Source organism: Jaculus jaculus, chromosome 2 (assembly GCF_020740685.1).
Source record: "Jaculus jaculus isolate mJacJac1 chromosome 2, mJacJac1.mat.Y.cur, whole genome shotgun sequence".
Taxonomy (NCBI): Eukaryota; Metazoa; Chordata; class Mammalia; order Rodentia; family Dipodidae; genus Jaculus; species Jaculus jaculus.
Window position 1 is genome coordinate 187,035,080 of NC_059103.1, and position 144,179 is coordinate 187,179,258.

The following is a 144,179-nucleotide window of genomic DNA, read 5'->3' on the forward strand; positions in this document are numbered from 1 at the left end:
CATGGCTATAGGTGTTTATCAGCTTTAATAGTTTTCTGGTAGAGTCTTTAGGGTCCTTTATGTATAGAATCATGTAATCTGCAAATAATGATAACTTGATCTCTTTCTTTCCAATTTGTATCCTTTTTATGTGTTTCTCTTGCCTTATTGCTATGGCTAAAACTTCCAGAACTATATTAAATAAAAGTGGGGACAGTGGACACCCTTGTCTTGTTCCTGATTTTAGTGGAAAAGCTTCTAGTTTTTCCCCATTTAGTAATATGTTGGCTGTAGGCTTGTCATAAATAGCCTTTATTATGTTGCAAAATGTTCCTTCTATTCCCAGTCCCTCTAAGACTTTTATTATGAAGGGATGTTGGATTTTGTCAAATATTTTCTCTGCATCTAATAAGATGATCATGTGATTTTTGTCCTTCAGTCCATTTATATAATGTATTACATTTATCGATTTGCATATGTTGAACCATCCCTGCATCTCTGGGATAAAGCCTCCTTGGTCATGGTGAATGATATTTCTGATATATTCTCATATTCTGTTTGTCAATATTTTGTTGAGAATTTTTGCATCTATGTTCATGAAGGAGATTGGTCTGTAAGTTTCTTTTTTTTTGTTCTATCATTGCCTGGTTTTGGTATCAGGGTGATGCTGGGTTTGTAAAAGGAGTTTGGTAGAATTCCTTCTTTTTCTATTTTATAGAAAAGTTTAAGAAGCAATGTTGTTAGTTCTTCCCTGAAGGTCTGGTAAAATTCACCAGTAAATCCATCTGGGCCTGGGCTTTTTATAGTTGGGAGATTTTTTTTTTTTGATAACTGCTTGGATCTCCATACTTGTTATAGGCCTATTTAAGTGATTAATCTCATCTTTATTTAATTTAGGTAGGTTATATAAATCAAGGAAATCATCCATTTCTTTCAGATTTTCATACTTAGTGGAATATATGTTTTTAGAGTATGTCCCTATAATTTTTTGAATTTCTATGGTATCTATTGTGATGCTACATTTTTCATCTCTAATTTTATTAATTTATGTTTCTTATCTCTTGCTTTTGGTCATATTTGCTAAGGGTTTATTGATCTTGCTTATCTTTTCAATGAACCAACTTTTTGTTTCATTGATTCTTTGGATTGTTTTTTGGTTTCTATATCATTTATTTATGCCCTAATCTTTATTATTTCTTCCCATCTACTGATTTTCGGTTTCCCTTGTTCTTTTTCCAAGGCTTTAAGGTGAAGCATTAGGTCATTTACTTTCTAATTTATTAATGTAGGCACATAAAGCTATAAATTTCCCTCTTAGGACTGCTTTCATTGTGTCCCAAAGGCTTTGGTATGTTATGTTCTCATTATCATTTGACTCTATGAATTTTTTGATTTCCTTCTTGATTTCTTCATTGACCCATTCATCATTTAGTAGTGTATTGTATAGTTTCCATGATTTTCTTGCTATTGATTTGTAGTTTGATTCTATTGTGGTCAGATAGAATGCAAGGAATTATTTCAATTTTCCTGAATCTGTTAACATTTGCTTTGTGTCCTAATATATGGTCTATTTTAGAGAATGTTCCATGTGTTGCTTAAAAAAAATGTGTATTCTGTAGCATTTGGATGAAATATCCTGCATATATCTGTTAGGTCCATTTGTTCTATGGCCTTATTTAATCCAGATGCCTCTCTGTTTATTTTTTGCTGGGATGACCTGTCTATTGATGAGATTGGGGTGTTGAAGTCACCCACTACCACTGTGTTTGGTGTTATCTGTGACCTTAGTTCTAGTAGCGTTTGTTTGATGCAGTTGGGAGCCCCCATGTTAGCTGCACATATGTTTAGGATTGTAATGTCCTCCAGTTGGAGTGTGCTTTTAATCAATATAAAGTTATCTTCCTTATCTTTCCTAACTAATGTTGGATTGAAGTCTACCTTGTCAGGTCTTAGGATAGCAATCCCTGCTTGTTTTCTAAGCCCATTTGCTTGAAACACTATTTTCCAACCTTTCCCCCTAAGATAGTGTCCATCCTTTCTAAAAAGGTAGGTTTCTTGGAGGCATCAAATTGAAGGATCCCGCTTTTTAACCCAGTCTGCAAACCTCTGTCTTTTGGTTGGGGCATTGAGGCCATTTATATTAAGAGATATTATTGAAAGGTATGTATTTGTTTTGCCATTTTTTATAGTTATTCCAGTTTTACATTTGCTCTCTTGTATTAACTAGTATTTGAGTATGGTTTGTTTCTTCCAGGTCCCTTATATGTATGCTTTTCTTTTTCTTCAGTATGAAGGAGTCTTTCCAGTATTTTCTGTAGAGCTGGTTTTGTCTTCAAATATTTCTTTAGCCTGCTTTTGTTGTGGAATGTCCTTATTTCTCCGTCTATTTGAATGGATAGCTTTGCAGGATAATGTAACCTTGGTTGACAGTTGTTCTCTTTCTGAACTTGGAACACATCACTCCAAGCCCTTCTGGCTTTTAAAGTTTGTGTTGAGTAATCTGCTGTGATTCTTATGGGCTTGCCTTTGTAGGTAACTTGATTTTTCTCTCTAATTGCTCTCAATATATTTTCTTTGGTTTGTATGTTTGGTAGTTTAATTATAATATGGAGAGGAATGGTTCTTTCGAGATATTGTCTGGTTGGTGTTCTAAAGGATTCTTGTATCTATATTTGTATCTCTTTCTCAATTTTGGGGAAGTTTTGTTCTATGAATTTGTTGAAAACACCTACTATGCCTTTGGAGTTCTACCATACCCTGAGTGCTTATGTTTGATCTTTTCAGTGTTCCGAGTATCTTGAAATTCCCATTCATACTTTCCTATTAGTTTGTCTTTCTCTTTGTTGTCTGCCACCTGGTCTTCTAGCTTAGATATTCTGTCCTCTCCTTCATTCATTATACTGGTGAGATTTTCTGCAGAGTTTTTTATTTCATTGTGTTCTTCACTGCTAGTAATTCTGACTGGTTTTTCTTTATTATTTCAATTTCCTTATTTATGTCTAGTATTGACCTCTTTATTTCATTAAGTTGGTTTCCTGTGTCTTCTTTGATTCCTTTGATATCCTATTTCATTCCTTTGCTTTCCTCTTTGATTTCTTTGAGCATATTTATAATCATTCTTTTGTGATATTTTTCAGGCATTTCCTCCAACTCATTCTCACTGGAGGTCATTTCTGATGCATTATATTGCCTGGATTTTTGGTGTTTCTTGTGCTACAAGGTACATATTTTTGCATTTTGGATTAATTTGATGCTTGGATTTCTAGTTAGCTGCTGTATTATTAGATTTATCAATCAGTCTGATGTTATATATCTTCAGGGTAGGAGCTTAAGGTGCTAGGTGTGGCTCTTAAGGCTCTCAGAGTATGTACAAATGCAACTCTTGATGTTGAGTTTGCCTGCTATGAGAGTATTCAAATAGGCTGAGTGGAACAAAATATAGGCAGATTCTAAAATTTAACTAATCAATGTACACATTCAATAAAAAACAGCACAGAGTATTTATGCAAGAGTAGGTATTATGACAACCAGATCCTCTTACAAAGTCACAGTCCCTTAGGGTGTGTGTTGCCCCACCCCTTTAATTCTGTCAATGAGGAGGCTAAGATTTCTGGTTAGTTGAGGGTTCCAAGTCAGCTTGTGACCAAGTGAGACCTTTCCCTAATGAACAACAGAAGAGAAAACAAAGCTACTATAAATCAGGAAGCAACAAATGACAAGCCCAAAATATAGCTTATTTAAGAATGGCAAATCCGACTATCCATCAGATTTAACATATAAATCCTGATATGGAAGGTGCAATTAGCACTTCTGGTTCAGGCCTATATACTAGGCTTATTTGGCAGGTACTGACCTGGTGTAATCCCAGTTACCTTTTGGAATGATTTTGGTCTCAGTTATTCTGTGCTCCTGCTTCAGTCTCCCTTTGCTGTGGGTTCAAGTATGCTGGCTGGGTCGCTGGATCACTGCTCTGGTCGCAGGTGCTGGGTGCTGTGAGCTCCCTTCCCCAGGTCTCTGGTGCTTGCTTACACTTGCACTGGTGGTGGGAGGGGAGGCTGTGGATGGTGGCTCTAGGTCTCCCGCTGGTTCATGTGATCCTCTACTTCATAATCTGCTCCTCCATTGGTCACTGAGGTCCTCTCTTCACGTTTCTTGAGTTTGCAAGGAGGTCTAGTGTGAGTGGAAAATCCACTCATCTGGCTTTTCCTGCAGCTCAAGCCAAGCTTTGCAGCTGGGGCCCCATGGACCTGGTGCAGCTACTGCTGGAGCCACAGACCTGGTGCTGCTTCTGCCTGCCTACGTGGGTTATAAATGCCCTGGATTTCTCCTGCTTCTCTGCTGCCACTGGTAATTTCTTATAGACCTCACTTTTTAGTAGAAGAGAGTATTTTGCTTTTTTTTTTTTTTTTTCTTTTTCTCCCCTAGCCTGTTTTGGCATGGTTCCTACAGTGCCATCTTAACTGGAAGTCTCCTTCCTTCTTTTCTTTTGAAACAAAAATCTTACCATATAACTGTGGCTGGACTTGGACTTGCCAGCAACCCTTTCTCTTGACCTGCAGAGTTCTGGGATTCATTCTCCTTAAAGTACACATGGAATCCTATGGGGACATACGTCCAAACCACCACATCATCTGACCTCCAAACATTTGTCATGGATACTCATTCATGCATGCATCATAAACGCACACACTTCAAGGACATTGCAGAAACACTCCACTGTGGGGGGAGCCCTCCGACCATCTGCTTAGATAAGAAACTGAGGAATCTCCACTTCAAGGACAATGGAGATTACTTCATCTGTCTGGAGTGCCCCTAGCTCCTGCCCCCAACTTTGGCCGCTGAAACCCCAAGCCAATCAGAACTGTTTAAATCAACCAATCATGTATCTATCCCCTACTTCTTTGTTTGAATTCCTATATGAACCCCTTCCCCCAAAAGAAAGGGGCTCTCTCCCTCACTACCGCTGTGCCAGACTGTGGGGATGGAGCCCAGGCCTAGGCTTGCAATAAAGAAACCTGTTGCTTTTGCAAAAAAATAAAAAATAAAAAAAAATACACACACACACACAAGAAAAGAAATTATATTCTTACTTCTTCCTTAAATGGTATCTAGTTATCTTGGGAAATAGGCAAAAAAAAAAAAAAAAAAAAAAAGGTGGTAGTTCCTTGCCTATGGCTGCCCTTCATGTTAGCTCTCTCATCATATAAGAAGACAATTGCATGATTGTTACTAATCTTGTGTGTGTGTGTGTGTGTGTGTGTGTGTGTGTGTGTGGTTTTATTGAGGTAGGATTTCACTCTAGCCCAGGCTGACCTAGAATTCTCTATGTATCCTCAAGGTGGCCTCAAACTCACAGTGATCCTTCTACCTCTGCCTTCCAAGTGCTGGGATTAAAGGTGTCTGTGACCACTCCTGATAATTGTCAGTCATCTTATCTTATTATTTTATTTATTTTATTTTTTCATTCCTGGAGATTGAACACTGGGCCTTGGGATTCTAGATAAGCACTTTGCCACTGAACTAAACTCCTAGCCCAGACTTCTAGCTCTTTAGAGACAATATTTTTTACTTGTTTTAAAGTCTCTTTTGCTTTATGCTTTTATTGCATAAGAGCCATTGAACATGCATAGATGGAATAAAAACATAAAAATGAGTTAGACTGGGTGTGGTGGCATAAACCTTTAATCCTAGCACCTGGGAGGCAGAGGTAGGAAGATCAGTGAGAGTTTGAGGCCAGCCTGGGACTACAAAGGGAGTTCCAGGTCAGCCTGGCCTAGAGTGAGACCCTACCTCGAAAAAACAAACAGAAAACAAACAAACAAGAGAAATGTGACTTAGGTAAAAGTTAATATCTTATATACCTAATAATAGAAGAATACTGAAATATAGCATAACATATTTCTCTTCTGTGGAATACTATGTATACTTTAAGGAGATTGAATTCCAGAACTCTGCAGGTAGAGGTAGGGGGATTACTGGAAAGTTATAAGCCAGCCAAAGCTATACAGTGAGATCCTGTCTCAAAAGGAAAAAAGGAGGAGGAGGAGGAAAAGGAGAAGAAATAAGCAGGAGGCTTAGGAGGGAAAGAAGGAGGAGAAAAACTTTAAGGTGTGTGAAGTAAAGATGCACACATCAGTACATTACCACAATATGATCCTACATATGTTTAAAACAACACGAAGACTGGAGAGATGGCTAAGCAGTTAAAAGCACTTACTTGCAAAGCCTGATGACCTGAATTAGATTCTCCAGTACTCACATAAAGCCAGATGCATGAAGTGCCACATGTGTCTGGAGTTTGTTTGCAATGGCAAGAGGTGTTGGTGTGCTTGAATTCTCTGTGTCTGGCTCTTTCATAAAAAGATAAATAAATAAAACAACACGAAAGATGAATCGATATGCATGCATACATACATAAGGACTATAAATACACAGAGAAAATAAAGGACAGTTGTTCATGAAAATAAAGACAGTTCAGTAGCACTTCTCTTAATATTTATACCCTTATATTAACGCTACTCTCACTTTTGGTAGAGAATCTTCTCTTTTCAGATGGCAGTGACCTTGGGATGACTCAGAAGGTATCATAGTGCTGGAAAGAAGTGACTGGAGTACTGAGTAAAATCTCGATCACACCTTCCAAGGCTCAGGGTCTAATGTGGAAGAGGTGGCGGAAAGAATGTAGGAGCCAAAGGAAGGGTAGGACTCCTTACAACATGCTCCTCCAGACACAAATGGGCCTGGATATCCATGGCCTCACCGTGCCTGACACTACCTACACAAGACCATCATAAGAGGAGGAAAAGATCATGACATCAAAATAAAAGAGAGACTGATTGAGATGGGGAGGGGATATGATGGAGAATGGAATTTCAAAGGGGAAATGGCAGGGAGGGTATTACCATGGGATATTTTTTTATAATCATGGAAAATGTTAATAAAACTTGAGAAAAAAATTTTTTTAAAAGGAAATAAGGGACAGTTGTCTGTGGAATAGATATTAGAAGAATACTTTTTGTGTCTTCTTCTGTTTACTTCTTTTATGAAAAAATATTTTTCTGTGGGAATATATTTTTAAAATATGTATGTATGTAATTTAGAGAAAAACGCTATCTTTTTAAAGGTGAAGGTCCAAGTAGGGGGATATTTTGGATTTCTGCATTTGAAGGAAAACAAAGAGCTTGGAATACATGTCTTCATTCAGCCACCCGCAAGCATTTATTTGGCAGATGCTGGATTAGGCAGAGGAAGTGAGTGGCATCCAAGACATTACAGGATCTTGGGAGACATAGCTGAATAAAAACCCCTGAGAGTCTTGAGTACAGCTCAGTGGTGGAGTGCTTATCTCCTATGAGAAAAGCCGTGAATTCAGTACCCAGCAAACAAATCAAACATGCAAACAAAGCAACTGAATCACAGTTTGGGAAATCAGGCAATGTTTCTGAAAGAAATGACAAGTGCTAAGCCCTTAAGGATATGCAAGAGTTACAAAGAGAACGGGAAGCAGAGTTCTGGTTAAGCAGATAGCACTAGTGATGGCTTAGAGCAAAGTGAACTGCTGTCCTCCATCCTGATGGAGAACACTGGGCTGGGCTTCCCTGGGGTAAAGTCCAGTGACCTGGCACTACCGTGGTAGGAGCTAGGAGGGGAAAGGAGAATGGCAAGGAATTCTACTTGTTCTCTGGTTGCCTGTTTCAAACACAAAATACTAGGGCTGGAGGCTTGGATGTGGCTGTATTCTCCTTCTGATTCTGAACAGCATGTAAAACATGTTGACTTGGTTACCAACATTCAAACACTGTAAGATTTTCACCTACAATTATTTTTTAGAATTTTTGTGGTAAATGCTTCATTTAAAAGCCACTATGGCCTTTTAAAATTAAAAACAATTATTTATTTTTTTATGAGGTAGGGTCTCCCTCTAGCCCAGGCTGACCTGGAATTTACTATGTAGTCCCAGGGTGATCTTGAACTCACAGTGATCCTCCTACCTCTCTGTCTCTGCCTGGGATTAAAGGCTTGCACCACCACATCCAGCTTCACCTCACTTTCTAATGATGGAATTAAAGTTTAGGTGAATGGGGTTGGAAAGATGGCTTAGCAGTTAAGGCACTTGCCTGCAAAGCTGAAGGACCTCCATTCAATTCCCCAGGATCTATGTAAGCCAGATGCACCAGATGGCACATGTGTCTGGAGTTTATTTGCAATGGCTGGAGGGCCTGGCACACCCATTCATTCTCTGTCTCTCTCTCCCCTTCTTTCTCTCTCTTAAAGGAATAAATAAATAAATAATTTAAAGTTGAGGCAAATGAACCAGCACACAATGTCTCTCATTCATTAAAACTTACAGATCAGAATTAAAACCAGATCAATAAGAATCCAAAGGCAAAATGCTTGTATACTATGTCATGCTAAAGGCACAGTAAGCAGCCACTTCAGGAGCTTTTTGAGAAATCTTAAAGAGATTCAGAATCCAAGAAGTGGCTGCAGTTGCTGACATACCTGATAGGCATCTTGAGGCCTGGACAATAGGGGGGTAGGGCTTGAAGGGAGGGGAGGGAGGGGTGGGAGGGACACAAAACTGAACCCAAATTGAACTGGTACCATAGAAGCCTATGTCCTGGAAGATAGACTAAAAGGTTAAACCATCAACAGGACCTTAGGGGGAGCACCTGAATTGAAGTTCCCTGGAGAGGGTGTGATGAAGCCTAAACTCAAATTTCTCCTGTTTCTTTTCTTTCTTTCTTTTAATCTCTCTTTCTTTTTCTTTTCCCTTGGCACTGGCCTATAACTCCCAGTACCAGGATGCAGTTAACACTCACAATGAGCCATTGATCAGAGAGACCTGTAAGTTTTCTCAAAACAAGACAGACTTCTGTCAGAGCACTTGATAACCCACCAGGGGTTATGGGAAGATCCTGCTGCTGAAGACACCACATGCTGTCAGCCTGGAACATGGAGGGACCTGGCTGGAATCTGGAAGGGTGCCAGTCCCCAGACAGCTGCCTATCTAGTGCTAGAAGACGCTATGTGAGCTACCTGGGAAAAGAGGCCAACAGCTGACAGAGCAACTCGAGGTCTAAGCTACTCAGGAGCTAAGTACCTAATGTGATGCTCACACAAATGCAATAGTCGCACACAGCTATGGTGGGTAACCAACTGCTCTTGGATTGGCTAACAGATCTGCCCAGTGGAAAGGAAACCATATCTGGAACTAGGGAACAAGTCAGAATCATATCCAGATAGATTTTTCTTTCCATTATCAAGCTCCCACAAATTTTGGGCGATAAGAGGGTCTAGAACCCTTTAATTTCTCTTTAAACTAATAATGCTTATCCCATTTAACCTGTGCTGACTTCACTGTCCTTTGGAGGATCTGCTTCTCTTTTACAGATGGGAGCAGGACCTGAGGAGATAAACAACCCATCACACTTCACTTCATCAGGGCCCCAGCTAAAACCATTGAGGAATTGGGGAGACGAGCAAGAGTGCTGCTTTCTCGGTGAACCTGATATCAGCACAAGGGTAAAGGAGATAGACACAGAGGACATTCAACACCTATCAAACAAGAGATCCAGAGGCTTCTAAGAGCTCATCACTGAAGTAGACTTAAAATGCAACCAACATGGCTCAGGGAATTTTGGGGGAGAAGGGATGGAAAGAATGTTAGAGCCACAAGTTGGGACACTATGCACAGAGACGTTGCGTCTTCCCCATAACTGACTGTTGCTTCCACAATGCAGGACCCACAATCCCCATGGGGATGACTTGCATCCCCAAGGAGGAGGGCCTCTTTGGAAAAGGGGCAGGGATGAGGGAAAAGATGGTACTAATGTGTTGTTTACATACCAAGTATATCCAGAATTAATAAAAACAAATAAAAAAAAAAAAGAAGTGGCTGCAGATGTAGAGAATTCGCCTAGCACATGCAAAATCTCAGGTTTGATCTCCAAGACTCTGAGTTTAATTCTTAAGATTTCAAGAAGTGTTGTTGTATCTCCACTGACATTCAGCAGAACATCTTGAGGAGGGAGGGATTCAAGCTGTCGTCAACCACGCTAGCTTGGCTTGAATCAATCCCAGGGAATAAAAGCTAGGGAACTTGAATAAAGCACTCATAATGAACTCATTCGGAGGTCTGGGACACTGCCTGAATTTTGCCCTTTGAAATCTAAACTCAAGTTAAACAGAGATTGACAGGTTTCCACAAGTAGAAATTTCATGTTTGCTCAAAGCCTGGGGGAATGTTGGTCAAGATGTCATGTTGTTCCACTTTAGCGAGTTCTTTGAAAATAGAATGAAGAAAGTTGAATTTTTATGATCTTGGGTAAGAGTTCTAAGGTTCTTTTGCTAAGGCCAGGATTCAATTTAATCTAATTCAACAAACGTTTATTAAATGGTTTGTCTCTGCCAGGTGCTTTAGACTAGGAAATCAAAGAATGGGATATAATTCCAGTGGTGGAGGAAATCAGCTAGCTTGGGAGGGAGGTAGCAAACAATAATTACAATAGGATGGGATAAATATGACAGAACAAATACAGAGGACAATGGAGGCTGAGGGGCAGGCGGTATTCCCCCGGTAAGGCTGGGTATGTGCAGCCAGAGCTCTTCAGTTCTAAGATGTTTTATTTGCTGCCTGAGAGAGGGTCTTACTGTAGCCCTGGCTAACCTGGAACATACTCTGTAGCACAAGGCTGGTCTCAAACTCAGAGTGATCCTCCTGCCTCTGCCTACCACGTGTTAGTATTAAAGGCATGTGCCACCATGCCTAGCCAGTTCTAAGATTTTAATATTGCACTACACTGCCACAGGTATGTAACAATCACATAGCTGCTTTTATTGTTGTTCCTAGTGATTCCAAATCTAATGCCAGGGTCTCAGATCTGGGAATACACTAAGAGGAAATGGAGATTTTCCAAGTAGAATCATAAGTTTGCTGTGACTCTGTGACCTGAGTGTGTCCACCAGCCTTTTGTTTTTCATCAGGAATTGACCATGTAAACACACTCTGTTCACTCACCTGTTAGATATTAATTGCAAAAATGAACTGGCTTTTTCCAGAAAAATGATGTGGTCAGAATTCTATTAGTGTAACATGACATTTTCCTGACATATGTGTTGAAATTAGACCACACTGGGATTGTATTCTACAGCTGTAGGAAACAACAATAATAAAGCTATGTATTAATAATATATCATATAGTAATCATACTAATCATGTAATTTTTTCTTATAAGAGTAATATGTTGATTAATGGGAAGTCCAGAGACACAATATAATAATTAACTATTGCTGTTATTATAAGTTGGCATAAATTTAGTGATTCTTAAATAAACACAAGTTTATTCTCTTGCAGTTCTGCAGGAAGTCTAAAATCAATTTCACTGGGCCAAGGTCAAGGTATTAACAGGCCTGGTTACTTTGTAAGGTACTAGGGGAAAAAACATTGCCTTTTTTCATATTCTAGGGTTCACACACATTCTTTACATTGTAACTTAGTTCTCCAATCTCCAAAGAATATCACTCCAATTTTGTGTCTGTCATTATATTCCCACCTTCTCTGACTTTTTCTGTATCCTCCTCATAAGGAGCATTATGACATTGTTGGGCTAAGGCAGGTAATCAGAATAATGTATTTCAAGATTCTTAATTACATTAGCAAAGTCCATATTATTAAATAAAGAAATACAGGTTCTGGGATGAGAACATGGGACTGTTCTGAGGCTAATTATTCCTTTTTTTTTTTTCATTGACCCACAAGACACATAGCTGCTCCAGCTTCCCCTTAATCAAAGCCCAATGTCTCCCAAGAGAGAGCAAGATTGTCAGTGTGTCATTGCCCCTCTCCGACATGGGGATTGTCCCAAGAGCTAGGGATGTGATTCTCCTCGGTTAGTTCTGCTCTCACAGCTGTCCTCCCACAACTCTTTCTCTCTGTGATGGATGCTCCCCAGATCCCGCCGAAATAGCACTGACCGCAGTTTGGAAGCCTCAATGTAGAGGGTCCCCTTCCAATTTTGTGGGCTTGAGTACTTTTGCCTGACCATTTTTCGTTAGGTAGAAGGACTTTGTGGACATGATCAGGGCTCTCTTGTTCAGCCACAGTAAAAACAACAAATCTCCGGCGGTCTTGAAGAAACAGAGGCGGCTCTAGAAGAAAAACTCAGGAAATCACTAAACTATCACTTTCGTGGTATTTCCCAATTGCTCAAACCACGGCGAAGGCTGTTTTGCTCATGAGAGGCATTCTTGGGGTTTTCTCGGTCGGGTGGCTGAGCATGCAGACAGCGAAACGACCCTGCAGAGCAATGTTGCTTTTGGAGCCCCAAAGCGTGAGTCCTGTTGGGCCAGGTGCAGCGCGCATGCGCGAACGCGTCCGCTCAGCTGATGCGCTGCAAGGTTTCTGCCAAGACTGCAGGTGTGCCCGGGCCAGCGGGCGAGAGCCAGGGAGCGAGGGCCTGCCCTGTCACGGTGAAGTGGTGTGCCTGGAGTGACAAAGGAAAGACATCAAAGCCAAAGGAACCCACAGCTCAGGAGCTCCAACCAGGCTGAGAAGTGATGAAAATGAAAAGAAAACCGAACTGGGGTTCAAACTGTGGCCAGGGCTATGACAGTCACTAAATCAGCGAGTGTGGAAAACGTTGTCTCAACAATAAAATTAAGAAGTTGATTATTTAAGGAACAGAAATTATTAACACATGGGACTCGTCTCTGCAGGATAAAGTGTGACAGACTGATAGCTAAAGTGCGTCCCACCAACCTGACTATGTGAACTTGGGCGGTCTATGAGAAGCCTCATCTTACTCCTCTGTAAATCAGATTTGATAAGTGCCCAGACAGAAACGTTCTTCAACTGCTTTTCAGCGATCTTCAGTAGCAAACACAATTTACTATCTTTTTTATTTTGTTTTATTTATTTGAAAGAGAGAGAGAGAGAGAGAGAGAGAGAGAGAGAGAGAGAGGGAGGGAGAGAATGGGCATGCTAAAGCCTCTAGCCACTGCAAGTGAACTCCAGATGTGTGTGCCACCTTGTGCATTTGGCTTTACATGGGTATTAGGGAATTGAACCTGGGACCTTTGTCTTTGCAGGCAAGTACCTTAACTGCTAAGCCATCTCTCCAGCTCCAATTTAGTATCACCACATACAAGGGTAGAGAAACAGATCAACACAACTCTGAAACAAAGATTTCATGCATGGGGCTGGAGAGATGGCTTAGTGGTTAAGTGCTCGCCTGTGAAGCCTAAGGACCCCAATTTGAGGCTCAATTCCCCAGGACCCACGTTAGCCAGATGCACAAGGGGGCGCACGTGTCTGGAGTTCGAATTTGCACTGGCTGGAGGCCCTGGCGTGCCCATTCTGTCTCTCTGCCTCTTCCTCTGTTGCTCTCAAATAAATAAATAAAAATAAACAAAAATAAAAGTAAAAAAAGATTTCATGCAAATATTTCCAAATGCTTTCTTCAATACTCTTTTAGATATTTGTTTCTTTTTTCCAGTGCATTCTGTTTAAGAAATATTGGTTGTGATCCACTGAAGTGATTTCATAGCTTAATGTTTCAAATGCACAGTGATGGAGCTGGAGCTGAGGAGATGGCTCCAAGAGTAAAAGCACTTGCCACGCGATAGTGGCCTAAAAAGGTCTGAGTCCTATCCCCAGTGCACATGTAAAAGTCTGGGCACGACCACGCACATCTGTAACCCCAGTCCTGTGGGAAGTAGAGAAAAGATGTGAATGTCACTGGGCTCTTTGGTTAGCCAGTTGGATTGAAAACAGAGCTCCGGGTTCAGTGAGAGACTGCGTGAGGAGACAACACAGAAGAGCAGCAGAGGGCACCTGTCTTCCCTCTGGTCGCTACACGTGTGTGCACAGGGCATGTCTCCTCTATTACTCCAACCCTCTTGCTGAAAAGATGCTTTTATTTCATTTTCTGTTTTTGTTGGTTTATTCCTTGATTTTGGTTTTTCGAGGTAAGGTCTCACTCTAGCTCAGGTTGTCTCAGGGTAGTCTCAAACTCACAGTGATCCTCCTACCTCTGCCTCTGGAGTGCTGGGATTAAAGGTGTACACCACCTGTCTGGTTTATTTATTTATTTGAGAGAGAGAGTGAGAGAATGAATGAACACACCTGGGCTTCCTGTCCCTGCAAACTAACTCCAAATGCACCTGCCACTATCTGACTTTATGTGAATACTGGGGAATTGAACCTGGGTCTTCAGGTTTTGCCAGCAAGCACCTTTAACTGTTGAGCCACCTCTCCAGTACTGCAAATATATATATATATATACTTATTTTGGTTTTTCAAGGTAGGGTTTCACATTTAGCCTAGGCTGACCTGGAATTCACTATGTAGTCTCAGGGTGGCCTGAAACTCATGACGATTCTCCTACTTCTGCCTCCCAAGTGCTGGGATTAAAGGTGTGCGCCACCACATCTGGCTATTTTTTTTTTTTTTTTCCTTTTCGAGGTAGGGTCTTACTCTGGTCCAGGCTGACCTGGAATTAACTCTGTAGTCTCAGGGTGGCCTTGAACTCACGGCAATCCTCCTACCTCTGCCTCCCGAGTGCTGGGATTAAAGGCGTGCGCCACCACGCCCGGCTCTGGCTATTTTTTTTTTTATTACAACATTAAAGGGAAGTAAATTAAAACCTTCTGTCTTTTGCTCACAATTGAATCATAGTAGGGCATGATCATAGAAGGATGTGGGGGTGTCCTAACACTTTGGCTGCAGAAGTATTATTTCAACCTAGTTTACATAGTGAGTCTTTTGTCTCAAGGAGAAACAATGAGAGAAAGAGAGAGAGAGAGAGAGAGAGAGAGAGAGAGAGAGAGAGAGAGAAGGAAAAAGATAAAACGGAGAAAGAAACCATAAATATGGGAAGACGGGGGCTGGAGAGATGGCTTAGCGGTTAAGCGCTTGCCCGTGAAGCCTAAGGACCCCGGTTCGAGGCTTGGTTCCCCAGGTCCCATGTTAGCCAGATGCACAAGGGGGCGCACGCATCTGGAGTTCATCTGCAGTAGCTGGAGGTGTGCCCATTTCCCCCCCCCCCGCCTCTTTCTCTCTCTGTCTGTCACTCTCAAATAAATAAAAATAAACAAAAAGTAAAAGTAAAAAAAATATGGAAAGATGGCCCAGTGGCTGAAGACATTTACTTGTAAAACCTGCCTTCCTGGGTTCAATTCCCAAGCCACCCACATAACCAGGCACAAAAAGTGCTGCAAATGTCTGCTGTTCATTTGGCGCCACAAGAGACCCTGGAGTCACAAGAGACCCTGGCGCGTGTACACACACACACACACAAACACACACACAGCTAAACACATAAAAATGTTATATTAAAAAAAAGAAACTATGAAGTCTCAACCCTTCCGACACATGGTCTGGACTCCATGGTGGATTTTGGGTCTCAGTGCACCAGCAGCACTGCCCAGCTAACTGATCTGAAACCAACATGATATGACAGAGAAATAACTTCCCATTTTGTGCGAGGTTAGCATGCAATCTAATGGGTTTCATGATGGCATTTTCATACACAAGCACCAGTACACTTTGTTCTTATCTACCCTCCTCCCCTGGGCTCTCCCTCTGTCCTCTTGCTGGTCGGTCCCCTTCCTTCCTCTAAAATGACTTTCTGCTTTTATATCACATGTAATGAGAAGGCAGACTTCTTGAGAAGTAAAGTTTTAATGTGCATGCTATGCTCTCAGGCTAAGCTGGAGTCACGACTCCTTTGGCCATGGGCAGTTACTTTAATCTAATATGGGCGGGTGAAGGAGCTGTGAAGGAAATGCAGTTTTCTTAGCGAATGAAGAAACATGACAATTGTTCCTGGGTGGATGGATGAATCCGGGGAGTCCTAATGGAGTAGCAGGGAAGGAAAGGAGAACAACATTCCCGAGCGTGAGGTGTCCCCTATCTGACTTCTTTTCCATCTCAACACGTTTGTCCACTTCATAACTTTTTTCTTTTTGAAAAATTTTTACTTATTTTATTTGAGAGAGAGAGAGAGAGAGAGAGAGAGAGAGAGATAGAGAGAGAGAGAGAGAGAGAGAGGGAGGACAGATAGAGAAAGAGAATGGCACACCAGAGCCTTCAGCCACTGCAGACGAACTCCAGATGCATGTGCCATCTTGTGGTGCTGGCTTACGGCTTACGTGAGTACTGGGAAATTGAACCTGGGTCCTTTGGCTTTGCAGGCAAGTGTCTTAACTGCTAAGCCATCTCTCCAGACCAACTGTTTTTTTTTTTTTAATATATTGTATATATTTATGAGAGAGAGTGAGAAAGAGAGAAAGATAAAGAGACAGAGAGAATGGGCATACCAGGGCCTGTGGCCACTACAAATGAACTCCAGACATGTGTCACCTTGTGCATCTGGCTTATGTGGGAACTGGGGAATCAAACCTAGGTCCTTAAGCTTTGCAGGCAAGCACCTAAACTGCTAAGCCATCTCTCCAGCCCAACATTTTTTCTTGTAAAACAAAACTTTTAAGTGGGGTGTGGTGGCACCTGTAATCCAGTCACCTGAGAGGTAGAGGTAAGAGGATCAGGAGTTCAAAACCATCCGCTGATATACAGTGAGTTCAAGACTAGCTTGGGTACATGAGACCTTATCACAAATATATAACAAAAATCTATTAATAGTAGGGGTTTGGAGATTGTTTACTAAACACACTTGTTTGCAAGGCTGCCAGCCTGAGTTAGCTAATTCCAAGGCACCTATGGCAATGGGAGGGGAGCGAGAGTATGTAGTGGCCAAAATCAGGAGATCCTGACTCAGGCAAGGTGGAGAGGACAAACATCCCAAGGTTGTCCTCAGACCTCCATGTGTGTGCCATGACACAGATGCCCTTATGCACATGCATGTCACACACATAAGCATATTCACACACGTGATTAAAAATAATACACAGATAAAATGTTTACAAGTTATAATCTGATCATAAAGACATTGCATGTACACGTGTCAAATATCAAAAATACTAAAAGTTGGGCTGGAGAGATGGCTTAGCAGTTAAAGGTGCTTGCCTGTGAAGCCTAAGGACCCAGGTTTGATTCCCCAGTACCTATGTAAGCCAGATGCACAAGGGGGCACATGCATCTGGAGATTGTTTGCAGTGGCTGGAGTCCCTGGTGTGCCCATTCTCACATTCTCTCTCTATATCTTTTTCACTCAAATAAATTAATAAAAATAAAATATTTTTTAAAAATACTAAAATTTGGGGCTGGAGAGGTGGTTCAGTGGTGAAGGTGCTTGCATGTAAAACCTAATGACCCAAGCTAAATTTCCCAGTACCCACATAAAGCCAAATACACAAAGTGGCGCATGCATCTGGAATTCGTTTACAGTGGCTGGAGGCCCTGGTGCACTGATTCTGTTTCTCTCTTCCTCTCTGTCTCACTTTGTTAACAAATACATAAAAATATTTTTAAAAATATCAGAAGTCTATAGGGGACACTAAAACCAATCACAGTCTCACTCTTTGTAGGTACTGGGGGATCAAACCTGGGTCCTTAGGCTTCGCAGACAAGAACGTTAACTGCTAAGCCATGTCTCCAGAGATTCTTTTTTTTTTTTTTTTTCAAAGAACGGCTTTTTTTTTTTTTTTTTCGAGATAGGGTCTCACTCTAGTCTAGGCTAACCTGGAACTCACTTTGTAGTCCCAGGCTGGCCTTGAACTCACAGTGATCTTCCTACCTCTGCCTCCTGAGTGCAGGGACTAAACGTGTGTGCCACCATGCCCAATAGCTTTCTTTATAAAAAAGAATTTTATTTATTTTTTATCTATTTGAGAGAGAGAAAGAGACATATAGAGAAAGATTTGACATGCCAGGGCCTTCAGCCACTGCAGATCAACTCCAGATGCATGCACTACCTTATGCAACTGGCTTGCATGGATTCTGGTGAATTGAACCTGGGTCCTTTAGCTTTGCAGGCAAGTACCTTAACTGCTAAGCCATCTCTCTAAGCCCCCTGAGATTCTTTTTATTTATTTATGTATTTATTTAAGAGAACGAGGGAGAGAGAGAGAGAATGGGTGTTCCAGGACCTCCAGCCACTGCAACAAACTCCAGATTTATATGCCCCCTTGTGCATCTGGCTTACATGCGTCCTGGGGAATCAAACTGAGATCCATTGGCTTTGCAAGCAAAGACCTTACCTGCTAAGCCATCTCTCCATCCCTGAGATTCTTTGTATTGAGAGCATCCTTTATCTCACTGACATAATTTGAAAGGTCTTCTTTACATAAAACTTGACAACAGCTCATATTTTACATTAAAGTACTATTAGTTGTATTAAAATTCCTGGCTGGCCTGGATTGAGTGCAGATTTCAAGATGTGAGAAAGATTCCATATCCATATTTAAAAAAAATATATAGTCTACATTCCCTTACCTATATTGATTACAAGCAAATAGGAAGTTCATTAGATTGTAGGCTTGGGTAAAAGTACATTACTCTTATGGGCTCAGCTTCCCATATGTCACTGCAGCACACACTGGCCAAAGCATGCTGTCCTGTGAGAGTGTCGGAGACTTGGCCGCTTCGTGAATGAAGTTTTGTCCTCTGTTGCTTTTTTTCGTTGCATGTAATGCACACATGTAGCAAAGATGTGCAAGACCTGTATGGTGAAGCTGTAAAACAGCTCTGAGAGAAGCGACCTGGCTCGAGCTAGGAAGACCCTTCCTCGTTTACAGATGAAGCAAGGCAGGCAGCAGGAGACGAACGGCTTGCTTTAGGGCAAGCAGTCAAGACGTGGATGACATAGAATAAGGACCCAGGTCTTTCGGCTCCCAAAGCTTCTCTCATAATCACTGTGCTCCAGAAATTCTTCATGAAGTCCCCCTCCCCGCTTCTCCCACTTCTACCACACCGTGGAACTCCTGCTAACTTTATTTGTACCGTGGCGCGTCTTCACTGACTGTCGTGTCCCTGGTGTAGCTATACTTCCTGGCTTCCCTATGAACGGACACACCAAGAACCATGTGTGGATGGCACTGGGTTTCCATCAGTGAGCTGGCAGCTCTGTCTGGCCACCGTGTTGGCATTCACCTCAGAGTCAGAAGTTTTACCAGCTTTCGTGTTCTGAAAGTGGGCACTCCTATGTGACGCATGGTGGAGATGACTTCATCATCAAAGCCTGACTATACTATGTCCATCAATTATTGAGGCTACTGAAAATCTACATTTTCTAGATCTACGTTTGACTAGAATTCCAATAGTAATTAGATGAATGGTGGTGCGCATGTTTATTGATGAAGCTGAATTAGCAGAAATCCCCGAAGCTAGATTCCAGAACACTTGGGAACACTACAAGCATACAGTACTGAAATGATTCACCAGCACTCTCTATAATGCCCTTTGTTGCAGTCACCTTCTCATTGCTGGGACAAAGTGCCTGACCAAAAGCAGCTGGTAGACAGAAAGATTCTATTCTGGCTTACACTCTAGAGAGGAAGTTCCATGATGGCAGTGCCAAGCTTGGCATTAGCAGATACTGGACATCACTTCTGCCACAGCAGGTGGAAAGCAGCAGCAGGAGACTGAGCCAAACTCTAGCAACTGGGAGCTGGTTATAACACCCCTAATCCCACCCAACAGCATACCTCCAGCAAAGCTGCACCTCCCAAATTTCCATCAGCTTGGGACCATGAGTTTATGGGGGACATCTGCTTCAAACCACCACAGTCCTGAAAAGAACTAGAAGAGAATAGCCAGGGGTGGTGGTACACACCTTTAATCACAGTACTTGGGAGGCAGAGGTAAGAGAATCACCATGAGTTCAAGGCCAGCCTGAGATTACATAGTAAATTTCATGTCAGCCTTGGCTAGTGTGAGACCCTACCTCAAAAAAATAAAAACTCAAGAATTACATTTAAAAAGCTATCTTTCTAAATGAACCTGAAATGGCTGAATTATAGTTAAAGGAGCAGGAAGTTGAAAGACTAATATTTGTAAGGGGTAAAGTCTTGACATCAGCATCCAACTCCTGATAAGCTCATTGGTCACTGTCCTGACAACTGATAACTTCCTTCTCTAAATAAAAGCCTCTTGTGGACCACACATTAATAAAGAGATCTACATTTTTTTCTGTAATAAACAAAAGATCTTTAAAAAAATTCTTTTGTTTTTTAGAGGTAGGGTCTTGCTTTAGTCCAGGCTAACCTGGAATTCACTCTGTAGTCTCAGGGTGGCCCCACACTCACTGTGATCTTCATACCTCAGCCTCCCAAGTAATGGAATTAAAGGCATTGTGCCACCACACTCAGCCTTAAAATTTTTTTAAAATAATTGTATTTATTTGAGGGGGAGGGAAGGAGGGAAGGGGAGAGAATGAGAATGGAGCCTTTTGCCACTTCAGATGAACTCCAGACACATGCACCACTCTGTGCATTTGGCTTTACATGAATACAGAGGAATTGGGCCTGAGCCAATAGGCTTTGCATGCAAGTGCCTTAAACAACTGAGCCATCTCCCTCGCCTTCAAAAGATCTTGCATTAAGAAAAGCAAAGAACAGGCCAGGCGTGGTGGCTCACACCTTTAATCCCAGAACTCGAGAGGCAGAAGTAGGGGGATTGGCACGAGTTCAAGGCCACCCTGTGACTACATAGTGAATTCCAGGTCAGCCTGAGCTAGAGTGAGACCCTACCTCAAAAAAAAAAAAAAAAAAAGGAAAAGAAAAAGAAAAGAGCAATGCCTGGCACATAGTGGGCTGTGAACAAATCAGTCAGACTAGAGTCATGGTTGTATTTGCAAGCTCATTATCCTTCTTGGTGCTATCATTCTGCTCAAAGTGGTCACTTTGAATCTGAGTAAAATGATGGCTACATAGAACAAAATGTACTGGGCCCGAGAGAATGAGAAGTCAAGAGTATTCAGGCAAGAGAGAAAGATGCAAGACAGTGTCTGAAAAGAATATCCATGGTGGGAGAACAGAAAACCTGTAGTGCTAAGAAGATCAGAATGGAGGTGACTACTGCCTATTCAGTAAGAAAGGAACTGGGTTCAAAGCTGTAGTAGAAGGGTCAAGTTTGCAAAGCGAGTTTCTGCTTCTACAGCAAGTGAGAAAACAGAGTTCCTGTGGAATGTCCTTAATAATTGTGGCATTAAGCAGGGTCACTCTTTCTATAGATAATGTTGAAAAAAATCTGATTTTAAAAAAATGTCAGCTGGGCGTAGTGGTGCATGCCTTTAATCCCAGAACTCGGGAAGCAGAGGTAGGAGGATCAGATTGCCATGAGTTCAAGGCTACCCTAAAAATACAGAGTGAATTCCAGGTCAGTCTGGGCTAGAGTGAGACCCCACCTTGTAAAACAAAACAAAACAAACAAAGATAATGGCAGATAAAATGATGGTTTGGCACTATGGAAACAGGAAACTATGCTTCACCTCAATTAAGACATAAATTTCTTGTAAGCAATCAGTAACAATGACAGGAAATCAAGAGTGGGCAGTAATTAGTGTGAAATTGCTCTCTGGGGAGCTGTTAATAAAGGGAAATTGTGGATGATGAAGGAGCACTGGCTGGAGCTGTTTTCAGGACTTCTCTTAGACGACCAAAGCAATCACGTCACATCACAATGTTCTCACGGGGGTCAAATAAAATTGATGTCAGTAGGAAAAGGAGCCAGCCTCCCACGCTAAGTGACATGGTCACTGGCCTTCTCAGACTAGAAGGCACTCGCGTCTCCTAGTTACTTGTGGCAGTCATTTGCTTCCTGAGGCCTCTGGCTCTGTCGGCTTCGTCAATGTGAGACCTGTGTCTAGTTTAGTCCCTGAAACATTTCAATATAATTAGTTTTCTCAATCACATACGTTCCACTTTGTGCATATATAAATGTTATTCTGACAAGCAGTGGCTAAGGGGATAAAATAAGTGAGGAGCCCCTGCTTTTCTTCATAACATCCCTGGTTGGAGTCACCCCAAGAAGAGCAGACATGGCCATTAAGCAGCTCCTAGCTTTTCATTTGCAGCTCAACCGCAGCAGGGAGATCTGAGGATGTAACCTCACTCTGAGAGAATCTGACCTTCTGCTTTCAATGAACCGCAGGAGCGCAGCAGTTACTCGGTCTGATGTGATGGTTCCCATCAGGAGCAGGACTCACTGGGTTTGGGGGAAGATGTCTCTCTGCAAGGCTTAGCCAATAACAGAGCTGCCTCTCTTCTTCCTGATGAGCTCATGCCAAGGTGATTTTCCACATCCAGGAAATTGCTTCAAACATGACATTCTGGCTTGGGGCCTGCTTTCATTTAATCAGCACCGATTGCTTCTTCTGTCTTGGTACCCACAACATTTGGGGCACAGGGCTTGCACCATCTTCCTTGTCTCTGCCCTCCCAATCTTCCACCTCTTTGGTGCCTACTCTCTCCAGCTGTGGCAGGTGATGATGGAGCCAGGAGACTGGAGGGTTCCAGCAGTCGGACCTTTCTGGTCCCTGCTGAGAGAAGTCTTCAGCCTTCACTATTTGAGAGAGGAGAATGAAAACAAAATCAAGCCCAAAGCAAAGGTCACGTGGAGTTGAAGTCTCTGATCTTGTCATTTTTTTGACCACAACACTCTCTTGTTCTATGATTGACTCAAAGACAAAACTTTTCAGGCTGTGTTAGCTGAGAAGATGTTACGACCCACATCTTCATATTCTGACTTCACCGTAGCAATAAGTGCCAACAGTTTGCAGTTTCGGAAGCACTTTCTTAGCAGTGACCTCACTTAATTTTTAAACCATTTGTGGACTTTAAGTTTTCTTATTCCCACTTGACATGTGAGATATCTGCACTCAAAAAGCTTCAAGGATAGCTTTATAAATGAGTTAGAGCTGAGAGCTACCCTGGGATTCCTGCTTCCGGAGGCAATGCTGTGAGTTCTACTCTCCCGTGCTTCCTGCTATAGGAAGAAGTAGATGTGTTAATCCGTTGAAGACACTTCATCTAGAACTTACCTATTTTTTCCTGTTCTACCTATCTACGTACCTGGATATCAGAATCCAGATTTGCTAGACTTGAGACTCCAGATTTTATATCACAGCCCTCTATGGGTCCTCTAGATTTTATGTGTGTGGGGTAGGGAAAAACAAGATCCAGATGTCCAGGCACATCTCCACACTGTCAAGGTTTACTTCTTTTTTGTTTTGTTTTAAATTTATTTATTTATTTGACAGAAATAGAGAGAGAGAGAGAGAGAGAGAGAGAGAGAGAGAATGGGTGCACCAGGGCCTCCAGCCACTGCAAATGAACTCCAGATGCATGCTCCCCTTTGTGCATCTGGTTAACTTGGGTCCTGGGGAATTGAACCTGGGTCCTTTGGCTTTGCAGGCAAATGCCTTAACCACTAAGCAATTCCTCCAGCCCTACTTCTTTTTTTTTCATTCAAGTACATTTTTATTAACTCATAAGCCATCTAACAGGCTGCAAAGTCAAACTGAATAAGCCACAATATTGAGCAGAATCTGTTGTCCTTAGTTCTACTTTCTTCAGCCTCAAATCAGCTTCTAACATGAAGTCCAAAGCATTGACAGTGATTTTGTCCCTACACCATTAAAGGCCATCCATGACAATGCACCCTATACTGATAGCTTAGATTGTTTAAAATAAATATTAAAAATAACAATTATTCAATTTAAAAAACAGTATGTCTCTTTCACTGTGGTTGGCACCTGAACATCAAGCCAAAGGAGTAATTTCAGCATCCAATGAACAAATATGTACATAATTCTTAAAGGAGTTGAGAATTAATTCAGTTGTAATTTCCACTTAATAGTTTTTTTCCCTTAGTAAATATAAGCAACTTAAAACAATGTTTTTTTACTACAGTATGATCATGTTTTTTAAAAAGAAATTGTTGAGGCACAAAAGAGTTAAGACTTCCTCAAAGTCATGAAGAGAATAAAGGACAAATAAAAGTTATTTCTTATCTATCTTAAGCAACTGTGCTATAACCCAGCATAAGCCCCCTCAAATTAGCTCAGTACAACATACAGAAACTAGATGCATTATTTAGGAATGTCTGCTTAATCTAAATGGCTATTACTTAAAAAATTAACTGTAAGAGTCTTTCTTTTTTTTTTAAATTTATTTATTTATTTATTTTTTAATTTGAGAGCGACAGACACAGAGAGAAAGACAGATAGAGGGAGAGAGAGAATGGGCACGCCAGGGCTTCCAGCCTCTGCAAACGAACTCCAGACGCATGCACCCCCTTGTGCATCTGGCTAACGTGGGACCTGGGGAACCGAGCCTCGAACCAGGATCCTTAGGCTTCACAGGCAAGCGCTTAACCACTAAGCCATCTCTCCAGCCCAAGAGTCTTTCTTTTTACTGTATGTTATGAATGTTTATCATAAATGATTAACAAATGAAATATGAGCATTTTCTGAATGTCTAGGCATGTGACAAGTTGCTGATTAAATTTGACACCATTGATTACAAAAAGAATATCAATATAAATCTAAATAAGTAAGTTCTAAGAAAGATGCTTATTATCATGATTTAAACAAAAAAGGTGCTACTTTTAAGACCTATAAAATTGGAAGACAGTACCACAAATGCAAACATGTTAGTAAAGATGCACCAAATCATCTTCTAGGTGATCTTTTGCTTTGTATGAAAACGTTCCAACAAAGCACTCATAATGTTTCCTGGTATTCTTTGGTGCTTATCAGTCAGAGCTTGAATGGCATCCTTGGTCTTTTCAGCTAGTTCTTCTGCTGTCATCTTTGGGTCATATGGAATGGGATCACCTAAATAGGTCCGTAACTTCACTGGAAAACCCCCATACATTGGAGCAAACGGAGAGTGGAACTTTTCGTATAGCCATTTAAATAGCATTGTTCCTCCAAGAGATCTAAATCCTTCTCGAATATTTTGTGTAAACATAGGAATAATGGGTGTGAATGCAGTCAGTGATGGCAACAGCACCATTGCCTCAAGTCCTGAACTGTGCTCTGCTCTGCTGCTGCCTTGCTGTGTGTGATCAGATCCCTTCCATCCCTCCATCTCTCTGTGCCTCAGTCTCTTCATCTGTAACACACTTTTGCATCAATTGCAACCTGGGCAAAGCCTTTACGATTACCCCATATGATGTTGTAAGTTTCATCACTAAGTAAGGCTCCTCGAACCCCACCTGGTGAAATAGCTAGCAAGTGACCACTCCTCAGAATCTCAACACATTTCTCTCTTGGTCCATGAAGAACACACAGCACATCAAGTAGCAAACTAAACCTGGGAATTTTTTAAAGACAAAGTGATCAGCTACTACTCGGCAAGTTCTGCCTGTGTGGGTAAAGATTTTAGCCATGAACTAGTAAAAATCTATGGGAATGGCTCCATGATAAAATTATAAGTGCTGGTCCATCTTCTGGTATTTTTTCCATCCCATGAACTTCATAAACATGCCACACGGCTGCATGTCCATCCCACAGAGATGCCACTGTTTTCCTTGCACCATCCCATAAGTTATGAGAGTAGGCTTCTTTCAATGCATTCTTCCTCTTATAAACATGTAGGAATATAGAACAAACCACTGTTCAAATACGTGAATCAGACAAGTCATGTAGGGCACAGAAGCTTGTCCCGCAGGGCAGGTCTCATTTTTGTTTATCATTTTTTCCTTAAGACAAAACAACAAATTCAGGCTCTTTCTTCATTGCAAAAGGAGGTCTTTAACTTCAACACAGAAGTTAGACAAACGTCTCAAGTTTCCATGTATATATATATATCCTGGGTGTGGACACGAGCCCTCGGGACCGGCTCCCGCGCGACCTCCCCCGTGGCTCTTGCACCGGGAGGTTCCCCCCGGGCGCGGGGCTGGGAGTCACCCCGCGAGCCGGCGGGCCTCCGGGAGGGCTCGAGCTCGCCGGCTGCTCCGGAGGACTGGGAGAGATAGCACGCGCTTCGCCCGCTCCAGCCCCGCGACGCCAGGCCACCGCTGGGAGCAGCGCGGGGCGGCCGAGGCGGGGGACCACGCACCTGACAGCGACCAGGAAGCTCCGGCGCTGCCCCAGCCCTACTTCGTTAAAAAATTATTTTCTTAAGCCGGGCGTGGTGGCGCACGCCTTTAATCTCAGCACTTGGGAGGTAGAGGTAGGAGGATCGCTGTGAGTTCAAGGCCACCCTGAGACTACAGAGTTAATTCCAGGTCAGCCTGGACCAGAGTGAGACCCTACCTCGAAAAACCAAAAAAAAAAAAACCAAAAAAAAACAAAAAAAACAAAAACAAAAATTATTTTCTTGATAACTTTTATGCATGTATATAATGTAATTTGATCATAAAGCCCCCCCATTACCTTCTCTTGTCCCAGTCCCCTTCCTCTGAACCCCTTCTTCTTACCAACTAGACCCTCCTCTATTTTGATGTCTTCTTTTATCCTCTGTGTGGGTGTGATCCGCCAGGTTTAACTAGGGTTGCCTGCGTGACTATTGGTGGGGATTTTACTGGAGCACAGGCAACTTACCAGGACTACGCCACCAACAACTAGGTCTGCCATTCTACACCACAGACGACTATGTCTCCCATTCTACACCACTGACTACTATGTCTCCCATTCTCCCAGCCACCACTAGCTGCCAGTGACTGCCCAGGGAGCTATGAGAGCCTTACTTCCTTCTCTCCATCTGGCCAAACTGTTAGAGCCTTTTCTCCCCAGCAGCCTGCATAGCACCTTCAGAAACATGACAGTTTGCTGGCAGGGAACTTTCCAACTTGGTTCTAGCTTGATTTCTCTGTGTCCTGAAAATGAAGCAAGTAATGTCATTAGCAACAGGGTGTCTCCATCTAATTCTGGTGGGCAACCGAGAACAGTAGTAAGAGCTTGTATTGTTTTGGGAGCATCAAGGACCTTCCTGACCAGTAACTCGCTGGGAAGTATCCCTGGCATTGGGACTTTTCTACAGTAATGGATGTCTTCTGGGAGCAGCACTATCCACTCATGGAGAGAACATCGGTTCAAGTTCTTTTTTTTTTTTTTTTTTTCTTTCTTGAGGTGGGGGTCTCGCTCTAGCCCAGGCTGATCTGGAATTCACTCTGTAGTCTCAGGCTGGCCTCAAACTCAGAGTGATCCTCCTACCTCTGCCACCTGAGTGCTGGAATTAAAGGTGTGTACCACCATGCCTGTGTTCAAATCTTGTAAAAATTATTATTTTTAGCCAGGTTCAAGGCCACTCTGAGACTACAGAGTGAATTCCAGGACAGCCTGGGCTCGAGTGGTGAGACCCTACCTCAAAAAACCCAAAAAACTTTTTCTTAATTATAATTTTAGTTGACAAAAAAAAAATAGTTTTTCTTCCTAAATGCAACAGATGACCAGGCTCATTTAATCAAAGTGTTCAGTGAAAGCTGTACACAAGACGGCTCCACTCCTGCATCTTCTCAAGTGCTTCCTCCTTATATTTGCCCTTTTCTTTTCCTTGGCGAGATTTGCCTTTCCGTTCCAGAATCTTCTTGCGATCTCTATCCAGTTTTAGCCTGGTGATGACCACCTTGCTGGGGTGAACGCCCACATGGACAGTTGTGCCATCAGTCTTTTCCCTTTGTACCCATGCAGTGTAGATGACATATTTCTTCCTGTACATCTGGACCACTTTGCCAATCTACTGACCTTTATAGTGTTCTTGTACAAACCTGAACTTCGTCATCCTTTTGGATAGGTATAGAATGGACACTGCACTTCTGTCTCAGCTCTTTAGAAAGAGGGGAAGACACAATCTTCCTCTGGATGTGGGAAGGTGTATTGAAATGCCTTTTACAGTTCTTGCTTCAGTCAGAAGTCACAACGGGATTGAACTTCATTTCCGCAGCTACCACTCTGGCGATGGCTGCTAACGGGGACAGCAAAAAAGTAGGTTTTTCTTATGGCTTTTCATTCATCTGTACTTGTGGTTAAACGTCTCACATACTTTCTCTTACTCTCCTACTTACTTCATGAGGACAGGCTGGACAGGGCAGTCCTGCTGTGAATCTAGTGGGTCCCTAGACAAATGCTTCTTTATAACAGCCACCAGCCACCCTGGGTGCAGACGAAGAAGGAAATAGTGATCTGTAGGTGATATTAGCATCACATTAAAAAAAAACTTTTTAAAATTCATTTCTTATTTATTTGAGGGGGGGAGAGAGAGAGAGAGGGAGAGAGAGAGAGAGAGAATGGGTGCGCCAGGGCCTCCAGCCACTGCAAACGAACTCCAGACACGTGTGCCCCCTTGTGCATCTGGCTAACGTGGGTCCTGGGGAATCGAGCATCGAACCTGGGGTCCTCAGGCTTCACAGGCAAGCGCTTAACCGCTAAGCCATCTCTCCAGCCCTAGCATCACATTTTTAAGAGTAGTTTTATTTTTATTTTTTTCTTTTTGATACACAGTCTTGGTATATAGACCAGGACAGCCTTGAACTTCCAGGTCTGCTTCAGCCTCCTGAATGCTTAAGTTTTAGGCATGTGCCACCACACCTACCTTGGAGTTACTTTTAAAACATTGTCACATACATGAAATGCTTTATGTAACACATGCATGATTCATTGCATGCTTGAATAAGCTCAGTAGCATCAGCAGAGGCCCTGTACCTGTAACCTGGTCCAGGATTGCTGACAGCTACCACAGTCATGATTCCCTCTGGCCCCCAAGAGTCTTCCATCTCTGATTAAAGTGTTGCACACCAACAGCATAGATATCAACATGGTTCCTGAAAACAGTTGAGTGGAGTACTCATACTATCTGTGAATCATGGTTGGAATGCCTTCACGGTAGGAACAAGATGTTATGTTTGTAATTAAAAACCTGTGGTGGCTCAGGTTAGTGAGTGGATGGGACGTGCCTGAAATCATGGGAGACATGGACAAATAAATGTGAAAAAAAATGGAGAGAAGGGCTGGAGAGATGGCTTAGCAGTTAAGGTGCTTGTCTGCAAAGCTAAAGGACCCAGGTTCAATTCCTCATGACCCATGTAAGCCAGATGTACAAGGGGGCACATGCATCTGGAGTTCATTTGCAGTGGCTGAAGGCATGCCATTCTCTCTCTCTCCATGCCTATTTCTCTCTCAAATAAGTAAATAAATAAAAATAAAATATTTTTTTTCAAAAAGAAAAATAATGGAGAGAAAAAATTGAAGTTGTTATTAAAAAGTAAAATAGGAAACTGTAAGGAACTCAGTGTCAAAAAGAACAAATATGGGGCTGGAAGAATGGCTTAATGGTTAGGGCATTTGCCTGCAAAGTGAAAGGACCCAGTTTCTATTCCCCAGGACCCACATAAACCAGATACACAAGGGGGCGCATGTGTCTGGAGTTCATTTGCAGTGGCTGGAGGCCCTGGCACGCCCATTCTCTGTCTGCCCTCCTCTCTCTCTGTCATAAAAAAATATATATATATTAAAAAAAGAACAAATATGACATTGAAACATAAATGCTTAGGTTACACTGTACAATATGATACTACATGGATGGAAACATTACACAATATGGCTTCTGTATGTAAGGATAAGCCTGTATCATCTTAATGAATTTTAAACAAAGATTTGAGTTTATTTATTTATTAGAGACAGAGAAAGGGGGAGAGAGAGAGAGAGAGAGAGAGAAAGAGAGAGAAATGGCATGCCAAGGCCTCTAGCCACTGCAAACGAAATTTCAGATGCGTGCGCCACCATGTGCATCTTGCTTATGTGGGACCTGGAGAATCGAACCTACGTCCTTAGGCTTTGCCATCATGTGCCTTAACTTCTAAGCCATATCTCCAGCCCTTAATGAATTTTTGATAGAATACTAAATTTGGAGGCAACAGGGCTGTCCTTCAATTAAGAAGTAAATCCTTTTACAAGTTATTTTTCATTTTAATGTGCAGTACAGTGGCTTGATCATTACTCTTTCTTCTTTTTCATGACCATCTTAACTATATTTCTCCAAAACACAATGGCCGACACCCCCAAAGCCGTTGTGTTGAGCTCTTATTCCTGAATGTGTTTCAGGTAATGCCATTCTTAGTATTCTATGCCCTCTTTCCTAGGCTTTCATTTACTTTCTCAGCTGCCAAAAGTCTCCCATTTATCTGTCTCCTTCCTCTTCTGTCAGGCTATTCTGAGGGGTAATTTTTCATCCTGTCAGTTTTGTTATCCCAATGGTCCATTCATTTCCTCTAGCCTCCTTGCCTTCTTCCTTCACGGCCTCTCACGACAGCACTTTGTTCAGAGAAGTCCTAAAGCATTCAGGAGTCGACAGCTGTAGATTGAGATTGGACTGGAATGCAAAGAGGACTTGATTTAGTAGTGATTACAGGGCTTCAAATCTGTCAGGGCTCTTGGCTGCAAATGGTTGAAACTCCCGTAGGCTTAAGGAAGGGGGATATATTACACCCTTGCCAGAAAATGATTTTAGAGCAAAGCAGATTGGACAAACTTGCCATAGGAACTAGCATCTCATTCAGTGCCTCTGGGTCATGCCTCCCTTTTCTTCATGTTACTATTTTATTTTATTATTTCTCCTAATTTGTTTTATTCTGTAAGCAGGTTTTCTCATGTGCTGGGAAATGTGTCTACTGAGTATTGATTTTGAGCGCTAGAGTCACATTTCCCAGAAGAAAAGGGGACTCTCTCCTCTGCTCCATAGATCCATGCCAAGGAAGATTATCTGACTAGTTTTATGGGTCAAATGCTCTTTTCTTGACAGGACTCTAAGCCTTGGCCAGACCTGAGTTCTGAGGTGGGATGGAAAGGGCTGAGCACCAATGTATGGGGCTTAAGTGCTGCCTTATCCATATCTAACACAGTGTTAAACTCACAGAGGCCAGAGGAGTGTGTACAAATGGAGATTTGGGGCATTCATTTAGGTTAGGCATTCAAAAGTTCTAAAGCGTGTCTCCCACCCCTACTGGATCCATGGCCTGGAGAACAGTGGCTCTCCAACAGAAAGGGTGCTTGGGAGACAAAAATAATGACACAAAAGTACTGCAGACTGCAAGAAATCTTCTTCTTCTTTTTAAAAATATGTTCTTGCAAAAATCATGCAGGAAGTCATCTTTTCCTTTGGTATTACCCCGAAGTCTGATGAAAAACTACTTTGAAGAGAATTATAGTACAGAGAGTTCCCAAATAGTCTTATTTCTTTTGTAAACAAGACTGTTAGATTCTTTCTTAAGCTGTCCACACTAATCCCTATCCTAAAACCACAGTGCTTAGTGGTCTGTCGTGTTGACTTGTGGGCTTGGGAGCCGGATTTTCTTTGGCCACTGAAACAATAATAAACATAACAAAAAGCAGGGTTTTGAAACACACTTGTGCATTCTGTCTTCCCCTCCTTTGCAGCTCCTGACAGTTCTGTCAAGCTTGGGCTAAAATGCTTGATTCTAAGTGATCCATGGTCTGGTACTATCCAACATCCTTGTCAACAGTCATCCCAAAATCAGGCATATGGGTGACACCATCAACCAGCAGCTGACCACAAGCACATGAGTGGGGGCATAAATGCTACTGTATTCATATCTAGCAAATTGTTAAATTTGAGGAGGCTGAGGGAGTGGAGAATCTGGGCTTTCTTTTAGGTTAGGCATTGAAAGCTCAGATATCAGTCAAGGGATTGACGGTAGCTAGACTAAGTCTGCACTATGTTGTGTGGGAAGTAATTGTTGTTCATGGAGTTTTAGCACTCATCCTAGGAGATCATAGAGAGTAGGGAGAGGAGAAAGTGGCTATAGGATGCCTACTGCTGAAAATTTGTTCAAACATTTATTTGAAGGGCTGGGGATATGTCTCAGTAGTAGGGAATTCACCTAGCAAGCTTGAGGCTATGAGTCCAACCTTAGCACTGCAAAACCAAACAAAAAACCAGACATCACTTTTCACGGGAGTGCTTGCTCACCTTCCTATGCAATCATCTCCATCTTTGGTAGAGTGAGGAATAGCTTAGCTGAACTGCACAGAATCTCGGTGGAGGATTTGAGCATGAAGTCCTCACCAAGGACAAGTGCTTTCAAGAATTTGAAAAGGGGATATGGAGGGAAGTTGTTCTTTGAAGATAAAAATAGACAAGGGGGCGCTGAGGAAATGGCTCTGTGGTGAAAGGTGCTTGTCTACAATGTTTCCTGGCTTAGGTTCAGTTCCTTACTACCCACACAAAGCCAGAAGGACAAAGTGGTTCATGCATCTGGAGTTCACCTGGTATGCCCATATTCTCTCTCTCTCTCTCTCTCTCTCTCTCTCTCTCTCTCTGTGTGTGTGTGTGTGTGTGTGTGTATGTGTGTCTCTCCCCACAAATGAATACACTTATTTTAAAAAATAGACAAGGGGGCTGGAGAGATGACTCAATGGTTAAGGTGTGTATGTGTCAAGGTTCTCTAGAAGAACAAAAATGCTAGGATGAATTATATTTAAAAAGGGATTTATTGGATTAGTTTATGGTAGTCCAATAACAGTTGCAGTCCTGAGAATCAAGGAACCCGGTAGCTGCTCAGTCCCCATGGCCAAATGCCTCAGCAGTATGGATCTGGCACTGAGGGCCTGGAGGCTTCCTGAGGAGCCACTGGGTTTCGGTCCACGTGGACCTGCAGTTGATGCTGGTCTTCAGTCCATGCTAGAAGGCAGCAAACAGCTCCGTCAGCCAAGTGGAAGGAAGGAAGGAAGGAAAGAAGGGGCTTTTTTCACTCCCTTTGAGAGGGGCCGCCTGCTCTCGGGGAAGGCCTCACTCTGGGGGAAGGACTTCCTCCTTCAGTTAATCCTTCATGAAAGCAACCTTGGAGACTCACCCAGAAGGTTATTACAAAACAGATCAAGTTGACAACACCTTAACCATCACAAGGTGCTTGCCTGCGATGCCTAATGGCCCAGGTTTGATTCCCCAGGACCCATGTGTTGCAGTCCGGTTCACATTGCTGGCAGAAATCAGCCGACCAAGAGCAGCTTGTGGGAAAAAAGGGGGATTATTTTGGTTTACAGACTCAAGAGGAAACTCCATGATGGCAGGGGAAATTGACAGCATGAGCAGAGGGTGGACATCACCCCCTGGCCAACATAAGGTGGACAATAGCAACAGGAGAGTGTGCCAAACACTGGCAAGGGGAAGCTGGCTATAATACACATAAGCCCACCCCCAACAAAACACTGCCTCCGGAAGGCATTAGTTCCCAAACCTCCATCAGCTGGGAACCTAGCATTCAGAACACCTAAGTTTATTCATTTGAGAAAGAGAGAGGCTGATAGAAAAAAAGAGAGAGAGGGAGAATGATAGGCATGCCAGGGCCTTCAGCTGCTATAAACCAACTCCAGACACATGCGTCACCTTGTGCACCTGGCTTACGTGGGTCCTGGGAAATCAAACCTGGGTCTGTTGGCTTTGCAGGCAAATGCCTTAATTGCTAATCCATCTCTCCAGCCTAAGATTTCTTATTTAAGTTTTTTTGTGGGTTGGAGACTTTAGCTTGGTCCTAAAGCAATATACCTGCTTTGGCTTGGCCAACAAAATTGTGTAAGCTTGAGGAAAGAGGCCATAGTTAATTCACACACCTTATGAGGCAGCTTGACCCCCACTGTGCTTGTCTTCTGCTTTGGGTAGCAGACAGGCTTGGTGATGGCTGGGGGGGGGGGGGTCTCATATCTGCACCGCAGCCCACCTGTCAGAGAAAATCTTTAACTTCCTGGCAGAAGCATCTCAAATGGGTTTGATCTTTTATGGCTACACCAAAGTGGATTGAACATGAGACAGTATGGATTTTATCACAGATTTGAACTTGTATAGGAAACAGAAACAGACAGAAGGTCTGCCTGGGACCCAGGAAATCTTAGATCTTGGTCATGTTTGAGCTTGAGGGCCTCCTTTACTATCAAGACCGCTAGGTTTGTCGAGTAGTAGCAAATTACTCCAGAAATCTAAGTGGCTTAACCCAATACAAGCTTATGTCACTCACGGTCCTGGTATACATGTATGCAAGTACTTAGAAGTCTCGATCCCTGTGGTCACTCAGGGAGCCAGCAAGGTGGAGGCTCCACTATGTGGAAGTTTTTGTGGCACCCCTACTATTCCTAATCATTGGAGGTCAGGGAGAGACAGAGAGCAAGATGGGATGATACAAGAACATGGGCTTCTTGGTGCCTCCATGCAGATTACCCTGCATTTCTTCTCGAGGTCCACTGGCCAGATCCAGTCAAAAAACTTTATCAGAAGCCTAAAAGGACAAATGCATTCTTCGATGACAATGGTCCATGCCAAACTCAGGATCCACATCTGTTGATACATCAGGCTGATAACATGATATGGAAGTGCAAGAAAAAGTAAATGAGAACAGGGAACATGACCTGCTTAACATACACCCTGGTCCACAAAAGGTGTGTCATGAATTCTAGCCATTATAAACATCCTGTGGGCAACAAAGTACAGTGTTGTTATTATCATCATGTGATTCTCCTGGAAGCAGAAGCAACTGTGCCTCAGCTCTTAATTTTGTACATACCGTTTGCGCTTAGTGTGGTGACTCGATGCCAACTCATGCAGTGAAGAAATGTGTCATTAGCATATCCATCACACATATGTTTATTATTTCTTTGTGTGGAAAGCATTTCTAAACCTTTCTCCTAGGCCAGAGGTAGAATGCCTAGCATTCCCCAGAACCACAAAACCAAACAAAAAGCCCTGTATTTTAGCTATTGGTAATATAGAATCCATTATTGCTAAGTACAGTTTTACTCTACCATACTCAACACCTAGCCTTTACTGCTCCAATGTGCTTATAACTGTACCCACTGATCGGTTTCTCCTATCCTTCTCCCCTTCTTAGTCTCTGATACCATTTTATTCTGTACTATTTTAGATTCCGATGTGAGATCACAAAGTACTTGTCTTTTGTGTCTGAATTATTTATTGGGCATCCATGCTGTCACACATGATAGGGTCCTGCCTTTGTTATATCTGCATAGTATTCATTGTGTACATGCACATTTTCTTTATTCACTCATTGGTTCTTGGATGCCTAGGTTAATCCAGTATTTTGGCTATTGTGAATATGTGGCTCTTAGCCATTGCAGAAGCTCCAAGATCAAGAGAAAGGCCACTGACTGAAGTTTCAAGGGAAACTAATTGTTGACACAGCTGTTTTTCACTCCCTAACCCTGGCCTTGTGTCCTCACACAAGAGTGCTTCTCTCAGCAGCCTGGTGAAGTCGTGTGAAGTCTCCAGATCTTCCTTCTTGACTGTCCGGGGTCCGTGTTCTTCCATTACTGCGAGGCTGTCAGAGTGAGTGAGGCCTCTGCAGCCACGGAGGTCATAACAGCGTGCCTGGGTTTCCTAGCTATAAGCTTCATGCTTAAGGGCTGCAGAGATGGCTTTGTTCTTGAGGTGTTTACTTGCAAAACCTAAGAACCCACATATGCCAGATGCACATCGTGGAGCATGCATCTGGAGTTCGTTTACATTGACTGGAGGCCCTGGTGCACCCATTCTCTCTCATTGTCTAATAAATAAATAAATATTAAAAAAAGGACTCACACTCAAACAGAGCTGGAATCAGGACTTAAATGATGGTCCTAGGCAACCGGGAAACTTTTCTGGAAACGCATTTCAGTTTTCTATTCTGTTTGCTTTGTAAGCTATAACGCTGCATAGCCTGATTAAAAGCAGAAAATGTAGGAGGCCATCTTTGTTGGAAATCATGTGACCAACCAGTTTGCTGAAGGAAGAAATGCGAAGCTTACAACCAGTAGTTGGCTTCACCTGAGTTAATTCTAGCTCCAGTCTCTCAGCCACCTTGGCTTTGTGTCTTAAGACTCGGGCTCTCAAGTCATCCCAGGACTTCCTCAGCCCCAAGCCCTTGCTTCCACCACCCTTCTCTCTCATACGCTGTTCTCCACCCATGGAATGAAACCCACTCTTTCTTCAAGGTCTAGTTTAAATATCATTGCCTTGTGTAATTGAAAGCATGTCTTTGTATGCTACTAGCATCTAGCATACTGTCTGGTAAATCTTGAGTTAAAAACCTCCTTTTATTCATTCTTTCATTCATTTCAACCTTTAGGGTATGTGTGTCAACTGTGATAAAATCCCAGCAAGTTTGTAGAAGATTGCTTCTGCTTCAGGATCCTTTCAAGAAAATTCTCAAGTTGTAACTTTTGCCTCTGTGTGTGCGTAAGTCAGAGGACAATTTTCAGGTCACCCTCCCCGCCCTTCCACCTCCTTTTGAAGCAGTCTTTCTCAATGTTCACTGCCCCTTCACCAGGCTAGCTGCTCTGTAGTTCTTGTCAATTCTGTCTGCTTCCCCTCAACTATAGCTGTGCTGGCCTTCTCTAAGTCCAGCACAGCTTTCTGCTTCTGCTACACAGGTGCTGGGGATCTGAACTCAGGTACTTCAGAGTCACTCAGGCCAACATTTTATCCTCTGAGCCATCTCCCCAGCCCAAGTGATAAAGCTTTTAGGCTTAGAACATTTATGATAATCTCTCTCCTCCCCCGAGAAATCAGTCTTCAATCTGTTGTATAACATTTTACCTTGCTGAAAGCAATTTTAAATTAAGGTCTAAAATTATCATCGTCTGGTATGGCAACTCTTCTGAGGAAGCCATGTTGTTATCTAATGATGTTTGAGGAGCTTTCTAGATCACAAGGCTTGTGCATGTATATTACATCTGAGATCATGATGATCATAGGTTTGGTGGAGCAGGGAGAACATCTTATACACTGCTTCTGTAATCGAGACTCTGCAAGCTCTGATTTCAGCAGTTGCTATGGCTTGCAAGGAGTGGAACTTTGAATTTACCAGCTGTAAATACCCTCCAAACAGTGTGAAGAAAACGACTCTTCCTGGAAAGCAAGTCTTCACTCCAATGATTGTGGGAATATGGAATCCCAAATCGAGGATTATCTTATATCTTACCATCTATTCAAATTATGTGGGGCTCCCTTCCAAACTGGATAATATACCACCTGACTGAGGTCAAATGGCTCTGAGATTACAGACGTGCATTCCAAAAACACCTTGTCAAGTAGTTAAGTAAATGGCAGTATATTGTGTTGTTTCATCAGAGGTTGTATTAGAACAGAACAGATAGATCAAGTATGCTATAAAAGAGAACTTGAGTGCTGGAGGGCTGGCTTAGAGGTTAAGGCTTTTGCCTGCAAAGCCAAAGGACCCAGGTTCAATTCCCCAGGACCCACATTAGCCAGATGCACAAGGGGGCTCATGCATCTGGAGTTTGTTTGCAGTGGCTGGAGGTCCTGGCATGCCTATTCTCTTTCTCTGTCAAATAAACTCGTTGAAAAAAAAAAAAAAAAGAGGACTTGTTAGGTTGTCTTATGGCACAGGGGTTGAGTAGACCAACAAGGACTGCAAGCTGGAGAGGCTGAGAAGCTGGCAGAGGCTCAGTCTATAAAGCTGAATGCCTCGGCAGCCCCAGGCTCGTGCTGAAGGCTGAAGAAGCTGGGTACCAGTGTTCAGGGAGGAAGGACGCAACAGCAACAATGAATAGATGCGCTGGCCAGCAAGAAGCAAAGGCAGGCAGAGCAGCAGCAAAGGCAGGCAAGCAAGCAGCACACGAATTCCCTCACACTTTTCTGTAGCTGGGTTGGTGCTGGGAAGGGACCATCCATTCTGGGGGATTAATCCTTCCTGGAAGTACTCTCCTAGACCCTAGGGCTCAGAGGCTTGTCTCTTAGTGGATTCCAGATCCAATCAAGTTGAAAACCAAGATTAAACATCACAGAGGTATAAATCGTGTGGAAATAAGAGATGATGGGAGCGAGGCGGGGTGGAATTTGAGGAGGGCTTACTTTATTGGAGAGCAGATTCTCTTGTACTTAGTGAGAACATAAACTCTCTAAAGGAATGCTTGTGCCTGTTCCCATCACTACTTCTGGTTGTGGTCACTCCTCTCTCAGGGTAAAGCATTTGTAGCCTGAAAAACTGCCAATATAAGCCTATCATGGCTGGTAATGGGGTCACACACCACTCTGGATGCTTTCTTTGCATTGTTATTCCCCACAGGACCCTTAAAAGTTTCTCTAGTACAGACCAAGACTTGGGAAGTTAGGATGTTCATCACGGTTTCTAGTTTGAGACAGAGCCAATCTCTTACTCCAACTCCATGTCCTTGATCAAGTAAGAAGCCAAACGCACTTAAACAGCTGCGGTGCGGTGCTGCTGTGATGGTCACTGAAGATATGGCCATTGTAGCCTGGGCATGGTGACACACACCTTTAATCCCAGCACTTGGGAGGCAGAAGTAGGAGGATTGAGTGAGTTCAAGACCACCCTGAGACTACATAGTGAATTCCAGGTTGAGACCCTGTCTGAAAAAAGACAAACAAAAATAAAGATATGGTCATTGTCTGTCCACTGGTGCCCTAACTCTCTTTCTTAGCACTCAGGACTGTCGACAGTTGAGGTAGCCAGAACAGGGTATTATCTCTCTGGGCCATATGCTTTCTGGAAATAACATTGTACCAGCTTCCTTAACTTGGCAAGTCTCATTGCATCTTTCAATTGTATGAGAATTTCCCAACAGCTGTCGGGCCAATTGACAGCTCATTAGTCCTTGAGTGTCATGAGTAAGTTGCTCACAGAGGGTGCTTTCTCCCTACCAGTTGCCCAAGCACTTAAAATGGCAGCTATGAGGATAGGCTATCTGTAGTGTCTGAAAATGTCACCTAGTAATTGCCTGCCTCAGCCATAGGAGTGCTTCCTTGGCCAACCTGGGGGCCTACAAGACTGTCTTCCACATGCTTTGAGGCCTCATGAACATCTGGAATCCAGCTGCTGTCTAGGTTTAGATTCTTCATGCTCTGTCTCCCATGAAGCTGGGAATGCTTACACCATAGTTCACAAGATCATGGTAGGACAAAGTATATGACAACACATGAGTGACGATGTCCTAATGAAACCCATTACTTGGTAGGCTCATTAAGAACAGTTATCAGGGCTGGAGAGATGGCTCAGAAGATAAGGCACTTGCCTGCAGAGCCAAAGGATGTAGGTTCAATTCCCCTGGACCCATGTTAAGCCAGCTACACAAGGTGGCTCGTGTCTAGAATCCATTTGTACTACTAGCTAGATGCCTTGGCATGCCCATTCTCTCTCCCTCTATCTGCCTCTTTTTTATTCTCTCTCAAATTATAAATTAGGGCTGGAGAGATGGCTTAGCAGGTAAGTGTCTTGCCTGTATAGCCTAAAGACCCAGGTTCAATTCTCCAGTTCCCATGTTAAGCCAGATGCGCAGAGCTGCACATGAGTCTGGAGTTTGTTTGCACTGGCTAGAGGCCCATTCTCTCTTTTCCTCTCTCTCAAATAAATATTTAAAAAAAGAAAGAAAACCTGATGAAGTATGGATGATCAGAATTTCCTTTCAGGAATCTGACCGTTAGCTAAGACCTTCAAGGTAACAAGAGGACAGGGCACGGCAGACAAAGGGAGAGTATCCAGCTCACTGCTAGGTTCCTCCTGGCATCACTGAGATGCCATAGTAATTTCTCTCTAGTCTCCCTTTAGAGCTCTACATTGCTAAACTCCTATCCTGAAAATGGCACAAATCCCTTGTTCTAGATATTTTTACTACAGCCATTTCGAGCAAATATCTTAGGTACTTCCCAAGCATGACTTCATGTCATCTTCATAAGACTGGGGCCCAAGAACACACTACTGCTAACAGGTGAAGTTTCAAACCCTGATCCATTTAATGGCTAGTAACAGGCCTCTTTCCAGTTGCTCTGTTCACAAATTCACGTGATGGCATGGTGTTGGGATTATTCTCCAGTACATTGTAAATACATCTTCTGGAAGTATTATTGTCTAAACTGTGGCAGGAGATCCCCTATTTTTATAAGTTTCTTCCATTCATTCAACTATTATGTGCTGGACAAGAAGCAGCTAAAGCCACACTGGGCAGGGAACATGGTGCACTGTACTTTTCAGCTCCCTAGGTGACTAAAATGGGCAGCAATGTGAAGACGCTGCTGCATGTGACCTGCCTTGTGATGTCTCCTGCCGGGTCTGTTTCCTTCACTATTCCAGCATATGATCCTGCTTTCTTCTGGTCAGCAGACCTTTCCTTGAGTCTCCTCTCTAAAACATTCTGCCCCTTTACATCCTCATCTGCACCTCTCCTGACTACCCTGCATCACTGCAACATATGCTAATAGTCTAGATTTGTGACTTTCTGTTATGTCTCCATACCAAAATGCAAGTTTTACTAAGGCAGGGAATTTCTAGTAAGTGGGATGTATGGTCTACATGAGGCAAACCAAAGAAGTGCGTGGCCATGTTACCTTTTACATGACAAACACCAACTACCTCGATTCCACAATGTACAGCTTATAACACAACTTTTATTAGAAAAGTTATACATAACATAGCATCAACTATTTTCAGAACAATATTAAACCCAATAAGCAACAAAACCAGACTAACAAAATGTGTAACAAGAAACTAATGACCTTTCTATAATCAAACATTCAATTATCTACAATGTCTTTTTACAAAGGGGGAAATCCATGGTTTACAGGCACATCATATTGAAAATAAAACTGCAATAGCAATTTTATACAATTACCATTCTCAAGAGACTCAATCATTAAAATAGTAATTACGAGTTCACAAATTTAAAATATTTCACATAATTTTAAATTACTGGGTATACATGAAGTCTGAGTTTTAAGTGATTTTTTTCCCACAAAAGTGCCGACACTTAAGCTAGAACTTTTAGCATAATTTTACTCTAAAAAAGTTAAGACATGTTTTGATAACCATAAGTCACATCATTTATGGTGCTGCCTGGTCTGTTAATAATAAAGCCTTTATCTGGGTGTTTCTCTTCATTTAAATTACAGGAAACTGTATAAGATTATAGTTGCAAAGCTATTAAAAATAAAGTTCCAAACACAGACGTGTACAGCATTGGAAGAGACCAGTACTAACACTTACAATAAATATCAGAGAAGCCATTTGTTTGTACAGCATTGTTTGCTCAAAGGGAAGTCAACCTGTTGCACAGTATCTTATCAGGGGATTTCTACTCTCATGATCGTATTACTCAGACAAACATATGCAAACATCTTTTAAAAACTGATTTACAACTCCTGGAAACTTATGGAAACACTTTAGCAAGTCTATCTCTGACCATATTGGAGCTGTGCTAAAATGAGTTCCGACAAGTGCATAAGGACTCAAATGGAATGATTTTTCAGAACAGAACACATTCCGCCAAGGTAGTTCGTTTTGGAGTTGACAGGGATCAGTCATGACACAAATTCACATTTCTTGCTCATTATGGAACTAGACTTTAAAACATGATCTCAGCATGACAGTCTCTGGTGCTTCACGGGCTAGCTAAGTACAATGGTCACCAGACAGCTGGCTTCTCTTGGGAAGATACTCTCTCTTCCTGACAAAGGACACAACCCACAGTTTTTACTCAAACTGTTGGGCATTTTCCCTAGAAGTTTTCCTTTTCAACATGGGAATGGAAAACCAAAATGAAAATGAAGACTTTTGACTGTTTATCAACATTATTACATGTACCAATATTGCACATCTGTTCTGAACTGTTGAGTCTTCTGGGTTCTTGGGATCCTGTCTTCCCTACTGGAATACAAACCCAACCCATAAAAGCAATTTCCCTTACAGATGAAATGGAAAAAAAAAAATATTAAAAAACATTGGAGAAAATGAAGAAAGAAAAGGCAGAGATTTTGTACAGACAAGAATCTAAAAATTTTCTCAAAGGGTTTTGGGTGCCCTACACATGGGGGCAATGTGTATGCACTAGTGAGTGAACACTAGCTGTAATGCACCTAGCTCCTTAAATAATATGGAACCTTGGTCCAGGTGTCGCAATGATGTCGCTGTACGGCTCTTCCTGTGTCAGCTCAATGGCCTGCTGCTTTTTAAGAACCAAAAAACTGTAGAACTTCGCTGCAGCCTGCTTCCTGTTTGTATTTCGACACAACTCAAGCAAACTGATAGACTCAGCTCCAGTTTTAGCAAGAGCACGCTGAAATAAAACAACAGCTGAATTAAAGCAAGTCACAGAATAAAGCAGTAACTGAAGGATGTCAATTCTGGTAATGGCAGAAGTAGTCAATGTTCTGTTGGGGCTGAGAATGGACCTGTATACAAACTGACTGACCCTACTCCTCTTAATCTTCTCTCATCCCTTTGCCTAAAGCCCTTCCCGTTGGAGACTGGATGTTTTTGAACAGTATAAGAATGATTCTCATGCTCATCTAGAAGATAAGGGCCAAAGCATATTATAGTATGTCTAAGACCAAAACAGAGTCCAAGGAACCAGCAAAGCTGCTGTAATATGTATCACCGAAACAACACATTTCTATGACACTTAATGTGACCATAGCAAAAACTAGTCCCTAATTGAGTGGGGGAAAATTCCCTATGAACTGTTTCTTGAATATATTTTAGGAAACCTTGAGCAATTTGCCTGGTATTTCAGATGTTTAATTATTTTGAATCTACTATCCTAAAGACCAGGGGACAACTGACATCTGATGCCATACCATGACTCAACACATTACATTTACTCAAAAATAAGATGTGGATTGGAGAGATGGCTCAATGGTTAAGGTGCTTTCCCACAAAGCGTAAGGACTCCAGTTCAATTCCCCAACACCCATATAAAGCCACATGCACAAGATAGCGCATACATCTGGAGTTTGTTTGTGGTGGCTAGAGGCCATGGTGTGTCCATTGTCTCTTTCTGTCTCTTTGTCTCTCATAAAATAAATTTTAAAAAAGAAAAATTATCATCACAGGCGTGCTTCCCAGGACCACCATAGAAAAGTACTCTCCTAGATATGTTCTAGATTCATTCCTGGACTAGTAAGTTATAAAAATATTTAAAATAATATGATTCTGGAAAAAACTCTACAAAGGTATGTTTCTTGGTCATTTTATACATATCTTATTCTTTTTGTTTGTTTGTTTGTTTTGTTTTTTGAGGTAGGGTCTCACTCTGGCTCAGGCTGACCTGGAATTCACTATGTAGTCTCAGGGTGGCCTTGAACTCCTGATGATCCTCCTACCTCTGCCTCCCAAGTTCTGGGATTAAAGGCGTGCACTACCATGCCTGACCATATTTTATTTTTTGAGGAACAGTGACACAAGTTTCTGAGAGAGCTTCTCTCAGGTGACACGGCATACCTGCAGACCATGAAGCATCTGCTGAGTCCTCTTGTTCCACCTTCTCTCTTCTTGGTCCTGATCACCCCCCGAAGCATCTTCATCCTGAAGAGAAAACCCAGAAGCTGAGAAAATGGCTCTGTTGAAAATAACTCTTTCTAAATCTCCTCAAAGCTATTAGGTAACACTGATTATATATTTTTTTTCAAGGTACTACAGTCCAGGCTAAGCTGGGACTCTATAACCCTAGGCTGGCCTCAAACAACAGATCCTACTATCTCAGCCTCCCAAATGCTGGGATTAAGGGCATGTACCACCATGCCTGGCTGAAAATTGCAATCCTGATGCTTAAAAATATCAATGATATTTAGTATGAATTTTGACACTGTTTTTCTTAAGTAACTAAGGAACTTATACCAGTATATAACCACTATGCTATTAAGCACAATGTTGATTTCAAGTACATACAGCTGTATTATTTTACAGTACATTTCTAGGTCATCTATTATCCTGAAGACTCATACCATCATGCATCAGTACCAAAGACACTGGCTGAGAGATTAGTACTATCATGAAGACGAAACAGAAATATGAATGGTTGTTGTGAAAATGTATTCAATATATAGCCATTAGTCTGGTCAAAAAGCTCTTCCTTTTAGCTACCCAAGAAACACCTCATTTTATATGTAAAGATATAAACAAAGTATATGAGAGAATTGAGCAAATTCTAAATCACACGCCATCATCTCAATGGTCCAGAACTAAACAAGAACAAACTTTAAAAAGGACCTGGAACAGTTAAAAAGTATACTCCAGTGACAAGGAATAATTTCTAAAGCACCACTATCTTCTAAAAAGAAAAAGCCCCCCAAGCTTCAGCCAGAATGAGTTATGGCTTATCCTGTGTCCAAACCCAAATGGAAAGTATTTGGTTATTTGATTTCCAGGCCCAGAGCAGAAGTTATACAAGAGGCAGATATTAGCAATAAGAATTGACCACTGACCACAAGGTAATAAAATTTAGATGTCAAACAACAAATCTGTAAGGGCAGTTCCGTGTCTTTCAGAAGCTCTCACCAGGAACTCATGAATGTATCTGCTGTACTTCATAATGATTTATGACACTAAGAAACTAATGCTATTTGAACATCTTATATCACCGATGCTCAACATTAATGAAAATATGAGCTTGATGAAAATTTTTGTTAAACCTCAAATGGGAATTTATTATTAGGTATCATTTTAGTTTCTTTACCTCCTCTTCTTCCTCCTCTTCTTTCTCCTTCTCTTTCTCCTTCTCCTTTTCTGGCAGAAGTTCTAACTCTGGTATTAGCTGACAGATATTTGGGGGTTCTTCTGGGGGAAGTTCTACTGGTGGTATCTCCATCTGTTCCACTTGCTGAGGCTTCAAATAATAAAACACGACAATTCAAAACACACATTTTAAGGTTTATTCTTTTAAAATTCAAGTTTTAGTGTCACAAATGAAGATTCTAGATGAAAAGAAGTACTGAACTAGCATTTCCATCCTTTTCTAGGCAAAACTGATTATCATGTATGCTTTTCTTTTAACTGTAAAGTAACAACATAAAAGAAACTTTAAAAAAATTAAACCACTGTGCCCTAAAACATGTTTCATTTTATGCTTAAGAGTCACATACTAAAACCAAATCTTTAAGGGAAATTTACAAGTAGTGAGAAAAACTATAAGCATTAAAGCTTTGAAGGCAAAACCTATCTCCAGCTGTATTTTTGAAAAAAACAAAAAACAATTCACTGACTCCATGGAAAACAAAAATCTGAAGTAGCTTAGTGTTACTGCATGAAATTGCCTTGAAAGCAACATAACTGAAAATCTTAGGCTATGACTCTGAATACAAACTGTGGAACTCTTATAGAAGCAAGTAACAGTAATAAGACTGTATTTCTGGGCTCATTGTTGGTATTTCTGTACTTTTATGCATAGTATTTTTAATATTAAAAAACAAGTCTTTTCTCTGGCCTGCGTGTGTGCTATGCCCAGACTAAGGACTCCCAAACTGATCATGCTCCCTAGCCCAGGGTCCAGGATTAGATTGGTGGTCAGGCTCATTTGGGGCTGACCTCATTCCAACCCTGCATGCCTGAATCACTGGAGTATAGACCACCTGAGCTCCTCATACTCCCCAACAGACCTGCAGAGAGCATGAGGGAAGGAGAAGCCTGCTTAGTTTCCAGGGTGCCATGCTCAGACCTGCAGGTAGACAGCCACCTTACCCCCATCTGGATCAAGGCTGACTAGGCCACTCAACACAGGCTCCATATGAGCTGCTATTGTTGCATTCTCAACAAGACAAAAGGGTTATCTCAATATGAGCAGCCCCCAACACGAAACAAGTAACACAAGAAGGCAAGAAATGCCTAGTCCCACAGTGAAAGCCTCCAGTGACAGCTACTGATAGAAAACTCTGGACAAAGAATCCCAAAATGTAATTATAACAAGTATATTCAACAAACTTAAGGAGGCTATGAACAGGATGAAAGAGAAACAGCCAAAACAACTCAATAGACAGTAAATAAAGTGGAAAAGAATCAATACTTAATGGTCAGTGGACATGATCAAATGCAGGAATGAATTCCAAGAAACAATAAGAAAGTTAAATCAAGAAATGAAAATGGGGCTAGAGAGATGGCTTAGCAGTTAAGTTGTTTGCTTGCAAAGCCTAAGGACCCATGTTTGACTCTCCAGATCCCATGTTAGCCAGATGCACAAAGGTGAGGCATGTGCAAGGTCACACATGCCCACTAGGTGGCACAAGCATCTGGAGTTCAATTTCAGTGGCTGAGGCCCTGGTGTGCCGATTCTCTCCCCCCTCTCTAAAATGAAACTATAAAAATAAAGTAAAAAAAAATGAAAATAAGAGACAGAAATGCTGAAGAAAAATCTAATGAAAAACAACACAAATAACACATTTAAAAGGCTCCTAAGAAAGCTTTGCCAACAGAATAGATCATGTAGAGGACTATCAGGGCTTGAAGACAAGACAAGAGGAAATAGATAGGGTGGCCAGAATCAATGACAAGTTCAAAATAGTATGAACAAAACATAAGAGAAATGTGGGCACCTTTAAAAAAAGACCGAAGACTTGGCTCATGGGCATACAAAACGGGAAGCTACAGGCTCAGAGCAAAGAGACTATCTTCAATAAAATTAAAGAAAAATTTCCAAATGTTACAAAAGAGAGGCCCATCAGACATACGACACAACACACCTTACAGACAGGACCCTCTACAGCAAAGATTCTCCATGTCAAATTATAGTTAAAACACTAAACACAGAAAATAGAGAAAGAGTGCTAAAAGCTCCAGGACAAAAATTGCTCACTACATACAAGGGGTAAGCCCACTGGAATTACTTCTGATTTTTTAACAGAAACTTGAAAAGCTAGAAGCTTGCAATGGAGCATTTCAAATCCTGAAAGACCACGGCTGACAACCCAAACTACTATAACCAACAAAATTCTCCCCTAAGAGGCCACTGCCAAGGCTCTTGGTTTCCTACCAGGAATACATGGCAAGACCCTAATGCTGAAAACTCCACATATTGGGCTGCAAGATCACAGATAAATCCTGCTGCAGCTGAGCTGAAAACCTCTTCCATGTAGACCAGTTGACAGGAAGCTGGAAAAAGCTACACTGCATGGAGTTCAATGGGAGAAAGAGAAATCACCAGTAAAGATACTCAACAGTAGACTCTGCAAGCCAAATGAACCAATGGGTGCAATAGTGGCATGCCTGTGATGGGGGAAACCAACTGCTCTCTACCTAGAATGGAGGCCTGCTCCATAGGAGGGAATACAACATCCCTGATACTGAAAACCTACAACAGGGGCAGTCATGAGCCCTCAGGGTATATGTAATGTCTGCTGCTGTCTGGCTAAATGTATATACTATGCTCACCAAACTGCCCAGTAAGCACTTCTCTTAATGTTCCTCCCCATATCTTAATGCTACTCTCACTTTTGGTTAGAGAACCTTCTCTTATGAGATGGTAGTGACCCTGGGATGACCCAGAAGGCACCATGGTGCTGAGACGAAGTGACAGAGGAGTGCTTAGCACTAAAGTATCTCTATCTATCACACCTTCCAAGAGTCAGGGTTCACTGCAGAAGAGGCAATAGAAAGAATGTAAGAGCCAAAGGAAGGGTAGGACTCCTTTCAATGTACTCCTCCAGACACAAAATGGCCTGGATATCCATGACCTTGTAGTGCCTGATACTACTACACAAGACCATAATAGGAGGAAAAGATGATGACATCAAAATAAAAGACTGATTAAGAGGGGGAGGGGATATGATGGACAGTGGAGTTTCAAAGGCAAAAGTGGGAGGAGGGAGTGAATTACCATGGGTTATTGTCTACAATTATGGAAGCTGCCAATAAAAAAATTAATTAATATCCTCCCTAAAGAGAATGTGAAAAAAAGAAAACAAAACCCTTCTAGCCAGGCATGGTAGTGGGTGCATGCCTTTAATTCCAGCACTTAGGAGGCACAGGTAGGAGGCCACCCTAAGACTACAGTGAATTCCAGGTCAGCCTGTGCTGGAGCAGGACCCTACTTCAACAACCAACCAACCATTCCATAATAAAAGCTAGTTTTATGAACACTAAGCCAGTCCTACAGAGAATACAGGATGGAATACTTCACACTGAAGGGAATAAACATATTCAAGAGACTACAGGAAGAAAAAAATCAAAACTAGAACAGATGTGACAGGAAATGAAGATCAAGAACACATGAAACTCTACAAAGTCTTCAACTTGACAAGAGTTAAACTCACATATCTCAATTGTAACTGACCACGAATGGACTCAACTCCCAGTCAAAATACATAGGTTAATAGGCTACATGAACAAGCTGGATCCACCTATTTGCTGTCTTCATGAACTCTACCTTATCATTAAAGATTTTCACTTTAGGATGAAAAGGATGGGAAAAAAAATCTAAGCAAATGAAAACAGGAAACAGGTATGGCTATACTAATACCTGACAAAATAGATTTTAAAACAATAGAAATCAAAAAAGATTTTTAAAAAGGCCATTTAAAATTCATCAGAACAGATCAACAAGGGAATATTACAATCCTAAACATGTATATACCACAGATGCACCAAATTTTATAAAGCAAAATCTGTTAGACAGTAAATGAAAAATAAACCCAACACAGTACATGACCTTAATAGATAAATCACTTAAACAGAAAACAGACAAACAATGGAGCTAAACACCACAGATCAAATGGACTTAAAAGATGTCTATAGAAAATTCCACCCAAACTCTACAAAATATGTAATTTCTCAGAAGCTTGTGGAACCTTCCCTAAAATTGATCACATATTAGGACATAAAGAAAGTCTTCACAAATTCAGGAAAGCTGACGTGCTCTCTGTATTTTATCTGACCACAATTGAATTAAGCTAGAAATCAACAAGAGAAACAACAGAAAATATATAAACTCCTAGAGTTAGAATAACATACTACTGGAAAATGAATGGGTCACCGAAGAAATAAAAAAGGAAATTAAAAAAATTAACATTTCAATGGAGTTTCAAAGGAGAAAGTGGGGGGAGGGAGGGTAATACCATGGGATACTTTTTATAATCATGGAAGTTGTTAATAAAAAAGTAAAAATTAAAAAAAGAAAGAACATTAACATTTCAATAGATGCAGAAAAGGCCTTTGACAAATACAATATTTGCTCATGATTCAAACACTGGAAACTAAGGACAAGAGAAAGAAATAAAGGGATACAAAAACTGGAAAGGAACAAATCAAAGCAGGCTTATTTACAGATGGCATGATTCTATACTTAACTCCAAAGACTTCTCCAAAAAACTCTAGAGGTGAAAAATTGTCAGGAAAGTGGTAGGACATAAAATCAACACACAAAAATCATTAGTCCTTTGAAGAGATGGCTTAGTGGTTAAAGACATTTGCTGTTGCAGTCAGGTTTGCATTGCTGGAAGAAATCACCTGACCATGAGCAGCTTGTGGGAAAAGAGGTTTATTTTGGCTTACAGGTTCAAGGGGGAAACTTCACAATGGCAGGCAAAACGATGGCATGAGCAGAGGGTGGACATCATCCCCTGGCCACATAAGGTGGACCAAAGGAACAGCAGAACGTACCAAACACTGGCATAGGAAAATTGACTATAACACCCATGTAACACCTAAATCAAACCACCACATTCTGGCCCTGGGCCCCATAAACTGATAACCATACATGATATAAAAGGCAATGCATTCAGTCCAACTTTTAAAGTCCCCATGGTTTTTATCAATTCCAATGATGTTCAGACATCCCCATAGTGCAAGGTCTTTTAACTGATCCATAATACCAAAAAATCCCCCCCCCAACACCCATAATGGCACAGAATAAACATTCACACTGCAAAAGATGGCACTGGGCATAGCAAAGAAATACTCAACCAATACGAGATTTAAAATAACCAGGGCAAACATCAAACCCTGTAGCTCTAAGTCCAATAACTCTAGTCAGTGACAACTCTCCAAGTCTGATCATTCTAACCAGCAACAAGTCTGGAGTTCTAATTCCCCCCTCCAGCTAGGCTACTCACAGACCTGGAAAACTTCATCAGGGTTGGCAGCTCTCCTTAGCAGCCATCTTGTGGTCCTGGTATCTCTACTGGGTCTCCACTTCATTCTTATGGCTCCATGGGGGTCTCCATGCAGGCAATCAACAAACCTGCTTCACATTGCCCATGGCCATTTCCAAAACAGAAGACCATGTTGCAAACTCAATGACCCTTTTTCCTGCATTTCTTATACTCTACCAATACCAGGTAGGGTGCCAATTTCTGAATCCAGGGGGCAATATAGCAGACTTTGAAGAACAGGACACTCCTTGAGAACTCAGGCCCCTTCAAAAGAGTCTATATTCTTCCTGTTGCCCCAGGTCAGCTGGCCCAGTCTCAAAGGTTGTAATTTCTCAATTGCAGCTGAACAGGCTGAAATTCACCCAGAGATTTTTCATTTTGTGCCATATCCCTCTGCTCACACCAGTTCATTTCTACGCAAATCAACCCTGCACAACTTCTCAGGACACAGGCATAACAGCAAGCTTCCCACACAAACTGCTAGCCCAGTTCAGGCAAAGCTCTTTCTCATTCTAATAAGCCAAACCTCAGTCCATAGTTCTTACTGCATTCAGGTCTTCCAACTCTGACCAGAATAGTCCATCTAGCTATACTTAACAGCATTGCAAGGGGTCTCTTAGGCCAAGGTTTCAAATGCTTCCACGTTCCTCTTGAAAATCAGCTCCAGAAGGCCAAAACCACACAGTCAGGTGCCTAGCAGCAATCCCACTCCTAGGAACCTCTTTACTGTTGCAGTCGCATTGCTAGTAGAAATCACCCAACTAAGAGAAGCTTCTGGGAAAAGAGGTCTATTTGGTTTACAGGCTTGAGGAGAAACTCCAGGATGGCACGGGAAAATGATGGCATGAGCAGAGGGTGCACATCAGCCTCTGGCCAACATAAGGTGGACAACAGCAACAAGAGAGTGTGCCAAACACTGGCATAGAGAAACTGGCTATACAACTCATAAGTCTGGCCCCAACAATACAATGCCTCCAGGATGCATTAATCCCCAAATCTCCATCAGCTGGAAATCTAGCATTCAGGACACCTACGTTTATGGGGAACACCTGAATCAACCCACCACACTTGCAAAGCCTGACAAGACAGCTCAGGTTCAATTACCCGGAGTCATGTAAAGCTAGAAGCAGAGTGGTGCACGTGCATGGAGCATGCAGTGGAGCAAGAGGCCCTTGGTGCAGCCATTCTCTTTTTCTCTTCTCTATCCTTGCAAATAAACAATAAATAAAAAATTAAATTAAAAATAATAACTTAAAAATTAAATTAAAAAATTAAAAATAATAAATTAAAAAATCGCTAGTCCTCTATTCATATATACCAATGACAAATATACAGAAAAAAGAAATCAGGAAAGCAGTCTCTCCCATTTACAATAGACACACACACACACACACACACACACAGACACACACACAAATTAAATACCTTGGAATATCACTAATCAAGAAGGAGAAAGACCTCTACTATGAAAACATTGAACAATGAAGACAGACATGAGAAGATGAAAAGATCTCCCATGCTTATGGCTGTGAAGAATTAATATCCTGAAAAAGGCCAAGCTAAGAATAGTATAAAGATTCAATACAATCTCAGTCAAATTCCAGCAACATTTTTCACAGAAATTAAAAAATTGTGTCAAAAGTCATACAGAAGGAGCTGGAGAGATGGCACAGCTGTTAAAGGTGCTTCCTTGCAAAGCCTGCCAGCCTGGGTTCAATTCCCCAGTACCCATGTAAAGCTAGATGCACAGAGAGTGGTGCATGTGTCTTGACTTCATTTACACTGGTAGGAGGCCCTGAGGTGCCCTTTTCCTCTCTATCTCCTCCTCCCTCTCAAATAAACAAATAAGTAGAAATTTATACAGAAGCACAAAAGACCTCAGGACGGCAAAATATGTCTTCAGCAGAAGGAATACTTCCAGTAGTATTACCACACTTGATTTCAAGATATACTTCAAAGCCATAATAATAAAACCAGCATGGTACTGGCACAACAAGATATATAATAGAATAAAGATCTATGTATAAGTTCTAATAACTACAGCCATTTGATCTTTGACAAGAGGTCAAAACCACACACTAGAGAAAAGATAGCATTTTAAATAAATGGTGATGGAGAAATTGGATGACTACACGTGGAAGAATGAATCTTGTCTCTCCTCTCACTCTACAAAAGTCAACTGTACATGGATCAAGGACCTCAATGTAAAACTTCAAACTCTGAAACAACTAGAAGAAAAAGTCAGGGGAACACTCCAAGATATAGGCATAGAGGAAGACTAAGTTCATTGGGATCTCGTGGAGCTGAAATGCTATTGTACAGCTAAGTAATCCACCAACAAGGTCAATAGACAACCTACAAATTGGGAGAAAATCTTTGTCAGCTATACAGCTGACAAGTTTAGTATCTAGAATATTCAAAGAACTGGAAAAAACAAACTTAAAGAAGCCGGAGCAGGGAACTCAACAGTTTGAGCAGGAAAAATACAAATGTCTAATAAACATCTAAAAAGATGTTCAACAGAATCACTAGCCACCAAGGAAATGCAAATTAAAACTACATTGAGATTCCACATTACTATGGTCAGAAATCATCAAAAAAATTAAATGAGGGCTGGAGAGATGGCTTAGCAGTTAAGGCATTTGCCTACAAAGCCAAAGGACCCTGGTTTGATTCCCCAGGACCCACATACGCCAGATGCACAAGGGGGTACATGCGTCTGGAGTTCATTTGCAGTGGCTGGAAGCCTTGGTGCATTTTCTTTCTCTCTAATAAATAAAATTTAAAAAATTAAAAAGAAATCAAATGACAATAAATACTGGCAGGGCTGTGAGGGAAGAGGAACCCTCATCTACTGCTGGTGGGAGTGCAAACTTGTATAGCCACCTTGGAAATCAGTATGACTGGTCCTCAAAAATCTAAAAATAGATTAACATTTGATTCAGCTATACCACCCCTGGGCAAAATCCCTCTAAAGACTCTACTTTTTACTACTGATATACTTGCTCAGCCATGTGTGCTGCTGCTGTATTCATAATAGCTAGGAACTGGAATCAGCCCAGATGCCCATCAACTGATGCATAGATAATGAAGACCTAAACACAATGAAATTTTACTCAGCAGTAAGGAATAATGAAATTTGCAGGAAAACGAATGGACCTGGAAAAGAAATGATACTAAGCAAGGTTACACAAGCTCAGAACGACAAATACCACATATTCTATCTCATATGCAGATCCTGATGTGTAATACTTTGATTGGTTTGTAAGTTGTAGTAATAGTAAGCATTACTAGTATTGGCTAAAAAAAAAAAGCTGGAATGAGGCTTAGGAGAGAGGAGCAGAGAGGAATGAGAGGAAGGGAACTTGACAGCCAAGTAGAGGGACAAATTACAAGGGGTAAAAGAGTATGGGAAGGGGATTGTGTTAACAGAAGGAGATACACAAAAGTAATGATGTTGTGAATCAGTACAGTCCACGTCTTCCTCTTAGCTAGCCAATTAAGATATAACTCTCTTTTAAAAAGAATGGGGGATGGCTGGCTTAGTGGTTAAAGCATTTTCCTGCAAAGCCAAAGGACCTGGTTCGATTCCCCAGGACCCACGTTAGCCAGATGCACAAGAGGGTGGCAAGCATCTGGAGTTCATTTGCAGTGGCTGGAGGCCCTGGTGCACCCATTCTCTCTCTCTCTCTGTCAAATAAATAAACAAAAATAAAATCAAAAAAGGCTGGGAAGAGTTGGGGTGGAAATAACCTACAGGGGTGGAGAAAGCTTTACCCTAAAATCATAGGCTGCTGCTGGAAAATCCCAGTGCCACAAGCTACAGGGAGCTGTAGTGATTACTGATAATCCCTCTGACCAGAGCCCTTAGGGGAATAAGGACAGGGGAGAAGGAACATTTGTAATATGTTCATATTATAAAGTTTTCTGTAAAAATAAATAAACAAACATATAGAAAGTCTTTAAGAAATCACTGGGCGTACTAGTCACCTATACTACCTGTTCCTACTTCTGAGCTCATAATGACAACTTTTTACTCCTAGAGGGCACAGGTTGTCAGAGTTTTCCTTTGCCATTATCTCTTGCCAAAGACTGACTAGCGGTCCAATGTCACCAAAAAGCCTCCTTTTTTCTTCAAATCAACTTATTGCATACACTTAAAATTGGGCCAGGCATGGTGGCACACACCTTTAATCCCAGCACTTGGGAGGCAGAGGTAGGAGGACTGTGGTGAGTTTGAGGCCAGCCTAAGGATACAGAGTGAATTCAAGGTCAGCCTGTGCTAGGGTTGAGACCCTACCTCAACAAAACAAAACAAAACAAAACAAAACAAAACAAACAAATAAAAATACTGAAAGCACCAAATCAGACCCTACTACTTCACTTACTCTTATTTTCCCTCTTCTAGCTGTACTTAACAGCCTAAGTATGAATAAAGTAGTTTGTAGCTGTTTCACTATTTGTAAGATATTTAAGTTTATACTGAGTACTCAAAAGCTCCTCGACATTCTTGGTAATGAATAAACTGTAACCAAGTTCATGAGTTCCATATTAGCTAACACTGCTCATTTTGGATCATTCTGAAGCAAGGCTATCCAGAGTCAGGAAGTTAAACATCCTCCCCAACATAAAGTACACTGTGCTCCTATCTCCAGCATGGTAAATACCCTCTCATTTCCTGCCTCAACAAAACACTTCAAAAGGACTCCTTAAATACCACTTGCTACCAACTGTATGTGTATTTCCCAATGTTTTCCTTACAGGTATCACAGGCTCTGGGTCAATTTGTCCAGCTTTTCGCTTAACACCCTGAGGTGGTGGAGGGGGCATGGCAGACTCATCCAGATTTGTTCTACTGGCTTCCATCACTGACTCCTGGAGGCGGCTTGGCTCCTCCAAAATGGGCTCATCTGTAATTATAATATGAGAAGATTTCATTTTTAACAGTGTTTTAGCCTAAAACTAGTACGACACAGACATAGTTACATTCCTTAATAAAGAAGGCCAGGTAAGATTTTACATCTACAAAGATTACTCAACTTACAAAACTGTAAGTAAAAGGGCAGGGGAAGATGACTACAAACATTAGGTTCCATTCCCAGCCTAAAGCCAGCCAATCCTTGGCTCTGAAGAAAAGGTTCAAATCTCATAAGGTAAGCAGATTCAATGTATCTCCCTCTCTAAAACCTTGACTGTTCACCCCTCATGTCTGCTCTTTGGCAGTACAAAGGCAAACTTTAAGGCAAATTGATTCAAGTTTCAACTATCCCAAGAGAACAGACCGATAACATCACGCTGCTGCTGCGGTTGCGGCTGCTGTTCCTCTCTAGGAACCTCAGGATTTTCAAATTCTTTGAGGAATTCATCCAAGTTATCTGCTTCTCCGCCTTTCCTCCTTTTCCTAAGGTCTTCTGGTACTAGTGGTGTAAGACAGCGTGTAAAGAGCTACCAAAAACAAACAAACAAGGAAAATATCAGCTGTAAAATCATGTTAACTGAAAACCCACTAGTATTTTAAAAAATATTTATTTAGTAGAGAAAGAACAAGAGAGAGCATGGGTATGCCAGAGTCTCTAGCTACTATAAACAAGCTATAGACCCATGGGCCACCATGTGCATCTGGGCTTATATGGGTTCTGGGAAACTGAACCTGGCTCCTTAGGTTTGTAGGCAAGTGCCTTAACTGCTAAGATATCTCTCTAGGCCCCCACTAAAATTTTTATTTTTATTAAGTTAATGGTTTAAAATAGTTTAATTTGCATATAGTATATAATTAGGTATTCTGACCTAATGTTATATCAAACTCACATATCGTTTCATCTTAAGAGGACTTAAAATATAAGTGCTCACATGGTTTTACATTCTACTTCACTTAATAGCATATGGTAACCTTAACATCATTTTTTTTTTTTTTCTCCCAAGGTAGGGTCTCATTCTACCTCAGGCTGACCTGGAAGTCATTATGTAGTCTCGGGGTAGCCTTGAACTCATGGCAACCCTACCTCCCAGTGTGCTGGGATTAAAGGTGTGCACCACTATGCCTGGCTACAACAAAATTTTTTTTTCAAGGTAGGGTCTCACTCTAGCTCTGGCTGATCTAGAATTAACTCTGCATTCTCAGGGTGGCCTTGAACTCACAGCAATCCTCCTACCTCTGCCTCCTGCATGCTGGGATTAAAGGCGTAAATCACCATGCCTGGCTTCATCAAAATACTTTTAATGGTTATGTAACATTCCCATGTGTGTGCACATGTGACTCTAACATATCTCATTGTTGCTTTACTTTTTAGTATTTTAAGTTTCTCATGTTTTAAACTTTAAATGGCAATATAATCAAATGAATATTCTAATGTTTCTTTCTTTTCTTTTTTTTTGCTTTTTTGAGGTAGGGTCTCACTCTAGCTCAGGCTAATTTGGAATTCACTATGGAGTCTCAGGGTGGCATTGAACTCATGGTGATCCTCCTACTTCTGCCTCCCAAGTGCTAGGACTAAAGGTGTGTGCCACCACACCTAGCTGCATATTCTGATATTTCTAATGAGTCTACTGAGTCCAAGAATACAGAACACTTTACATATATGTATATATATACACACATTGTTTATTATAAAATGTAAGAGCTTTAAGGACTTCAAGGACCTTATTATAAAGTGCTACCAATAAAAAGCAGTCCCACCACAAGTCTATTGCTGGGTAGTACTTTGGATCATAGTAAAAAAAAAAAAAATCAGTTGTTTTTCTGCACATTTCAGCTTAAAACAGAGGAACAGCCTGCATGGTTTCATGCAAAAGACACCTCTGAAACTTGTTTGCCATATTTGGAACCAAAATGAGCAGAAAATAAAATTCTCATAAAGCCAAAATGCAATGGAGGGCAAAAATAAAGCTACCCTATGATTTAGGCAGAAATACCTAAGCTGATCTGAAGTACAGACCATATCAAGATAATGAAAGTACTATTAAAAATATTAGTTTAAAAATACTGGTAAAATTCACTTTACATTTTCTGTAAGAAAAATATCACTACTATTTCAGGGAAAGGTATTATGGTCATTATACTGTTATTTTTTTGTGATTATCTCTGTTTAAATATTTTGAGAGAGAGAAAAAGGGAGGGAAGGAAGGAGGGAGAGAATGGGCCTCTAGCCACTGCAAAAGAACTCCAGACACATGTGCAACCTTGTGTATCTGGTTTATGTGGGTACTGAGGAATCGAACCTGGGTCCGCAGGCTTTGCAGGCAAGTGGCATAAGTGCTAAGCCATCTTTCCATCCCAGATTGTCTCTTAAATAAAATATTCATTTTCTCTTCTTGCCTGTACATATGTATGTATGTACGTATGTGTGTGTATATATATACACACACATACGTACATACATACATGCCTATATATATATACATACATACATACATATATATATATATATATATATATATATATATATATATATACACACACACACACACAAATAAATAAAACAAAGAACTTGGTAATGTACACTTTGGACTGAAATTACATCCAATAGAGCAATGCCAATTGAACAAAAGCTATGAACAGCAACACTTCCCCTCCAACTTGCTCCCAGTTGTCAGGACTTATCACCAAGACAAGCAGGTAGACTGGGGACAAGGCCTGGGTGGAGCTTGATCTCTGGAAGGACCCCAGTCAGAGAGTGACTGGAAAGTTTCCTTGGATGCCCTAGCAATACATGACAAAGGCCCAGAATCATGGGGCCAGCTAGCTGTCCAGGTGATTCTTGGGGCATCAATGCACACAATGGGATGCTGATAGGTGTACATGATTTAAAGGGAGAAAAAAAGGACTGGGGAGGTGTCTCAGTGGCTAAAGGAACATTCTGGAGAAGCCTGTGGCCCAGGTTTGATTCCCCAGTATCCAAGTATAAAGTCAGACACACAAAGTAGTATATGTGTCTAAAGGTATATTCATTCATCTATTCTCTCTCTCTCAAATTAAAAAGAGAAAAAAGGGCCACTTAGTTGAAAAATATTTGATCAAAAATGATTTAAGCAAAAGTGTCAAAAATTTATCTTTTTGAAAGGCCAAAATGCATATAAAATAGACAATGCTGCACACTGTTACCTTCAGTAGTCTGTTATTCCACAGAGGCTGGGCAGGCAAGGAGAAAAGCTTCTCCACTCCCCCTGTCTCTTTCCACATCATCAATTTCTTGGTGGGGGGTGCGAGATCCAAAGTGGTAACAATATCAGAATAGTCACTAAGTTGGGCTCTGATTGTCTTGCTATCCAGCTCTTTAACGCTATCAACAATCAGCTTCCTCTTCCTCTTGGCTTTTGTTTCCTTGACTAGAGTAAAAGAAGGTAAAATGATCTTAAGAGGGAGCATGGAACATTCTCCTATTAGACTTGGCCAGATGGTATCTTTCGCCTTTCTACACACACAGACACTGGCAGAAAGTTAATCCTATGAAGGAAGAATGTTTCATCTGATTTTTCTAAGCACTATTTAGAAGAGAGATAGTTTAATAGAAATTTGATGAATGACTAAGTATACAGACTTTCACCAGAAGATGTAGAAAATAATTCAAGGGCCAGTACATTTTAGACCACATTAATTACACCGCTTTATACTGCAAGCACGACACATGTGACACTTTGTTCAGAGCTGAGCTGAAATGCCTTAACAGTATGACCATGAAAAAAAGTTAACTCTGCCCTGCTTATTTTTTGTTTGAAATAGGACCAGCTACTTATAAGGGCTATAAAATACTCAGTATGTGTCTGGCACAGACTGTGTTGCCATAAATGGCTAAGCACTACCACTTCTACTGGAGAAATTGTAATTCATAAATGGCAGGTGTAGGAGCAACATGATAAAGAGCACAATCCCAAGTAGCAACAAGGTGCCCCGGAATACCATCCTAGTGTTTCCCTGTACTTGTTTCTGACCCATGCAATGTGTAAAGCAGGAGTCATTCCCTCAAATTGTAATGAAACATCTAGGACTAAATTCCTCAAAATCTCACCACACCATGGTATACCTTGTATTTTTATAATAAAGCATTTAATAAAGACAGTCTCCTACCCCTGTCCTGCAGCTACTGAATGTCTTTACCCAAAAGTAAACCATCAGATTTCCACAATACTATTCTATAGTTTTCTATAATGTTACTGACTTATTAATCTATGTTTCCTTAGTCATTTAAGTTCCATGACTACATGCGCACACACATTCACACACCACTTTAGAACCTCAATAGGCCAAGTCACACTAAGCATTCTTTAAAGCTCATAAGACCATGTAAAGATTATTCTCCCTAGGAAACTGATCATTGTCCACCTGAAAATAAGATACCTTCTACCTATCGTAAATTTTCATTTTCTCAGAAAATAGTTATCCAATCAAACAGTAGGTTTGCTATAAGCACTATTTTTAATGATTACTGATTTTAATAGCTGATACTTCATATTTTTATTTTTAATTTATTTACTTGCAAGCAAATAAGGAACAAGGGAGAAGAGAGACAAGGTGTGTGGAGGGGTAGGGGGGCAGGGAAGGAGAAAATAGGCATGCCAGGGCCTCTAGCTGCTGCTAACAAACTTCAGATGCATGTACCACTTTATGCATCTAGCTTTATATGGATACTAGGGAATCAAACCCAGGTTGTTAAGTTTTGCAGGCAAACCCCTTAACCACTGACACATCTCTCCAGCCCTTTAGGTTCTTTTTAAAAGATATTTTTATTTACTAATTTGCAAGTGGTGGAGAGAAAGGGTAGGTGGGGGGAAATGAATGGGCACACCAGGGGGCTCTAGCCACTTTGTGCATCCGGCTTTATGTGGGTATTGGGGCAACAAACCTGGGTTGTTGGTTTGAACCATCTCTCCAGCCCCTAATTTTAGTTGTTTTTTTCAGATTATAAACCAACTGTTCAGAATCTAAACATTAAAGGATTAGCTAATCTTGTACGGTATTGTAAAATGCCCTGCAATGTTTACTAAGGGCTTCACAAGTGAGCTAGGAACTACAAAGGAATAGCAGGCACAGCAACAGAAAACCGAATTCTATACATCTACCTTATCTACAGCAACCTGCATGGGTATTCTGTCAGATACTCAAACTGACTGGATAGTGTGACAGATGACGGACAGAACAAAGCAGTAGCTTAGTTATCCTCTATAACAGGAGACCAGTGGAATGACAAGAACTGAAACCCCATGTTCTACACATTGTGAACCCAAGGATTTGCTTACCAGTTATGTCAATGGGCTCCAAAGCAAATGCTTCTTCCTCATTTGGAACAAGTGTTGTCTGATCAGTCATAGTTGGCATGGGCTCAACAGGATCCACCGAGTCAGGGCTATCAGGGCCCCCCACTGTCAAAACAAACACGGTCACTGTAAGCTTACGTACATCATGTATACCCTACAAATGGAACAAGAAATCCTTCTTAGAAGCCTAAAGAAACTCTACTAGAACTAAGAAAAAACTACTTTCCTATTTACCAGGTATACCCTCACCACCCCCACTGAGAGTTCAGCTCAAATGTATAAAGAATTAGGTTAAAGAAACAGGTTAACCATGCTAACAGAAATGAGAATTAGCACTCATGATAGTTAAGGACATTTCAGTTCACTGAAACACAGAATGCTTTTGTCCATGTCTACCACATGAGGTGCCTTCTGGATGCCACATAATCATCCCAGACCACGGCAACAGCAAGCTTACTTGACACGTTATCATCCTCGTCCATGTCGTCATGTGCAGGCTGCTCTGGCAACATCACCCCCGCCTCAGATAGGGCAGGTGGGTCATCAAAGATACCACCATCATTATTACTTATGAGTTTGTCATCTGAAATAGGAAATATAATTCAGCTAAATCTTGAAAAAGAAGAGTTAAAAGTAGCAATTATGTTAAGGTAGAGTAAATTTAAACCTGTGTTCAATTTGTATCTGTTTCTCTCCAAGTCAGTTTATAACAGTTTATACAAGCACAATATGCTTAGTATCTGCTCACCATTTACATGTCTACTTAGTTCTATCTATTTAAAAATATATCTGCTTAACAACCATCAACTATAAATGCATAGCACCTACAAGAACTAGTAAAATTTATAAGTCTGACATGACTTTACAAAGTTCAAAACAAAAAACTTTGGTGAGCCAACTATCACAATTCACATGGTCCCAGATAGCTGCTCAAGACTTAGCATTACCAATAACCCACAGCACATCTAAGTATAGGAATTTTAACAAATAACTACCCACCTAGTATTCCACCATCGTTTCCCTCTCCAAAATTATCATCCTTATATTGGTCTTCATATTCTAAGTGGTTAATTTTTTCATTCAGATTGCTGGTACTTTGCTCAGGCTCTAAGAGGAGGTTGGAAGCACTAGTGCTTACTAACATGTCATCATCCTCAAAAGCACTGCCTTCTCTCATTATTTCACGATCATCCATTCCAAAGTCACCTAAACAAAAAAATTTGTAAGTCATTAGTTGAGAAAAGTTAGAATGCTAGTTACAAAAGCCAATTGTTAATAATGACAGAATTTGCTTACTATAGTCTTATTTATCTTCAAATATTAAATTATCTAGCTTAAACTGTGTACTGGAAAATGACTAACAAAACTCATACTCAAATCCTAACACAGCTTACTATGTTAGGTAGATCTAAATACACACACTAGGAACATTAGCATTCAGACTTCAACTCTTTTATAATCTGCTATTATTATCCCAAAGGAAATGGAACTACCAATTTTGAATATAAACAAAGCCCAGATCCAGAATGTTTAGTTTAAAAGTAAGCATTACTACAACATTGGGACTTTTCACTCAAATCAAAATATGGGTTTGATCACTGTGCATGGAGAACAGGAACAGCAATAAATGAAGTCTAAATCTGATGCATTCAGGGAAATGACATGACAGCGAGGCAAATTCTTGATGAAAATTAGATATACTTTTTTCCCCTGCCAACACAAGAGGAATTTCAAGGCTACGTTTTATTTTAAATTGCTAGCGCTTGCAAGCTGTAATTGTATTATAACTATGGCCAGTATTTCTTTTTTACCAAAATCATTTTCTTGTAGGATACTGATGTTCCCAACTTCTTCTCTCATAGTAATCTCTTCCACTCTGCTCTGGTTCAGGCTGAACTGCTGGGCCACATCGATGTCACTTTAAAAGCAATTCAAATACATTTTATTACAGCTCATGGCAAATTCACAAGGGAGAATATGCCTATTTTTCCATCACATGAACCCATCACCTTTTTTTGTTTGTTTGTTTTGTTTTTCGAGGTAGGGTCTCACTCTGACCCAGGCTGACCTGGAATTAACTCTGTAATCTCAGAGTGGCCTCGAACTCATGGTGATCCTCCTACCTCTGCCTCCCGAGTGATGGGATTAAAGGCGTGCACCACCATGCCTGGCCCCATCATCTTTTCAAGTCTAATACTTCATTCAACAAATCTAAAAACAATCATTATTAGATGATGTGCAAGTTAATTTTAGAATTCTTAATGATGACCAAGCAATATAACACCTTAAAAAACACTGCCTAAGACCAAATTTCCTGTAGAGAAAAAATTAAGTTCCCTAGTTTCCTTGAGTCTTAATTTATCTACCTAACATATAAGAACCACCTCTCAGGGCTCAAAAATATTCTTAAGTATATACTGTTACACACCAATGTGAAATACTATTGGAATCCAAAATATAAACACTTCTTAACAAATGACCAATTATATTTAGCAAATAAAAGATAAAGGAAAAAATAAAAAAGAGATGAAGAACAATAAAACTCCTAAAAGACTTATGGTTAGGGGACCTATCAGCTCAATGCAATCTACAGACTTTATGTAGCAGTTAACCAAAGAGGAAAATAAACCAACACATCCATCAAACCCAGAAGAAAAAGTGTTATGTGTCAACTGGGGACATTTAAATGCTGAGTAAGTGTATTAGAAGATGATGGACATTTTTAAAGAATGATGTTATTGTGCTATGTTTTAAAAACTCATTGCCTCTGAAGAGAAGAAAGTATTCAGATGGAAGTCCATCTGCTGTTAAATCTCAAACAGGCCAGTAGGGAATGGAAGGTGAGCTGGAAAAACAGGGATAAAAAAACCCTGACGATACATTGATAAAGAGGCTGAATAACTAATAGGAAGTTCATAATACTAATCTCCTTAAAGAAAGTGGGAAAAAGTAAAAATGCCATATGGTTCCTGGCAATGTTTCACACCATATTAAGGGTAGGTTAAAAAAAATTACTCTGAAGCCGGGCGTGGTGGCACACACCTTTAATCCCAGCACTCGGGAGGCAGAAGTAGGAGTATCACCAAGAGTTCGAGGCCACCCTGAGACTCCATAGTGAATTCCAGGTCAGCCTGGACCAGAGAGAGACCCTACCTCGAAAAACCAAAAAAATAAATAAATAAATAAATAAATAAATAAATAAATAAATAAATAAATTACTCTGGGGGCTGGAGAAAGAGATCGGTCAAGGTACTTCTTGCCTGCAAAGCCTAATGACCCAGGTTTGATTCCCCAGTACCCATGTAAAGCCAGACAGACAAAGCAGCACATGCATCTGGAGTCTGTTTGCAGCAACTAGAGGTCCTAGAGTACCTATTCTCTCTGACTCTCCTCTGTCTACTTGCAAATAAGTAATTTAAAAAACCCAGATAATTCTGACTAGGAGATCATAGAAAAAATTGGGTTGGAGAGATTGCTTAGTGGTTAAGGCATCTGCCTGCAAAACCTGAAGATCCAGGTTTGATTCCCTAATACCCATGTATACCAGATGCACAAGGTGGCACATGAATCTGGAGTTTGGTTGCAGTGGCTACAGGCCCTGGCATGCCCATTCTCTATCTGCCCCTCTCCCTTTCACATAAATCAGAAAAAACATGTTAAGTAAGTGGGGCTTTGGATGTAGAGAGTTGTTTATTAATTGTGCAACTCAATTATTTAGGAATGCATAGTCACATCACAGTGTAATAGGAAGACAGCATAAAACAGTACTCTACTTGAGGTCATCTCCATATAACTTTTTCCTCTTAGTGTATGTTGAAGCAATAACACTTTCTTTCTCTTCATAGGATAAGCCACCATAGATAGATAGATAGACAGACAGACAGACAGACAGACAGACAGACAGACAGACAGAGATAAGATATATGAACTGCAGTTGAATACAGTTTGGCTAAGAACATAATCAGTGAGACAGACAGACACACACACACACACACACACATACACACATGAAAACATCTTGAAGCAACAATTCAAATTTATCAATATCATTATAAAGAACAAATCTAAACTTTTCAGGTTATATAAGTATGGCCTAGTTATACCAAAATTCTGGACTGGTAGCTGGGTTAAAAGTTGACATACCCATGATCTTCTAGCAGAGAAAAAACACTTTCTAGTTTATACACCTCATATTTATATACTATCCTAAGCAAAAACAAACCTTTTAGGCAGATATTAGCTCAGTGTTAAACGTTCGAGAAGAAAGAATACACTTGGAAGCCAGTAATAATATTTTTTGTAAACCAAGTCAATACTTTAAAAGAGGAGAGGTAGAGGAAAAAGGAGAGAGGAACAGACAGACATACTCTAAGTCTGGCAGCGGCTGATCAAAATCGTGAAATTCTTCAGGTAAAGTAATGGCATTATAGGCTGCTTCCCGATTTTCCTCAGGCAGGTCAACAACACCTGTAATAAAAACATTAAGCTTAAAGGCCCAGCTATACCACAGACTGTATGTGAATCAGAGAGGTGAAGATCAACTTCCCAAGGTTATAATCTAGAAAAGTTGTAGGTACAGAGAATTCTGAAACACATGTATTTCTTGTCTACTTTCATGCTGCCATAGGCCATACTACTTGCTTTATAGAATGTCAAAGCACTGATTATAGAGGAAGCTGATAAGTCTTTGAAAGGACATGCTACATGTGGGCTGGAAAGATGGCTTAGTAGTTAAGGCATTTGCCTACAAAACCAAAGGACCCAGGTTCAATTCCCAAGGACCAATGTATACCAGATGTAGAAGGTGGCACATACATCTGGAGTTGATTTTCAATGGGTGAAGACCCTGGCACACCTACTCTTTCTCTCAAAAATAAATTTAAAAGACATGCCAAAAAAATAAAGACCACTGCCAGTTCTTTAACATAAATTTATCAGGGGAAATAAGAATAGCTGCAAAGGAATATACTAAATGTTTAAAGGGGATGGTTATTTTAAAGAGAAGGAATACACAAACTTAGCTATGTAGGCTTGAAATTTTTCATAATGGCATTTGAAAATAAAATGAATGGTATAAGGAAGAAAAACTGCTATCTATAATGAATACATCTCAAAAGGCAAAATAGAAAGTATAGTATTTAAACAAAGCACCAATATTAATGTGTGCACATATGTTAGTGACCACTCAAACATCAGTCTCTGACTAAATACCTTTAAAAAAATAAAACCTGCCGGGCATGGTGGTGCACACCTTTAATCCCAGCACTCGGGAGGCAGAGGTAGCAGGATCACAGTGAGTTCGAGGCCACCCTGAGACTACACAGTGAATTCCAGGTCAGCATGGACCAGAGTGAGACCCTACCTCAGATAAAACAACCAAACAAAAAACTTAAGGGGCTGGAGAGATGGCCCAGTAGATAAAGGCACTTGCCAGCAAAACCTAATGACCGGGGTTCAATTCTCCAGTATCCACGTAAAACCAGATACAAAAAATGGCACATGCAGCTGGAATTTGTTTGCAGTGGCTAGAAGCCCTGGCACACCCATTCTTTCTCTCTCTGTTTCTATTTGCAAATAATACTTGCCTTCTAAACATAAGGAACTGAGTTTGATCCCCAGTATCCAAGTAAAGAAAAAGCTGGTTGTAGACTGGAGAGATGGCTTACAGGTTAAGAAGCCTAAGGACCCAGATTCAATTCCCAGTGCCCATATAAGTCAGAGGCACAAGGTGGTAGATACAATGCCTCTAGAGTTCGTTTGCAGTGGCTAGAAGCCCTGGTGTGCCCAAACTCTCTGTATCTGCCTCTTTCAACTATATAAATATATATATATATTAAAGCTGAGTTTGGTGTGTTCTCTCTCTCTCTCTCTCTCTCTCTCTCTCTTCTAATCCTACTTCTGGGGAAGCCAAGACAGGTGGATTCCTGCAGCTCACTGGACAGTTAGTATAGCTTAAGTGGTTGAGGTCTATGCCAGTAAGGGATTCTGTCTCAAAAAAGGTGGGCAACACATGGAAATGATAACCAAGTTTGTCCTCTGGCCTCCACACAGACATGCATACATGGGTACTTGCATACAAACATACCCATCCACATATAAATAAATAAATAAATAAAACTGTTAGCATATAACCTAAATAAAAATTATTATGGAAGGCACCTCTCCTATACATTCAGATTATTTTAAATAGATTAAAAATTCACCACTGCTTTATAACAATTACAGAATATGTGAATTTAGATAAATACCCCAGTTGTTAGCTATTTACTTAGATTAGATTTGTTGGTAAAATCAAATTCTAGAAACAATAATCCAAACCAAAATAATAGTAATAAAAATGTACAAAGAACATTTAAATGTCTCAAAAATGAATTTGACTTTAGGAATACATTAAAATTAGTCAGAAAAAAATCTTAAAGATTATATTTTGAAGCCATCTTTTAAAATTCATAACTATTAGCTTTTTTTGAAGCAGGGTCTTACTCTAGCCTGGGCTGACCTGGAACTCACTATGTAGTCTCAGGGTGGCCTCCAACTCATGGCGATCCTTCTGTTTCTGCCTCGGAGTGCTGGGATTAAAGGCGTATGCCACCATGCCCAGCTAACTACTAGTTTCTAATCTTTCTCTGATTACTCAATTCTATGTAAGTTGTTGAAAATAAGGGTAAAATAATAAAGAGATTCAAGTTATAGTTTTTCTTTGAAGGGGTCCTTACGTTGCAATGAAAATAAAACAAATACCAAAAGTATGACAATACCTGGTCGAAAAGCCATCTTTATCTTAATGAATGCTTCATTACAGTCTGCAAGAAGATATTTGGCTTTCCTGTGATAGATTCGAACTACTCCCAGTAAGAGATGTCCTGATGTTCGCAGTGCCATTTTGACCTTTAAGTAAAGCATTAATATTAATATAATTTTGTAATTATAAGGTTTTACGTAATTGCACTTCAAAGCTTATATCTTGTGTTATTTATATGGAGTTTTCACTTTTTCTTGTATCTTTTCTTATTTAGAATTGGTCCGTGAACATTTATACCTGCCTTCACTTGTAAATTGCTCGAGAACTCCTACGACAGACTGAGTAGTGATCCATGATTCTTAGACATAAAAGTAGCTATGATTCTGGAAGCAGATCATCCATGTTCCAAGTCATTAGCATACTAACAAGAATGTGAACTGTCAGAAGCAAATGGTCCAGACCTTAAAGCCTTGTCTGTTAAGGCTTGTTATAGAGTGGGCATGCTACCATACTTCAGCCAATTGAGAAATAAGGGTAAATTGCCAGATAATTTCCAAAAAAGATTTTCAAAATACAATAATGCCTTTGTCTCCCCGTATCTTCTTCCCTTTCCTGCTTTGTAAGGACAAGGCTTGGAGCTGCTTATGCCACACTGTCACCATGACCATGGAAGAGAACAAAGAGCCAACAAACAGAATGGTGAATCTTTGGGAGATCTTTGAGTTGCTGAACTAATTCTCGATGTTTTCAAATTTCTTTTAAGTAAACACTTTTCCTTATTGTTTAAGCACTGTTCATTTCTCTGTATTACTTGATTGGAAGAAATACTAACAACATAAACAGAAATATTCAAAGATCTGGCTATAAGAAAAATTTAGTGAAAGAAAATGAAAATATTAAGTCAGACCTTTCCAGAGTTTCTCCAAATCATAATATAAACCTTATCAAGTTCCAAGGAAACAAAATTATTGAACAAATGCTAAAAATGAAATATGGACTTTTTTTTGGTTTTTCTAAGGTAGGTCTCACTCTAGCCCAGGCTGACCTGGAATTCACTAAGGAGTCTCAGGGTGGCTCGAACTCACGGCGATCCTCCTACCTCTGCCTCCCGAGTGTTGGGATTAAAGGTGTACGCCACCACGCCCGGCTAAAATATGGACATTTTATTCACAGCATACATATATAACTTAAAAATATACTTTGTGTCTTTATATTACCCTATTTCCAACCCTTTGAATTTGTATTTATGCTCATTTTTAGATGATTTACAGCATGAAGTCTGCTGTCATAAACTTTAAGTTCCCAAAATTAAAAAAAAAAAAATCTTGTGATCAAATCCAGGATATGAAAAGTAATTTCCAATTAATATACTGTTTCTAATGAGAAAGCTACTTACACACAAACTTAAAACATTTAAAGCTATCATATACTGCACTGACACTCAAGAAGACACAATCACTAGCATCTTCCAAAAACATAGTGGTTGTGTTTCTTGTGGAAAACAGTTTGGTTTAGTGGGCAAAAAGGGCTTTGACATCTGTGCTTTCACACGAATAATGTAAGCATAATAAAGACAACAGAATGTATCTTCTGGGGAAAGCTCTGTAAAGGGCACCTGTAGTTGGCTCTTCTAAGGGGAAGAGGAGGAGAAAAGATCATAAGCTTACAGTTACAATTGAGATACAAGTCTGATCCTTTGTCTCAACAACTAAACCATTTCCTCACAAGAAATGTACATCAAAGCAAATAACAAGTGTATTTTGAGGTCAGTTCAGTATCTTAACATCACAGCACAATAAAAAGCAACTGAATAAAACCCACACAGAAATGGTTTGAAAATTTTAAGTGATTAATTCACTCTCTCCATACTTCTTACTATCATGTCCATCCTGCTGAACTATGTGCTTGGAGCTATTAGTGCAGCTCACCTGGTGCCAACTGCCTCCCACTTCTCTAGAGCTCCTAGTGGAGGCAGCACAGCATTCTGTTCACTGACGAAGACTAGCCAAGCTGGGTTTGGTGACACATGCCTTTAATCCCAGCAATGGGGGTAGGAGGGGCAGAGGCAGGAGCATTGCTGTGAATTCGAGGCCATCCTGAGACTACTTAGTGAATTTCAGATCAGCCAGGACTAGAGTGAGACACGACCTCAAAAAACCCAAAGACTAGCCAACATATTAATTTCAAGCAGAGAGAACAATTTCTCCCAACTTCTATATATTTATCTCAGTAGGCATATCTATATATAAAAAAGAGAAAACCACCATGTTTTCATACAATTTGAGAAGTCACGCAAACTGGTACCATCTCACCAGTGAGCATATTGCTATTGGTTACCAAAATATTAAGAAATTAATACAAGAGTTAAAAAAAAAAAAAACACTAAAAGTAAAACCATAGCCTACTGGGCTGAAGAGGTGGCTGAACGGTTAAAGCAGCTTTCTTGCAAAGCCTGATGGACTGGGATTAATTCTCCAGTACCCTGTAAAACCAGACACACAGAGCAGCACATGTGTCTGGAGTTTGTTTGCAGTGCTAGGCAGCTCTGGTGTGCCCATAACTCACTCACTCACTCCCTCTCTTTTATATTTCTAAACATCAATCTTAAGAAAGATTTAAGGATATGAAGATTTAATTAGAAATGCTTACTAAGCATATTAAAAGGGGGAAATAAAAGCTTGTAATCCTATAATGTAGAGAACATTTTAATAACATTTTGGGCTTTTTTGAGTACATGCTTTCATGTTTCATATATTTATAAAACACGGTATATGTAAAGCTCTGTTCAGAGCTATAGTATCAATGGTTTAAAAACAGATTTTAAGCTGGGCGTGGTGGCGCATGCCTTTAATCCCAGCACTCGGGAGGCAGAGGTAGGAGGATCGCCGTGAGTTTGAGGCCACCCTGAGACTACACAGTGAATTCCAGGTCAGCTTGAGCCAGAGTGAGACCCTACCTCGAAAAACCAAAAAAATAAAAAATTAAAAAATTAAAAAAAAAAAACAGATTTTAGAGCACCTTTAGGTTCATAACACACCTGAGTAGAAAGCAGAGAATTTCCCCATAGTTTGTCTTGTTAAGACTGTCCTATATAGCCACAATCACATATGAGGCCTTTTATTTTATGAAATAGCAGACATTTAAAGATTTTTTGATTTTGTTATTCGAGGTAGGGTCTTGCTCTAGCCCAGGCTGACGTGGAATTCACTACGTAGTCTTAGGCTGGCCTCAAACTCACGACAATCCTCCTACCTCTGCCTCCCGAGGGCTAGGGTTAAAGGCGTGCGCCACCACACCCAGCCAAGGTTGCTTTTTTTCATGGCTTGTTATCTCCTTTCTTTTTAGCATTGCATTTTAGTCTGATTATGGCTTTATCCATTTATAACCTATTGAGGCCAACTATGAGAAAGGTTGCTAATTGTATCTATCACGGGTTTTTTACAGACATAAGTTTCCAACTACCTTTCTGGAAATACCAAGGGTCAAGATTGATGGCTTGCTTGCAAAGGGCTTGTTTATACACCTAAGAAACACCAAACTGTCTTTCAAAGCAGATGAACCATTTCCCTTTCCTTCTAGCCACAATCCTGCTCCTCATCACTACCCTCAACAGTGCCTGGTGCCCTCAGCAGTTTGGATTCTGGCCATCTTAATAGGTAGGTAGTAGAGCATCTGGCTGTTTAAATTTGTACTTCTTTGATGACATGATATGTAAACACCTTTTTACTTGCCTTATGTATATTTTCTTCGATGAACTGTCTGATAAAGTCTTTGCCTATTTTTAAGTAGGTTTTTTCCTTACTATTTTAGGAGTTCTTTGTATATTTTGAAATAGCTCTGCATCATGTATGTGATTTACAAAGATTTTCTACTGATCTAGATTGTCTTTTTGTTCTCTTGACTAACTTTCTTTCGCCAAGCCAAGTTTTCCTTCAGTGCTGGGGAATAAATCCTGCAGCTTACACTGCATGCAGCACTTGTTTCACCACTGAGCAGTAGTCCCTGATGCCACGACATTTGATTTAAATGAAATCCAGTTTATAAATTCTTTCTGGGATGGATTATGCCTTTGGTGTTATGTCACAAAATATATTCAAATTCATGCTATCTAGATTTTTCTGTTATCTTCTAAGAGTTCTATAGTCTATGATCCACTTGGAATTTATTTACTTACTTGATGGTCCAGCTTCACTTTTCCTGTTCTTTTTTTGCATGCTGATGCCCAGTTGATCCTTTTATTGAAAGGACTATTGTATTTATTGTCATTTTTAATGGTTGTATTATAAAGGATAATAAAAATTAAAAATAATGTGAACTATCCAAACAAATAAACCTGAACAATGAGTTATAGGTCTGTAGTTTGGGATATGAAATCTTAGAGGCCAAGTGTTCTCTAGAATTCAGGACTTTCTAAAGGCAATTTGCATGCATACTAAATATTTCTACAAGATCTAGAGCAGACCCCATAACCATAAACACCAGCATTCCTATAATGATATTCATGGATCTACGAAATCCTAGCAGGTACAGCAAAATATTATTAACGGCTTACTAGGTAGAATGACTACAGGTCATTTATTCTTCTCTTCTTTGTTAAATTTTCTGGGAGAGGAGGCAGCAAGTATAAGCATTTGGTGATAACGAAAAAGCTGACTGAGCCCGCTGCAGAAACAACAAATGGACTGGGAGGGTGAGGCACCACTAGTGCTGTGAAGAGTACTTGCTAAGGTGGATGGATAGTAACACCTGGTCCCGGAATGGTGCTATTCAGCAAGTCCCTTATTTTGAATATTTTGTGTAGACTCCTAAGTCTGTAACACTTACACTTTTAAATTAAACACAAAAACTCCTAGGAAGGTGAATGTAAAATACTTGGATAATGCCCTCCCTTATGTTCATTTGCTAATAACACAGGCAAATGAAAATATTTGTGCACTCACGGAATCTTAAAGAGAATATTAAGCTCTGATTATATTCAGAGATGATAAAGCAAAACAATGAAGGAAAAATTGAGAGCCTACAGCTTTTTAAAAACCAACATACAGGGCTATAGGGTTTTTTTTTCCCTCTAAATTTTATTTCACAGATCAATAAACAAAGATGAAAATACCAACAAAAGGGCTGGAGAGATGGCTCAGCAGTTAAGGCGCTTGCCTGCAAAGCCTAAGAACCTATGTTTCACTCTCCAGATTGCACGTAAGCCAGATGCACAAAGGTGAGGCAAGCACAAGGTCACACATGCCCACTAGGTGGCCCAAGAGTCTGGAGTTCAACTGCAGTGGCTGAGGCCCTGGCATGCCAATTTACTCTCTCTTTCTCTTCCCTCATTCCCCGCCTCTCTCTAAAATAAACAAATTGGTTAAAAAAAAGAAAAGAAAATACCAACATCCAACATACCTTTGGTGAGATGATACTTTCCACACTGCTCTCTAAGTTACACTCAAACACATGGGCTTTGGTTAGCTTCTTATCCCAATGGGCCGCTAGCCAAATTTTGGCCAGCGGCCCTCTTTTACTCAGGACAAAATGTGCGTAGAACATTTTTCTGGTTTCCTATGAAACAGGAAGAAACCTGAGGAGAGAAAAGTTAGTATTAAGTTCCATATGAGAAATTAAATATTTACAAGACATACAAGAAATTTGAAAATATTAGCTTCTTACTTTTAATGTGAAGGCCTTTTTACAAAATACCCTATACTGTTTTAATTTTGAGGGTGAGAAAAAAAGATCCTGGCTGCCTGCAAAGCCAAAGGATACAGGTTCAATTCCCCAGGACCCACATAAGCCAGATGCACAAGGTGGCCCATCCATCTGGAGTTCATCTGCAATGGTTGGAGACCCTGCCATGCCCATTTTCTCTCTCTCACTCAAATAAATAAATAGTCAAACTTCTTTTATATATTTTTCTTTATAAAAAGACTGTGGGGCTGGAGGGATGGCTTAGCAGTTTAGGCACTTGCCTACAAGCCAAAGGATGACAGTTCAATTCCACAGGAGCCACATAAGCCAGATGTACAAGGTGGTACATGTGTCTGGAGTTTGCTTGCAGTGGCTGGAGGCCCTGGCATGCCCATTCTCTCTGTCTCTCCCTCCCTCCTAAATAAATAAATAAAAATAATTTAAAAAAAAGACTGTCATCAGAACCAAGTATTAATTTCATTTCTACTGATTACTGATGGTAGAAATAGGTTTGTTCATTGGCTAAAAGCTAAATGGTAAGGAAAAAAGTTTGCCTATAAAATGCGGAGGCTCTGGGTTCAATCCCAGCATCCTAAAAGAAAAAAGTAAAAATACATAAGACAGACAGCACAAATGTTAATGCAGATTTCCATTTTGAGAATCCCATCAACAACTGAACTGCTTAGCTACATGCTTTGTAGGATAACTGCCACTTTGTAACAACCCTTGTGCTAACCACTTCAACGCCCACCCAAGCCAAACCAAGTAGGTGAGCTGGTCTCGTTTTATAGGCGTTAAGTATCATACAGAGTGGTTTTTATTTTTAATCGAATTTTAATTTATATATTTGAGGGTAGCAGATAGAGAGGGAGAAAGAATGGGCATGCCAGGGCCTTTGGCCACTTCAAAATGCACCACCATGTGCACCTGGCTCACATGGGTCCTCGGGAAATGGAACCTAGGCTCTTCTGCTTTGCAGGCAAAAGCACCTTAATGACTAAGCCACCTCCCCAGTCCCCAGCGTTTTTTATTTTTTACTCAGTTTTAGAATGATAAGCAATTCACTGATAATTTCTTTTGGAAAGCTAATACATTTATAAAAGGCAACCTGAAAACCTTAGTCTGGGAAATTACAATAACTATACTAACTGGTATTTTCTTTATAGTATTTAATTCCCCCCATTTCACAGATTTAAAAATTTTATTTATTTGAGAGAGAGAGAGAGAGAGAGAATGGGTATACCAGGGTCTTTAGCTGCTGTAATCAAACTCCAGAAGCATGCCCTACCTTGTGCATGTGGCTTATATGGGTCCTAGGAACTCAAGCCTGGGTTCTTTGGTCTTGTAGGCTAGCGTCTTAACTGCTAAGTGTCCCTCCAGCCCTCACAGAAGACTTAAACAAAATAAAACAAAACACCTATTTTCCTCAAATTTAGTAGACAGCTTCCAGGTTACTAAGATGAACTTCCAAATCAGGTACAGTTATGGAGAAAGGAATATTTATTTGACGCTTATAGATCAGGGGAATTTTTATAATGGCAGAAGAAGTTGGTCTGCTCTTAGAGGAACACACACACACACAAACACACACACACACACACACACAGAGGGGGGGTGAGGGGGGAGAGGGAGGGGACAGAAGCCCCAAGCCAAAAACCCAAAGGCTACACCTTACAGCATACTTCAGGAACTCCAGGAGGAACTCAGGCACTTTGCACATCTTTAGATTGGAAGACCCAAGACTCATCACAGTGAAGAGAAAAGAAAGTCCAGGGCTCAGCACTGGGTAAGACCTCTCTATCATACCTGCCAGGACTCAGGGAACAATGCAGAGGTAGTATCCTTGAAAGAACAAATGCTGCTATCACTGCTAGCCAGAACTGCCTCTATGGAGATGGTGGTAGACACCAAGGCGACTGAAAACTCATCAAAGTAAAAGGATGTTGAGAGCTCAGGCCTAAGAGAGATTTCTATCAAGTCCTCCAAGGCTCAGGGAACAGAAAGGGAGAAGAAGAGGCAGAAAGAATGTTAGAGCCTACATGTATGGGGGCCATCCTCCCTATATGAAATGAATGGTGCATTCACGACTCCTCGGTGGTCACTGGCACCCCACAAGACCAGCAAGGTTCTGAGCCTAGCACTTTGCCAATAAGGAGACAACAGAGGAATGACTACCTTGAAAGAGGCGGGTCCTCAAGGGGCTGGGGAGAGGGAACAAAAAAAGAAAAATGGGATGAGAATGTGATCAAATTACAGTGTGTTCATACACTAAAGTTCTTAATCAAAAAATACTTCAGGGAAGTTGGGCGTGGTGACGTACGCCTTTAATCCCAGTACTTGGAAGGCAGAGGTAGGAGAATAGCCATGAGTTTGAGGCCACCCTGAGACTACATAGTGAATTCCAGGTTAACCTGGGCTTGAGTAAGGCCCTACCTCGAAAAAAAACCAAAAATAAACAAATAAATACTTCAGGGCTTGGGCTGGAGAAATCACTTAGTGGTCAAGGCATGTGTAGGCAAAGCCAGAGGACCCACGTTTGATTTCCCAGGATCCATGTAAGTCAGATGCATAAGGTGACACATGTGTCTTGAGTTTGTTTGCAGTGTGTGGAGGTCCTGGTACACCCATTCTCTCTATCTGCCTCTTTCTGTCTCTCTCATAAATAAATAAAAATAAAATATTTGAAAATTACCTCAGGGCTGGAGATGGCTAAGCGCTTAAAGATACTTGCTTGCAAAGTATGCCAATTTGGGCTTGATTCCCCAGTACCCACATAAAGCCAGATGCACAAATGGAGCATCCATTTTCTCTCTTAAATGAATAAATTAAAAAAAAAAAACTTAAAAGACATGTTTTTTCTCAGAAATAAAGGTCAAGTACACTTATAAAATATACATTTTAAAAAACTTTTAAGCCAGGCATGATGACTCATGCTTTTAATCCCAGCACTGGGGAGGATGAGGCAGGAGGATCACTATAAACTAGAGGTCTACATGGGCTACACAGTGAGTTCAAGGTTGGCGTAGGCTAGAATCAGTGCCTCAAAAGAATGTTTTTTAACTTCTAATTCTCAAATAGTTTCACAACTATAAAAAAAATATAGAGAAGGCTATTGATCAAAACTAAAGATATATGAATAAGCCATATGGAAACTGTGGTAGCTTAAATAGATATTAAAGCTTGTAATTTAGATCTTCAACCACCTGGTTGAAGGTGTCACTGGGCAGATCCTGGGGTCCCTGGAGTGTGCTTGCTTGTTTTTCTCTGCATGATCTGTGAAAGGAGGCCAGCTTCTGCCATTATAGAATTTCCCCTGCATCTGTAAGATTCAATAAATTCCCTCCTCCCATAGTTATATCTGGTTTGAAGGTTCATCCCAGCAGCACTGAAGCTGACTACCACACAAACCTACTTGGTAAGCCAATTAAAATATAATGTTTTAAGATGGGCGTGGTGATGCACATCTTTAATCCCAGCACTTGGGAGGCAGAGGTAGGAGGATTGCTAAGTGTTTGAGGCCAGCCTGAAGCGAATTCCAGGTCAACCTATCCTAGAGCCAGACCCTATTTCAAAAAACCAAAGATATATATTTCATTTTTAATATACATATTTACTATACTGACAACAAACCATGGCATTTCCCTCCCCTCCCCCACTTTCCCTCATAACTCTGCTTTCCCTATATCCTCTCCCTCTTTCCATTAGCCTCTCTTTTAATTTGACGTCATCATCTTTTTCTCCTATTACGAGGGTCTTGTGTAGGTATTGCTAGGCACTGCGAGGTCTTGGATATCAAGGCCAATTTCTGTCCGGACAGTTGTATGTAAGGAGTGGTACCCTTCCTTTGGCTCTTACATTCTTTTTGCCACCTCTTCCACAGTGGATCCTGAGAAAAATTGAACTTGATATAAAATGTTTTTAAAGTGTTTGAAAGAAGGTTCCTTATGTGGGTAGAGAGAATACAGAAGTGGAAGACATAGGTAATATTAATCATAAATTCCAGTGTCAGAGATGAGATACTGCCCAATAAATTGTTGGTCAGGGAGGTCACAGAGATGCCTGAAACATGCAGGCTAATGGCATTGCTCTTGGTTACCCAACAAAACTATATACAAAGTTCCTATCTGCTGAAACATTTCAGATGTAGGACGTAAGAAAAACTTAAGATGGAAGCTTCCTCCCAGTCAGCTAGCTAGCTTTATAACAGAAGGTACTATTCAAACTGCTGAGAGAGAAACTCCATCACATTCCTACCTAGCTGTGGGCCCTGTGTGTTCCAGTAAGATATGCTCATGGGTGCACCAGTAGCATGAATGTTATGGGACTAACCAACCACTTTCTGATTGGATTTGAAGCATACTCCAAAGAAGGAATTTTATCCCTGGTACTATAACCTGGGCCAGTAGCCTATGGCTAGGGACAAAGGCCTACAGGGGAACCCACCACTGTAGCTATGCTAAATGGACAGCATGTCAAACTGCTTAAAGCCTCAGTCATATTAGTTTCCCTTTACAACAGGCAGAGTGCTTAATGCAGAGACGCACAGCTGACAAAGCTGCCGAGAATAAGGGAATCTGTGCTTAGCCTCAAAGAGGGTATCTAAGCCACTCCCTCTCTCCAAGGCCCAGGGAACTACAGAAGTGGAGGTGGAAAGAAGTTTGTAAAAGCAGGATGATGAAAAGGGGGGCTGGTGAATGTTGTCTTCTAGATACGACATGGCCACTCCATCCCTGAAGTCATAGTAGCTATGGTATCCAGTGTTAAGACTGAGCCGTTAGTACTTCACCATGGGTGTAGAAGGATACGTATGCCTCCCAACGCCCCAGAGAGGGTGATGGCTGCAGGGATAGGGGAGTCAGCGTCAGCGTCAGCAGTGGTCTATCACGGTAAGTTGCCCAAGCCACAGTAACCTTCCACCCATGCTCATGCAAGCAACCCTAATGTAACAGGATAGACTTTTTGTTTTTCCAAGGTAGGGTCTCACTCTAGCTCAGGCTGACCTGGAATTCACTCTGTAGTCTCAGGGTGGCCTTGAATTCACTGCAATGCTTCTACCTCTGCGAGCTGAGTGCTGGGATTAAAGGTGTGTGCCACCATGCCCGACTAGGATAGATTTTTCATTATTATTTTATTTTTTATTAATTAGTTTTGTAGTCAGTGAATACAGTCAAGTTGGTGCCATTGTTAGCCTCCTCCCTGTCCTCGGTTCTCCCCCTGGTCCCTCCTTGTTGAGGTATACGGGTCATGCATTGTGGAGTTAGCCCAGTCATATGGGTAGGAGGAAATGTCTCTGCGTATCATGACCCAATGTGTGGCTCTGATATTCTTTCTGGCCCCTCTTCCACAAAATTTCCCCGAGCCACATTGGGTTAATTTTAGGTCTGCTTCAGTGATGAGGTGTTGGGAGCCTCTGTGTTTCTGGATATCTGATTTTGGATATCTGATTTGGTAGGAGTTGATTGTTCTCTGTGTCCATTTCCTTCACTCTTATGCTTGTTGGTAGCAGGTTCACCAAGAAAACAGCACCCTTGCTTGTTTTGTCAATTATTCGTAGTTTCAGCTGGGGCTCTTCTGAGGTATGAGGGGGTAGTTCCCTCCTTAGGATCAGTGTCTATCTGCTGCGGAGTGCTCTCCCTCGTGTACAGACCCACCATGGCCACCTCATCTGTCATCCCGCAGTGTACTCTCAGGAAAAGGAGGACCTTCACCACTTCCTTCGCACTGCTCATGCCCTCAGCCTTTCAGTTTACAGTTTGCTGAGCGCTTTCTCTGGCCTCAGATACGCCACTGCAGTCTCCTCCGCCCTGCCAAGCTGCTGGAGAGAGGCTCTGGAGACATAACTCCATACTCCCGCCTTTTTAAAGTTTACAGTTTCCCTAAACATGATCTGTTGCAGCTCAGCATCGTCAGATTTTTTTTAAAGACAGACACACACAATGGTTTAATATGTAACTGCATTATATCAATATGTAAATAAGTACTCACCACTAAAATCAAGACACAACTATTCCACCCACCCACCATCATGTCAGTTACCCCACCCCAATGCCCCACAAGGCATGGCATAATGCCACTACAGTCCTTTCAACTTGTTGCCATTCATCAATAAGTAGTCCATTCCCTTTATTGAGAGTGTTCAGTGCGAGTGATACATTAGTTTGCTTAGCCATTCACCTACTGAATGACACTTGGTTGTTAAACTTTGGGCTCCTTCTAATAAAGCGGCTATAAATATTGTGTGCATACTTATCTGTAAGCACAAGTCTTCTCCAGGACAAATATCCAAAAGTTTTATTGTTAGGTAATATGGTTAAGTCTATAGTTTTAATAAACCTTTAAGATAAAGACAAAAATTTTAGTGAGATTTTCTTTTGACAATCACAGATGAGATCGTCCCATAATTAATTTGGAACAGCCTTTGTAAACTTTCCCTAGTGTGGTGGTTTGATTCAGGTATCCCCCATAAACTTATGTGTTCGGAATGCTAGGTCCTCAGCTGGTGGCAATTTAAGAATTGGAGCCTCCTGGAAAAGATGTGTTGTCAGGGGCGACCTTGTGGATGTTAAAGCCGGCTTCCCCTTGCTAGAATTTGGCACATTCTCCTGCTACTGTTGTCCACCTGATGTTGGCCAAGCAGTGATATCCAGCCTCCGCTCATGCTATCACTTCCCCCTGCCATCACAGAATTTCTTCGCAAGTCTGTAAGCCAAAATAAACCCTTTCCTGCCACAAGCAGGTTGTGTGTTGGTTGAGTGTTTTCTGCCATCAACGTGAAGCTGATTACAACACCAATCTTAGTATTGTTAAATCATATTCCTTTGTTTTCTAATCACATTTTGCTGTGACAGTCCATTCTTCATTAAAAACTGAAAACAAAACAAAACAAAACAATATGGAGCAACTAGAAAAGCTATAACTATTTTAAAGGTGAAGAATAAAACAGGAATGGCCGGGCATGGTGGCACACTCGCCTTTAATCATAGCACTTGGAAGGCAGAAGTAGGAGGATTGCTGTGAGTTCAAGGCTACCCTTACCCCGAGACTACACAGTGATTTCCAGGTCAGCCTGGGCTACAGTGAAACCGTACCTAAAAAAAAGATAAAACGGGAAGAATCAGTCAGTCAATTTCAAAACTTACACACTGGTAATAGTCAATATTGTGGTAGTGGCAGAAAGACACATAGATCAGGGGAACAGAACAGAATGCAAGAACAGGGCTGGAGAGATGGCTTAGCAGTTAAGTGCTTGCCTGTGAAGCCTGAGGACCCCGGTTCGAAGCTCGACTCCCCAGGGCCCACGTTAGCCAGATGCACAAGGGGGTGCACGCATCTGGAGTTCATTTGCAGTGGCTGGAAGCCCTGGCGCACCCATTCTCTCTCTCTCTGTCACTTTCAAGTAAATAAAAATAAAAAAATTAAAAAAAAAAGAATGCAAGAACAGACCACAGAAGTAATTCCAATTGACTTTTAAAAATATTTTATTTATTTGAGAGACAGTGAAGAAGTGGGGAGGGGAATGAGCACACCAGGGCCTCTAACCTTTGCAAATGAACTCCAGACTCATGTGCCACCTTGTGCATATGGCTTTATTTGGGTGCTGGGGTCTCAAACTCTGGCCCTTAGGCTTTCCAGACAAGCACCTTGACAGCTGAGCCACCTTTCCAACCTCCAATTGACTTTTTACAAAGACACAGAAGCAAGTTAAAGGAAGAATAAACTCTTTACCAAACAGGACTGGAGTGGCTAAATGGCCTCCACAGCGACCCCCTCCACCCAAAAGAGCAACAAAAAAGGCAAAACTCCCCAAAACCCAGAAAAACTTATCCCAAACCTCATGTGCTACATAAAAAAAAAATCATTCAAATTTGATCAGTCTTGAATGAAAATGATAGCACTTTTAGGAGAAACAAAGGGGAAAAAAACCTTTTTATATGAAAAATGGTTAAGAATTTTTTTACCAATCACCAAAACCATTATCCTTAATGGAAATAGTTATGTAATAAATAAACTGGTCTTCATCAAATTAAAAACTTTAAAAACGAGGGGGGGGGAAACCTGTAAACCACATATCTGTCTAGAACTTAAATCTGTAACATTCAAGGAACCCTTAAGACTCAAGAGTAAAAAAATAAAGGTAAAAATAAAAAAAAAAATAGGGCTGGAGGGAGGGCTTAGTGGTTAAAGTGTTTGCCAGCAAAGCCTAAGGACCCAGGTTTGATTCCCCAGGACCCATGTTAGCCAGATGCACAAGGTGACGCATGAGTCTCAAGTTCATTTGCAGTGGCTGGAGGCCCTGGCGTACATATTCTCTCTCCCTCCCTCTTTCTATCAATAATTAATTATAAAGTCCTATAATAAAATGAGCAAAAGAAATAGAAGTTTTACAGCAGAGGATATAGCCATGACCCATAAGAACACGAAAAGATGTTCAAATCACTAAGCAGGAGGGAAATGCAAATGAAAGCCCAATTTACTTCTCACAACCCCACACTACAAGGTTAAAGTAATAAGCAGAGGCAACATCAACTGCTAGTGACTATATAAAAATCTTATATTGTCTTAAAAGCATAAAGAAACAGAGTGGCTCTAATTTTCAGTTTCACATGAAAACTTTGTAAACTTTAATATAAGAATTTGCTTATACTTGCAATTATAAACATGCCCAGTCTTTCCAGTGATGGAAAGAAAATTTATTTTAGTTTTTTATGTCGTAAGTATTTGCGATGAGGGTGTGGTGGCAACAGTAACACGGTCAGGAGTGCCTTAGCTCCCACTTTCCATTGATTGGTAGCAAAGGATGCTAAAATGCTATTCTCTGAACATGTTTCCTGAGGGAATCATTGTTTCACAGCAGGATAATTTTCTCACAGAAACAAATAAAACAGGCTTCTTCAATTGTGTAACATTGGAATCTTTCTACCAAATATGAAGTTAAATCTCTTTACCACACCCTTAAGGTGCAGGGACCATTGCAGAAAATGTAGCGGAAAGAATTTAAGAGCCAAAGGAAAGGGAGGAATACTTTCCAATATTGGCTTCCAAACAAGTGGCCATAGCAACTGTGTCCTCATGGTGGGGTGGTTGATGATACCTACACACGGCATGCTTAATAGGATGGAGAAAAAAATAATGACATCAAAACAGAACAGGCAGGCCGGACAGATGGCTCACTGGTTCAAGCCACTTGCTTGCAAAGCCTGAACCGCTGGAGTTTAACTCCCCAGTACTCATGTGAAACCAGATGTACAAAGTGGAGCATCTGGAGTTTGTTTACAGTGGCAGGGCCCTAGTGCCCCCAAACCCACCCTCTCTTTCTCAAGTAAATAAATGATGTTGATTATTTTTTTAAGGCAGAACAGGAACTAGTTGGAAAGAGGAGGGGATTTAGTGGAGAGAAGAGAGAGGAAGGGGGACAAGGGAGAGTGATGGGAGGGGATTATAATCATGGTACACTGTGTATATATATGGAGATTGTCAAAAGAAAGTTAAGGAAAAACAAAGAATAATCAAGTTAAAAAGTAACAAATATTACCAATACAAGAAAGCATTGAGACTGAACACTCTACAGTGTTAAGCATTAAATAAAACCTTACGAGTTTCTAGTTTCCCGCTTAAGTATTTTATAATCAAAATAGGCTTCCCACAATCAAAGAGATTCTTCCATTCACAAATGAGTCTCTATTTCAAGTCAAAGTTTACACAGAAAAACTTAAAATTGTCCCTAGTGTTACAAAGAAAATCTAAGCAATACTAGAGATTTTAGAAATTAAAATTAATCGTCCTTTTCAACAGGTGTTTGTATTGCATGGCCAATACTTTAGCTCCTGGTCAGAGCACCATGCCTCAAATATTTCAGCTATGCAGAGACAGAGATTCCTAAATAGACTGCCTTGGCAGGGCATGGGGAGGAGGGTAAGAAAAGCAGAACAGTGCTAAAATTAATTTAGGTAACAATTAGCAAGAGGAAATCATTCTATTAACTAAGGGAAGCCAGGGAATAAAGACAACACAATTATTGCTGTCTTTTTGGACCCCACTTTTTTTTTTTTCTTGCTTAACAACCCTTCTAACCTTTGGGGGTGGGGGAGGTTGTCTAATATCTGCAACGTTCTGAAGATTCTAAATTCTAACTATCCTTTATAAAATGCACTTAGCAATGCCATGATTTCAGAATCATTTTTTTCCCTAAAGCAGCAAGCAACTTTATTAAGGATATTTTAAAACATTTTTAGTAACATAAAATATGGCAATTTAAAATAGATTGTTCCAAAGAAGCTAAGTCATTTTTGCTACAATGTCAGTCATTTCAGTATTTCACTATTCTGTCAGTGGTTGAGGGAAGTTGTACAATGTCTTTGAAGGGTAATTTGGCAGTTTTATGTTCATTCACATTTCCTAAACAGAAACTGTACTTCCTGTAATGTGAAAGACATACATATAAATGTATACTATGCAACACACACACACACACACACACACACACACACACACACACACACACACACACGGGGGGGGGGGAGAAAGGGAAAGAAAGAGGGAGGAAACAGAAAAGTACTACCACCAATCATTTGAAGTATCAAATTTCCTAATGACTGGCCTGTATGTAAATACTGGCCCACTTACATAAGAGAAAAAGCAAAGAAATAAGTTAATTTCACTAGTATTTGATGAAGTGCAATTTAAACAAGTGCCCATTCTACCTTAACTTTGTTGGCCTTGCCAACCTAACCCTAAACATTCTAAATAACCTACTTGACCATGAATAAGCAGACTGAAAACTAAAACAGCTATACAACAGAATATAAGGTATCCTCAAACAATGATATAAATTTTGTACTAAAAGGAAAACTAGAGGACAAACTCAAAATATAGGGGAGATGGAGCTCTTTCTCTGTATAAGTAATTGGTTTCTTCATTTTTTCAAGACTCCATATTTTCATATTCAAATAAATGCAATCAAAATACTTTTTCATTATTCCCTAAACAATACAGCACAACCACTATTCACACAGCATTTGCATTCTATTAGATGTTCTAAGTAATGCAGAAATTTTATGTATACTGGAGGATGGGTGTAGCTTATACATTCTATACTATTTCATATGAAGGAATTTGAGCATGTAGAGATTTTGGTATCCTGGGTGTTTTACTCTTTTTTTTTTTAAATTTTTATTTATTTATTTATTTATTTTAAAACAGTACAAACTGTCCTGGAAAAAAATCTCCTATAGATACCAAGTCACAGTGGTCTTCCCAATTTTTATATCAACACAGATACTGCAGGCTTGATTCTAGACCACTTCAATCAAGTAACAGTAGGTTTTGATTTGCCAGCACATAGAGAAGTTGTATTTCAATCCACTAAGAGTACAATAGTATTATGTATAAGAAGTCAATGCATGCATCTTTTAAGTAAACAATATTTTATTGCTAAAAATGCTAATCTCAATCTGAATATTGGAAAAAGGATGTTATGGATACAGGGCTCTTACAAATCTTCTAGTGTTAATCACACAGACAGATAGACACACACACACATACACACAACATGGTTCAGTGGGTATAATGCTGGCCACGCAAACATGGTGAACCTGAGTTTGGATTCCCAACAGCCACATAAAGGATGAGTGTAGTGGCATGGTCCTGTCATTCCAAGTATGTAAAGACAGAGGCAGGATCCTAGAGGCTTACTAGCTCCCTAATCCCGATGACTGATTACTGAGCTCCAAGTTCACTTAAAGACCCTGTCTCAAAAATAAAGGAGAGAGCAATTGAGGAAAACACCTGCTGTAGACTACTGGCCTCTACACATACCCACATACACATGAATGCACAGCTGCACACAAGTGAATGCATATACACACATACACTACACTCACAACCAAACAACAAAAACCCACAGTAACTGTCAATGACAATATATGTATGGATATATTTTTAATCCATGACTTGTTGAATTGAACTATGTGGAGTCCACATAAATGCATACATTTATAAGCACTCGTATGAACATAATGCATCTATGGAGTATTTGTGAAACTCATAATAAATTATATCTAGAAAGTGTTTCTGCAGGGAAAGTGAGGCCTACTCTCACTTTCACAAACAGTATAAAACTATTTGATAATATATTTTTTAAAAATTATTTTATTTTATTTGAGAGAAAGAAACAGAGAAAGAATGGGCACCCCTGGGCCTCTATCCACTGCAAACGAACACCAGACACATGTGCCACCTTGCACATCTGGCTTACTTGGGTGCTAGAGAATCCAATCTGGGCCATTAGGCTTTGTAGGCAAGTGCCTTAACTGCTAGGTCATCTCTCCAGCCCAATAATACATTAAAAACACTTGGTTACACATATACATTACCTATTCAAAAAAGAAACTACCACATTGGGGGTCAAAACAGAATCCAGGTTTGCTATTACTATTAAGCTATGCTACTTAACCTTTATGTGATTCAACCTCCCTACTGAAACAACAAGGAAGGGTAATATTTGGTAATTTGCTAACCTTGGAAAACATCAATATCTAACTGAGATAAGAATGGAGCTGTCCCTTTGGGGAGTGGAGGGTAGAGAAAGGAAGACATTTCCAACCTTGTACTAGAGCTCAACTAACTTCCCTTTGGTTCTAGCACTGTGTGACAAAGGAGTTTACAATCTGATGGTTCTAGCTTCAAAATTCAATTCCTTCCTTTTGTAATTGTTTGCTATGCTTAAGAAGCTATTTAATGTCTGAAGTTTAACCTGGGCCTGGGGTCAAAGATTCTGTAATCCCAGAACTCCTGAGGCTGAAGCAGGAGGGTCTTAGCCAGCCTGGCAATAAGTTGAGACTCTTAGTAAACAACCCATCAACCTGTCTTTTAAGCCTTCTCAATTAAAAAGCAGGAATAGAGCTGGGTCAGTGGCACACGCCTTTAATGCCAGCACTCGAGAGGCAGAGGTAGGAGGACTGCTGTGAGTTCGAGGGTAGCCTGAGACTATTTCCATGTCTGCCTGGGCTACAGCGAGACTCTTAACTCCAAAAAACAAAAAGTGGGGATAAACCAGGCGTGTTGGGCTGACTCCTGTAATTCTAGCACTCAGGAGGATGAGGTAGGAGTATCGCTTTGAGTTCAAAGCTAGCCTGGGACTACACAGTGAGTTCCAGGTCAGCTGGGCTACAGTGAGACATTGCCCAAAAAACCCCAAAACAAAAAATTGGGGATAATATTTAACTAAGATAATGAATAATAATCTAGTAAGGGCCAAGCAGATTCAAACAGTAGTTTTGAAAGAATGCTTACACAGCATGATCATGCCTATTACATGACAAAACAACAACAAAAAATAAGCTTTATTTTTCAGGAATTGGAATTTTTCCCCTTACCCAAGTATATACTTCTTAGAATTTGCATGCTGTTAAAGAGTTCATTAAAAAACAAACTCTCAACTCTTACAATTTAACCATATGCCACTGTAAGCAGAAAGCTTAATTCACAGTGTGCTAATCTATTGCCTTTATAAGCATAAAGCTATCACTACGTGTGTCAACAAAGCACTATGACCATTAGCTGTCACCTCGACTACGACTATACTACCTGAGGTTAATCACTAGGCATGGCATTAGTCCGCATCTTAACATTCTCAAAAAGAAAAAAGGCACTTCCAACATTAAACAGAGCCATTTGATGACTTTACAACTTAAACTTAAAAAACTTGCTTTAGAGTGTGTCCAAAATACTGCATGCACACTCATTTTAATAAGAATCCCCCCCCTGAAAACCAGCGATCACTCTACGCAGTCTGAAGAACAAATACCTTCTCTCGTAAAGAGAAGGCAATGAAAGTTAAGGCCATGACCAGAAACCCCTCAAACACCAACGCATCTTGGAATTCCCAACACAGCCGAACGAACCAGAGTGGCCCCAGTAAGAAAGACCGAGTACCCGCAGTAAGAAAGCGGGCCCCCACAACTCCTTTCTTTTTAAATCTGAAGCCTCAAGGGCCGCTGTCTGGCGACACCACCCGACGGTGTCACCCCACGCGATCACAGCAAGATCATTCGCAAAGGCTTCCTCTCCACGAACAAGGCACCCAGCTCCAAAGAGTTTCAGCACCCTTAACCATCAGCTTAAAAAAAAAAAAAAAAGTTTAGGAAAAAGTAGAAACCCAATTACACTCGTGTCCCCTCCCGTTCACTCCCCCACCAAAAGCAGTCAGAAGTAACGTCCCTTCCGCCGAGTTCTCTATTGGTCTCTGCGCTTTCTGATATTCTCAACATAAAACAATGTGTCTCATGGAAACTAGATGCGCGACAGCAGCAAGTGGCTTGGCCAGGCTTTCCCCGGGCCCGGGGACGGGAGGGGGGGGTGTCCGCGCCGTGTCCAGCCCGGTCCAGCTCGGAGCCCGCGTCCGGACCCTTGCACCAGACAGCCATTTTCACGACCCGACGAGGCCGGCGACCGTCCGGAGCGGGGCTGATCCCAAGCTCCGTCCCGCCCGCGCGCCCGCGGCCCACGGAACGACGCGCGGCCGGCGAGCGGGCCGCAGAATGGACGCCGGCCGGGGGGGCCCTGAGGTACCGAGCCGGGCCAGGCCGGGGCGCGCGCAGCCCGGGCACGCAGGGCCGGCCCACGCCGCTCTCCCTCGCCCGCACACCCCACACCCGGTCCCGGTCGCGCGCGGCGCTCGGAGGGGCGTTTGCCGGAGCCACCGGAGTGGTCTGCCGGGCAGCTCACCTGGCTCGCTCGCTCTCGCTCTCCCGGCGGGGAGCTGGCCGGGACGGGTGGCTCGGGGAGGGGAAAAGGGTCGGGGGAGGGGGCGGGGGAAGGGGGGAGGCCTGGTGAGGTGTAGCTCCCGAGCCGCTCCCGCCGCCGCCACGGCCACCGCCTCCTTTCCCGATTCACTCAAACAAACAAGATGGCTGCCGTTACACCGCGGCTCTTCCTGCCGCCCAAATCCTCCGTTCAAATCGACAGGATGTTTACGGTCAAAATGGGAGCTCTGCGCCTGCGCGGCCAGCCTAGGCCGAAGAGGGCGGGCGACGCAGGCGCACTGACTACTTCCTTTTTTTCATTCAGGACCCCGCCCACTGGCCGTGGAGCCCGGAAGTAAGCCGGCGCCGTGCTTCCTTACCCGGACAGCCGCTCCTGGGAGGTGCGGAGTTGGCAAACGGCGCACGCGCGCGGTTAGGCTGGATTGGGAACGTTTTGCCTTTGGCTTCATGCCTGCCGGTTTACGTGCGCCCGGCGCGTCGCTTCATTTTCATGGGTTTACAACGACAAAGGGAGTGCACACCCTCGACTAGATGCTGACAATGTAAGCATTGATTCATCAATGTCATTGATTCATCCCAACAATATGAAGTCTTCGGTCTACAACACTCGTGCCCGCTCGGTTCTAGAAGTGCTGATGAATGCCGTGGAGACAGATAGTACCTGGAAAAGCCCGGGAAGGATGTTACAATTTTATAAATAATTTATTTGCGCCACGAAGAACAAATATAGATGAGGAACAATTCACGTTGCTTCCAGATTTTGAATGTACACTTCAATTCTCAACCCTGACCACACTTCTCCATTCATGACTTTTCATGTAGTTTCTTCACAGGCAGTTCTAAAGCCCCCTGCATTGGGTCCTATTGAACAGACGCTGCTAGCTCAGCAACCTATTCTTTCCCGAATTCATTCACTCATCACCTAGTACTAAAAAGACAAATTTCTATTGGAGGAGTTAGCAGCTCATTTACTTCCCCTACTGGGAAATGATTCCTTTATGAAAGTGCACTTGTCAAGTTTAGTCACTGTGACTTAAAAAAAAAAAAGCTGAGTGTGATGGTGCACACCTTTAATCCCAGTACTCAGAAGGCAGTGGTAGGAGGATTGCGGTGAGTTAGAGACCACCCTGAGGCTACTTAGTGAATTCCAGGTCTGCTTGGGCTACAGGGAGACCCTACCTTGAAAAACCAAAACAGAAAGAATAGTGGCTGTTTTGCCTATGTCTATTTCATCAAAACACATACAATTGAGACCTGCTTTTGTGACAGGAAAAAGATAATACACATTTTGTTGTAGAGTTTTGCGCAATTCTACTGACTTCTTTCTCCGAACTGATCAACTTTTTAAAAAGATAAATTCTATTTTATTTATTTGAGAGACAGAGAAGGAGAAAGAAAAAGAGAGTATAGGCGCATTAGGGCCTTTAGCTACTGCAAATGAACTCCAGGCACATGTGCCAGCTTATGCATCTGGCTTAGGTGGATATTGCGGAATTGAACCTGGGTCCTTAGGCTGTGTAGGGAAGCACTTTAACTGCTAAGCCAGCTCTCCAGCCCCTGTCAACTTTTACTCATTTTTTTTTTTTTCTCTTTAAGGCAGGGTCTTACTCTAGCTCAGGCTGACCTGAAATTCACTATGTATTCTTAGGATGGCATTGAACTCACAAGCATCCTCCTACCTCTGCTTCCCAAGTGCTGGGAGTAAAGGTGTGTGCCACCATGCCCAGTAACTTTTAAAGCAAGGTTGAGGGATGAGTTTCACTTCAAGCAATAGATTTCCACAAATTCACAGATTGATATCAATCTATATTTGGATTCATCCAATTCAATGAATTATTCATTTGTGATACCAACAATATATGAAATGGAAATAAGATTTCTTATGTATACATCTATTGTTTAGCACAAATTAATGAGCTTTGTCCACCAATGGACAAGAAGATAATCTGTGATGGAATCTAATTGGTATTTGAGGCAATGCATCACTTAATGTCTGTGTTCTCCTGTCTTTCTTATTGCTGTCCATTGCCATCACTCATTTATTTGCATAGTGAAGCCCTGAGTGTCAGTGATAAAGGTGGGCCAACACATTACCTGTTGGGGAGCTGTGGCAGTTACCTTCTTATTTCTGGGACAAAGCATCTGACCAGAAGCAGCTTATAGGAGGAAAGAGTTTATGTTTGTTTCTAGGGGAAACTTCATCATGGTGGTGGCAGCTGGCTCACTTCATCATACATCCAAGCAGAAAGAGTGAACAGCAGCAAGCTGAGCTGGCTCTGAACACATAGTAGTCTGGACTCATCAACCCTAAGGTCTGTCCTGAAAAAAACCTCCTCTAGCGAGGTTCTATCTCCCAAATGCCACCAGCTGGAAAATAAATAGGAAGCCTAATTAAAAGCATCTGAGAATCCAGGTATAGTGGCACATGCTTTTAATCCCAGCACTCGGGAGGCAAAGGTAGGAGGATTGCCAGAAGTTCAAGGCCAGCCTGAGACTACATAGTGAATGCCAGGTCAGCCTGGGCTAGAGTGAGACCCTACCTTGGGGAAAAAAAAATAACATCTAAGGACTGGAAAAATGACTTAATGGTTAAGGTGCTTGCCTGCAAAGCCTAATGACCCCAGTTTGATTCCCCAGTACCCATGTAAAGCCAGATGCACAAAGTGGCACATGCATCTGGAGTTTGTTTGCAGCAGTTGGAGGCCCTGGCATGCCTATTCTCTCTCTTCTCTACCTCTCCTTGAAAATAAAAACATCTGAGGTTGGAGAGAGAGCTTTGCCATTAAAGCACTTGCATGTAAACCCTAACAACTCAGGTTCAATTCCCCAGTACCCATGGAAAGCCAGATGCACAAAGTGGCACATGCATCTGGAGTTCATTTGCAGTAGCTAGATACCCTAGCAAGCCCATTCTATTGTGCTGGGTGTGGTGGCACACACCTTTAATACCAGTACTTGGGAGGTGGAGATATTGTAGATAGCAAGATAAATCAAAGAGATGTGGTGTGGCAATCAGGTTCGCATTGCAGGCAGAAAACACCTGACCAAGAGCAGCTTGAAGGGGTTGGGGGAAGGTTTACTTTGGTTTATAGACTAGGAGGGATGTTCTATGATGGCAGGGGAAAACGATGTCACAAACAGAGGGTGGACATCACCTCCTGGCCAACATCAGGTGGAGAACAACAACAGAACAGTGTGCCAAACACTGGCAAGGGGAAACTGGCTATAATGCCCATAAACCCGCCCCCAATATGCTGCCTCCAGGGGTTGTTAATTCCCAAATCCCTATTAGCTGGGAACCTAGCATTCAGAACTCTTAAATTTATGGGGGCACCTGAATCAAACCACCTCCTAATTCACAACAGGGTAATCTTTGCACAATCTAAGCCTGAGGATGTGGAAGGCTGTATACCTTGGGTGGAGTATCTTGAAGGAAGGATCTCACAGCTTCTCCAAAGATTTCTTGATGAAATGATAATGAATCAAACAATGTAATCTGAACGGATAAGCACAAGGCAAGCAACTTGTGGTCTATGAGGACATACATAAGTCAGTCAACTCGTGATTTGTAATATGTCAGTAATTACAAACATTCTCTCAATTCAGCTATAGCTCCCCATAGTTTTCTATTGAGGAATCTTAAATTAGAGCTGTTAGTATAGTCAATACGGAGCTTCTCTCTCCAGAGAACCCCTGATCCTCCTCTAAGTCATATTTTGTGTATGTGTTTGTCTCACATTTATCTAAACACAACTAGATGTTTGTAAACAAGGTAGGAGGGCCTCTGTGAATTTGAGACCAGCCTGAGACTATATAGTGAATTCCAGGTCAGCCTGGGCTAGAGTGAGACTCTACCTCGAAAAACCAGAAAAAAAACCAAAAATAATCAGATATGGTAGTGCACTCCTTTAATCCCTGTACTTGGGAGGCAGAGGTAGGATGATTGTCATGAGCTTGAGGCCACCCTGAGAATACATAGTGAATTCCAGGTCAGCCTGGGCTACAGCAAGACCCTATGTGGAACAACCCCCCACCCACCACACACAAAATATCTGAGGCTATGGGGACATTTACATTCAAACCACCATAGGAGCAAACAGCTTCAATATTAATTTTCATCTGTTCATCCTGAGGTGAACTGGGATACTCTCTGTGCCTTTGTCAATCATACATCATACATTTATTCATCAAACATCCCCAAATTACCATATAATGACACTGCTTTCAATATTTTAAATGTTTTCCCTTTACCCCATATCCACTGTACCATTTCTGTACTCCTCTGTATGGCACATTTTCTTTTCTATTAATATTTTTATTCTTATTTATTTATTTATTAGAGATAGAGAGAGAAAGAAATAAGAAGATAGAGAAAGGGAGAGAATGGGTATGGCAGGCCCTCCAGCAGCTGCAAATGAACTCCAGAAGCAAGTGCTACCTTGTGCATCTGGCTCATGTGGGTCCTGGGCAAAGTAAACCTGGGGCCTGTGGCTTTGCAGGCAAGCACCTTCAATGCTAAGCCATCTCTCCAATCCTGCACATTTTCTGGAAAGGATTGTTTTGATTTTCTACATCCCATTTCTCCCCTCCTATAATCTTGTTTCATTGTAGTAAAGTGTACATAATAAATGATTCACCACATTGGTCAAACAAAATTACAATGTTAACAGTTACTGTCTGGTTTCAGAACATTTTTATTAGCTCCAAAGGGAACTCTGCACCTTTTATTGTTTGTTTGTTTGTTTGGTATTTTTTGAGTTGAGGTAGGGTCTCACTGTAGCCTAGGTTGACCTGGAATTCACTATATAGTCTCAGGGTGGCTTCAAACTCACAGTGATCCTCCTACCTCTGCCTCCCAAGTGCGGCCATTAAAGGTGTGTGCCACCATACTTGGCTCTCTGCACGTCTTAAGCAGTCCCTCCTTCTGTTACCTATCTTCTAGCACTGGTGACTACTGAGCTATGTGTTTGCCTATGCTATATGTGTGTGTGTGTGTGTGTGTGTGTGTGTGTGTGTGTGTGTGTGTGTATAATTTATTTATTTGAGAGAAAGAGGGAGAAAGAGAGAGAGAATGGGCATGCTGGGGCCTCTAGCCACTGCAAATGAACTCCAGACGCAGGCGCCCTCTTATGCATCTGGCTAATGTGGGTCCCAGAGAATTGAATGGGAATCCTTTGTCTTTGTAGGCAAACACCTTAACCATTAAGCAATCTCTCCAGCCCTATTCTATATATTTTATAAGTTATTGTTTAGATTTAAAATTTGTATATTAGTGATTTTTGTGTCAAAATATTCAACACAAACAATTTAAGGAAGAAAAGTATTTGTGTTTTGTCCATGGTTTCAGAAGATTTCAGTCTATCATTGGTTGGCCTCATGCACTTGGAAAGTACATTTTGGCTGTGGGATTGTTTGACAGAGGACAAGGAACATTCACATCATGGCAGACAGCAAGCAGAGAGCAATTCAGGAACCAGAGGCTGGCTGTCACTTTCAAATGTCCCCTTGCCAGTGACCCACTTCCACCAGTTAGACTACACCATATACACAGCATCATTAGATTCTCAAAATAGCACTGGAACTGGGTGTTAGAGGCACAGGAGAGTGCTTGAACCTCAAACCCTAGGTTCATGTCTACTTCTAACCAAAGAATTGCATAAAATAAGACTGAGAAGGGTAATTATTCAATTATTACATTTATTGAGGGAAGTACAGACGAAGGGAAGGAAAATAAATACACCCATGTGGCCTGACAGCTCATGTAATGGGCCTCAAAGAAACCATAGAGAGGACAGAAATGAAAGTACAAAGAGCCTCTGCCATGTGAAAGGCAGGAGTGGGTAAGGAGTCCATGCTGGAAGTACGGGTCTGGGGGTTCTCCCCTCACCTCAGCCCAGCTGAGCTGAGACAAGGGGGTGACTCACCAGAACCTGGAGTTCATGAGTGATGAACAGCCTGGCAGAGAAGTTGCCCTCCCCTCCTGGTAAATGTATTTATAACCTTATGGTCGTGGACCCTACCTTCTGGCTCAGGTGAGCCAGAGGTAGCCGATTGGTCTGGGCTAGGCCATGTCTCAGGAAAAGGATAGCCAGGTCGTCAACTTCTGGGGGCTGAAGTTAACCACCCATAGTGTTAGAATTAAATCCCAGGAAAGAAGACCTCCCCCTCTCCCGCATAGGAGGGGCCCAAGTTGTTTGTGGAAAAGCAGATTGTTGCAGTCAGGTTCACACTGCTGGCAGAAATCACCCGACCAAGAGAAGCTTTTGGGATAAAAGGGTTTATTTTGCCTTACAGATTTGAGGGAAAGCTCCATGATGGAAGGGGTAAATGATAGCATGAGCAGAGGGTAGTCATCACCCCCTGGCCAACATAAGGTATACAATAATAACAGGAGAGTGTGCAAAACACTGGCAAGGGGAAGCTGGCTATAATATGCATAAGTCGGCTCCCAATAATACACTGCCTTCAGGAGGTATTAATTCCCAAATCTCCATCAGCTAGGAACCAAGTATTCAGGATACCTAAGTTTATGGGGGATATCTGAATCAAACCACCACATTCCAACCCTGGCCCTGATAAATTGATATCTATACATGATATAAAATGCAATGTGTTCATCCAAATTTAAAAGTCCCTATAGTTTTTATCAATCCCAATGATGTTCAACCATCCCCATAATCCAAGGCCTTTTAACTGAGCCATAATACCAAAAAGTCCCCCAACCCATAATGGCACAGAATAAACATTCACACTGCAAAAGATGGCACTGGGCAGAACAAAAGAATATTCAGCCAATACAAGATTTAAAATAACCAATGCAAACATCAAACTCTGTAGCTGCATGTCCAACAACTTCAGCCAGTGACAACTCTCCAAGTCCAGTAATTCTAACCAGCAACAAATCTCTGCAGTTCTAATTCCACCTCTCTAGCTAGGCTACTCACAGTCCTGGAAAACTTCATCTGGGGGCAACAGCTTTCCTTAGTAACCATCTTGTGTTCCTGGCACCTCCACTGCAATCCACAGATCATTCTTAATGCTCCATTGGGTCTCCATGCAGCAAACCTGTTTCACACTGCCCATGGCCATTTCCAAAACACAAGACCATGTTGCAAACTCAATGACCCCCTATTTCCTGCATCTCTTATACTCTGTAATACCAGGTGGGGTACCAATTTGTTAATCCAGGGGGGAATAAAGCAGACTTTGAAGAACAGGACACTCCTTGAGCATTTAGGCCCCTTCAAAAGAGTCTGCACTCTTCCTGTTGTCCCAATGCAGGTCAGTTGGCCCAATCTCAATGGTTATAATCTCTCATATAATTGAAGTTGAGTGGGCAGCAGTTTCAGCCCAAAGATTTCTTTCTGTAGCATATCACTCTGTACGCATCAGTCTTGTTTCTACACACTGTGACCCTGCACAAGTTCTCAGGACACAGGCATAACAGCAAGCCTCTCACACAAACTGCTTCTAGCATAGTCCAGGAAAAACTCTTTCTCACTTTCATAAGCCAAACCTAACAGTCTATAATTATTACTGCATTCAGATCTTTCAACTCTGACCAGAATAGTTTATCAGGCTGTGCTTACAGCACTGCAAGGCATCTTTTAGGTCAAGGTTTCAAATCCTTCCATATTCCTCTTAAAAATCAGCTCCAGACTTCTGGTTAAGATGGCAGCATAGGCACCACGCCAAAGCAGGTTGGGGGGGGGGGAAGACCAAAAAAACTCAGCAAAATACACACTTCTGCTAAAAAGTGAGGTGTATAGGAAATTGAAATGGCAGTGGAGAAGTAGAAGAGATTCAGAGCATCCGGAGCCCACACAGGCCAGCAAAAGCGGCCCCGGCAAGACCACCGACCACACTGACGGTGGTGCACCAGAAAACCGCCAGGCTTGGCTTGAGCCGCAGGAAAAGCCAGGTGAGGGGAGCTTCCACTCACACTGGAGCTCTCCGCAAACTCTAGAAACATGAAGGGAGAGCGGCAGTGAACAATGGAGGAACAGATCACAAAATAGAAGAACACGTGGAACAACGAGAGAATTAGAGCAACATTGGCTCCTTCCCTTCCCCCACCACCTGTACCCAGCTCCAGCAAACAGCAGTGGTCCCAGGACTGGCAACGCTAGCTGGAGCCAACAGCAGGACCCAAGCAGGAGCAGAGTCCGGCAGCAACATCAGCGGCCCAGCGGCAGCAGATCCAGCAGCGGCAGCAGCGGCAGATCCAGCAGCAGCAGTTTCAGCAGTAGCAGCGGCGGTTACAGCAGCAGCAGCTTCAGAGGCAGCAGTGGTGGCTCCAGCAGTGGCAGCTTCAGAGGCAGCAGCAGTGGTTCCAGCAGTGGCAACTATAGCAGCAGCGGCAGCAGCAGCAGCAGCGGTGGATCCAGCAGCAGCAGCTTCAGCAGTAGCAGTAGCGGTTCCAGCAGTGGGAGTGCCAATCTACAGGGCCACAGTTTCCAGGCTTGGTTTGCCCCGCAGGAAAAGCCAGTGCCCAGCTCCAGAAATCAGAACAGCAGCCCAATGACCCAGCCAGCAACTTGACTGAGACCAAAACCACCCAAAAAGGTAAATGGAATTGTACCAGGGAAGGGTCTCACTTGGTCACAAGCTGACTTGGATCCCTCAACAGACCAAAAATCTTAACCTCTTTGTTGATAGAGGATATGGGTATTATAATAAGTACTCTTGCATAAATACTCGGTGCTGTTTTCGATTGAATGTGTACAGTGTTTAGTTAAATTTTAGAATCTACCTGTATTTTATTCCACTCAGCCTACTTGAATACTCCCATAACAGGGAAACTCAACCCCTAGAAACACCTTTGTAGATACTCTGAGAGTCTTAAGAGGCACACCTAACACCTTAAGGTCCTACCCTGAATATATATAACATCAAATCAATTGATACAGATAAGAATACCCAGCTAGCTAGAAAATACAAGCATTAACTTAATCAAAGATGCAAAAATATATACATTATAACACAAGAAACACGAAAAAGCAAGACAACATAAATCCACCTGCATCAGAAATGACCTCCAGTGAGAACGAGTTAGAGGAAATGCCTGAGAAAGATTTCAATAGAATGATTGTAAATATCTTCAAAGAAGTCAAAGAACAAATCAAAGGAATCAAAGAGGAAATCAAAGAAGACACAGGACACCAATTTCATGAAATAAAGAAGGCAATACAAGATACAAATAAGGAAATAGAAATAATAAAGAAAAACCAGTCAGAATTACTAACAATGAAGAACACAGTTAATGAAATAAAAAACTCTGTAGAAAATCTCACCAGTAGAATGGATGAAGGAGAGGACAGAATATCTAAGCTAGAAGATCAGGTGGCAGATCTAATACAGTCCAACAAAGAGAAAGACAAACTTATAGAAAAGTATGAATGGGAAATTCAAGATATTCGGGACACTGAAAAGATCAAATATAAGAATTCACGGCACAGTAGAAGGAGAAGAATTTCACTCCAAAGGCATAGTAGGCGTCTTCAACAAAATCATAGAAGAAAACTTCCCCCAAATTGGGAAAGAGGTGCCAATGCAGGTACAGGAAGCCTTTAGAATCCCAGCCAGACAAAACCTGGAAAGAACCTCTCCTTGCCATATTATAATCAAACTACCAAACACACAAACCAAAGAAAAAATATTGAAAGCAGTTAGAGATAAAAATCAAGTTACCTACAAAGGCAAGCCCATCAGGATTACAGCAGATTATTCAACACAAACTTTAAAAACCAGAAGGGTTTGGAGTGATGTATTCCAAGTTCTGAAAGATAACAACTGTCAACCAAGGTTACTTTATCCTGCAAAGCTATCCATTCAATAGACAGAGAAATAAGGACATTCCATGACAAAAGCAGGTTAAAGGAGTATTTGAAGACAAAACCAGCTCTACAGAAAATACTTGATAGAATCCTCCATGCTGAAGAAAAGGAAAAGCACACATATAAGGAACCTAGAAAAAACAAGCAATACTCAAATACTAGTTAACACAAGAGAGCAAAGGTAGAACCGGAACCACAATAAGTAAATAAATAAATAAATAAATGGAAAGCATAAATACACCCCTTTCAATAATATCTCTTAATATCAATGGCCTCAATGCCCCAACCAAAAGACATAGGTTTGCAGACTGAGGTAAAAAGCAGGATCTTTCAATTTGTTGTCTCCAAGAAACTCGCCTTTCTACAAAGGATAGACATCTTATCATGGAAGGTTGGAAAATGGTGTTTCAAGCAAATGGGCCTAGAAAACAAGCAGGGGTTGCTATCCTAATATCTGACAAGGTAGACTTCAGTCCAACATTAGTCAAGAAAGATAAGGAAGGTCACTTTATATTGATTAAGGGCACACTCCAACAGGAGGACATTACAGTCCTAATCATATATGCACCTAATATGGGGGCTCCCAAATTCATCAAACAAACACTATTTGAACTAAGGTCACAGATAACACCAAACACAGTGGTGGTGGGTGACTTTAACACCCCACTCTCATCAATTGACAGGTCATTCCAGGAAAAAAATAGAGAGGCATCTGGATACATAAGGTCATAGAAGGAATGGACCTAACAGATATATATAAGACATTTCATCCAAATGCTGCACAATATACATTCTTTTCAACATCACATGGAATATTCTCTAAAATAGACCATATATTAGGACACAAAGCAAATCTTAACAAATTCAGGAAAATTGAAATAATTCCTTGCATTTTATCTGACCACAATGGAATTAAACTACAAATCAGTAGCAAGAAAAGCTATAGAGCATACACAAAATCATGGAAACTAAATAATACACTACTAAATGATGAATGGGTCAATGAAGAAATCAAGAAGGAAATCAAAAAATTTATAGAGTCAAACAATAATGAGAACACAACATGCCAAAATATCTGGGACACCATGAAGGCAGTTCTAAGAGGTAAATTTATAGCCTTAAGTGCCTATATTAAGAAATTAGAAAGGTCGCAAGTAAATGACCTAATGCTTCACCTTAAAGCCTTGGAAAAAGAAGAACAAGGAAAACCAAAAATCAGTAGATGGGAAGAAATAATAAAGATTAGGGCAGAAATTAATGAAATAGAAACAAACAAACAAACAAAAAAAACAATCCAAAGAATTAATGAAACAAAGAGTTGGTTCTTTGAAAAGATAAACAAGATTGATAAGCCCTTAGCAAATCTCATGTGTTGAAGGCATGGTCTCCAATGCTGTGGTGTTCAGAGGTGAGGCTCTTGGGTGGAGATTGGGTCATGAGGGTTACAACCTTATCAATAGATGAATCTATCTACAGATTAATAGCTTCAAAAACTTGAAAGAATCCTGGCAGGGTGGTGCACACCTTTAATCCCAGCACTCAGGAGGCATATGTAGCATATGTAGGAGGATTGCAGTGAGTTTGAGGCCACCATGAAACTACATAGCGAATTCCAGGTCAGTTTTGTCTAGAAGGAGACCCTACCTTGAAAAAAAAAAAAAGAAAGAAAAGAAAACTTGGGAGAAATAAGTATGTTATAAAAATGAGTAGTCTTTCACTGCTTCCTAACACGAGAACAGTGTTCTTCCTCTGCATACTTTTAAAAGCAGCCAGGCAAATTAGTCACAATTCAACTAGCACACATCATTTAAATAGAATCATATAATATGTGGCCTTTTCTGCCTGGATTCTTTGACTTAGCACAGTAGTTTCCAGTTTATCTATATTTGAATCTTTATCTATACTTCATTCCTTTTGTGGAAAAACAATATTCTAACATAGGGATCTACCACATTTAAAAATATTATTTATTCATTTATTTGACAGAGAAAGAGGGAGAGAAAGAGAGAGAGAATGGGCATGCGGGGCCTCCAGCTACTGCAAACAAACTCTAGATGCTTGCACCCCCTTGCGCATCTGGTTAACGTGAGTCCTGGGGAATTGACCCTCAGTCCTTTGGCTTTGCAGGAAAACACCTTAACTGCTAAGTCATCCTTCCAGCCCTGGATCTACCACATTTTGTTTATTGTTTATCCATTTTACAGTGGATGGTCATTGGATTGTTGCCGTCTTTTGGCTATTAGGATTTGTATTGCCATAAACATTTATTGGAACACTTATTTTCAGCTCTTTGGAGTATATCCCTAGGAGTGGGATTATTGAGTTTTGGGATGTTTAATTTACTGAGAAATAAACAAGCCCTTCCATAAAAGATGAACCGTTTTACATTCCTACCAGAAATTTATCAGGCATCCAATTTTTCTACATCCCAATTAACATTTGTTATTTTTCTGTTTTTTTTTCTTTAGTTTTAGCTGTTGAGTTGTATAGATTGTTAATATATTCTGATATTACTTGTATTAGATATATTTACAGATATTCTTGAGAGAGGATAACACAATACTTAATGATATTAAGTAGACTCACACTTACTGGTATAAGTTGAAAATGTAATTTAAGATGCAGATTGTTTATTGGTTAATAGTTCATAGAAATGAAAAAATTCAAAATTTTAAGTTATAGGCAATAATTTAGTCCATTTCTAATTCTCTACTCAAACATGTCTCTAAACATTAATCATTAAGTTCATTTTTTAAAAATTTTTTGTTTATTTTTATTTATTTATTTGAGAGTGACAGGCATAGAGAGAAAGAGGTAGAGAGAGAGAGAGAATGGGCGTGCCAGGGCCTCCAGCCACTGCAAACGAACTCCAGACGCGTGCGCCCCCTTGTGCATCTGGCTAACATGGGTCCTGGGGAATCGAGCCTCAAACCCGGGTCCTTAGGCTTCACAGGCAAGCGCTTAACCACTAGGCCATCTCTCCAGCCCAAGTTCATTTTTTTGATGCAGTGCTTCATTTTGTATCCCAGGCCAGACTTGGAACTCACTGTATAGCCCAAACTAGCCTTAAACTCACAGCAATTTTTTTTTAATATTTTTTTAATTTTATTTATTTATTTGAGAGCGACAGACACAGAGAGAAAGACAGATAGAGGGAGAGAGAGAGAATGGGCATGCCAGGGCTTCCAGCCTCTGCAAACGAACTCCAGATGCGTGCGCCCCCTTGTGCATCTGGCTAACGTGGGACCTGGGGAACCGAGCCTCGAACCGGGGTCCTTAGGCTTCACAGGCAAGCGCTTAACCGCTAGGCCATCTCTCCAGCCCACAGCAATTCTTTTATCTCAGCTTCCCAAATGATGGAATTACAGGCATAAGCCATTATACCTGAATAAAATATTATTTTATTTTTATTCTAGGGCTATACTACATACTAGGCAAGCATTCTACCATTGTGCTATAGCTCCAACCAGTATTGTATTAAGTGTATAATTTTTTTTTGTTCATTTTTATTTATTTATTTATTTGAGAGTGACCGACACAGGGAGAAAGACAGATAGAGGGAGAGACAGAGAATGGGCGCGCCAGGGCTTCCAGCCTCTGCAAACGAACTCCAGACATGTGCGCCCCCTTGTGCATCTGGCCAACGTGGGACCTGGGGAACCGAGCCTCGAACCGGGGTCCTTAGGCTTCACAGGCAAGCGCTTAACTGCTAAGCCATCTCTCCAGCCCAAATGTATAATTTAATTCCCAGGCTGACACTCAAAATTTTAACTGAAATCACAGCTAAATACATGCTACTGGTTTAAGGAAGATCACTATAACAGAAATTCTTTGTACATGGGGTTCATGTGTGGGCTTGTTTGCATGTATGTATAGGTGAACATATATGCACATGAAGGTCACAGGACAACCTTAGCTATTTCTCATTGGCTTGGATTTTGCCCAGTAAGCTAGACTGGCTGGCCAGTGGGCTCTAGAGATCCAACTGTCTCTAGTTCTCCAGTACTGCATTGATAAGAGTAAGCCTTCACACCCAGATTTCTTTTAATATGAGTTCTGAGGACTGAACTCAAATCCACATATTTGTACAACAAGCACATTACTGACTGAGCTATCTCCACAGCCCTATAGCGGAAATTCAATGACTAGAATTTTTTTGATTCCTGGACCTTTTCAAAATAATGTATATTGATTAAATTAAGTGCAGCAGGTTAACTGGTTTGGCAGTTTGACCTTTTACTCACAACACAGTTTATTTAATGTTTTTGGAACTTGATTAGCTCATGGCACATACATAGAATAAAGATATAATACATAGAATTCTAAAGATCTCATAAAGACCAAGTGTCAGTAAGGATCTAGTCAGGAGGCAGAAGTAATAATGGAATATTTGTTGGGGTGGTGGCTTAAGACAGTCTTTGTATGCAACTGAGGATGGATTTGAATTCATGATCCTCTCGCCTCAGCCTCTGGAGTGCTAGAGTTACAGTTATTAACTACTACACTAGACTTAAACAGTTTTACTGTAAAGAATTATTATAATGGATGAGTAGATAAAGATTAAATATTCAATAATTTGTTAATGACAGGGGATTAATAGGGGAAGAAAATAGAACCTACAGAATACAGAAATGGTAGATATGGTCAACACCTCCTGTTTCCGCAACACAGCCTACATAACTATGGGAAGAAAACTGAAAAGGGAGCCAAGCTGGAAATCCTAACTCTACAACAAGTGTGTGAGCAGCTCTCACTCAGTATCCAAGACACCCACTGAGATGCCACAGGGCTGACTAGAGACTGAGACACCAGTCAGGTAGCTGGAGTTGATGTGGGATACAGTAATCTCACGGTGAAGTTGCCTGTCTGTGTTAAGGAGATGCTAGCAAAACTTGCAAGAGTATGGATATTCCACTCACTGCTTGTCAAGAGCTGTCACAAAACAGTAAGACATAAACAAGAGAGGCTCCATTCATTTTGCCACATCCACCTTTTGCCCCCTACTGAGAAAGCCAGGAATTACATCTGCTGACAGAGCTTTAAAATCATAACTATTGTTGAGGACCTTGAAAAACATAAATTCTTCATTTAAAGTGTGTGTGAGAGCAGGGCATGGTGGCACACGCCTTTAGTCCCAGCACTCAGAAGGCAGAGGTAGAAGGATCATGGTGAGTTCAAGGCCACCCTGAGAGTACATAGAGAATGCCAGGACAGCCTGAGGTAGAGTGAGACCCTTCCTCAAAAAAAAAAAAAAAAAAAAAAAAAAAAGCAAAACAAATAAAGTGTGTGTGTGTATAAACCAAACCACAGTGGTTTCAGGAATAAAGAATAAACATATCAAAGTATCTGGAGGAAATCCACCAATAACTCAGAGCCTCCAACCCACTTGCCTTTTTCAGCTCAGTCATCAATAGTGTATGGGTTTTTGCTACCTGATTGGAATATGGTATTCTTGGTTTAGGCATCGTTTTGGTGTTTAGACAGGAGGAGGAAGGCATAATCTTGGAGCACCTCTGTTCAACAGACATCATGGAGGTCAAGCTGTTTGGCAGATATTTATTGACCCACCATTTGTATGTAAATATGTCATGCTATGGTAATTAATGATTAGCCTAACATGTCTGGGCTCTTGCAAATCTGACAGATCCAATTATGAAACTCCTGAGACTCTTTTTCTACTGTATGTATGCTTGACTGTGCGGAAGTACCATTCTCCACCCCCCTCCCCCTCACTAAATTCTTCTGCCCTGATCTGCCTGCTACAGTTGGGAGGGTTTTCTGTTTATTTATACTTAGTATGTAATCATTTACGGCAAGATTTTTTTTTCTTTCATTCTTTTTATTTATCCATTTTTTTAAAATTTTTATTAGCATTTTCCATGATTATAAAATATATCCCATGGTAATTCCCTCCCTCCCCACCTCCACACTTTCCCATTTGAAATTCCATTCTCCATCATATTACCTTCCCATTACAATCATTGTAATTACATATATACAATATCAACCTATTAAGTATCCTCCTCCCTTCCTTTCTCCACCCTTTATGTCTCCTTTTCAACTTACTACGGCAAGATTTTATGTAAGTGTTTTATGCTGTAATTCTGTCTTTAAAAATATAGTTCCTATTAATAGTAGCAAAGATTTTATTCTTAGAGCTGGGAAGATGGCTCGGTGAGCAAGAGTGCTTGCTGAATAAGCTTCAGGGCCTAAATCCAGTCACCAGCACCCACATAAAAAGCTAGGCATAGCTGCACATTCTCATAATCCCAGCCCTGAAGAGGGCAGAGATGTGAGGATCGTGGGGGCTCACTGGTCAACCAGTGTAAGGTAACCTCCGAGACTCTGTCTCAGAGAAACAAGGTGGAAGTTGGAGGAGGACACCCCTGCCCTCCTGCGGCCTCTGTACGTGTGTGCTTCCATGCACAGGCATCTGCACATGTGCACACACCACACACATTTATATAGCACACACAAACTACACATACTACACAACACACACCAAAAAAAAAAAGACTTCTTGAGGCAGGAAGATCACCGCAAGTTCAAATCCACCCAGAGACTACATAGTGAATTTCAGGTCAGCTTGGAGCAGAGTGAGATGTTGCATGCCTTTACTCAGGAGGCCCAGAAGGATCTCTGTGATTGAGTCCAGCCTGAGATCATATAGGACATTCTAGGTCTGTGATGGATAAGGAAATGTTATATGGAAGCATTACCAGTTGTGTGCAGGACATGGTACACTGCAAATGTTTTCTTTGTTGGACAGAATAGCAGACCTTCTGAGTGAGATAACAACAAACCTTTCTGTTTTTCTTCCTTGCCTTTGTAACCAGGCCTGTGACTTGTCATGTAGGCTAGTGTAGCAACTTGTCCTAATAAACCGTGACCAGATGTATGGAACTGAGGGCAGCGCTCTCGATTTTTTGGCTCGAAGTGTAGTCCTGGTCTTTAATAAATGGCTTTATTTGTTAATATCAAAAAAAAAAAGACTTCTTTTTTTTCTTTCTTTAGAGGTAGGGTCTCACTGTAGCTCAGGCTGACCTGAAATTCACTGTGTAGTCTCAGTGTAGCTTTGAACTCACTGCGATCTTCCTACCTCTGCCTCCCAAGTGCTGGGATTAAAGGAGTGAGCCACCATGCCTGGCTATTCCTGTTCTTTTTTTGGACTAACTTTTGAAATTGAATATCTCTCAAAGAAGTAGAAAAATATACCACAATAAAAGAGCACTGTAACTAATCTATATGTTATTTGATAGCTTTGTGTTGTTGACTTTCAAATATTACTGAAAAGTGTGTAGTTCTTATTCATCTTCTAAATTCTTTCACTTTATTTGCTTTTGACACTGAAATTTTATGTTACTCCTTTAGAAGAGGAGCCCATTCTTGAGTTGTTTATCTAATGTTATTTAAATAATGGAGAAGAATTTCTGCCAAGGATGTTTTTCTGAGACGGTGTTTTCTCTAAAGATATTTTCAGTTTAAAAAGCTGAAAACAAATTTCTCAAAACCTTGCTAAACATGGAAAGAGTTTAGCTGCTTTAATAGAATGTGCAAAAGACAGGAAGAAATAGTCATATTCATAGCCTCTGATTGTCCCAAATCACCCAAGCCATCAAGGAAGTAATCCAAAAAGGAAAACAAGACATTTTTAGCTAAAAGATTTGAGTCTAATGTACACCATAAATCCAAATGAATGTTTTATAACCCAACATCCGATTTTTGTGATTTAATTTGAATTTCCCAATGCAGCATTTCTTAAAAATATCTTAAATATCATACATGATGCATTATGCAAAATGCTAAAATACTGAGATGAAAGACTGTCTTGCTTTTTTTGGGAGCCCCCCTCTGCAAGCAGTGGTAGCAGGTGCAAACTATTCCAGACAGAGGGCTGGGCTGGAAATAACCTATTTATTCATCAGTTCTAAAATTCCACGTTTTTGAAAGGGTAATTCTTGGACTCAGGAAGGTTTTTAATTATTCGGAATGTTTTGTAAGAGGACTAGAAATATTCTGTCATATTGTGAAGTATATGTTTGACTTTTGTCTCCATCTCCTGACATACAGCTGCTAAAATCCTTGTGATCTACAGGATAAGGACTGTCTCATTTTATGCTAATGATGTGACTGATAGCTAGGGGCCATGGGGTCGCTTCAGAATGAGGACAGGTCACCAAACAATAAAAGCATGGTCAGAAAGTCAAGCTTTCAGCCCTCTCCTCCAAACCCTTGAAAGGGAAGAAGAAGCTGAAGTTAAATTAAACACCAGTACCAATGACTTAATTCATCTACCCGTGTGCTGCTGCTGCAGGATTTGTAGTTCTTCAAGATGGAGGAGACTTAAGGCCTGTGGACCCCAACTTCTGGGTCCTAACCCAAATTAGCAAACAATTAAAAAACTAAACTCCAAGAAGGGTAAATTATGAATTATAAGGTTTATTTCAGGAAGAACTTGATCCATGGGGAAAGCTACCCGAAAGGCTCAAGCCAGAAAGACATTCTCCCCCTTGCTAGGCTGAAAGGGAGAGGGTGATGGAGAGAATCTCCTTTACAGAGAAATCTCTCGGAAAACATCCAGACAAAAGGAAATGCTCCTTGGGAAGGGGAAGAGCTTATCAATAGGGGCCAGGAAGCAAAAACCAGGGGAGTGAAATGAGGGCCAAGAGATAGTGTTACATACATGGTTAGGCAAGAAAGACTCCAGAAAAAGACATATGTGGAACTTAAACAGAAAAAAAATGTCCCAGCAGAAGGAATGGAGAGAACTTATTAAAACAAGGACCAGGAAAGCCAGGAGCCAGGAGAATGAATACAACCAGTTATGATGAACCTCATCATCAGGTTGTGATTGGTTGGGGGTGTCAAGAGGTTGACCCAGGCTGGGCCAGCCCATCCAAGTATGATAAGCCAGGAAGAAGCAGGAAGCTACTACTGGAGAGTGTTGCTTGCAGCCATCTTGGATTAGACTGGATCCCAGCGGGTTCCAGGACAGGCAAAGTAGCATCCATGTTCTCCCTGGCTGACTGTGTATAAAAAAGCTATCTTTCTCCTGTCCTCCTTCAGTGAGGCCTCCATGAAACCCCCAAAACAATTGTACCCAAAGGATGGTTGAACATGTGACAGGTACTAGAAGATGGCTGCCAGAGAGAACAGGGATATTCTGACACCCTCCCACTTCCTTTGCCCCCATCTCTCCAGCCCAAAGCATATTTTTATTAATCAACTGATAAAACAACAGTTTTTTTGTAAAAATAATAATCCTGGGGATATGAGTAGAACTTTAAAAAAATCATCTTATTTGAGGGGGTAGAAAGGCTGTAAGAGCCACAGGGTGAGAGGGAGTATCCTGAGGCATTGTACTCTCCTCAACCAGAGACTGGTGCATTTATGGCTATAGTGAATACAGATAAGCAATATGACTAATATGCAAAATGTTCGTAAAGTTCACAATGAATTAAAAAATAATAAGAGATGACATGGAGGTTAAGGCACTTCCCGGCAAAGCCAGAGGACTCAGGTTTGATTCCCTAGGACCCATGTAAGCCAGATGCACATGGTGGTGCATGCATCTGGAGTTTGTAGTGGCTATAGGCCCTGGTGCATCCATTTGCTCTAATAAATAAATAAAATATGTAAATAATAATAATTCTTTTTAACATTTTTTAAAATTTTTATTAACATTTTCCATGATTATAAAAAAATATCCCATGGTAATTCCCTCCCTTCTCCCCCGACACTTTCCCCTTTGAAATTCCCTTCTCCATCATATTACCTCCCCATCTCAATCAATAATAATAACTCTTATGCACACTGTGCAATCTTCTTTTGTTTTAAAGATATTGTTGTTATTTATTTATTAGAGAGAGAGAGAGAGAGAGAATGAGCAAGCCATCTCTCAGCTCCCTTCACTGCCCCCCACTTTTTTTTTTTAAAGGAAAACTTCCCAAAGCCAGGCATTTACTCACAGCACTTGGGAGGCTGAGTTAGAAGGATCACTGTGAGTTTCAGGCCACCCTGGGACTACAGAGTGAATTGCAGGCCAGCCAATGCTGTGTGACCCCCTACCTCGAAAATGCAAACAAACAAACAAACAAAAAGAAAAAGAAAACTTCCCAAATCAGTGAACATTTAAAATCTGAGCTACATGCTACCAAGCCATCCTCCCCAAACCACGTAGCAATCTGCCAGGTTTCCTTTATTGAGCAGAGGCTTGGGTTCTAGAAGCCTCCTGGCAAGAGGAGTTCCTGCTGAGTTACAACTTTCACTGGTTGGTTAGCTTCAAATGCAGGTCACCAGGCACGGTCCGATCTGCACCAGAAAGACCTAAGACAGAAAGCTAACTTCCCCAGCTCCCACCAGGTCGCCTGCAGCCCTCCGCCCGCCCAGTTACAGGTAAAGTAGAGATGAACATTATTTAGTTCCTAGAAAGAAGGACCAGGAAACACATGTACATAGAATATGGTTTAAGTATATACCAGTAAGTGGAAGACTTGCTCTTTAGTTCTGTCTGACTTTATAAATCCATTGGCTTAAGTGCCAGCAAATTCCTACTGAGGCTTTGAAACTTGTTTTTTATTTTTTCCCTCCCAGTGTTCTATACTACGTACTTCAGGTCATTCTTTATCTTAGCAGAATCTCTTGGGAATAAACAACTTTCTGTCTGAAGTCCAAAAATGGGATCAAAAGCAGATATCTCCTTTTAGTTGTACAATCCTAGCACTTCTAGTATAGTTTTAACACTCACCTCAGACTGCATCTGTTACTGTGATGACTTGTTCAAATTCAGGCCACAGACACCAGTCTGCTTTCTTCCTGAACATGAATGAGAAGCTTTTGGTTTTCTAATGTGGAGGGAGAGGATGACAGTAATAACTTCCCAGGTTTCATCAAGATTTGTGATTAGGGCTTACATGCATGTGGATGATTCCATTAAATTGACAGGAAATTATAGCAATTTTCTTCATCCCAGAAGTCAAAAGTTTCCAACTGGGAAAGTAAATTGACTTGTGTGTAATTTTCTTCGTTCATTTATGCCAAGGTGGCTTGTACTATGTGAAATTTTCAGAATGTAGCTTAAAGGCAGATGAACCTTCCACTTTAAAATAGCGTGGAACATCTGGGAGTTAGTTCTTATCTGTTAAATTAGTAGTCCATGGAACCCCACTTTCATAGAGTATGTCCTAAATTCAGGATAGAATGAAGGGAAAAAACTGTCTGCTGCCAGGCTGAGTTGGGTTTTGACAGAGACTACAGTTTGCTCATTGATTTAATGAGATGATTTTGTCTTTATGAGATTCAGTGAATGCATTTTAGCCCAGAGATTATACAGACAAGAATTAGTTACCCTCTTACTTCACAGACATCAACCCAAGTTATTGGACTGTAGGGCAGACGTGACCCAAGATGACCAGAGCACAGCCTTTCCAAGAGCACGCATCAAAAACCGTTCAGCCTTCCCTGTAAGCACATTCCTTTCGGTGACAACTGCTCCTTTTATATTTCAAGACAAATGGCAAACATAACCTTCTCTGTGAAGCACTTTTCTCTTAAACTGTTTCTGTGGAGAATTTATTGCTCTACAGGCTTGCAAGCCCAAACGTGAATCCCCAACACAAAGCTGCTCCCCATCTCTTTTTTCTTCTTAAACAGATTACCATTTTCCAGATGGAGATCTGACCTGCTCACAACAAAATTAATTGATCCTCTCCCATCCTAAATCTTTACCAATGACATGAAAGACTCAAACGTGCCAAATAGGCACTTACGGAATACTGTTAATTTGCATGTGGAGATGAGCTGGGGTCATCTTTTCTGCTGTATTATAATTTTGACTTTTTTTTTTTTTTTTTTTTTTTGGTTTTCTGAGGTAGGGAAACACTGTGGCCCAGGCTGACCTGGAATTAACTATGTAGTCTCAGGGTGGCCTTGAACGCACAATGATCCTCCTACCTCTGCCTCCCAAGTGCTGGGATTAAAGGCATGCGCCACCATGCCCGACTTAATTTTGACTTATTATAACTAAGTCTACTACTGAAACCCTTCTGAGTTAAAAAAAAAAACAAAAACAAAAACTTATACCAGACTTGTTAAGTTACATCTTCCTGTGCTGGTGTAGTTGTTTCTTATGTTTACTTTTAACTAATGTATTGTTTGTAGATATTAGCCTAGCTTGGCTCATGTTTTTTTTAGTTTTGACTTTGGTCACAGTGCCATCTGAAAAATTTTGGCTATTCAGGTCATTGGCAATAAATAAGGAAGCAGATGCATACTAACTAGAAATACCAAGGACACAATCAAAAGTGATTTGGTTGATTCTACTACTGTGTATGTGTGTGAAGTATAGACAATGGTAGCATTAATGCATGCTTTTCTAACTTAAAAGGATTATTTCATATAGCACACCGTTGACTTGATTTGTAATGAATTTATAACTGTCCTGACTAATGTTATCACTGCTTTTCTCTTTCATATTTTCAAGCTACCTGCCCAAAACTTCTACTCAAATACCGATTGAAAATGATCTTGTAGACCAAAATCAAGTGAAGCTTACCCAAAGAATGTTTTAATTCTTTCATATTATCCCATGTAGATTGGTGGCAAGTCTCTATCAATAGGTTGTGTTTCAAATACCAACCTGTGCTAATTCATTCTGAATTTGTAATACTTTTCCCTAAGAACAATAGTATCATGATGATTAAATCACCAGGAAATTACCATAAAAACTTGTTTGAGCTGCAATTTGAATAAAAGAATATACTTTAAAGAAAATCAGGTAGGTGATAGTAGTTGCATCCAAGCTAATAATTACACAAAATAAATCATTAAGTAAAAAGTAGTCTATGAAATACAAACTATGAAATAGTAACAAAATTCAATTCAACTTCAATTTCTATCATGTTACTTTGGACCTTGTCTGTCTTCAACACATTCCTTCCATTGTCATGGGCTCTGATGTATTTCTAAAGCAGCATTTGTCACACTGCACTGTCATTATTGACTTCCATCTGCTGTCATCTTCACAAGGGCGAATCTTTTGTGGATTATGACTTACTAAACTCAGTGGAGGCTTTAAGATACTAATATAAAGTATTCAGAGCATATAATTGTGAAAAGGATGCCTTTGAACACCAATTCACATACTCATTGTTACTGAGGATATTTCATGAAAGAGGGAATTGTTAGCGCATCTTTGTTTAGCATATAGAAAACAATGCTTCTTAATGGATAACCAGTCAACAGAGAGGGTAGATTAGTAGGAATAGCCAATTAAAACTCATCAGAAAGTATTTATGCATTTTATCAAGCAGTCTAGTTTCTTCCCAGAGGGAGGTCTTAAATAATAGTAAAAAGTGGAGTTCAGTTCTATGCCAGCTTTTAGAGAATTATTTTTCTGGAGAGATAATGGGGTATTTTATCTATAAATGATCCAGATTAAAAATGCACACATGCACACACACACACTCATACACACACACACACACACACACACACACACACACACACATACTAATTCTGTCTAGTTAAAGAACTCAAATGTGGCTGTCTGCTCTTGGAGATTCAAGTGTGCTTGTGTTGTATATGCAGGTATACAAACATACTCCACTCTGTTGATCTATGGGTTCAAGATCAGAAAAATGGTGCCCTTAAGCACTGTGTTAAGCAGGTGTTGCAGAAACATGTTGAGACAAACAAGAAATAGTGTGTGCTAGCAAGATTCTATTTCAAGCCAGTCAGGACGAGTTCAAAACTGAGATGACTTAACAGATGTGCAAGACCTGGGAGTAGTGGTGAAGTCAGTTTTGCTTTAGCCAAGTGATACCACAGATAAGAGAGAATATAAGACAGTGACTAATTGAAAGTGTTGTATAATAGGGTTGTGTTTGTATGCCTTGAATCTGGTTTGTTTTAGAAGCAGATTTCTATTTTGGAATATTTATTTATTACTTTAGAGTACTGTTAGTGTTATTTTAATACTTTCACAATACCTTGTTTTATGTGAGGTCTTGAGTCTTGACCATCTAGAGTTTGGCAAAACCAAGACTTTTTAGGAATGCAGATATGAGAGGTTGATAAGAGATTATGAATTAAACTCATTCCACAAAAAAGAGTTTCCAATAATTGTCTTTATTAGTGAGTATCAATTCTAAGAGCAGAAGAAATAAATATTGTTTTTGGCTTTTTAAACTCTTACTCAGTAGGAGGATTGCTGTGTGGGGTAGGAATTGATACAATAGTTTGATTTCCTAACTAGAGTTTTTTATGCTTAGTTGATGAAATGTTAACTGATAAGAACACTGTGATTGGCTTGATAGTTGTGGTTTCCTACTACAAATTGATAAGCAGATCATTTGATTTATTACAAAAAAGCAAAAATGTGGCTCATTATAGCATGACATCAGATTGTGGGGTTAAAGCAACCCTTTCTAGCTCAGTGCCTCACTGTATACTTGACATGTAAATCTAACTAATTCTGAGTCTTCTAGTTTTGCACTACAGAAAGATTTTACCTTATAGTTTTAAAGTTCTCACCAGCTTTGGAACATTTCTACTAGGATAGAAAAGCTATCAGCCAAAGATATTTTCTTTGGAAGTTACTTAAGTTAGTAAGCATCTTTCAATAGATATGATATTTATTATTATCAGACTATGAAATAAAATATTGTCTTGCTAATCAGCACTTGGGATTAGAAAATCCAGTAGAAAAAATTTATAATATTAATTAAAAGACATTGTAGTAACATGTTTAATACTCATGCAGATTAGACAGTATTATTAAGGGTTGAGTAACTATAAAATAATGCTAGCAATGAGGAAATTTATCTTGACTCACTTTCTAAATATGTCTCCTGATAGGTTTCATTTCTCTGGTACTTTTATTAGAATACTTTATGAACATCATTTATCTAGGTAGGACATTTCATTAATGAAGAATAAATCCTACTAATATCAAGAGCAAGAAATAATAAAGCTATGTGTAATTGTTAACACATCTCAGAATAAATGATAAAAATTAACCTAAAAAGATGCCAGTCATAAAGAAAAATGTGAATATCGAATTAAAAAGAAGCATTCCATTCTAACTCTAAGGCAAAGTGGATGAATAGAGCATCATATAAAGAGAGATTTGAGGTCAAATCCATAAGTACAGCTTATATGTCAAGCCAACAAATCTCAGTTGAGAGCCTTTCTTACCCTGAGCTGCAGTTAATATATCTGCATTTTATGATGAATACTGTCTTGATGATAATGGAAGATAAGTAGACCTGTCATGAAAGTCCTAGAATATCAAAAGACAAGTGTGCAAGATGGTTTCGTGTGTTATCTCAATAATAACATTAGACTGTTAACCCCTAATGGCAAGCTATCGGAGAGAGAGAGGAGGTGGGGCATATGTAGTCCGGGTTATATGCAATAAGAAGCTGAAGTGTAGTAGTGCTGGGTCTGGGGGAGGATTTGGGATGAATGTTGAGAAAATGATCTAGAAGGAAGCAAGGGTTAAGATTTTTGCAGCCAGACTTCCTACTTCCAATTCCAACTTTGGCATCTGTCATACATATAAGCAATAAATGTAGAAGTTGCAGGTCAGGTCTATAATCCATATGAAGTGCTTAGCACAGGGCTTGGCACAAGGAAAAGTTCAATAAGTGATAATGATACTGTGGAAGAAAAGATGGAGAAGAAGGAGTGATGGGGTGTGTGAGGGAGAGGTGTTGATTCTGGGTGACTTGGACTCTGGTGGTACCTTTAGAAAAGTTGTAAAAACAGGAGACCTTGGAAGTTGATTATGCCGATAAGGGGCCAGAAGTGCTAAAAGTAAGTTTTGAATATTTCCTGTTGAGTGTTCAACTCTGCCCTATTAACCTGGGGAGAGGTTGCAAAGTGTTTTGTTCTGCTGAACAGCAGGGGGCTCCCAGGTACTGGAAAGCAGCAGATCTCTCATTTTATGTCCCTTGCTCAGTTGACTTTATTACTGTTTGTAAAAGTGAACTAGTCTCACCTGATGCCATGGCTTAAAGGAAGCTGTGCATTCCTATAATCATAACAGCACAAACTGAATACTAGAGACTCATCTCAGTCTTGAACATTCATCTGTCCTTCCAATAGCATATGGAACAATGAGCAAGACTCCACAGAAAAGGCAAGACACCTGCACCAGAAACTCAGAGATGAAAGGTAATAGGCTCAAATGTGAAAAGGAGGAAGTGTTGGCATTGTGGGTAGAGGCAGGAACATGTGATCAAGGGAGGTTATACCTCTATCTGGGGACTTAAAGAACTCATGGGGCAAGGTAGGAAGATATGATCAGCATGAGATATGTGTGGATTAACAAGTGTCCAAGAGATGTTACAGGCACTGCAAATGTTATTTGTAGAAAAGCAACAAATGTGAAAAGAGAAACTCAAGAGAGGGCAGATATCTTGCATGGAATCAAAGTCCAAGGGAGTAATGAGTCGATGTTAGTAGAGTTCTAGTGCTCCCGATCCTTTCTGGTCTCTTCTCTACAGGGCCACAGGATCTTTCAAAGAATCATTTCTCAAAGTCACTTTCTTCTTTTTTTGTTATTTTATTATATGTTTAAGTTTTTGTTGACAACTTCTATAAATATAGACACTATACCATGATCATAATCCCTTCCCACCACTCCTTTTTGCCCTTACAGATCCCTCCACTGAAGTGCTTTGTTTTTTTCTAATTAGTCTCTTTACTTTTTTTCCTTACTTTTTTTTTTCTCCTCCTATTATGAAGGTTTCTTATAGTTTATATAAGGTCTTTCTCTAGTGTAGGCTGACCTGGAATTTGTTATGTAGTCTCAGACTGGCCTTGAACTCATGGTAATTCTCCTATCTCTGCCTGCCAAGTGCTGGAATTAAAGGTGTATACCATTTTACCTAGCTTTAAAAAAGATATTTTTATTTGTATATTTGCAAGCAGAGAGATAGAAGAGAGACAGACAGAAAGCATGGGCAGTCCAGGGCCTTCAGCCACTGCCAATGAACTCCAGGTGCCACTTTACATATCTGGATTTATGTGGGTACTGGGGAGTCAAACCCAGGTCCTTAGGCTTTGCAGGCAAGCACCTTAACTGCTGAGCCATCTGTCTCGTGCTGTTATGATAACTTTAAAAAAGAATTGTTTGAAAGCAGTGCCTGTATTGTCTTAACCATAAGTAGAATTCACTCTAGGATCTCACTTTTTATCATCTCAGTTACAACTGATATTTAAATTTCCTAAGGAATGTGAGTATACTTGCAGCCAAAGAAAGTGTTATAGTTACTGTCATGTTGCTAGCACAGAACACCCATCCAAAAGTAGATGGTGAAGGAAAGTATTTATTTTGGCTTGTAGTCTCAAGGGAAGCTCCATGATGGCAGGGAAAGCATGGAATAAGCATAAGCTGGACATCACCTCAGTGTCACAGCAGGTGAGAAACAGCAGCAGGAGAGCGAGCCAGGTTTTGGCAAGGGTAAACTGGGTACAATACCCCTAATCCTGCTTCCAGAAATACACCTCATCTAGCAAGGCTCAATGAGGGACTTCTTATTCAAACCACCACATTCCACCCCTGCCCCATAAGCTAGTTACCATCCATAGTGTAAAATGTGATGCATTCAGTACAACTTACAAAGTCCCCATAGTTTTTATTAATCCCAGCCCTGTTCAAATTTATCCATAATCCAAGGTTTCTTAACTGTGAGCCTATAAAACCAAAAAATCATAATGGCAGAGAATAAACATTTGCACCGAAAAAGATGACACTGGGCATAGTAAGGAAAGCTTGAACCAATGTGAAATCTGAAACATACAAGGCAAATATGAAATCCTACAGCTCCAAGCCCAATGTCTGCAACCAGTGATGAAGTCTCTGTGGTTCCAATTCTGCCCAACCACCTTGGCTGTTTACAGCCCAGGGAACAATCCACTCAGGGTCAGCAGCTCTCCTTGGTAGCTAGCCTGTAGTCTTGGCATACCTATAAACCTGGGGTCTCAGCTGAAACCCATGGTTCATCCTCATGATTCCATGGGGCCTTCACACAGGGACTTCAACAACCCTGTTTCACATTGCCTGGTGGCCATCTCCAACAACGCCATGTTGCACATACAATGACCCTTTATTTCCTGCATTTGTGATATTCCTACAATACCAGGCAGGCTACCAAATTTGTCAATCCAGGGGGAATAAATCTGACTTTGAAGAACAAGAAAACTCTTTTAGCATTCAGACCCCCTACTTTTATGTAAGCATTTTAACCACTGAGCAATCTTTCTTGCCTAGGGTCCCTGATTTCAAAAGAGTCAGCATTCTTTCTGATGTTCCAATACAGAGCATGGGGCTTAATCTCAGTGGTGGTAATCTCTCTAACAATCGCCACTAAACAGGTGCTATCTCAAGCAAACTCAACCCTACTACAAGTTGTCAGAACATGAGAATAGTACAACCAGCCTTTCGTACAAACTGTCGCAAGCCCAGTACAGAGAAACTTCTTTCTCCCCTGCATATGCCAAGCCTGCACAGTCCATAATTCTTTCTGCATTTAGGTGTTTCAACTTCAGCCAGAATGGTCCATCAAACTATGTTTACAGCACTGAAAGACATTTCTTAGGCCAAAGTTTCAAATCCTTCCACATTCCTCCCTCAAATGTATTCCAAATCCAAAAGGCCAAAAGCTGCACAATCATGTTTCTAGCAGCCACAACCCCAGTCCTCTGGTATAAAATTTGTGTTGCACTTACCTTCGCATTGCTCACACAGAACATCCAACTAAAAGCAGCTGATGGGAGGAAAATATTTGTTTTGGCTTATAGTCTTCAGGGAAAGCTCCATGATGATGGACAACAATGTAAACAAGAGAAGAGATTTACCTGACTTGGAGAACTCAGCAAAATGCTATGGGCTTGACTGAAAACAAACTTTCCCCTGCTATCATGGAGCTTCCCCTCAAGTCTGTAAGCCAAAATAAACTCTTTCTACAAGCTGTTGTTGGTTGGGTGCTTTCTCCTGGCAATGTGAAGCTAACTGGCAGGTTATCTAGATGAGGTTAGCAACTGTGCAGGCCTGTGAGGAATTATCTGGAATTGGGTAACTGAGATGGAAGGACCCACTTTAACACTGGGTGGCACAATTTCATAAGCAGGAGTCTTTTACTGTATACAAAGAAGAGAGCTGCCAAAGTAAGCACATTCATCTCTCTCTGCTTTTCCCGTGCTGATGTCATGATGTAATTGCTCCCGTCATGCATTCTCCACCATGATGGGCTCCACCTTCCAGAACTGTGAGATGCAAGAGACCCTTTCATTCTCTAAGCTGCTCCTAGCTGGGTATTTTGTTCCAGGAAGAAGCTGACTAATACACTTTGTTCCTTTTTTATTTTTATTTTTGGGAGAGTGTTGTGGGTCAACCTGGGGCCTTATGCACACGAATCAATTACTCTACCATCCTGTACTGCTACTCTACTTCTCCTTTTTGTGCTTATTTATTTTTTTAAATTTATTTATTTGAGAGTGAAAGACAGAGAGAGAAAGAGGCAGAGAGAAAGACTGGGTGCGCCAGGGCTTCCAGCCTCTGCAAAGGCACTCCAGACGTGTGCACCCCCTTGTGCATTTGGCTAATGTGGGTCCTGGGGAACTGAGCCTTGAACCAGGGTCCTTAGGCTTCACAGGCAAGCGCTTACCCACTAAGCCATCTCTCTAGCCCTACTTCTCCTTTTAAAATCTTTATATACTTATTTTCAATTTAAAAAATTTTTTGAGGTAGGGTCTCACTCTAGCTCAGGCTGACCTGGAATTCTCTATGTAGTCTCAGGGTGGCCTTGAACTCATGGCAGTCCTCCTACTTCTGCCTCCCAAGTGCTGGGATTAAGAGCGTGCACCCACACCCAGCTTAATATTTATTTTTATTTATTTACTATAAAAAACTTTTTATTTTGTCAGGTGTGGTAGAAAAGGACTTTAATCCCAGCACTTGAGAGGCAGATGTAGGAAGATCTCCAATAGTTCGAGGCCACCCTGAGACTACATAGTGAATTCCAGATCAGCCTGAGCTAGAGTGAGACTCTACTTTGAAACCCCCCCCCCCAAAAAAAAAGTTTATTTATTTGAAAGAAAGTGCCAGGGCCTCTTGCCATTGCAAACAAACTCCAGATGCATTTGCCACATTGTACATCTGGCTTTATGTGGGTGCTGGGAAATGGAACCTGGATTGACAGACTTTGCAAGCAGTACCTTTAACTGCTGAGCAATCTCCGAAGCCCCATCTTCATTTTTATAACACAAGCAATGCAACCCATATTTGTTGCAAATCATTGAAATAATAAAGAGATATATAGGGCTGGAGAGATGGTTTAGTGGTTAAACACTTGCCTGTGAAGCCTAAGGACCCTGGTTCGAGGCTTGATTCCCCAGGACCCACATTAGCCAGATGCACAAGGGGGCGCATGCATCTGGAGTTCGTTTGCAGTGGCTGGAAGCCCTGGCGTGCCCATTCTCTCTCTCTCTCTCCCTCTTTCTCTCTCTGTCTGTCACTTGCAAATAAATAAATAAAAATTAACAAAAATTAAAGCAAATAAAGATATATATATATATATATATATATATATATATATATATATATATATATATATAATAAAAGACTCCTGCCTTTTATTACTCACCAGACCCCAAGGTCATCATATCCAATAATTTTACATTTATCTTTTAAAATGTCCTTTACGTATATATGTGAAAACACCTACCTATAAATTGTAAAATAAATACTATCATATACCACATATTATTTCACTGCTTGCTTTTCTCTCTGGATAATTAATTTTGGATTTCTTACCATGATAGTATATTGAACTGTTTTATAAAAAATACCTGGAGATCCAGGCATGGTGGTGTATGCCTTTAATCCCAGCACTTGGGAGGCAGAGGTAGGAGGATCACCATGAGTTTGAGGCCACCCTGAGACTGCATGGTGAATTCCAAGTCACTCTGAGCAAGAGTGAGACCCTACCTCAAAACAAACAAACACCATCAATCACGGGGTATAAGAGGGCCTACACCTACCAAACTGTCTATCAAAAAAGTAAGTGTTATCTCAATTTTCCGGGTGCTAACTTACTCTCCGTTGGAGAATCTGCTTCTCTTTTCCAGATAGATGCAGATCCTAAGAAGAGAGCTGCCCCAACATACCTCAGAAGGGGCCCAACTGAAACTAAGGACAACTGGCGAAATAAGCAAGGGTGATGTTTTCCTGTGAACTGGATACCAGCACAAAGGGGAAGGAGACCAATGCAGAGAAAAATCAACTCCTACCAAATCAGAGAGCCAGAGCCTCAGAGGCCCCCAACACCTCAGCACTGAAGCAGACCAAAAATGAACCCAACATGGCTCAGGGAAATCTTGCGGAAGAGGGGGCGGAAAGAATGTCAGAATTACATGTTGGGTCATGATTTTCAGAGACATTTATCATACTAATAACTGGGGGCTAACTCCACAATGCACGACCCATTTTCAATAACAAGGAGGGTCTAATGGGAGGGGGTAGATCACAGATGAGCCTAAATAATGGTACCAAACTGCCTGTATTTACTGAAAAGAAAACTAATAAATTAAATTTAAAAAAAAAAAAACAAAACAAACAAAACAAAACACAACACCTGGAGATGTAGCTCAGTTGGTAGAGTGCCTGCCTAGCACACATGAGGTCCTGAGTTTAATCTCTGGCATGGAAGGTATTGGCACACATCTGTATTTCCAGAACTTGGGAGGTAGAGGTAGGAAGATCAGAAGCTCAAGGTCATCTTTGACTATATGCCAAGTCATCTAAAAAGAGATTAGGTGTATAGAACACCATAATTTTTCAAATATTTCTCTCCATGGTGTTAGGAATAACCTTTGGGTGATATTGTCAGATACTAAAGAAGAAGTATAGCAACACATTAAAAGTTTTATCTTTCTTGCTACTAAGAATTGGGCAGTCTTAGTCAGGTGTGATAAGCCTTTGATGTCTTCACAGGTGGATTCCATTGTTCTTGCACTGGGTGTGGTGCCTGCCCTTGAGGCAATATCATAGTTCCAAAGTGGCTGTTGGAGCTCTGGTCATCTAATCTTCATTTCACTCAGGAAGAAGGATAAAGCAGTGACAGTTGTGTGCCACAGAAACCCATCCCTTTTTAAAAGAATGCATATATTTCAAGTGCTACCAAATAATTTTTGCTTATATCTCATTACTCATATATTAACATATAGTCACCCCTTTCTGAAAGGAACTCACAGAAATGTACGCTCATAACATATCACATTGACATTACCAATAATGAAGGTTCTATCAGTAGGAGAGGAGGAGGTAATGGAGGCTAAGTAAGTTTCTAGCAATTTATAACATAGTTATAAACATTTTAATTATGCATAATTTTTACCATAACAAAACGTTGCAATGAATAGCCACAAATATTATTCTTTAGTGATATTTGTTTCTCTTCCCTCTGTATCTCCTGATTTTGACTTGGACTGATTTATTACCTTTGACTATGTTGCATCCTTTTGTTAGTTTTAACTTCACCTGTTTTTCTTTTGCTGTTGACTTAAAGGCATAACTATACTATGTCTGGTTGTAGCTCTCTCCTCTCCTTTGAGCTTGGGGGTAAATACGTGATAACAGACTAAGATACTGATGTTTACATGCTAAAAGAAAAAGATACATTGAGGGTAATCCCACCTGACTATTGCATTAAGAGGCCAGATACCTCAGTGGCTATGAGCAGAGATGGCTGTAATTTTCAGAAGTTACCTAAGATTTCTATGACTTAGCTAAAAAATGTTAATTTTGGTCCTTATCCCATAGAGTGGGTTTGCAGATTAAAAGGGTGACATATTAAACAAAGGCTGGTGTGGTCCTTTGATTCAGGTGTCCTCCATAAACTTGGGTGTTCTGAATGCTACATTCCCATCTGATGGAGATTTGGTAATTAATGCCTCCTGGAGGGAGTATATTGTTGGGGTGAGCTTATGGGTGTTATAGCCAGTTTCCCTAAGCCAGTGTTTGGCACACTTGCCTGTTGCTATTGTCCACCTTATGTTGGTCAGGGGGTGATGCCCACTTTCTGCTCATCCAATCGTTTCCCCCTGCCATTGTGGAGCTTCTCCTCAAGCCTATAAGCCAAAATAAACCTCTTTTTCCTACAGGCTGCTCTTGGTCAGGTGATTTCTACCAGCAATGCGAACCTGACTGCAACAGTAAAGTGGTACTGAGGAGTGGGATTGCTGCTAGACACCTGACTGTGTGGCTTTGGCCTTTTGGAGCTGATTTTCAAGAGGAATGTGGAAAGATTTGAAACCTTGGCCTAAGAGACGCCTTGCAGTGCTGTAAGCACAGCTTGATGGACTATTCTGCTCAGGGCTGTAAGACCTGAATGCCGTAGGAACTATGGACTGTGAGGTTTGGCTTGTGAGGGTGAGAAAGAGCTTTGCTTGTATTGGTGTTGTAGTCAGGTTCGCATTGCTGGCAGAAATTACCCAACTAAGAGCAGTTTGTGGGAAAAAGAGGTTTATTTTGGCTTACAAGCTTGAGAGGAAGCTCCACGATAGAAGGGGAAAATGATGACATGAGCAGAGGGTGGACATCATTCCCTGGCCAACATAAGGTGGACAATAGCAACAGGAGAGTGTGCCAAACACTGACAAGGTGAAACTGGCTATAACAGTCATAAGCCCACCCCCATCAATACACTGCCTCCATGAGGCTTTAATTCCCAAATCTCCATCAGCTGGGAACCTAGCATTCAGAACACCTAAATTTATGGGGATCACATGGATCAAACCGCCACAGACTAGGCTAGAAGTTTGTGTGAGAAGCTTGCTCTTATGCCTGTCACCTGAGAAGTTGTGCAGGGTTACATTGCGTAGAAATGAACTGGAATGAGCAGAGGGATATGGCACAGAAAGAAAAGGCTTTGGGTGAACTGCTGCTCATTCAGCTGCAATTCAGAGATTACAACCTTTGAGACTGGGCTAGGTGACCTGCACTGGGACAACAGGAAGAATGTAGACTCTTTGAGGGGCCTGAGTGTTCAAGAAGTGTCCTGTTCTTCAAAGTCTGCTTTATTCCCCCCTGGATTGACAGATTGGCACCCTACCTGGTACTGTGGAGTATTATAAATGCAGGAAAGAGAGGGTCATTGAGTTTGCAACACAGTCTTTTGTTTTGGAAATGGGCATGGGCAGTGTGAGGCAGGTTTGCAGGATGCTTGCATGGAGACCTGATGGAGCCATATGGATGAACTGTGGATTGCAGTGGAGACCCAGTGAAAATGCCAGGACCATGATATGGCTGCTAAGGAAAGCTGCTGGCCCTGGATGAAATTTTCAGGACTGTGAGTAGCATAGCTGGAGGGGTGGAATTGGAACTCCAGAGACTTGCTGCTGGTTAAAATTATTGACCTTAAGCCAGACATGGTGGCGCACACCTTTAATCCAGCCCTCGGGAGGCAGAGGTAGGAGGATTGCCATGAGTTCAAGGCTATCCTGAGATGACAGAGTTAATTCCAGGTCAGCCTGGACCAGAGTGAGATCCTACCTCGAAAAACCAAAAAAAGAAAAAAATTATCGACCTTGGATATTTGTCACTGGCTAGAGCTGTTGCACTTGAAGCTTACAGAGTTTGACGTTTTCCCTAGTTGTTTTAAATCTTGTATTGGTTCAATATTTCTTTGCTATGCCCAATGCCATATTTTGTAGTGCGAATGTTTATTCTGTGCCATTACGTTTTTTTTTTGAGATTATTTTTTGGTATTATGTCTCAGTCAAAAGACCTTGGATTATAGGGATATATGAACAACAATGGGATTGATAAAAAACATGGGGACATCTTAAAGTTGGACTGAATGCATTGCATTTTACATCATGGATGGTTATCAGTTTATGGGGGCCCGGGATGGAATGTAGTGGTTTGATTCAGGTGTCTTCCATAAACTTGGGTGTTCTGAATGCTAGATTCCCACCTGATTTTGGAATTAACACCTCATGGAGGCAGTGTATTGTTGGGGGTGGGATTATGGGTGTTATAGCCAGTTTCCCCTTGCCAGTGTTTGGTACCCTCTCCTGTTGCTATTGTCCACCTTATGTAGGCCAGGGGGTGATGCCCACCCTCTGCTCATGTCATTGTTTTCCCTGCCATCATGGAGCTTCCCCTCAAGCTTGTAAGCCAAAATAAACCTCCTTTTCCTACAAGCTGCTCTTGGTTGGGTGATTTCTACCAGCAGTGCAGACCTGACTGCAAAAGCTGGTTTGCAACAAATGCAAAGTATGTGCTATAGCTGTTAAGTACTGCGTGAGGGAAGTACAACCATGATCCCGGGACTGGGGAGGTTGGCTCAGTGGATCAGAGTGTTTGCCATGTAATTATGAGGGCATGATTTGCCTTGAATTTAATTCCCCAGCACTCACATAAAGAGCTGGGCATAGCCACTCATGCCTGTAACCTCAGTCCTCTGGGCAGTGGAGACGATGAGGATCATTGGGGCATGCAAAAATGGCCAGGGTTCAGTGAGAGACACAGTGCAAAGAGACATGAGAATGAGTGATGGAGGAATATACCGTCCTCTTCTGGCCTCAACATACACATGTATCTGTACACACACACACCACACTACATATGCTACTCATGTACATGTTAAGAAAGTAAAACAATCCTGTGCAGCATGATGACAATGTGGAGCGGGAAGACACTGGTTAGAGTTAAGGCCAATTTTTGAAGTGACCAGGGAAGAATGAGGTGAAGGATTATCAGGCAATGTTAGGCTATGGCTAAGAATGCATATTCAGGTAAACTTAGACACACAAGGCAGCTCAGGAATGGGGTGAAGACAACCATGTTCGTTAGTTTTGCATCACTGGGACCATCATACCTGGCATAATTTAAATGAGGCCTTTTCAGCACATCATTCTAGAGGATTCAGTTCATGATGAGTTGTCTGACTCAGCATCATGCTGCAAGGAACGTGTGGCACAGCAGCTCCTTTATCTCAGGCAGACAGGAAGTTGACAACATGACAGGAAGTGGTCAGGGATGGGATAACTTCAGGGACCAGACTCTCAGTGACCTACTTCCTCCAGCTAGTCTCCTCCTCCCCAAATTTCCACAACCTCCTCAAAGAACACCACCAGCTGGGGACTGAAGTTCAGCATATGAGCCTGTTTGGACATTTCATACTGAAATTATGATAATGGGCAGTAGGATTAGTTAGGATGGGAATAAGCAGTTGTGGTAGGAATTAAATGAAATTCCACCACAGGGTTCTGGCAAGAGAAGGGAGAAATCAGAAGAAAATACTCCAAAATGCAGTTTCTTTTGAATTACGGGTTTGGGAATATTATGGGTAGAAAGAAAGATATGGGCTGAGAGTAGATTTTTCCTAATTCAGGTCATTGTGGGTGAGAATAAATCCTTACTGTCTCATGTGAGTTGGTTGTCAAAATAAAACAAATGGTAGAGGTGAAGGTCAGGCAGATAGAGGGAACCAAAACTTCATTCAGTTTCATTAAACTCCTGGATACCTAGTATGTGTCAGGGAATGCGTTTTGGGTTGCGTGTGAGATAACGATATTTATTTGTTTGAAGCTGCTTATCATTTGGCAGACCAGGAGGATGTGGTCTTCAATCAATTCAGAAGTAGAATGTGACTTCAGAATACCAGAGACAAATGGAAAGAGATCAATAGGCCAATAGCCCACTGACCCATAGAGATTTTCAGGGAACGGTTAGTAGTGCATGTGCATGACAGAAGTGATCCATCCATTTGCAGGAAAATGGATGGATCTGGAAAAGATTACTTAGTAAAGTAACCCAGATCCAGAAAGCCAAATGTCACATGTTCTCTCTCATATGTGGATCCTAGCTACGAATGATTGGACTTCTATGTGAGTTGGAAAAAAACTCAGTAGCAGAGGCCAGTAAACTAGAAAGGAGCTATAAAGAGAACAGAAAAGGAGCAAGGGGGGACTTATAGGATGGTATATTATATATATAAGTAGAAGAACAGATTAATGGGGGTGAATAGGCCTAAATAAGGTCAGGGGAAGAGATTGAGTAAGGGGAAGGTGAAAAGAGGATGTGAAAAAGTCATATGGAAACCTTTTTTTTTTTTTTTTTTTTTTTTTTGTTTTTTTTTGTTTTGGACAATGGAACACCCAGAGGCCATAGATTTTTACTAGAAAATTTTCAGTACCAGGATGGGATACCTTCCAGGGAGTTCTTGGCCACGGAGGTCCCTGATGCCCCCAAAACATTACAGGCAATTACTGAGGCTCTTGGTTTCCCACCAGGAATAGATGGTAAGACCTTATTGCTAAAGACTCCACATTCTTGGATTACAAGGTCACTGAGAAATCCTGGTGGAGCTGAGCTGAAAATCTCCTCCATGTAGACCAGCTGACAGGAAGCTGGAAAAAACCATGCTGCATGCAGTTCAATGGGAGAAAGATCACCACTGGAGATACTCAAGAGTGGGAACTGCAAGCCTTGAATTTGGCCACCCAGGCCAAATGAGCCAATGAGTGCAATAGTGGCACATCTATTATGGGGGAAACTAACTGCTCTCTAATTAGAATGGAGGCCTGCTCCACGGGAGGCAATACATCCCTAATACTGAAAACCTATAATAGGGGTAGTCATGAGCCCTAGGGGTGTAACATCTGTTGGTGTTTGGCTAAATGTATATACTATGCTCACAAAACTGCCTGGTAAGCACTTCTCTTAATATTCATACCCATATATTAATGCTACTCACATTCTTGGTTAGATAAGCTTCTCTTTTCAAATGGTAGTGATCTTGGAATGACTCAGAAGGCACCAGAGTGCTGAGAAGTGACAGAGGAGTGCTCAGCACTGAAACATCTCTATTACACCTCCTGAGGCTCAGGGTCCATTGTGGAAGAGGTGACAGAAAGAATGTAAGAGTCAAAAGAAGGATAGGACTCCTTACAATGTGCTCCTCCAGACACAAAATGGCCTGGATATCCATGACCTCACTGTGCCTGACACTACCTACACAAAATCATCATAATAGGAGGAAAAGATGATGACATCAAAATAGAGAATGATTGAGAGAGGGAAGGGATATGACAGAGGGTGGAATTACAAAGGGGAAAGTGGAGGGGGGAGGGAATTACCATGGGTTATTGTCTATAATTATGGCAGTTGTCAATAAAGACATAAATTTAAGAAAAATGATGATACAACAGGATATCTTCACATGGGACCACTATTTCTTCCACTAGATTGTGAGTCACTGAAGTGACTTCACTGAAGTGAAGTCCCAGTATTCTTACATTCTAGTTGTGGCCTTGGCACAAATTAGGACATAAAGAAGTATTTGTTTTCCCACCATGAAAAAACAGAAACATTTCCTATACTGAAATATACTATGTCTATTATTATTATTTTGATTTTTTTCAAGGTAGGGTCTCATTCTGGCCCAGGCTGACCTGCTACTAACTCTGTAGTCCCAAGATGGCCTTGAACTCACAGGGATTTTTCTATCTCTGCCTCCCAAGGGCTGAGATTAAAGGTGTGCACCACCACACCCAGCTTACTTTATTGTTATTATTATTATTATTTTTGCTGTATTAAAAATTACTCTCAATTTTAGAAGCTTAACCTTATAACATTTATTATCTGAAAATTTCTAGGTTTAGGAATCTTAGTGTAGTCTAGCTGATGAGTCCTCTGCCTTTAGGTGTCTCTGGAGGATGCAAAGTCTTGGTTGGGATTGCAGTGTTATCTGAAAGCCCCTCTGAGGGAGGACCTCCAGTCAAGCTCACTTGTCTGGCTGTGCCAGGATTCAATTCCCCATGGGCTATTGGACAGAGGTCTTCAGACCTTGTCTGCCTGCTGGCCAGAGGCCTCCTTCTAGTACTTGCTAGAGGGTCTGTCTCTCCTTAGTGAAGCTCGAGGTCTAACAGTGAGAGCTCCTTTCAAACTGAGTGAGCAAAAAACAGCAAGAGACCATGAGTAAGGGGAAGCTCCTCTCAAAATGACAGGATACATGCTAATTCCTTTCGCTGCTGTACATCAGCATTGCCTGCAGACCCATGCAGGGGGCACTGGAGGCCGTTTCAGAAGCTGCAAATGCTAAGAGCGTCTGGCCATTACCACTTTGTGTCATCGGTCACAGTAAGAATTCATTTGCAGATATATTTCTCTCTTTGGGTGTCTGTTAACATTGCACTGCTAATACATGCTCACTGGTTAGAGTCACCAAAAGAAGGTTCATACGGAAAAAATAAGGTAATAATCTAGCAGATAATGCTCTCATAGTACATAGTAACTTTAAACTTGAAATTGCTAGAGAAAATAGTTATTTAAGTGCTTGAGTATGTTAAAATGTGAGTGCATTTATTAGAGTGGTTTCTGGACTTGCTGTGTAGACAAACTTGACATTTACTAGGTTTCTCAAGACCCTTGAATATTACAGTACACCAAAGGTCCTTCGGAAAAGTGCTGTACATCTTTGTTGCTGCATTTCAAGAGTGTTGGATTTGGTTGAGTCTTGGAGGATGTAATTGAAATGTCTTCAAGATGAAGAGCCTGAAGATAAGATAAATAATCAAAATTGCACTAAAAGAAACAGCTTTTTTTATAGTTGGTGAAGAAATGAAGCTGCAATAGCCTTCCCAAACTATAAACTGACAGTCTAAAATTAAACCGTACTCTCTATGAGTTTTTATATATGTTCTGTCAATAAAAGGTTTTCATGCAATCTATATTTTATACCCAGCCTTCACAATTCACAATTCATTGAATAAAACAACAAATGCATTTGGACAGTTATTAGAATTTTTTATATCCTCTAACAACTAGGTATTTCTTATCTGAGGCAAATAAGTTCTGTATAGTCTTTACAATAATAATTCTGCAAATTAATGTTCCAGAACTGTCATTTCTATACTCACTTTTAAGAATAGGAGATAGATTTAGAAGGAGAATCAGATATTAGATGTTTCAAAAAAATGCAAATACACTTAGAATCTCCATGAATTACCTCTAGTAATTATTTTTAACTTAAAGTGCACATCCATGACAGGCCAGGTTCATTTCTGCACACCATTTCTTCATCCCCACACTCAAGCTGTAGGAGCAATCAGTTTATCCTGTATGCTGTCGCAGAACAGAAGATATGGGATGTGTGAGAATGCCTACTTTTTTTTGTGTGTGCTGGCAAATGACACAGTATATAGCTTTAAGCGAATTCCACCACCTTGTCTGAGGTCAATGGAATGGAGAAATACAATCTTTGCATTGAGAGATGCAGGTAGTATTATGGATAACAATACAACCCATCATACATACTTAGAGGATGGGATGGAGATGGTTATGTCGGTTCTATATGGTCACTGGAAATTCATCGTGGCTGACCAACCCACTAGAATGGACAGTGGCCATCTTGATACCACTGCCACAGGCTATATCTGACTGTTTTTCTTGAAATCTAAACACCAAGAGATGCCAAAGCATCTTTTAGATACAACTTTCTATGATGCTCATTGATGTCATGTTCACTAATACATCTTTAGGGCAAGAACCTCCATCACATCTTTTTCATAAGAAATAGGACATTGTCATGTAGATGAATTGTTCTGGATTGTGGGAAGGAAGAGCAAGTGCCCCAGTGGTTGCTTCAGTAAATCCTCCTGGTTCTTCTTCACAGCACTGTGGGACAGTGTTACAAGTAAGAAGAGAATAAGCTTTACTTCCTTACCAGTTGCCAAGTAGAGTAACCCAAGAGTGCACCATAGCATATTCAGAACATTTCGTGTGTGTGTGTGTGTGTGCTTGCATATGGTGCATGCATGTGTATGCGTATATGAGTATGACCATGTCAAGCCTGCCTATCCACAGAGACTGACAAGTTTCCTTCCTTCCTTTATTTATTTTTTTAGCCCATTCTTCACTACTAGGGGAAGGGAGGGTTGGGCCAACCTCAAAGATGTGGACATTCTCTACTGGCACTGCCCACACAGGAAGCACACACAGTCCTGACTGACCTTCTTCATGTTCCCACAGGATCCATGAGATGCCATAAAAGAACAGAGAATTATAAAGAGAGCTGACGTACAAGATAAAACTCCTAATCAGCCAAATGTTATTGACTATGTGCCAAACACTTTGAGACCACTGTGATTTGTACACCTCTACATTTTCCAAAGGCATTAGAAAGCTATAGAATAATTGGGTTGTTTTATTTTTCAAAATTCACTGAAGCAGTTTGTTGAAGCAGAAGTAATTGGGAGAGTCCTTATAGGATAGTTCTAAAAATATGTGGTTCTACCAGTATTTGGACAACCCACATAATAGACACAGAAAATAAAATCAATCGAGTGAAGAGGAGGTCAGGACACTGAAATTGAAAAAAATGACCAAATTTCTTATCAGGAACATGAAACAAGTAGTAACGCTCAGAACTCATAACTCCAGGGCAGAACAGGATGAAAAGTAGAATGGAGGAGACATTTTACCTTTAACCTTCCAAAAGAAAGTAGATAAAGGAGACCTGTTTTTATTCGAAATGTTGATTATCATGAGGAAACAAAACCTACCTCTGGACGGGCTTGAGGCTGATTAGATCCCAGCAGGCTTCTTGGGCCTGATAACTCTCAGGCACTGCTGGAGTGCCTGGTAAGTTCTGTGAAGAGTTCTTGAGAAAGCACTCTGGACCACAGGGTTAACACAGTGTGCTGTTCTGAAGCAGAAACAGATGCCCAAGAGCTGTAAATGCTGCGTTTGGGAAGAAATGCTCCCGGAAGGGAGCCTCACACATTTCTGTTATGCTGGGCAATGTGGTGAACATGGTAGGCAAGAACGCCTACCTGTGTTAGTAAGCCTTGTTGATGGACCTTACGATCTGGGACAAAAGTTCAAGGTCTTCCTGCCTCATGAAGTTGAAGTAGAAAATTTGGCTGTAAAGTTTCACGCAATTGTACAATTAGTTGCAAGTACTGAGTGAGGAGCCTTGTCATGGACAGGCTTGTGTCGTGTCCGGTGGGTTTTCTTCCAGAATGAAAGCTGTAGCTCTAAACTTCTATGAACTATCCCCAGCTATCTACACTCTGCTTTTCCTCCACCTTATACATGCGGTTGGCAAAATCAGTTCCTGTGATAGGGGTGTTGGCTGCATCAGGAACGATTGAGAAAATTTGTTCTTTTTTCTAACAGTCATCATACCTACTTTTGGAGCTTGACAATGTAATTTCTGCTGTTTTCAGAGTAGTGAAGAATGGGATAAAAAACTAAAAAGGAAGGAAACTTTCCAGTCTCTGTGGACAGGCAGGCTTGCCATATGGACATATGCACATAGATGTGCATGTGCCATATGCAAACACACACAAACACACACACGCACACACATGAATGAAATGTTTTGAACATGGTTTGGTGCACTCTTAGGTTACTCTACCTGACAACTGGATAAGGACATAAAGCTTATTCTCTTATTACTTGTAAACATTGTAAACACTCTAAACACATTAACCCTGAAAGTTTATCAGAAAATCACATGGCCAGCAAGGGAGAAAACTGGGATATAATAAACAGTCATTGCTTACCAGAACCCTGGCACAGAAGTAAGAAGACAGTGACTTTCTTTTGGATTCTCTACAAACAGACAAGAATTTTTCCCAGCTATTAATTTATCAGAAAGTCAAGTGATCATTTTCCCCACAGGCTCTAGAATGGCCTAAGCTATTAAGCTGTTCATGAAAAACAGTTTAAATATTTATTTTAAGGCTTATAAGCAAAATCTCTTTTCTCAGAAGCCCAGAGAAGCATTTGTTTCTTTTTGCAAGGGTGCTCAAAGACATTGTGGTTTCAGAGGGAACACAAGGAACCCATTTCTTTCTTTTTTCTTTTTGGTTTTTTGAGGTAGGGTCTCACTCTAGCCCAGGCTGACCTGGAATTCACTCTGCAGTCTCAGGGTGGCCTCAAACTCACAACGATCCTCCTACCTCTGCCTCCTGAGTGCTGGGATTAAAGGAACCCATTTCTTTTTTTTTTAATTTTTTTTTTTTGTCAGAATACATTCTAGTCCTGATATTTCCATACCTACTGTATGATTATATGACTTCAGGCATCACATGGCTCCAGAAAGTGAGCTGAAACTGCTCAGTTCAACTCTGTCAGCTTGTTGCCCTTTGGGTTGATGATGTGACATCACCTTCCATGGAATCATGAAACCTGCATAGCACAAGTTCACTGAGGAAGCATGACAAGGAGTGACTTGCTTCCGGTTTTGTCAGATGATACTGTGCTCTTTACAAGATGCAGCTTCCCATCTGTGGTGGTTTAAATAGATAGTCCCCAATATATTCAGTGTTTTATTAGCTTATAGTTTGCATCTGTAGCCACCTGGCTGGAGGCAGTGTCACTGGGCAGGTCTTAAGGTGCGATGGTGGGTTTGAGATTTCAATCTAAAGACATGCGACATATACCTAGCTGGAGTTCTTGAAGTGTGCTGTGTGGCTTTTGACTTGTACCTCTCTCTCTGTGTTTGATCCTGTGAAAGCAGGCTAGCTTCTTCTGCCATTATGGAACTTCCCCTAGATCTGTAAGCTTCAATAAATATCCCTTACTCTATAACTGTGCCTGGTCTGGAAGTTCATCTCAGTGAATCTGAATCTGTCTGCTACAAAACCATCTTAGAGCAGGTCTGGAGGACGTCATTCGCTCACAGGACTAGTTTCGTGTCTGTGTCAGCTCCCTGTGTGGTAATAACTGGCTCTATTCTCCTTATCTGCCTCTTCGTCTTCCTACCTCTTGTACTAATGCTCTCTTCTCTTACTTAATCAAAGTCATAGAATGCCTGCTACTAGCTTAAGAATCAGAGATATAACAGTTAACACAAAATATCTGTTATCATGGAGGTTATAGAGACAATAGATGAGGAAACAATTAAACATGCAGTATGAGAGTTTGTGTTACTTTTTAGGAATAATTATAAAACAAACAGTATAGAGACACAGTGACAGGAATGAGCCAGCCTCTAACACCTGCTCCTTGGACTTTTTCTCTTTCTATAAAATCTGCCTTCACTGCAAAACATTTCATCCTGTTTCTTGACTTTTATCACCATCTATATGTTATGTTGACACTTCAACATCCTGTGTTTAGGTCAGATCTCGCTGAAAGCTTTTATAAAAAATGCAAGCCTGTTGATGCTGTGGCTTTTGAGCTGAGACTGAAAGCTGGGTGACAAGAATTCTAAACAAAGGGAACAAAAGACAAGGGCCATCTGATGAGGCTAGCTAAGAGTCCAGGGCAGCTGGGGTAAAGAGAGCAAAGGTGGGGTAGAGTGAGATGATATCAGAAGAATGGGGGGCATGCATAAGCGACAAGTCAGGACAGGCCTCGAAGGCCACAGTAGTAGGCTCCATTTCATTCTGAGCAAGGATTTTGAAAGATGCTGCTGTAAGGAGAATAAGTCAGCGAAGAAAACGGTGCTATTGTAGAGTGAGGGAGTGTTAGTTATTTTCTTTTTGCTGTGACAAAATACCTGACAAACATCAGTTTAAGGGTTCATTTCAGCTTATAGTTCAATGTTACAGTCCTTGAACTACAATCTGAAATATGGCAGGCAAGGCACAGCAGGAGCATGAAGCAGCTGGTCACACTTAGTCCACAGGGAAGAAGCAGAGAGTGATGGAGACTAGTGTTCCGCCGGCCATCTCCTTCTTATACAGCCCAGGACACTGGCCCATGAAATGGGGCTGCCCACAGTAAAGATGGGTCTTTTTGCCTTAATCTATCAAGATAATCCTTAACAGGTATGCTCAAAGGCTAACCTCATCTAGATAACCCCTCACAGGTGATTCAATGTCCTGTCAAGCTGACAATCAGCATAAACCTTGGCAGCAGTGGCGATGAGAAGAAGTGGGGGTTAGCTGAGGATGGCAAGGGTTGACTGTTCTGTGATTCTGGTATTCTGTCGGGTAGAGTCTTTAGGACAGCTAATGAATTGCATGTAGAGTGAAAGAGGAAGGAACAAGTTGCAGGGGACTTCAAGCTTTATTACCTGACTTACTGACAGAATGGAATTGTCACTGCCTGCATGGGGTGGAGTAAAAAAGTGAATAGATGTGGTTGAAGAGAATGCTCAGTGGTTAAGGTACTTGCCTATAAAGCCTAATGATTGGGGTTCAATTCCCACATAAAGTCAAATATATATATATATATATATATATATATATATATATATATATATATATATATATTTTTTTTTTTTTTTTTTTTTTTTTGGTTTTTCTAGGTAGGGTCTTACTCCAGCCTAGGCTGATCTGGAATTCACTATGGAGTCTCAGGGTGGCCTCAAACTCACAGCAATCCTCCTACCTCTGCCTCCCGAGTGCTGGAATTAAAGGCGTGCGCCACCACGCCTGGATAAATATAGTTTTTTTAAAGGGAGGTGGGGAAATCAAAATCTCAGTGTGAGAAATAAATCTGATGTCCAAATAGAGAGTAGAAAAAAAGAGAATGGAAAAGGAGAGAGCCTGGGAGCCTAGCACATTTCAAATAGAAAGGCTCCAGGATGATAAGGGGATGTCAGTAGAATTCACTATCAAACAGTACTGTCCTTCATTGCCTGTTATCCACTATCTTGAAATTTGTTCTTTCATGCATTTAATGTTTCTTATTTGCTTTGGGTGGAATGATAAACCTAGTACATTTCAGTCCATGATTGAAACAAAAAGAAGTCATGCCTTTGTGCTGTTGCTGAAAAAAATTTACTTTGTTCCCATGTCAGTTTCATCTAGATAGATACCTCTGCTTTTTCACTGGAGCATTTAATATGTTTTTATTTAATATAATTTAAAATATATAATCTAACTTGTTCTACCTACACTCATGGTATTAAGTTTGTCCCCTCTGTGGGGACACAAGAACACATTTTAGTATGGCTTCTTACCAGTACTTTTATGCATTATTTTTAGTAATTGCTTTTTGCTTAAACCTATACTCAACATGTTGCCTTGTATTTAAGGGAATTGGCATTGAATTTCACATAAAATGTACAACTTTATTTATTCTCAAGTATCTTTATGTCATCCTAGTCATATATTTTATATCTTAATTCAAGACAATATAAGGGTATTTTTAAACAGATTTTTTTTATTACAAAGAATCAAAGTTATGTCATCTCTAATCATATACAAAAAATAAACTCAGGGCTGGAGGGATGGCTTAGTGGTTAAGGCATTTGCCTGCAAAGCCAAAGGACCTAGGTTCTATTCCCCAGGACCCACTTTAGCAAGATGCACAAGGGAGTGCACACATCTGCAGTTTGTTTGGAGTGGCTGGAGGCCCTGGTGCCCCCATTCTCTCCCCCCCCTTCCTCTTTCTCTGTCAAATAAATAAATGAATGAATAAAAATACAATATTAAAAAAGGTGTGCACACCACCACACTGAGACTTTTTTAAAGAAAAAAACTCAACATGTATTATCGATTTTAATGTAAAATCTAAAAACAGGAAATGACTTGAAGACAACACTGGAAGAATGCGTGAGGACATTGGAATAGATAAGGGTGTTTTTTTGTACAGAACCCCTGAAGGAAAACAGAAGAAGAAATAGACAAATGGGATTATATCAAACTAAAAAGCTTTTGCTCAGCAGAGAAAACAATCAAGTCAAAGCTATCATGAGATATTCTCTTATTCCAGTTATAAAGGCCATTCTCTGGAAGATCAAAGATAATAAGGTGTTGCAGCTACTTTGACATTGCTGGGGCAAAGTACCTGACCGAAAACAGCTTGTAGTGGTTTGATTCAGGTGCCTCCCATAAATTTAGGTATTCTGTATGTTAGTTTCCCCAGGTAATGGCAATAGGACATTAAAGCCTCCTGGATGTAGTGTATTTTGGGGGGTGGGCTTATGGGTATTATAGCTAGTTTCCCCATGCCAGTGTTGGCACACTCTCCTGTTTCTTTTGTCCACCTTATGTTGGCCAGGGGGTGATGTCCACTCTACGCTCATGCCATCATTTCCCCTGCCATCATGGAGCTTCCCCCCATGAACCTTTAATCCAAAATAAACCTCTCTTTTCCCACAAGCTGCTCTTGGTTGGGTGATTTCTACCAGCAATGAAAATCTGACTGCAAAAATAAAGTGGTACCAAGGTGTGGGATTGCGGCTAGACATCTGACTGTGTGGCTTTGTCCTTTTGGAGCTTATTTTCAAGAGGAATGTGGATGAATTTGAAACCTTGGCCTAAGAGATGCCTTGCAGTTCTATAAGTACAGCTTGATGGACTATTCTGGTCAGAGTTGAAAGACCTGAATGCAGTAAGAACTATGGACGGTGAGGTTTGACTTATGAGGGTGAAAAAGGGCTTTGTCTGGACTGGGCTGGAAGCAGTATGTGTGAGAGGTTTGCTTTTATGGCCATGCCCTGAGAAGTTGTGCAGGGTTGCATTGTGTAGAAATGGACTGGTGTGAACAGAGGGATATGGCATAGAAAAAATGAAATCTTTGGGCCTAAACTGCAGGCCCTTCAGCTGCAATTATTTGAGAGATTACAATCTTTGAGAATGGGCCAGCTCACCTGAACTGGGGCAACAGGAAGAATGTAGACTCCTTTGAAGGGGCCTGAGTGCTCAAGGAGTGTCCTGTTCTTCAGAGTCTGCTCCCTCCCACCTACCCACCCATTTATAAATTGGCACCCTACCTTGTATTGTGGAATATAAGAAATGCAGGAAAGAGAAGGTCATTGAGTTTGCAATGCATACTTGTGTTTTGGAAACAGCCATGGGCAGTGTGAAGCAGGTTTGCTGGATGCCTGCATAGAGACCTGATGGAGCCTTGAGGATGAACTGCAGGTTGCAGTGGAGACCCAGTGGTGATGCCAGGACCATGAGATGGCTGCTAAGGAAAGCTGATGGTCCTGGATGAAGTTTTCTAGGACTATGAGTAGCCTAGCTGGAGGGGCAGAATTGGAATTCCAGAGAAGTGTTGCTGGTTAGAATTATCTGACTTGGAGACTGACTAGAGTTGTTGAACTTGGAGCTACAGAGTTTGATGCTTGTCCTGTTTAAATCTTGTATTGGTTAAATATTTCTTTGCTATGCCCAGTGCCATCTTTTTCAGTGTTTATTCTGTGTCATTATTTTTGGCGTTATGGCTCAGTTAAAAGCCCTTGGACTATTGGGATGTTTGAACATCATTGAGATTGATAAAAACTATGGGGACTTTTAAAGTTGGACTGAATGCATTGTATTTTATATCATGTATGTATACTAGTTTATGGGGGCCAGGGGTGGAATGTGGAGGTTTGATTCAGGTGTCCCCCATAATCCTGGGTGTTCTGAATGCTAGGTTCCCAGCTGATGGAGATTTGGGAATTAACACCTCCTGGAGGAGTGTATTGTTGGGGGCGGGCTTATGGGTGTAATAGCCCGTTTCCCCTTGCCAGTGTTTGGCACACTCTCTTGTTGTTATTGTCCACCTTATGTTGGCCAAGGAGTGATGGCCACCTTCTCCTCATGCCATCATGGAGATTCCCCTTGAGCCTGTAAGCCAAAATAAACCTCCTTTTTCCCCACAAGCTGTTCTTGGTTGGGTGATTTCTAGCAGCAATGTGAATCTGACTGCAATTCAACTGATGGGAGGAAAGGCTATATTTTAGCTTACAGTCTTGAGGAGGAGCTTCCTGGTGGAGCACGTTTACCACTTTGTGCATCTGGCACTGTGGACACTGGAGAATTGATCCTGGGCCAAGAAGCCTTGCAAGCAAGCATCTTCAACCACAGAGGCATCTCCCCAGCCCAATCTATATAATTTTCATGTGACAATAGACAGAAATAATAAAAAACAATTAAGAGGATTCACATATACTTAGGTCTTAGCCTTTCTCTAAACTACATTCTTTTTTTTTTTTTTTTTGGTTTGTTTTTTTGAGGTAGGGTCTCACTCTAGCCCAGACTGACCTGGAATTCACTATGTAGTCTCAGGGTGGCCTTGAACCCACGGTGATTCTCCTTCCTCTGCCTCACATGTGCTGGGATTAAAAGAGTGCACCATGACGCCCAGCCATTTTTGAAATCTCTGTTTTACTTCAATCTGAGGAGTTTCCTTTAGTATTTTTTATAATGTAGTTCTGATGACAAATTCTTTGTCCTTTATTTGAAAACATTTTCTTTTGGCTTTGATATTTTGTTTTAGCCCCTCACTCCTTTGTTTAAGACAAGTTCTTAGTATGTAGTCCAGGTTGACCTTGAATTTTTGATTTTCCTGTCTTAGGTTCCCAAGTGTTGCAATGATATGCATGCACCAGTACCACTATACCCGGCTTGGCCTTGGATTTTTGTGAAGAATACTTTTGCTGGAAAAAAAAAAATCTGTTTTTTTTTTTGTTTTTTTTTTTTAATTATCTCAGCAGCTAAAAGATGTTAAGTCTGCCTTTTTTTCTGATAGGAAACAATTATCTGAAATACTGCTTGTGTAATGTGATGTATAATTTTTATTTCCATGAGAGATTTAAAAAATATGCCTGCAAATCCTTTCATCGTTTTTATTTCAAAGGGTGGATGAAAGTCCATTCCCTTTGGGTGTGGTTTGTATTGAGACTCATTGTTAATGAACAGACCATTGTGGATGTGATAAAACAATGCTTCCAAAGCCAGTCATAAAATCAGATCTCAAAGCACATAAAATGCTCATATCTATCCTTCTGTCTTGATTCATCACTCTCTTGTTCTGAGAGAGACAGCTAATGATCAGTTCAAGAAAAACTGCCTCCCATCAGACGCAGCACCAGGTGCTATGCACATGAGCAAGTCACCCTGCAAGCAGGTCTTCCTGGACAAGGACGTTCACCTTCAGAGGCTAGTAGGGTTGACTGGTGTGTGACCACAGCATCATGAAAGCCCTGGACCATCATTTAAGCCATCCTAAAATTACCCCAAAGAAACTGAGGAATAATAAATGCTATTTTTAAAATATATATTTATGGAGCTGGAGAGATGGCTTCGTGGTTAAGGCTTTTGCCTGTAAAGCTTAAGAACCTATGTTTGACTCTTCAGATCCCATGTAAGCCAGATGCACAAAGGTGAGGCAAGCACAAGGTCACACATAACCACTAGGTGGTGCAAGAATCTGGTATCCTACTAAAGTGGCTGAGGCCCTGGTTCACCAATTCTCTCTTTCTCTTTGTTTTTCTCTCTCTAAAAAAAGTAAACAATGGGCTTGAGAGATGGCTTAGCAGTTAAAACATTTGCCTGTGAAGCCAAAGGACCCAGGTTTGATTCCCCAGGACCCATGTAAGCCAGATGCAAAGGGGTGCATGTGTCTGGAGTTCTTTTTTTTTTTTATCTTTTCACAATTTTTATTAACATTTTCCATGATTATTAAAAAATACCATGGTAATACCCTTCCCAACCCCCCCACACTTTGCCCTTTGAAATTCCATTCTTCATCATATTACCTCCCCATCTCAATCATCCTACTTACACATATACAATACCAACCTATTAAGTACCCTCTGGAGTTCTTTTGCAGTGGCCATAGGCCCTGTTACGCCCACTCTCTCTCTCTGTGTCTCTCTCTCTCTGCTTGAAAATAAATAAATAAATTAATTAAAAATGAATTAAGAATAAAATAAAAATATATTTATTTGAGAGAGAAAGGCGAGGGAGAGAACGTGCACGCCAGGGCCTCTTGTCACTGAAAATGACCTCCAGATGCATGCGCCACCTTGTGCAACTGGCTTTTCATGGATATCGGGGATTTGAGCCTGGGTCCTTAAGCTTTGCAGGTGAGTACCTTAACCTCTAAGCCATCACTCCAGTCCCATAAATATATTTTAAAAATATTTTTAAATTTTTTTTTTTATTTATTTGAGAGAGGAAAAGAGAGAGAGAGAATGGGCACACCAGGGATTCCAGCCACTGCAAACGAATTCCAGATATATGTGCCACCTTGTGCATCTATTTACATGGGTACTGGGGAATTGTACCTGGGTCCTTGGGCTTCGCAGGCAAGCACCTTAACTACTAAACCATCTCTCTAGTCCCTCATTAATACTATTTTTTAAGGCACTAAATTTTAGGATAATATTATGCAGTAATAGATAACTAATACTTTTCTTAATCCCAATGTCTGTGTATGTTATATTCAATCCTAACTCTTTTTCAGTCTCTTTGCCTATATAAAAAGGAAAAAAAAAGTCATAAATTTTAATGTGTATCTTAGCTAAAATATCTGCCTATGGAAGGAAATTCTTAATTTGTGGTAAAACATTTATTTTAAAATACTATTTTGTGTCTCTGATTTACTACTGTACACCAAACACCATTTACAATACTTGGAACACTTGGAACTTGGGATACTTGGAATATGGCATTAGATAAACATTGTTGAATGAATGAATGAACTTTTATCCCCAGACTCTCAGCTTCCAGAAGCAAAAACTGCCTTCTTCATTTTTGTTTTCCCCACACATGGTGTGGTGCTTAACACGGAACATGTACCACACATTGTGCTGAATTAAATTGAACTTAACTGACGTTCTTGTTGAAGTAAATGATCTGAAAATAGAAGTTGCAAATGATGGCAGAAAACTTGTTTTAAACATTTCTATTGGTTCATTGACTAGTGCCAGATTTCAAGTTCTATCAACCCATCTCCAAAAACAAGAGACTATCTCATTCTTCTCTTCCCCCTTCCTCCCCTTCCTCCTCCTCCTTCTCCTTCTTCCTCTTCTCCCTTCCTTCTACCTCCTCCATCTCTTTCCTCCTTCCTCCCTCCCTCCTCCAAAAAACACATTAACTTTACCATTTACTCTTGGTAAATGGTAGACTGCAAGAATTTCTTACTATCTCCCAGTAGAACAACCTTGAGATACAGTTATAAAACCATATATAATGACTGTACTTAGGTGGTTAACTAATGGAAGGTGTTGACTTTGGCAGGTTATCTACAGTCACTGGGTACCCTGTGTTCGGGAGGCTTAAGCCATTTCAGTAGAGTTAAACTTGACCAGCACGGTGAGCTTGAGCGCTCTAAGCAGCAGCATGTTAATCTGTTTTGGGAGGTGGGGTGTAGTGACCACAGTGCGTTGATCTCAGGGGCTCGGAGGATAAGCCAGGCTTCCCTCCTATGTACAAATTCCCAGCAGCAGTTTTGAGACCATTGGTGTGCATCTGAACTTTTCTGCCTTCGTATTTTCATTTGGAAAATACAGAAATGATCAATATCTGCTTCACAGGGCTGCTGTAAAGATTAAATGGATTAATACATGATAAGCGCCTGTGTACAGTAAGTACTAGTAATAGTGAGTTCTGATTCCTTCACTGCTTATCAGGTAACTTAAAAATCTTTACTGAATTTTGGGTGTGGTGGTGCAAACCTTTCAACCCAGCACTTGGGAGGCAGAGGTAGGAGTCCAAGGCCAGCCTGCAACTACAGAGTGAGTTCCAGGTCAGCCTAGGCTAGAGTGAGCCCCTACCTTGAAAAAAAACCCCATCAAAATAAAAATTAAAAAAAAAAAGCTTTACAGAAGAAATTGATAAGTTCAACACTAAGGTGAGAGGCCTATGTGTACACCCCTGCCACGTCACTGTTTTTGGTAATTGCTACGACCACAGAAGTGCAAATGAACTCCAGAAGCACGCTACTCCACTTTTGCATCCAGCTTTACTGGATACTGGGAAATGGAATCGTGAGTCGCCAGACTTCGCAAGCAAGCTAGCACCGCTGAGCCATCACCCCAGCACCTCCCCCCAACAGACGTTTTGACTGTTTATTCTTCTAAAGGAGTTTTGATTAACTCAAAAGAAGACAGTAGGATATGACAGCCAACTACTGGCTCATGAGTGCACTGCATTGGGAATTAAAGAAATCACACTTTGTAGTTAGTGAGGGAAGTTCAGAGTTTTCATTTTGGCCCCTTCATCCACGTGGACGGAGCAACAGGAGCCCTGGACAAGAGTTTGTGAACTCATAGGAAGGAGACTGATTCGAAAGACCTTTATTTACTTTTCTTTGTAACTTGCTAACTGGGCCAAGCTCCTCCGTGACTGTGTGCAATACCGGGCTTGAGAAAAGAGGGTCTAACTTACACTGTTTATCTTGAACACCTAGTAGAAGGCTTGGCATGTAGCAAAAAGTCAGGAATTTTAGAAAGGCATACGGTAGCAAGGAATCAAGGCAAGTGGCTTTGTGACAAAACACTCTCCCTTTGATTCCAACCCTCTGGCTGGTGCCTCAGCTTCCACCTGGCGGAGACTGTCCTTGCATTCGGCACGTTCCACGCTGGGGAGCCAGAGCAAAGGGACCAGCGAAAAGCTCGCGTTCCTCGCTGATAAGGGCAGCGGGAGGCCGAGCCCAGCCTCGGAGCCCAGGGGCGCTGTGAGTGGTGGAGCGGCGGCCGCATCCCCCGCGTGGGTCCTGCCCGTCTCGTTAAGTGCCCCGTTCCCCGCCGCGAAAGCTCCAGCCGACGCAGGGACTCCGGCCTCTCCGCCATGGGCCTGGGGGACTACCACCGCTGCCAGCAGCGCACGTCGCGGGGGCTGCACGGGGCCCCGTGCCCCGCGGCGCCCTGGTCCCCGGCTCCGGCGCACGCCGCCTACGCCGCGCCCGGGAGCCCGTGGGTGGCGGGCGCGCACGAGCAGGCCCGCCTTACCAACCCCGTGCTGGAGCACCTCCGGCGGCAGCTCGAGCGCGCCTTCCAGCGGGCCGTGGCCCGCGGCCGAGCCCGGCGCGCGCGCGAGGCGGTGGAGGCGGCGGCGGCGGCCGCGGCGGCGGCGCGCGAGGAGCGAAACCGGATGCGCATGGAGTGCGCCCTGGCCCGGCTGCGCGCGGAGCTGGTGAGCGCGGCCCGAGGGGGCGCCCTTCCCGGGGCGTGGGTCCTGGGAGGGAGACCTCCACCGGGTCTCCAGGAGCCAGCCGCGCGGGCCTTGTCTACCTGTGACTCCAGTCACCCCCTATCCATAGGTTTCCATCATACAGAAAGTTCCTTACGGGGAAACTCTGGGTATTTGTGTGTGTGGAGAGTGGAGAAGGAAATGCCAATGAAATCCACGCTCCTGGGATTGATGGAGAGAGGTCATCAACGACTCTTGTGTCATGTCAGTATCCCCCCTCCCCTTGGAAAGAATTTAGAAAACTGGCTGAGGAGGTAGCTCAGTTGGTAGGGCGCTTGTCCAGCATGCATGAGGGCCTGGGTTCAATCCCCCAGTAGAACACTAAGGGGGCACCCCTGTGGTGGGGTAGTGGTGCAGATTTTTAATTCCAGTCCTCAGGAGATGGAGCCAGAAGTTCAAGGACATAGGCCGTTCGACCCCAGCTCAAAGGGTGAGGGAGGAGGGGCTGGGGATGAGGGAGGCGACAAAGAATTCAGAAAGCTGGGCTGGAGAGATGGCTTAGCGGTTAAGCAGTTGCCTGTGAAGCCTAAGGACCCCGGTTCGAGGCTCGGTTCCCCAGGTCCCACGTTAGCCAGATGCACAAGGGGGTGCATGCGTCTGGAGTTCGTTTACAGAGGCTGGAAGCCCTGGCGCGCCCATTCTCTCTCTCCTTCTATCTGTCTTTCTCTCTGTGTCTGTTGCTCTCAAATAATTAAATAAGAATTCAGAAAGCTGGAAATAAGGTAATTTGTAAAATTGTAGTCAGATTGAGATACTAAACAGGAGGAAATGTGCCTAGGTATTTTAGATGGCTATTTTAAATGAAAAAAAAAACCTTCTAAATTAAGGAACTTAAAAAGACAAAAGGAAATAGAAGCAATTCAGACTTTCAAATGGCTCTGCCTATGAGTGTTATGTAATGGAGACGTGACTTGGAAAGTTCTCTTTTGCATTGAAAGCTCCAACTAGCTCATGCTTTAGGACTGATTAGGAAGCTCAGCAGAATACTCATTTCATTTCTGGGTTTATTAAGGGCGATGTGGTAGTGCACTCAATTTTAGCCGGATTAGCAATTTAAATCTGATAAAGGGATGCATTCTATCTGATTTAGCCCTGTTGAAGGGACACCTGGTTTTCATCCAGGCTCAGAGAGTCCAGGAAAGCAGACAGCAGAGTCACCTCACGAGACACGCAGAGTTCTGTGCCGTGGGCCCGGATGTCGCACTGGAATGCTGAAGCCTAGTTCAGACATCTGTTCTGTGGACCTAAGATATGTCACCTGTCCCTCCCCTCCTCTCTTCTGACTCGTATTAAGGTCATACTGGGCAAACTCTGAGACACCTTTAAGTTTCACATTGCAGTGAATTGCTCTACCAGTAGGAAGTTTAGATAGGTAATGTACTGGGGGTGGAGAGAAGATCGAGAATAACATTCCAAGCCCAACATTTGGATTCCACCCTTCCCCATTGACGTTTCTGGGCTTTGCTAACGCTTGCTGGCCCAGCAACTTTGAGAATGTTAATTAGTAGATCTGAGTTTGTTTATCCACCTAAACAATAGATATTATAATTGCGTGCGACTGCTGTAAGGAATTACATGAATCGCTGAGGTCATAGGCAGTACTTACTGGCTCTTACTATTCTTCTAATAATTATTGCAGACCTTGGAGCTTGTGCCAAAAAGGATAAGTATGTACATATAAATGGAGGTTGTTTCTAGAAAGGAAGAGGAGAATTTCACATGCACAGAGATGCTGTATCCTTGAGGAACTATCCAGCCAACGCCTGGATACATTAGATTGGTGCCATCATCACTAGGATTAGGCTTTGGTTATGGGCCGGTAACTAGGTTCTGTAGGAATCAGCATCCAGACATATATGTGCCCTATCACCTAGGACAATGGCATTTGTGTAAGTAACAATGGCAAACAAGTTCAGTTAGAAACATGTTATTTGTGTCATTTTCTGTTTGGCTTGGTCTTTCTAGTGGAAGGCTTGATTTCTATATGGATTTCTGGGGTTAAATCTAAAGTTTTGTTTGTACATGAAGTCTTTATTTTTCCTTCAGAGAAGTTCCAGAGCTTTCATCCTTTCATCAGACTCTCAAAGGGATCCATGATGAAAGAAAAGTTTACAAAACATTGGTGTTTGAATTTTATAAATAAGTGTGAGTTGCACCTACTTTATCAGACCGTAAATCGTTATCAATAATTTTACTCTCTGATACTTGGTATGAAAGTAGAGAGTGGATATTCCTAAGTTTACTCATGTATTCTTTCATTTACTCATCTTTTTTTTTTTGTTGTTGTTTGTTTGTTTTGCTGTGTTTTTCAAGGTAGGGTCTCACTCTAGCCCAGGCTGACCTGAAATTCACTATGTAGTCTCAGGGTGGTCTCGAGCTCGTGGTCATCCTCCTACCTCTGCCTCCAAAGTGCTGGGATCAAAGGCCTGTGCCACCACACCTGGCAATTCCATCTTTTAACAAAGACACATAGAACTTTTCATGTATGCCTGATATTGCATTCAAATTTGGGAATATAGTCATGAAGAAGTAACTAGCCCTGGCCTCAACAGCCTCAGTCTAGTTATGAGAGTCATGCATGTAGGAAGCTGTGGAAACACGGGTAAGGAGCAGTGATGTCTGCCCATGCAGTTACGTAAGGCTTTTCAGAAGCATTGGCATTTATTTGCATTCAGTGGAAAGAGAAACAGTAAAGGGTATCTTAAAACTGAGGGGTCAGTTGGAGGTGTGGCTCAGCACATCTCCTCAGGGACTGGCAAAGTGTCTGGCCACCAGTAATGGGAACTTCATGGGATAGGATGGCAGGAAAAGAAGCTGGAAAAGCAGGGCAGGAGCCTGGAGCTTGGGCGCCGTATTGGGAGAATAGATCCTTTTGGCAGACAAGCAGTAGGGCTTTTGATTACTCTTACTGTTCGCTTGCTGGAAGCCCATCTCCTTTATCCTTTCTAACTCTTGGTATCAGAGACGTATTGTTCTAGGTGCTGATGATCAACAAAAGGAAAAGTGAAATATAACCTTGTCTGCTAGTTTTATTTTGCAAATCGAGAGGGAACCAACCACTGAGGCAGTATTTGGTTTTGATGAACACGTTGTCCTGTATCATCCTGGGGTGGTTACTGTTGATGAGTTAATGAAGAATTTTTTAAAAAATATTATTTTTCAGTTTGTTTTCAAAGTTTAGAGACACTTTATTAGATGAAGAGAAGAACAAAGAAGAAAGTTCAGACAACTACTGCCATGTGGAGGGCTGAAGGGGGAGAGAGCCCATGTGAGAGTAAGGCTGAAGCGAGGGAAATTTACCAGAACCTG

At 41.2% G+C, this 144,179-nt stretch overlaps 2 protein-coding genes and 2 pseudogenes across 2 annotated transcripts in view; 1 reads left to right on the top strand and 3 right to left on the bottom strand.

Annotated features, from left to right (window-relative positions):
• Positions 1-24,444: 24,444 nt before the first annotated feature.
• On the bottom strand, positions 24,445-25,674 carry LOC101602022 (annotated as a pseudogene).
• Positions 25,675-27,300: 1,626 nt separating this feature from the next.
• On the bottom strand, positions 27,301-27,763 carry LOC101601734 (annotated as a pseudogene).
• Positions 27,764-40,231: 12,468 nt separating this feature from the next.
• Positions 40,232-87,205, bottom strand: Rad21 (RAD21 cohesin complex component). Its single transcript, XM_045144038.1, has 14 exons — positions 87,110-87,205; positions 72,104-72,278; positions 66,723-66,852; positions 64,332-64,431; positions 61,776-61,882; positions 60,964-61,170; positions 60,422-60,547; positions 59,947-60,069; positions 57,815-58,038; positions 54,996-55,158; positions 54,475-54,623; positions 44,313-44,462; positions 43,079-43,162; positions 40,232-41,915 (listed from the first exon to the last, which is right to left on the bottom strand). The coding sequence occupies exons 2-14, from the start codon at positions 72,245-72,247 to the stop codon at positions 41,724-41,726; spliced, it is 1,899 nt and encodes a 632-aa protein (XP_044999973.1). The 5' UTR covers positions 72,248-72,278; positions 87,110-87,205; the 3' UTR covers positions 40,232-41,723.
• Positions 87,206-140,468: 53,263 nt separating this feature from the next.
• Aard (alanine and arginine rich domain containing protein) overlaps positions 140,469-144,179 on the top strand; it is a 5,923-nt gene continuing 2,212 nt past the window's right edge. Inside the window, exon 1 of the mRNA XM_045144360.1 lies at positions 140,469-140,813. Within this exon, the coding sequence (XP_045000295.1) occupies positions 140,469-140,813 (345 nt within the window). The remainder of the gene's footprint in view (positions 140,814-144,179) is intronic.

Coding starts and splice junctions, on each gene's coding strand:
- Rad21 (XM_045144038.1), bottom strand. CDS start 72,247: ATGTTCTACGCACATTTTGTCCTGAGTAAAAGAGGGCCGCTGGCCAAA. Junction 61,171..61,775: donor CCTACAAGAAAATGATTTTG/GTAAAAAAGAAA, acceptor TTTTTTGTTTAG/GTGACTTTGGAATGGATGAT. Junction 41,916..43,078: donor AGATGCTTCATGGTCTGCAG/GTATGCCGTGTC, acceptor GTTTTATTTCAG/CGTGCTCTTGCTAAAACTGG.